The sequence below is a fragment of the Nicotiana tomentosiformis genome, chromosome 12 (assembly GCF_000390325.3).
Source record: "Nicotiana tomentosiformis chromosome 12, ASM39032v3, whole genome shotgun sequence".
In the NCBI taxonomy this organism is placed as follows: domain Eukaryota; kingdom Viridiplantae; phylum Streptophyta; class Magnoliopsida; order Solanales; family Solanaceae; genus Nicotiana; species Nicotiana tomentosiformis.
This window is the reverse complement of record NC_090823.1, coordinates 125,124,744-125,246,380: the sequence shown is the minus strand read 5'-3', so window position 1 is coordinate 125,246,380 and position 121,637 is coordinate 125,124,744. Positions and strand designations below refer to the sequence as shown.

General features: G+C 37.1%; 4 protein-coding genes, 1 long non-coding RNA gene and 2 other non-coding genes across 9 annotated transcripts; 1 reads left to right on the top strand and 6 right to left on the bottom strand.

Moving 5' to 3' along the window:
- Nucleotides 1-3,846: 3,846 nt before the first annotated feature.
- Nucleotides 3,847-90,481, bottom strand: LOC104118157 (mitochondrial import receptor subunit TOM5 homolog). Of its 3 annotated transcripts, none has more exons than XR_691209.4 (3): nt 7,545-7,708; nt 4,272-4,446; nt 3,847-4,115 (listed from the first exon to the last, which is right to left on the bottom strand). XR_691209.4 is itself a non-coding variant. In XM_070192026.1 (3 exons), the coding sequence occupies exons 2-3, from the start codon at nt 7,629-7,631 to the stop codon at nt 4,369-4,371; spliced, it is 165 nt and encodes a 54-aa protein (XP_070048127.1). In that variant the 5' UTR covers nt 7,632-7,670; nt 90,476-90,481; the 3' UTR covers nt 4,183-4,368. The 3 variants fall into 3 exon arrangements, 2 of the variants coding, with proteins under 2 accessions (XP_070048127.1, XP_009627646.1); XM_070192026.1 differs by lacking the exon at nt 3,847-4,115 and adding an exon at nt 90,476-90,481 and having other exon boundaries at nt 4,183-4,446; nt 7,545-7,670; XM_009629351.4 differs by lacking the exon at nt 3,847-4,115 and having other exon boundaries at nt 4,183-4,446.
- On the bottom strand, nt 12,290-18,873 carry LOC104118171 (uncharacterized). The gene is made up of 3 exons (XR_001973590.3): nt 18,705-18,873; nt 18,256-18,545; nt 12,290-12,553 (listed from the first exon to the last, which is right to left on the bottom strand). It is a non-coding gene; the product is annotated as an uncharacterized protein (transcript).
- On the bottom strand, nt 20,342-33,812 carry LOC138903722 (uncharacterized). The gene is made up of 3 exons (XR_011413083.1): nt 33,713-33,812; nt 22,469-22,834; nt 20,342-20,464 (listed from the first exon to the last, which is right to left on the bottom strand). It is a non-coding gene; the product is annotated as an uncharacterized lncRNA (long non-coding RNA).
- Nucleotides 37,035-37,545, top strand: LOC138903360 (uncharacterized). The gene is made up of 2 exons (XM_070191325.1): nt 37,035-37,229; nt 37,303-37,545. The coding sequence occupies exons 1-2, from the start codon at nt 37,035-37,037 to the stop codon at nt 37,543-37,545; spliced, it is 438 nt and encodes a 145-aa protein (XP_070047426.1).
- LOC138903359 (uncharacterized) lies at nt 81,276-81,983 on the bottom strand. Its single transcript, XM_070191323.1, has one exon. The coding sequence runs from the start codon at nt 81,981-81,983 to the stop codon at nt 81,276-81,278; it is 708 nt and encodes a 235-aa protein (XP_070047424.1).
- A 4,867-nt stretch (nt 90,482-95,348) lies between the features above and the next one.
- Nucleotides 95,349-95,420, bottom strand: TRNAT-CGU (transfer RNA threonine (anticodon CGU)). Its single transcript has one exon. It is a non-coding gene; the product is annotated as a tRNA-Thr (tRNA).
- Nucleotides 95,421-96,131: 711 nt separating this feature from the next.
- Nucleotides 96,132-104,363, bottom strand: LOC104108904 (RHOMBOID-like protein 12, mitochondrial). Its single transcript, XM_009618056.4, has 8 exons — nt 103,830-104,363; nt 100,422-100,542; nt 100,208-100,327; nt 99,064-99,174; nt 97,995-98,045; nt 97,167-97,271; nt 97,034-97,075; nt 96,132-96,472 (listed from the first exon to the last, which is right to left on the bottom strand). Exons 1-8 carry the CDS (start codon nt 104,195-104,197, stop codon nt 96,383-96,385), a joined length of 1,008 nt encoding a protein of 335 aa, XP_009616351.1. The 5' UTR covers nt 104,198-104,363; the 3' UTR covers nt 96,132-96,382.
- Nucleotides 104,364-121,637: the final 17,274 nt, after the last annotated feature.

The window sequence follows — 121,637 nt, the reverse complement described above, 5'->3', positions numbered from 1 at the left end:
GCTCGAATTTAAAGTAATTCAATCTCTTCAATGCAACTTCAGAATTAAATATGAATTTCTTCTATCTTTCAAATGCAATTTCAGAAATTCGAATACTAAGTAGTTCAATCTCTTCAATGCAACTTCAGATTTCAAATCTTAAGTTCTGAAACAAAAACTTATTCTTCGAGTTTTAACAATCCAACACACGACTTAAGGCCTAAATCTACTCCAAATGAGCTCAAATTTGAAACATAACTTTCAAATATCATAAAGAACAAACACCAATAATTAAATTGCCAAAAACAACAACAAATTAATCTAACAATCCTATTTTACAACTAAGAAGGAAAAGAAGAAACCCTAAGCACAAAAAAGAAGAAGAAAATAGCAACAAAGAAGAAAAGAAAAGTGTATGTATTTGAAGTTACCCGAAAATTGGATATCAGTTAAACTTTTTTTTAATAATAGATACAAATTCAATGGGTGGCGCAAAACTGGGTGCCACATAAAATTGTATGCGAAACTTGCGACAAATGGTATCCATTGCCAACCTTAGCAACAAAAAGGCCTCTCACTATTTTCGCTCAATTTTGTCTTTAAATTCATAATTCATTTTATTGTTAAAATTAATACGTCGCAAAAATATTTTGAGAATCATTTCTAAAGATATTTGGCGAAAAATCACTTGTCACAAATGCGTCGCAATATTTTATTTTATATGTTAGCTTTAACTATAGAAATACGCATTGCAACACCCGAATCAAGCACATAAAATGAATATTATTAGATACATTTAAAAATAACTGGTTTTTATATAAACTAATATTCTACCAGGTCCAAAATATATAAACAACAGAACGCTGTGAATTTTAAATGTTATTCACGATATATTCAGAGGCGGACCCAGGATTTTAACACGACGGGGATACATATTTTGTTCAATCATTGCCCCTAAAGGCTTTTAGCATTCATGGTGCCAAGTGATTTAATTTAACCATTTTTAAGGTATATACATACATATATATATATATATATATATATATATATATATAAGACTTCTGCCGAAATTTACGAGATCCGATGACCCCTCAATATATTACATAGGTCCGCCTCCGGATATATCTCAATAATCTTTACTTAGATTTTTAGCCGCAACATGTATTTGAATAAATATTATATCTAAATGTATATTTAATAGTATATATTGCAACAAACATGGCCGTTGTTGAGTGCAAATTCTATAACAAGTCAATCTCTTCTTTAAACATAGATTCTTTCTACTCAATTAATATTTTGCCCATTTTATAATAGATATTTCTTTTTAAATGTATATTGCTTTTCAATAATAAAAGGTGGACGAACTTTTCTCGTGACCCCATTCAATTTTATTTAAAATCGCAAAATTAATTAGTCAAACATAAACTGGGTTGAGAATAGATGCATTAAATTTGGAGTTATCTTCTTACTTTTGATCTTAGCTCTTCAATTGTGCATTTAACACTTGATGCCCATTATACCCCTCTACATCTGCTATATAACCTTCTTTTTTTCCCTTATAGTTCTTCATCTCTTGATCCTTTCTTTTTCCTTGGTTGCCTTTTAATTTTCTCATATAATTAAGCTTTTCTGATTAGCTTAGTAAATTATATGTATCTCTCACACACTATCCTTCTATTTCTGAGATTGGATTTTAGTCATGAACATAGACATATATGAAAGTTTGCAATCACCTTGTCTGATGAGGTATTTCCTTAATGCATTAATTAACATGCATGAATTGAGTTCTTGAAAAAAATAGAATAGGACGATACATATAGAATCTTTTATTTTCTAGATTTATTATATGGTACAAATGATCTTTACATGACTCTTCATTTGTAAAATTCAGCATCTTGATGTATCAATGAAGTGATAAATCAAGTCAAGAGAAATCCCCAAATACAGCTCTTAATTTTTATTACTTGCGAGTTCTTTTTCTTTTTTGCAGTGTTTTATGGCTTCACCAAAAGAAAACAGGGTTCTCAAAATCCTCAACTCATTGCAAAGGAATGGACAAAACAACCAAATTACAATTCCAACCTATATAAGTCCGCAAGAAATTGATCGCTATTAATCATTCGGTGACTCTTATGGTGAGAATCCTTTAGAATCTCCAGTTCTCCGCCCTTTTCAGGCACTCCATTTGCCGATTCAACAAATGGTGCCAAGTTATACTTAGGGTTTTCAAAAATAAAAATAAAGATTGGATGAGATAAAGATACTAGAAAAAATTCAAGAAATGAGGAGGATTCGTGAAGATAAATACAAGAAAAAAATGCAAGGATCATCATAAGACGTAGGAATCAAAAAGCAATCGAAAAAATTGTCCTATGATGATCCTTTCATTTGTTTTTCCTTTGTTCATCTTCATAAATCCTCCTCATTTCTTGAATTTTTCTTAGTATTTTTATCTCATCTAGTTCTTTATCTTTTACAGTTGAAAATTATAAGTATGAACTTGACACTTTTTGCTAAATTGGCAAATGGAGTGCCTGAAAAGGGTTTAGACACGGGATTCTACAGTATTCTCATTATAAGTGTCATCGAGTGATTAATGAAGATCAATTTCTTACTCATTTCATAGGTTGAAATTGTGTTTTGGTTGTTTTGTTCATTTCTTCACAAGGAGTTGAGGATTTTGGCGATCTTGTTTTCTTTTGGTGCATTCATTCAGCATTGCGAAAGAAGAATTGCATAAAGTACTAAAATTTAAGAGCTTTATTATGAGATTTCTCTTGACTTGATTTATCATTTCATTTGTTCATCAATATGTTGTATTTTAGATAGGAAGAGAAATGTCGAAATTATCTATACCATATAAATCTAAAAAATAAAAGATCCAATATATATTGTTTGATTCTAATGATTTAAGAACACAATTCATGCATGTTAACCAATGTATTATTAATGATATACATCATCTAACAAGCTGAAACAGATTTTAAACTTTCATACATGTCTATATTCATGACTAAATTTCTACATAAAGAAAGGTGAACAAAGATTCCATGTTCGACATAGTTGCTTCTTGTTATTTAATTCATACAAGAGGGCAATTATGACTTTTCATGCTACCTTAAAAGCTTCCTTATCCTCTGCAATTGATACACCTCTTCAGTCTTCTACATGTTACTCACAATATTTCTGAAATGTTTCATAAATTTTATTTTCTTGGGTACAAGTCCTGTAACTTCACTTTACTCATGATTCAGATACCTCTTTGAAGTAGAAAAATAATTAAAAAGGTTTAAACTGTCTAGTATTTATTCAGATAATATAAAGTTATATACTCCTATAATTTTTATTAGTTACGTAATAATGAAATCACATCCTGTTTAACTTTTTTCGTCTTATATGTTCAAAAATTATCTTAGATTTAATATAAACATCATTTCTTTAAAATTAAACATTACTTCCAACATGAAAGGATTGGAGTCTCGGCAAATATATATATATATATATATTTATTTATTTATTTATTTAATCTTTCATGTTTGGAATATCACTTGAAACACAAATTAAGAAATAGGTCTAATGAAAAGTAAACGCCTTATTTAACCTGTTTTTTTTCTTTCTATTTCTAATGAGGAAGTATGTAAAAGCATAAAGTACATTAATTCGGCTAACATGTAAAATTAGAGACGTGCGAAACAACATTGCAACAATTAATCTGGAGATGAAAATTGATTTTTAAAAGTTGATAGTGTTTGGACATGCATTTTATTTGAAAAGAATTTGAAATTTTGAGAGTATAAAACTTAAAAAGCTACTCTAAAGTTATTTTTGGGAGTTAAAGATCATCTTTTCAAATCTGCCAAAAAATGGTTAAAATCTAAAAATAAATAGATATTTAAAAACAAAATTTGAAAAAAAGCTCCCAAATTTTATGGCCGAACGAAAGCTGAGTGTTTAAACTTTAAAGGATAAAACATCTGTCGGATTGTCGGAATAACCATCCACATTATCCCATTCATCTATAAACTGCACTAACTTTTCGATCTAGTATGAATTTCCACAAACTACGAATCCACCCGTGTTTTTAAATCTAGTTGCAGTCTTTCCAACTCTTTTGCACCTACAGCACTGAAAGCAATCTGCTAATTGATAATAATTAGTACAAAAAAAGAATTCAAGTAATAGATAGCTGATAAAAACGAAAAATTAGAATGAAAGGTGACTATCAGCAGAATAGACTCCATAAATGAGATGTTGAGGAAATCCAATATCAAAACAATAACCTATCTTCTTACATGGGATTTCTTTCACGCTTAGATAAGGAGGTGATCAGAGATTTTAGGTCCTCGTTGAACTGGAAACGTGACCTTGAGAATGTATATCCATGGCTCCTCAGATAGCCATGAGATCACCATACTGGCGCATCAAAATGATGGAACCTGCAAAGAGTGCTGAAGCTCGAAGCAGTTTCTGCAAAGAGGCATGCAAAAACAAAAGTTAAATAGGACGTGAGACTAAATTGCTACCCTTTTGTTTCGGACAAGTACAAAAATGATACTATCATCTGCTTAAATTTTTAAACAAGCGTGATAAAAATTGGAAGTTGAGATACATTGAACATCGGACATACCACCAAGAACCTGCAAAGCGACTTATTATGAACAATAAAACTGCTTTCATCCACCCATATTTTTGAGGGGCGTGGGGGAGAAGCTGTTTACGAATAGCTAATTGACACGTCTACAATTCATTTTCTCAAGACAACTTTTCTTTTAAATGGTTATGATGAGAATTGAGAAGAATACGAGTAGGTAATCAGGCTTCATGTGTTGCAGTTGATTTCACAAAGGTATAAACATACAAATATATCAACTTAACTACGATAACAACGAAGAGAGTCTGCCTCACACTAATGACAAATCAAAGAAGAATCTGTCATGAGAATGAGGTCTAAGCTAGCATCACCGTTTAACAACCACTAATTTCTGGGAGCCGCTAATAGAAAATTGAAAGAACAAGTTAAAGAGGGCAGAAAGGGCTAAACAAAAAAGGAGATACAGAGAATAGGAGAATACACAAAAATATCAGTCTGAAGCCAATGAACAAGTTAAAGAAAATCTTTTTATTATAGATAAGCAGGCATGCTACTCCATATTTTAGGTTTTACATTCTATTCATTGAAAAGCATCGATTCAATATGTTTCTTATGTATCCCATAAAACATTGACTAGCAAAATCACAATGTATATAACAGCTGAAAACAAAATCAGATTAAAGAGTCAAGATAATGGTAAATTAAGTATTAGTCATTATCGAATACACGGTATCAAACAAGAATGAGATGATATTTGACAAAGAAATTACACATTCAATATAGTGAGCATGGGTTGAATACATAGTATCAAACACGAATGAGATGATCATTTTACAAAGAAAGCACACGTTTAATATGGTTAGCGTGGGTGGTTTTAGTTTTGGGCTTAAAACATTAAATCCACTCCAGCACCATATTTATGGGTAGGGGCGACAAGGGGGCGGGTCGGGTCGGATATGAGCAAGTCGAAAACGGGTAATTCAAAAAACGGATAAATTATCCGGCCCGACCCGTATTTTAGACGGATAAAAACGGGTTATCCGGTGGATAATATGGATATCCATATTATCCATGTCTTCTTGAATATGATCACTTGTGGGAGAATTCTTAGTCTTCCAAACTTGAGGAACCCCCAATTTGAGGCTTTACAAATGTAAAAGTTAAACACATTAGTTATCCATTGGTTACCCATTTGGTTAACCATTTTCTAAGTGGATAATATAGTTCTTATCCATATTCGACCCGTTTTTAAAAAGTTCATTATCCAACCCATTTTTTAATGGATAATATGGATGGATAACTGTTTTCTTTTAACCATTTTGCCACCTCTATTTATGGGTCTCAATCTAAAGTCTTAAGTCCAACCAATAGAGTTTTTTTTTTTGCATCGGGTGGCAGGGTAGATTTTGGAAACTCAGGCTCACTGTCAGTTTAAACGTCAGGCTACACAACCCAGCATATAGGCTAGTTAAGGGCATCTTTATCAGATGAATCTCACCAACTGAACCTTATTGTTTCTACATCTGCACCAACACAATCCCGAGTAGACCAACGTACATTATCATCTTTGATCAAGAGGGAAGATCACCTATGCTGAAACTATGAACAGGGCTCAAATAAAAAAGAATGAACAGGGCCCAAATTAAAAAAAAAACAGTGCACAAATCAAAATTAGTTGAGAAATGTTTTCCACGAGAACATATCATTTTTTTTCTGACCCACATTTAAAATAAACGAACAGGGCCCAAATCAAAATTAGTTGAGAAATGCTTTTCACAATAACAATCTCTTTTTGTTCAGACCCACATCCCAAAAGAAAAAGAAAATTTATGGTCTCATAAAAGCTTAAAGCACATGTAGACCAAAAAATGTGACAACAAACAAGCATACATAATTTGTTGTTGAATCACACAAAATATATTTTTGCTGGAATTTTCTCTTACTAAAGAATAGAGCTGAAGAAATCAAAGGGATTTGCAATGTTATCCCCTCAACAACTGCTGATTAGGAACACATCGACATGATCATACACAAAACAGAATCCAAAGAAAATATGCAAGATTCTAGTAAACAACTAGAGCTATTTTTGTTAAACAATATAACCTGTATCCTTTCGCCCCTTTCCCCTCCTCCAAAACAACAAGGTTAGTACCCAAACACGTCCACGAAAAGTTGCATTGTTGACCAAAGCTTTGCACACAAAACATTATGATCATGTTGTTAATGTAAGTGATAGGCTTCCAAAAGTTCCAATCTTCCTCCCCCCCCCCCCCCCCCCAAAAAAAAAAAAAAAAAACATATCCTTCCTCTGTTTCTTCGTTCATACTTGAAATATAAGTTTCAATACATAATCTTCTTATATTACCTCAAAAACAGACCCCAGGGCAAAGTTCAATGGCAATCTCTCTTGAGAATATAGTAACATCATTAGCTTTTTATTATAAATTTATAACTAAGCAATCCCTAGGTTCATAACTGGGAGGAGTATAGGCCCGCCCTCCATCCTGCTCCCACTTAAATATGAGAAATTGCAGGCAGTGGTGGAGCCACATAGCTCCAAGGGGTGTCAATTATGTTTTATGTATATATACTATGTATTGAATCCCCTTGACTTCTTCGTGTATTAATCTTTTTAAAATTTTGACTCCCCTTCGAGAAAATCATGTCTCTGCTACTGACTGCAGGGTTCAAACTCGTAAAATACATAATCCTCACAGCTGACCCAAAGCCCTAGGGGTTTTACCTTCTCATTAACTTGTGAACCCAATTAATTTTATTAAAATTTATCAATCAATCAACTACATCTCAATTGAAAACTAGTTGAAGTCGGCTATATAAATCCTCTGAATCCATTTTGCTTCATTCAATCCACTTCATTTAAAGTACTAAATAAGTTGTATTTTAATCAAATTAGGGACAGATCAAAAAATACAATCCCCTATTATTTCTAAGAAACAAGAGGAAAAGGAGTTACCATGTTGAGATTCCACTTTTCCTCATCATGAACCTGAGAATTCCAGAAAGCTTTGACTTTGTCGAACGATATCACTGAATCCGCCATTGAATTGAAGATGGTACAAGTGAGAGCCGCGATTTTGAGAAATACAGTGTACTCGGATTTAGTTTTTTTTATTTGTTTTAAGGGTTTAGGGTTTAAAACTTTAAAGCCAGTATATTATGGAGGTTACCTAACAAGGGTATTCTAGTAAATTTACCCTATTCATTATAGTAAATTTCTTTTTTGCTTTGCGATTTTTAGAAGTGGTTTATTGGCTTTATGTGTTCTGGGTCGTTTGGTAGGGTGCATAAGAATAATGTTGAATAAAGTATATTAGTAATGCTGGTATTATTTATGATTGCATTATGACATATTTTTTATTCATTGTTTGATTTGACTTATTAAAGCAATGCACACTTTCTAAAAGAATTGTTTGTTTGCAAAAATACCCTCTCATCACTTTATCTTTTTAAAAGAAACATATGTTGAGGAATGTTTTTATATAAAAAAAATATTTTAGAAAAATTATTTGATTTGTCTACCTATATTGTAGTATAGAACTGAATATTTATCTATAAAAAAAGAAAATATGCTAAGTATTTATTTATCTACTTGGGATATAATTCCTCCCCCCCCCCCCCTCTCCCCCACTTTCTTGGATTACTAGGCAAAGTAAGTTTGAATTAAGAAAATAAAAGGGAAATGAGTTGATTACAAGTGCATTCCAGTACGTAGTAGTAGAGTGCAGATTTATAAATTTATAATGAAGAAATTGGTGAAGTATAAATATAAATACCGGGAGCAATTTCAGCATCAAACTTTACATCAAACTTGCATTAATATAATAGTATATTTTAATCAAGATATTTTGAAGGGTGATTTTGTCTTTAACTAAGCTAATACTTGCATTAAAACCCATTGCATTGTTAATTCCATGGTTTCCTATGCATTAGTTATGCATAGGATAATAACAAATATGGTGTATAACTAATGCTTGCATAACTAATGCATAGGTTCAAAAAATATATATAACAAAGTATTATTAATACACAAAACTAATACATACATTATTTTATTTAATGCATCCTACCTAACGACCCCAAAGGGAGTTGTTGGGATAATGAATTAGAACAACATAGAAACTTTATTGCATATAGACATCAAGAAATTGCGAATTATGCTGTTTAAATTCAAATATTTCTTTTGGTAAATTCTTTTGTTCACAAGTATAATGATGCGTTAATTTTTTTTATATATAGAAAATGTCCAGGGAAACTCGCAGTCGCTACTCGTTGGGTGCACACTGGTTAATCTGTTCATGTTTGTATACGGTCAAAATAAATTTCGGCCTTCGCACGTCCGATCGAATTTGAATGATGATCTATCGAAGTGAGATCCCGAAGATGGAACAAACTAACCTCGAACCCCCGGGGGGAGGGGCGATTCGTGTCGAGTTCGACATGGTTATCAAGCTTGAATCCAAATCGAACCATGATGCAGAGTAGATCTATCATGTTTATAAACCAGAGACCAACCAACATTGACCTCGAATCAATTCGAGAGCTCGAGTCGGAATCAAGCTCAAACCAAAATCGAGGGCTCTAAGCAAGATCGAGCTCGCAGACAAAAGCCGTTGCAATCTCACTAGAGAAAATCTTGGCAGAAATTGTGGAAAAGCTTACTTATCATGGGTCTCCCACTGAATGTTTATTTTATTATGCTTAGAGCAAAATCCCTCCACTATAAAAGGGCATGGTTACCATTTATGTAAGAAAAAGTTTTTGAGGCTTACATTATAATAAAAACACTATATTCTCCCATAGTAAAGAATTATCCTTTCAGGTTTCTTAAATTGGTTCTACTTGTTGAGTCCTAATATTCATTTTCTTTACAACTTTATCTACTTCACATTCTTTGCAATCCATATTTATATTTCTATTTATCCTTACGATTTGTATTAAGTTACGCAACATATCCTTGGAACTACGTATAAATTCAACTCTATTCATTTTTCGGATAAATAATATTGCAATAACTCGCAAACCACACAAAAAATATAAATTGCACTAGGCAAGCTACCCAACCAACTCAGTCAACTATTGAGGCAATGGTTTTCCAGTGCAATGATGCGTTAACTTAATCTGATATTATCACAAGTATAATGATGTGTTAAGTTAATCTAATTTTAGAAAGTTCTAAGGACTAAAGGACAATATGTTCGGTTTTTTGGGTATTTTATGAAAAAATGTGAATCTCTAATTTAACATAGAGTAAGTTTGGATTCTCATTGTCATTGAAAGAGAAAAAATATTTGGTTGAAGTTAAAAAAAGGAAAACTTTGAGATGGCAGTTGGAAAATAGTTTGTGATTGTGTTTAGATATGAAATCCACTTGAAAAAAAAATTAAAGCAGCGATTGACACATGATAATTTTTAATATTAGTAGTAGAAAATCAAATTCATTTCATTTTATTTAGATATTAGCCAAAATTCGGTCAAGTGCTGAACTTTTACCTTCTTCGAAGCCATTTACTAGAAAATACTTCAATATTATGCATAAATTTTTAATTAATATTTTTTTTTTTGTGTTTTTTGTAGAAAGAATCAAATAATTAGTTAGCATATTTGCAATTGTAGTGGAGAAATTAAACGGAATTGTCAGAGAAATTGTTACGGAATTGACAACTCGCTTGAAATATACGAAAGAAATTGACGAATTCATTCTGTCAAAAGATTTCCGTCAATTTTTATTGATTCGATGAAATTCGGACTTAATCCCATTTGGTCTCTCCATCTTGTAAACAATGTGTCAAAGTTAATTTCTTACTCCTCCGTTCACTTTTACCCGGCACGTTTTGACTTTTCACGCCCCTTAAGAAATAATAAATGAAGTGTATAATTTATCATGATTCTCATATTAATTGATGCATCTTTTATTGGATTTGAAAAAATAATTTGAAATGAGTAATAAATATTGTGGGTATAACAGGAAAAAAAAATTGTCTTCTCTTGATATGCGTAAAGTGACAAGTAAAAATAAAAATCTAATTTTAATATATTTGCCAAGGAAAAGTGAACGGAGGGAGTATTAATTAGAGCAGTATTTCTTGGATGGGATTTAAGTCCTACTGCAATACTGCCGGTTCAAGCAAAAGGGTCCATTGCTAGTATTTGTTATGGCCATTTCTAGCTTTCATTAATGCGCAGAAAACTATAAAAACTCATTGAATTATAGTTGTCATTGTTTCATATCTCTCAACAAAGAAACAGACAATCTTGTAGTTGGACAGATCTGCCATGTATGACAACAAACTAATTTTAAACGCGCAATAATAATATAGCCCTCTTTGATTAACGAGTTTGAATAATGTGCATTAACAATGTATGAATTTTTATACTATCAAATTAAGTTGACTTACGATAATGAGTAATTATTATTCATAGCAAGTCTAATATGATAATTCGAAAAAACAAAAGTGAGAACATGTTAGATTGCACTAACTTTTATGCTATAGTTATAGGTGCATATAACTAAATCAGTGATGGGTGTAACTTACCTACACTTACAGTGTAAAACTTTTATACACACCACCACGACAAATGCTGTACACTTTAGTGGCAAAGGAAAGAGAGTAACCCTAGCATTTTATCTACTTTGTTTTAGTACTAATGCCGCAGGCTTTAGCGAACGCGACTCACCTAGCGTGAACGCGAAGAACAAACGACCTCCAGCCCAACTCATTCATCGCGAACGCAAGACTCCCCTAGCAAACGCAATGAACACTAGACACCAGCAGAAATCAGCCATCACAAACATGCTCCGAGAGGTCCAAGACTTACCTGAGCCATCCAGGATCCGGTCCAATTATGCCAACAAGTCCATAAATACTACCGGACATATCTAAGGCTTCCAAATACAAATGGAATCATTACATCTAAGAATCAAAGATCAAACCACAAGTTGAACTTCTCTTAAGTTCAAGAACTTCTGGTCCTCCAACCAAGCGTCTGATTCACGCTGTCATTGAATTTATTATCCTCTTCTATCACGCTGTATTTACAAAAATTTATGTCTTTCGGATCGAATCGGTTGCTTGTGGCCCATCATATAAAATTAATTGCTTTGACCTTGACAATTATTTTTTAGGTTAAACAAATTTGTAAATGCGCATTTACACCTTCCACGCAATAGAAGCATCTGCATTATGGGTGTTTTTGTGCAATTTCAACTTATTACAGTTTAGTTGCAAAGTAATTAATGCCTGCCACTTATTTCATAGATTAGGGCTAGTTTATGTACCCAGCATCTGGTAGCTAGAGCACTGAGATGTATTACCATTGCAAATAACGTAAGCATGCTTTATCCTCATCTATAGTCTTTAACTTTGTGTTTACTGCCTTCTATTCTTTACCTTAGTAGTTGTTACAAGATGGAAGATTTTCAGCACCATCGTACCATCATCTATAGCAAGCTTCATTGGTTTTCCCTCTACAAAATAAAGCTTTGAATTCTAATCTTCAAGACCATTCTTACATTCTTCAAGTACTAAGTTTACCACTGATAAGTTTGAAGATGTCCTTCAAACATAACAGATCGTCTCAGTCCTGAAGCTAAACACTTCGTGCAAAATAAGTTTACGAATAACATAACCAAATGGCATTTGCACCCAATCTTGTAACTTCTTTCAATTAGTGCACGCCTTCAACTTTAGCATCATGAGATAAGCAGAACCGAGGCAAATAACACAGCCTCACAGATTCATCAAATTAATGATTCGATCAATCAAATGCAAATTTTAAACAACAAAAGCTAAATATCCTTATGAAAACAAGGTACCTTTGACATCATTGATAACATCATGATTTATTCAATTGATCCACTAGTCGAGCATGGAGAATGTTTAGAAACCAGATAATACACATTAGAAATAATCTGGATCACCAAGTACTGTAAAAGAGCTCCTTTGCTGACCTCTCCTAGCCATCCTGCAAGTAAAACCAACACTTGAACATCAATGTTCTTACTCAGAGTGTTGTCAATCACAATTTAATACAACAATGCCTCAACAGCAACATCTTTGGGTTTGCCATAAATTCTCCTCTCTTTTTTTTTGATGAAGTGGGTTCGCCATAAATCTTCACTGCCGTTACGCCCCATATGGACCCGTTTCTTTCCAATTATCAATAACTTGAGGTTCTCTAATACTAAGGTTCTCTACATTTGCTATTGGTTTACACAGCCAAAACAATTTAGGGAACATGGTAAAATATGCCACTGAACCATACGTAATGGTCTAGATATGCTATCCATCAATAGTTGCAGTTAATTACTATAAAAATTAATTAATTTCTAATTAATCTGATTAGTATCCACAATAGCCACATGGCTTAATATTAATCTGATTAGTACCATCAATGGTTTCCCTTTCCACCACCCGCCTTCGCCTCCGCCTCCGCCTCCGCCTCCGCCTCCTCTTCTTCTCCACCTTGAAACAAAAGTGCTAAGAATCTGCAGCAGTTGGCGAAAAGAAATAGAACCCAGATCAAATAAGGACTAACTAATCCAAAAGCAACGTCCTCAACAACTAAGGATTATTCCTTTTACTGTCCCTTGTGATTTCTATTTTAATCCAAAAAGAGTCTTTAGTTTTCCCTCAGAGGTTAGAATCCCCCATTCAAGCATTTATCTGAGTATATTGAAGCAATTACTAATATTTTTCAAACTCTCTCTACTCAGGAAATCGAGCTTAATGAAACTCCTCTTCCTTCAATAAAGGAAACCTAAAAAGGTCCATTCTTGTGATACCCAAAATCGTCCTTGGTCAAGAAGGAAATGGGTTGAGTCTAACTCGGTGATAACTTAGAGGTGAAGAGATGTCCAGGTTGTTTTTCATGTGACTTGGGTTCCAGCCGGAGAAGGGACCAGCAAGAGGAGTGGAAATGCTTCAGGTATTTGATGGCTAACAGTGGTGGCGGTAGCAGAGAAAGGTTGAGAGGTGACGACGGTAGTGCTGGTGGCGGAGCAGGTGGTGCGGTAGTAGTTTAATGGACTCAAATTCTTCTAAAAGAGCAAATGGGTTCATAGATCTTAACATGCGAGCACTGATGGAAGATGGTGATTTTAGCCAACCAGATGTTTCTGTAGTTTCAGATTTAAATTTTTATCACCAACTCATCAAGAAAGGCAATGCCTTTGAAGAACTAAAACATGGAGAGATAAAATGGGGGTTGTTCAATATTTATTCCAAAAAACTCTGAAGAGTTTCCCAGTGAAATTGTCAGGTACAATGGGAGTTTTTGAATTTGTAACTGTTGATGCATATCCAGCAGCGTTATGTTGGTGGTGAAATGGTGAAGCAGCACTGTCGAAAAACTCCCACTGAGCGCCTCCAACTTCCTTCCTTTCTTTAATTTTAAGCTACATGTTGGACACGTGGACTAATTAGAGATAAATTACTTATTAGTTATCAGCCGTCAGTAAGGGCATATATGTGCCAATTTTTTAACAGCGAGGGTATGATTGACCCCAATTACTGAAGGATGGCATATATAGATCATTTCTCATGGTTTAGGGGCATATTTGACCCTTTTCCCAAAAAATTAAAGAACTAACAAACACTGGACCTAAGAGTACTAACATGACTAAACCTTAATGGTACATTTTTCGCTAGATTTGCATGAATTCCCACAAATTATAGGTCTTTTGAGGAAAAGTTATTTCCATTTGATTTTAGGTCTCCCTGAGCCCTTTTAATAATTCCTATTATCATGGTTCTACACCTGTAAACTAGTAGATAAGTTCCTAATGTTTCAGGTAAAATCTAGGAGGAGTAATCATTAACAAAATAAACTAAAGGAGTACTTTGTCTGTCGTACAACAGTTAGCACTTAGTACTATCCTCATACCAATTTAATGGGCAGAAGGAAGGTAAGTACAAGCATTTCCAGGCATGAACGGGTAACAGTCAGACTGCGCGCTCTTCTTTGCCCATATTCCGTCCATGGCAGGTCACAATATAAATTGATAAAGATGTTCATATCAGTGTTTTAAAAGGTGTTTTCGGGGTAAGGCGCACCAAAAAACGCCCTGAGGCGATGGTGTGAGGCGAAAGTCTCAAGAGTACGCCCAGCAATTCGAGGCGTACGCCCGGGCATTTGAGGCGCATTTTTTAGTGAGGCGTAAGTCCCAAATGCTTTTTCAAATTAAAACAAAATTTGTTGAATAAGTCCTTCATATAATACCAAAATTCTCAAAAGTCAGCTTGGTAATTACTCAAAAGTTTTAAAAAGAAACTGAAATGTATTAAATTTAAAAGTCAAGACCTTTTTTATTGATTGAAGGCCTAATTCATGGTCTTTCCCAATTCTTTATCTTGTCGGCTAGTCTGCTAATATCTCCCAAAAATAATGAATATTCAATTTTTTTACAAATACAAAAGAGAACTCCATTCTCCTTCTTAGCAACAAGTTCAAATTGCAGGTTAGTCATCCTTTTTGTTCCTCCATGTAGAAAACTTTATTATTTTAGACTCAAGTTACTTGTGCTTATAAGTAGCATATAATAGATTGTTTTGACGAGTTTTTTGTGGGGATGGAGCACATCTCTACATATATATATATACCAAAGTGAGAGGGGGAAGGTCAGACTAGATAGTAATAAAACAAAATAACCATCTGAAGGAAAACATACTCTCTTCACCTAAACCAAAAAACCATCCTCCATCCATAACTTCCTTTGTAAAATATTTCCCCATGTATGCTTTAGTATTTTCTATCTCAAACCTGTAAAATAAATAAAGCTTTATGCTTTAGTGTGCAAGTTTTTATTTTCAAGTCCAGTAAACTCTTTCAGGTTTACCGAAAGGGAAATCTCTCTCCTGTAAACACGTAAGTTACTATTTTTATAAATTACGTTTCTGTTTATTACCCCGAATTATTTATAGCTTTATATTATGTCTTATGTATTTAATTTCTTAGTTGCTAGTTTGTAAATAACTAAAAAAATACTCTAAGTATAAGGTTATCTTTCCAACTTCTTAATAACTCTGATGGATACACCTATAAATTCTTAGGAGAGACCGGTTAAGATGAGCCCAAAATATTGCCAGAAAGGCGTTAAAATGTGCAAATATATTTAACTGCGGCCAGGGTGAGGTTAAAGAAAGAGGTGTTAAGAAAAGATCTATATTTTTTAAAAGTTGGAGAGAAGAGATGAACAGAGTAATAAATAAATAAATAATAATAATAATAATAATGGAGATAACCTTATGTTGTAAAATCATACTAGGCACTCTCTCTCTCTTGATCTGTAAACTTGTATTGTTAATATTTTATCAAAATTATGAACTGTCGTTACCCCATTTTTATAAACTCTTTTTTTTTTGTAATTTTTTACTCTGTTCATCTCTTCTCTCCAACATTTTAAAGATATAGATTTTTTCTTAACACCTCTTTCTTTGACCTCACCCTGACCGCAGTTAAATATATTTGCCCATTTTAACGCCTTTCTGGCAATATTTCGGGCTCATCTTAACAGGTCTCTCCTAGGAATTTATAGGTTAATCCATCAAAGTTATTAAGAAGTTGAAAAGATAACCATATACTTAGAGTATTTTTTAGTTATTTAGAAACTAGCAACTAAGAAATTAAATACATAAGACATACTATAAAGCTATAAATAATTCGGGGTAATAAACAAAGACATAATTTATAAAACAATAACTTACATGTTTACAGGAGAGAGATTTCCCTTTCGGTAAACCCGAAAGAATTTACTGGACTTGAAAATAAAAACTTGCACACTAAAGCATAAAGCTTTATTTATTTTACAGGTTTGAGATAGAAAATACTAAAGCATACATAGGAAAATATTTTACAAAGGAAGTTATGGATGGAGGATGGTTTTTTGGTTTAGGTGAAGAGAATGGTGAAGAGAGTATGTTTTCCTTCAAATGGTTGTTGTATATATATATATATATATTCACATATTTATAGTTTTCTTCAATTTTTATGCAATTTTACCTGTTTATAAATATTTACTGTAATTATATTATTTTATAAAATATTAAAAATTAATACCAATGGCGCTTATACCCTGTGCCTCGGGACTTACGCCTCGCTGAGGCATATGTAAAACGCCTTGCCTTACGCTCACACCATTTAAAACACTGGTTCATATATTTTCACAATACCAGTGGTTTAGAATCTTCAATGTGGGAATGATGAAAGTATCTCGCTAGTGCATCAGAGCAAAAACCAATCAAGCTCTAGAGGAATAGACACATCTGTACTACAGAAAAAGATACAAGCGTTTTTTTTTTGGGTTACAGGACACCAAAATAAAGAAGTTGGTTTCAACTGTTAGAATACAGTAAACTGCAGCATGATCCTCCAGTCTGTATAGTGGGAGCTTGTATCTAAAAGAAACAAAAACCAAAATAGAACAGATTGAACTCAAAAAAATTCAGGTATAATTTTGTGACAGATAACTGCAAAAAGTTTCACAAACGCCCGCAGTGTCGAGTTGACCTTCTTGTGAGAATTCATAATTCAAGATTCGTTGGGAGGGATTCATGATACCACAAATAGAGACTAAAGCAAGTGGTAGAGTCAAAGCTCGTATCAGAGAGTGTGCATTGACTTATTATAATCCTACGACCACTCCTACAGCACGCCTTGTATGATGCTCAAGGCTCTCGGTTTAGTAGCAGCTGAGCTCAAACAATGGATGTAGCAAGCCCTTGCTGGTCTAATTAGGAGAATTACCATAAGCTATCAGATCAAAAAGAAAAAAAACTGACTTTATCAATGAAAAACGAAAAGAGAACTAGGGATTCATTTGATATTCTCATTTGTTTATATTATGAAGAGACGGGTTAGACTAATACTCAAGCAGATGCATCACATGTCTAATAAGTAAACCTCTTATAATCCAAACCGAACAAGCATTACCACAAAGAAGTAACATATAAATTTTCAAATAAAAAAAATAGCGGCTGAATACATATACGGCCCCTTAAACTTGCCCGAATTTTTCATTTAGACACTTAACCTAGGGGTTGTACTTATTGAACACCTGAACTTGAGCCAAATTGTACCTATTAGACACCTCACTGGACAATCTTCCAAAAAATGAAGTGCCTGACTTTCAAACACTATGACATGGAAAAAGAAGTGAATAAGTACGCGACACAGTGGAAAATTATGCTGCCATCTATATTTGAGAGCCTTTGTCTATGTACTTTCAAGGTTTTGCATTTCTTAAGCACAAAGAAGAGAGAAAAACAAAAGCACCCCGCTAATGTTTTTCACAAAACTAGCGAAAAAGTACTTCAACTCACGTGAAAAGAATGTAAGATGAAAAAATTTTGTTAAAGAAAATTGTTTCACGCGCTCACATTTGGTGTTTCACACACATTGTGCCATGTAAGCAATGTGTGTCTAATAGGTATTATTTGGCTCGGGTTTAGGTGTTCAATAGATACAATTCTTAATTCGCGTGTCTAAATGAAAACTCGGGGCAAGTTTAAGGGGCCGCATATGTATTCAGCCAAAAATAACTTTAACTTTCTCAATCACAATAATTCTAAAACATAAGCCTTAATTTTGCTCCTCCTAAAGCCATAATAGCAACAAAAGTGAAGAATCTCCAGCAAAAGCTACAATCATATCTTAAATTTACAACTCACCAAAAAGTCATTTGGAAGTAGAGGCGCCGTCCTGAAGGACGTCATCATAAGGATCGCGGCGGCCGGGGACTTGGCTGATCTGTGGGTCCCAGAAGTTCTGAGCATTGTGCCGATCAAATGTCCAGAAACCATAAGGACGCAGCGGATAACTCCACATCTCTCTAGTCTTGCTGCACCTCTCCTTTGTTGCGTACACGTGTTCCCGAAACTTGCGATCTCTCTCCTTCGGGTCCTCCATTAATCTCAATATCAAGTTCTCCGCAAATTCCATTATGAATCCCATTTTTAACCTGAGAATTATACCAGCAAAAACAAAATTTATGTCCAATTAATTCCAAAGAGGAAAAAGAAAACCCTAGACAATTCAACTTAGAAATCTGAGATTCGTAACTCCATTTTAGGGAATCGAATTTTAGTACAAGTAAAATACGTGGAAGATATGAACTTACCTTTGCTGGTCGTTGATTGAGAGGATTCGCGAATGTGATTTGGAAATGATTGCTGCTGCCTGCTGCCTGCTGCCTGCTGCAGTCAATCGGAGCAAAGGACAAAAGCTGTATCGGGTTAATGGGCTATTCTATTTGGACTCCCCTAACAATCACGAAAAAAATGGTGTATGGCCGCAATAAATAAATAAATAAATAAATAAATAAATATATATATTTATTATTTTTTTTTTATTATATACAAAAATTATGCAAGTTTTATACACTTTTCGGCTATTAAATATAAATAATTTTTGGCACGGGCTAAAAGTGATAATACCCCAACAATCACCAAGGTCAAAGACATAGATAGTCATTCTCAGAGATGTTATTTAGAGATTAACTAGTATTTATTTTCTCCTAAAATTTTAAACTAAAAATCTTAACTTCAGAACAATTCAGAACTTTTTTGTCACAAAAATTTGAACTGAAAAATTAAAATTTAAGACGCACTGGCTAATTCTTAAATAGCAGCCCTTTAGAGTGGCTATCGGGTGTCATTTCTACCAATCAACAACCAATTTGTTTCGGATTTTTTTTACTTTTAGCCTTTGCCAGAAACTATGTATATCGATTAGCTGAAAAAGTGTATAAAATTTGTGTAATTTTTTTATATATATATATATATATATATATATATATATATATATATATATATATATATATATATATATATATATATATATATATATATATATATTTATTTATTTTTCGGCTATTATTTTGAAAGCGGATATACACTGTCATTTTTCCTTTTGCTTCTGGTCACAATATATGGATAATTGACACAAAAGTGATTTTTTGGGGGGCTGATCTTGAAATTTTATCAATGGAATTGATAATATTACTGAAATGACCCTAATATATATAGAAATTGATGCAGACAGCCCTCTCTAGAATCATAATTTGGACCACAAATTACACTATAATATCGCATTATATATTACCCAGTAGTCCAGTAAGTATGTACCTCCTAGATATAGTTAGGGTGAAATGTCAAACTTTGGATCTTCTTTTTTTCTTTCTTTAGTGTTACTTTTATTTTATTATGTTGGTGTTGCGTACTATGACAATTTTATTAAATACCATCGATAATCCTTTACAAATCATTTAATATTTTTTATTTCTATATAGATTTGAACTCTGATCTATCTTATCTAGGCATGTTCATGGATCGGATTGGATCGGATTTGGCACATTTTGGACTATCCGATCGGATTTCGAATTTGATAAATTGCAATCCGAATCCGATTTTGTTATTTGGATTGGATAAATATTTCGGATTACGGTTCGAATTGTAAGCCTTATATATTAAGATGTTTATTCCATGAGTTCATCTCTTAGTGATCGGTGTAGCAGAACCATTAACATACTCTATAAAGAGGGGATCTAACAACTGATCCATAAAGATTTACCTAGCTAGAACGAGAAGGAAATACATACTCTATAAGGATAAACAACATCAATAATTCAATATGGATTCAAAAGGTTAAACTGAATAATGATAATTGTAGCAACAGAACTGAATATAAAACTAAATAAATTGCAGTAACAACTACAGATGAAATAAACTGCAGTCCACAGAACTAAATACACTGCAGTACCAATAAGGCAACAGATCAACATAATAGATATAGGTATTCCACTATTTAAAGGATGAACTCAAGAAGGCAAAAAAATATTAAAGAGTTCCAACTTCCATCTTCCTCCCAATTCCAGATGTACTACTCCCCTTTGTTTCTGCAATAACAAAGGAAATGTTTAGACTTTAGTGAAAAAACTGAAACATAAAATCAAAGACCAACACACTGGACAAAAACATAACTAGTGAAAGAATTATACCAGCAAAATATAGTTCAATAATCTTCATCAATACTATATGTCGACGATGCAAGGCTTTTTTCCAGTATTGACCATTTCTATTGAAAGTTTAAAACCACACATATGTTAACATAAAAAGAATCCAAATAAACATACAAATAAGTTATCAAATATATATCAAAACAAAGAATAAAAGAAGAAAGATAGTCTTACCAAGTTTAAGTTGTTCAAGATTATCTAAATCTTCCTTAATTTTAACCGGAGTTGTTGATTCGTTACGAAGCCAATCTTGGACACACACAAGAGATTGAACCAATCTAGAAGTCAATGAACTCCTAAATGGATCAAGTATACGTCCTCCAGTATTACAGGCTGATTCAGATGCAACACTAAAAATTGGTATGGCTAGCACATCACCTGCCATATCAGCAAGAGTAGAAAATCTAGGTGAGTTCAACTTCCACCAACCCAGAACATCAAATTTATCTTTTTCTTCCTAAACATCTTCACTCAAATATTTATCCAACTATGTTTTTGAGTCAATACCTCCACCACGTTTATGCATCTTTAAATCTAGCATGAATTTCGAGAATGATGATGAAGAAGAACATGAAAATGGAGAAGATGGAGGAGATGGAGAAGATGGACATGAATCACCATTCATTTTGACATACTCACTGAACAAAGTTTTTATGTATGTCTTCACTTCTTCTTGTATTTTTACACCTTTTGTTTCTCCAAACATAGCAGCAAGTGTGAAAGAAAGAAAGTAAAACTTGTGGCGTGGATCTAACACACATAAAATAAATATCATCTTGTTCATCTTGTGAGGATCACCCCAATACTTGTCAAATTTATCTTTCATATTCTTTGCTATTTCTCGCACGACAACATCTTCATTTTCCATCAATTCTTTCAAAGAAGAACCTACTACACAGATCTCAAGAAAATGCACATTAGATATAATATAAAGTGTGCCCGATACCTTTAAGGTGAGTTCATAAAACATTTCAAGAAACTTCACAATACGTCTTACACTTTCCCAATTACTACTTAAAAGTGGACCTGCAGGCTGCCCATCCTCACAAATACAATTAGAAATACAATGCATCAATCCATAATCAATATCACAATATTTTATAAAAGCATCCTCATAAACTGCTGCAACCTTCAACATCAAATATGTGGAGTTCCACCTAGTTGGAACATCCAGACACAATGATTTTTTAGATGTTATCTTATCAACATCACAACATTCTTTAAACCTCTTCCATCTTGCGGGAGATTGCCTTATGTACCTGACAACTTGTCTTATTCATTCAATAGACACACTCCATTCTTTCAACCCATCTTGAACAACTAGATTGATGATGTGAGCCATACACCTCACATGAACATTCTTACCTTCCATCAAATTTGTATTCCATCTAGTAAATTGTTTGGATAATTCTTTAACCATAACATCGTTAGAGCTTACATTATCAGTAGTTACAGTAAAATTTTTATCCAATCCCTATTCAAGCAAACACTTAGCAACACCACTAGCTAAATCTTGACCCTTGTGACTAGTAATTGGACAAAAATTTAATATTTTTTTATGTAATTCCCAATTCTTGTCAATATAATGTACTGTAACACACATATAGTTAATTCGTTGAATTGAAGTCCATGTTTCAATTATAATGCAAATTCTCTGTTTTGATTCTTTGAAAATTCTCTTCAAAACATGTCTCTCTTTATTATAAATCTCAAGACAGTCTCTAGTCACAGTAGTACGAGAAGGAACATGAATTAACAAAATCTCTAAAACCCTCCTTTTCAATAGAAATAAAGGGTTGCTCATCAATAATTATCATACGAGCTAAAGCCTTCCTACATGTCTCTTGATCAATTTTTTATGGGATTACTGATACATTACCTATTTGACCACCCTTTTTTGGTTGAAAAGCTAGTCTCAGTTGGCTGGTGTCCACCTTATGGGGATTGTTCGGGCACTTGATCATATGGGATAGCAAATTGCTTGTACCGCTATTTTTTGTATTTGCTACATATTCTTCTTGACAATACTTGCATCTCGTTTTTTTAATCCCTTCGTCATTAGTGAACTTGTCGAAATGGCTCCAAGCAACTAATCTTTCTTTCATGCCTTTTCTTTTCTTAGAAGCAGATTCACAATGGAGTGTGTTCGTTGTGGAATTATTTGAAGCGCCACTTTCAGTACCTTTTAGGATAATTTGAAGCTCATTTCCCTTCTCTGCCTCTAGCTCTGTCATCTATGAAACAAGTATAAAATAAAATCCATGTAAAAGATGTCACGACTCAATTTCCCCTCAGTGTTACGTCGTGAGGGTACCTAGTCTCTACAACTAGGTAAGCCTAATATTTTATGGAATAATGCAATAAAAATATAAATCTAACCAACTATTCAAAAACACACAACAAATTCCAAAACCCGGAATATCGTGAATCACAAACTACAGAAGGAAAAAAATCTAGTGTCTCTATACATCAGAGTCTAATAAGGTCAAATACAGAAGATAATGGACATGGGAAAGCATAGAAGGGGACTCCGAGGTCTGCGGACGTGACATATATACCTTAAAGTCTCCAAAGCTGTTCCGACTCACTGATAGTGCGGCTGATAAGGTGCACCTGGATCTGCACACGAAAAACATATGCAGAGAGTAGCATGAGTACACCACAATCGGTACCTAGTAAGTGCCAAGCCTAACCTCGATCGAGTAGAGACGAGGTCAGGTCAGGGCCCTACTGGTAAATATATAATAAAAATAATATAGAGTGTAATACCGCAATAAAATAAAGGCTGAAATTTAACAACAATGAAATCATAGAAGGTAACAGCTCAGTACATAGAAACACAACAGGGGATCTCCCGAGATACCGTCTCGTAGTCCCAAACGTAAATGTGCAGGGGATCTCCCGGAATACCGTTCCGTAGTCCCAAAGTAAATGTGCAGGGGGATCTCCTGGAATACCGTTTCGTAGTTCCAAAGTAAATATGTAGGACATTGGGATCTCCCGGAATACCATTCCATAGTCCCAAAGTAAATATGCAGCACGAATGATAGAAATACAACTACATCACGAAATTCTTACAATTTAGACTAAGTACCAGTCAGGGAAGAAGAAGGAAATTCATTAAGCACGCTGCACATAATTCACATAAACAATTAAGACACGTAGACATATTGTATTAGACTAAACATGATAGCTACACATATTGGAATAACTCAGTTAAGAATGAAAATAGATTAGTACTCATTAAAATGGTATAACTCAAAATAACAGGAAAACATGTTGCTGATCGGTAAGAAAATCGGGTTTTACCACAACTAGCTCGTGTACGTACTCGTCACCTCACGTACACGGCACTCACATAGCACAATAGTTCCAAATCTTAAGGGGATTTCCCCCACACGAAGTTAGGCAAGCGACTAATCTCGAACCAAGCTCAATCAATCAGTCACAATGCCTTTCCCACGAATATCCAGATATGAATGGCCCAAATCTAGCCAAAAGTAATTACATATCATAAATACAACAATAATAGACTCATCTAATTAGCGAAATCAACATTTTATTAAAAATTCCGAAATTAACTCAAAAATCGCCCGTGGGGCCCACGTCTCGGAATCAGGTAAGAGTTACAAAATACGAACACCCTCTCGCTCACGAGTCTAACCATATAAAATTTACTTAAATACGACCACAAATCCCCTTCAAAACTCGAAATCTTTGTTGAAGAAGTTCTTCCAATTATTTTCGAATTTCAACCCCAAAATCCGAAATTAAAGAGGAAATTAATGATAGATTAGTGAGATATAACCATAAAGGAGTTAAGAATCGTTACCCAATTGATATATCTGAAAATCCTTCAAACTCTAGTACAAATCCGAGCTCCCTATCTCAAGTTTTTGGTAAAATGGCAAAACCTTCGTTTTTTGGAAACTTTAACACTGCCTAGCGATTCCTTAATCGCGATCGCGGAAATAGCCTCGCGATCGCGAAGAACAACTTTGCTGCCCCAGAAATTACTCTACGCGATTGCGTAAAACACCACACGAATGCGATGCTTTGGCTCCCCTACTCACGCGATCGCGAATATCTGCACGCGTTCGCGATGAGCAAAGCGTGTGGTCCAGCTTTGGTACACTTAAACCCTACGTGATCGCGACCTTGTCTCTGTGTTCGCGAACTACCACCTCACATCACTACGCGTTCACATGACCATGTCCGCGAATGCGAAGAACAATTCCATCCTTTGCCCAGCTATGCCTACGCGATCACGGATCATCCCACGCGATCGCGTATAAGACCACAAAAACTTCAGCAACCTCCTAAGTCCAAAAATCGATCTGTTGGGCGTCAGAAACTCACCCGAGGCCCCCGGGACCTCGACCAAATATACCAACCAATCCTAAAACATCATACGAACTTAGTCGAGCTCTCAAATCACATCAAACAACGCTAAAATCATGAATGACCCTCCAATTCAAACTTAAAGAACTTGAAACTTCAAAATTCTACAACCGATGTCGAAACCTATTAAATCACGTCCGATTGACCTCAAATGTTTTGCGCACAAGTCATAATCAACATTACGGACCTACTCCAACTTCCAGAATCATAAAATGACCCCGATATCAAAAATTCCACTACCGACCCAAAACTCCAAAAATTCGACTTTCGCCATTTCAAGCCTAAATGAGATACGGACCTCCAAAACACAATCCGGACACGCCCCTAAATCCAAAATCACCTAACGGAACTAACAGAACGGGACAAAATTCTATTCCGGAGTCGTCTTCACATAGTTCCGACTACGGTCCAAATCTTAAGGCTTAAGCTCTCATTTAGGGACAAAGTGTCCCAAAACACTCCCAAAACTTAAAACCAATCATTCCGACAAGTCACAATAGCAGAAATAGATATGGGGAAAGCAGTTAATAGGGGTTTGGGGCTCTAACTCTCAAAATGACCTACCGGGTCGTTACATCTTCCCCATCTTAAAACAACCGTTCATCCTCGAATGAGCATAGAGACATACCTGAAGTGGTGAAAAGAAGAGGATAACGGCTGTGCATATCCTGCTCGGTCTTCCAAGTTGCCTCCTCGACCGACTGTCCCCCTCTAATGAACCTTCATGGAAGCAATGTTCTTTGATCTTAGCTTTCTGACCTGTCTGTCTAAAATAGCCACTGGCTCCTCAATATAAGATAGATCCTTGTCCAATTGAACTGAGCTGAAATCCAACACATGGGACGGATCGCCGTGATACTTCTGGAGCATAGAAACATGGAATACCGGATGAACTCCTGCTAGACTGGGAGGTAGGGCGAGATCATAAGAAACCTCCCCAACTCGATGCAACACCTCAAATAGACCAATGAACCTTGGGCTTAGCTTGCCCTTCTTTCCAAACCTCATAACGCCCTTCATAGGCGAAACCCGGAGCAAGACTCGCTCTCCAACCATGAATGCCACATTGCGAACCTTTCGGTCCGCATAACTCTTCTGTCTGGACTGGGTTGTGCGAAGTCTATCCTGAATCACCTTCACCTTTTTCAAGGCATCCTGAACCAAGTCCGTACCCAATAATCTGGTCTCACCGGGCTCGAACCAACCCACTGGGGACCGACACCACCTATCGTACATAGCCTCATACGGTGCCATCTGAATGCTGGACTGATAACCGTTATTGTAAGCAAACTCCGCAAGTGGAAGGAACTGGTCCCAAGCACCACCAAAATCTATCACACACGCACAGAACATATCCTCTAATATCTGAATAGTGCGCTCGGACTGCCCGTCCGTCTGAGGGTGAAATGTTATTCTCAACTCAACCCTAGTACCCAACTCATGCTGTACAGCTCTCCAAAACTGTGATGTAAACTGCGTACCCCGGTCAGAGATAATAGATACCGGTATGCCATGAAGCCTGGCGATCTCACGAATGTAGATTCGAGCTAGCTGCTCGGAAGAATAGGTAGTCGTCACAGGAATGAAATGAGTCGACTTGGTCAGCCTATCCACAATCACCTAAACTGTATCAAACTTCTGCTGAGTCCATGGGAGACCAACAACGAAGTCCATAGTGATCCACTCCCATTTCCACTCCGGAATCTTTATCTTCTGAAGCAACCCACCCGGTCGTTGATGCTCATACTTCACCTTCTGGCTATTTAGACATTTAGCCACATACTCTACTATGTCTTTCTTCATCCTCCTCCACCAATAATGCTGCCTCAGGTCCTGATACATCTTCGCGGCACCTGGATGAATGGAGTACCGCGAGCTGTGAGTCTCCTGAAGAATCAACTCACGCAAACCATCTACATTGGGAACACAAAGCCTGCCATGCATTCTCAATGCACCATCATCTCCAATAGTGACCTCATTAGCATCACCGTGCTAGACCGTGTCCTTAAGGACAAGCAAATGAGGGTCATCATACTGACGCTTCCTGATACGATCATAAAGAGAAGAACGAGAGACCACACAAGCCAATACTCAACTCGGCTCAGAAATATCCAATCTCACAAACTGGTTGGCTAAGGCTTGAACATCCAACGCCAATGGCCTCTCTGCTGTTGGTAGATATGCTAAACTCCCCAAACTCTCTGCTCGGCGACTCAAAGCATCAACCACCACATTGGCCTTCCCAGGGTGGCACAAAATAGTGATATCATAATCCTTAAGCAGCTCCAACCACCTCCGCTGACGTAAGTTAAGATCTTTCTGCTTAAACAGATGCTGCAATCTCCAATGATCGGTGTAAATCTCATAAGGAACACCGTACAAATAATGTCGCCATATCTTCAAGGTATGAATAATAGCTTCTACCTCAAGGTCGTGGATATGATAGTTCTTTTCGTGCACCTTCAGCTGTCTGGACGCGTAGGCAATCACCCCTAGCGTCCTGCATCAACACCGCGCTGAGACCAATCCGCGATGCATCACAATATACAGTATAAGACCCCGAACTTGTAAGTAATACCAATACTGGGGCTGTAGTCAAAACTGTCTTGAGCTTCTAAAAGCTCTCCTCACATTCCTCTGTCCACCTGAACGGAGAACCCTTATGGGTCAGCCTGGTCATAGGTGTTGCAATAGATGAGAATCCCTCTATAAAGCGATGATAATACCCCGCCAAACCAAGAAAACTCTGAATTTCTATAGCTGAGGACGGCCTGGGCCAACTCTGCACTGCTTCAGTCTTCTTCGGATCCACCTGGATCCCCTCACTCGATACTATATGACCCAAGAATGCCACTGAGTCTATCCAAAACTCACACTTTGAAAATTTTGCATATAACTTCTTTTCTCTCAAGGTATGAAGTGCAGTCCTCAGGTGCTGCTCATGATCCTCCCGAATCCGGGAGTATACTAGAATATCGTCAATAAACACAATGATGAATGAGTCAAGATAAGGTCGGAACATACTGTGCATCAAATGCATAAAAGTTGTTGGGGCATTGGTTAGCCCAAAAGACATAACAAGAAACTCATAGTGACCATATCTGGTCCTGAAAGCAGTCTTCGGGATTTCAGGCTCCCGAATCTTCAACTGATGATAACCTAAACGTAAGTCAATCTTGGAAAACACTCTGGCACCCTGTAACTGATCAAATAAGTCATCAATATGAGGCAATGGGTACCTGTTCTTCACAGTGACTTTGTTCAACTGGCGATAATCAATACACATCTGCATAGAACCATCATTCTTCTTCACAAATAAGACATGAGCACCCCAAGGTGACACACTGGGCCGAATGAAGCCTTTATCAAGCAATTCTTGTAACTGCTCTTTCAACTCCTTCAATTCAGGAGGAGCGATACGATATGGAGGAATAGAGATGGGCTGAGTGCCCGGCAACAAATCAATGCCAAAATCAATATCTCTGTCGGGCGGCATGCCCAGAAGATCAGCTGGAAACACATCTGGAAAGTCCCTCACTACTGGAACTGACTCAACTGTAGGGGTGTCAATACTGACATCTCTCACATAAGCTAGATACGCGTCACACCCCTTCTCAACCATTCGTTGAGCTTTAAGAAAAGAAATAACTATGTTGGGAGTATACTCTAAGGTACCTCTCCACTCTAATCGAGGTAAACCTGGCATAGCCAACGTTACGATTTTAACGTGATAATCAAGAATAGAATAATGGGGCGACAACCAGTCCATGCCCAAAATAATATCAAAGTTCACCATGCTGAGCAATAATAAATCGGCTCTGGTCTCAAAACCACTAAGAGCAATCAAACACGACCGATACACGCGGTCCACAACAAGAGAATCTCCCACATGAGTAGATACATAAATAGGGGAACTCAAAGAATCCCGAGATACGCCCAAATACGGGGCAAAATAAGAGGACACGTAATAATATATAGAGTCTGGGTCAAATAATATCGACGCATCTTTATGAAAGAATGGAACAATACTTGTAATGACAGAATTAGAAGCAACTGCCTCTGTACGAGCATGAAGTGCATAAATATCTGGCCTGGCCTCCCCCTCTAGGGCGACCTCTACCTCCCCGACCTCCACCTCGAGCTGGTTGAGTAGGTGGGGTAGCAGCTGGTGCTGTAATCATAGCCCGAGGACCCGGTGGAGCACTCTGTGGCTGAAAAGTCTGTGGAGGTGCACCCCTCATAATCCTGGGGCAATCCCTCACCATGTGGCGAGTGTCACCACACTCAAAACAAGCTCTGGGAGGGCCTGGCTACTGTGACTGGCTCGGGCCAGGTCTGCTGGACTGGCCGCTAGGAACACCCTGTGCAGGAGGCACACTAGATACTGGCGGTGCATAATAAGGCTTCTGGGGTCTAGAAGGAGCTGGAACACCGCTGGAGGCTAGAAGAGCTGAATGAACGGGGCGACTCACATAACCCCTACCATGGAGAGCTGTTGGGGCACGAGCTCCCGAATAATAAACAGCCTCTCGAGACCTCTTGGCCTCCCTCTCCTCTCTATCCCGGGCAAACATGCCCTCGAACCTCCTGGCAATACCCACAACCTACTAATAAGAAATATCCATCTCCAATTCCCTGGCCATACTACTCCGGATGTTGGGATGGAGACCCTCAATAAATCGTCGAACCCTCTCTCGAACTTTGGCAACTAAGGCCGGTGCATGTCGGGCCAAATCACTGAAGCGAATTGCATACTCTAATACAGTCATAGCACCCTGGCGCAGCTGCTCAAACTCCGTACGCCATGAGTCCCTGAGGCTCTGAGGGACATATTCTCTCAAAAATATGTCCGAGAACTGAGTCCATAAAAGTGAAGCTGCCTCATCTGGGCTACTCAATTCATAAGCACGCCACCACTGATAGGCTGCTCCTCTAAGCTGCAATGTGGTAAAAGAAACCTCGCTCGTCTCTGCTACACCCATAGTACGAAGAACATGATGACACTCCTCTAGAAAACCCTGAGCATCATCTGTAGCCAATCCGCTGAAGGTAGGTGGGTGGTATTTCTTGTACCTCTCAAGTCTGAGCTGCTCCACCTCAGAAGTTGCTGCCCTAACCTCGGGCTGAGTTGGAGCTACCGGCTGCATTGGTACAACCTCTAGAACCTGGTCGACCTGAACCCGCTGCTCTGGAGTATCGGCGACGGGAGTCTGTACTCCTCCCCCGACCTGATATGTGGCAGGAGCAAGTGGAATCAATCCAGCCTGAGCTAAGGTGCTGAACATGCTCAGAAACTGGGCTAGAGTCTCTTGGAGGGCTGGTGCAGGAACAGGTATCTCAGGTGTCTGCCCTCCAGCTTGAGCTATTGGGGGCTCCTCTGTAGCAGCTCATGCGGGTGCTTTGGCTTCAGCACGTGGACATCCTGGTCATGAGATCCGCTTGTACGTGTCCTCACTATCTGTGAGAGAATAAAATACAGAAGTTTATAATCTTTTAAGTCAAAACAATTTTTGCACGACAAGGAATCAAAGTAGTGTAATTTTCCTAACAGTTTCATAGCCTTCCGAAGATAAGTACAGACGTATCCGTACCGATCCACGAGACTCTACTAAATCGATTTGTAACTCACGACACCTATAAACCTAGGGCTCTGATACCAACTTGTCACGACCCAATTTCCCCTCCGTGTGACGTCGTGATGGTACCTAGTATCTACAACTAGGTAAGCCTAACATTTTGTGGAATAATGAAATAAAAATATAAATCTAACCAACTATTCAAAAACACACAACAAATTCCAAAACCCGGAATATCGTGAATCACAAACTACAGAAGGAAAAATATCTAGTGTCTCTATACATCAGAGTCTAACAAGGTCAAATACAGAAGATAATGGACATGAGAAAGCATAGAAGGGGACTCCGAGGTCTACGGACGTGGCATATATACCTTAAAGTCTCCAAAGCTGTTCCGACTCACTGATAGTGCGGCTGATAAGGTGCACCTGGATCTGCACACGAAAAACATATGCAGAGAGTAGCATGAGTACACCACAATCGGTACCCAGTAAGTGCCAAGCCTAACCTCGGTCGAGTAGTGACAAGGTCAGGTCAGGGCCCTACTGGTAAATATATAATAAAAACAATATAGAGTGTAATACTGCAATAAAATAAAGGCTGAAATTTAACAACAATGAAATCATAGAAGGTAACAGCTCAGTACACAAAAACACAACAAGGGATCTCCCGAGATACCGTCTTGTAGTCCCAAACATAAATGTGCAGGGGGATCTCCTAGAATACCGTTCCGTAGTCCTAAAGTAAATGTGCAGGGGGATCTCCTGGAATACCGTTCCGTAGTCCCAAAGTAAATATGTAGGACATGGGGATCTACCAGAATACCATTCCATAGTCCCAAAGTAAATATGCAGCGTGAATGATAGAAATACAACTACATCACGAAATTCTTACAATTTAGACTAAGTACCAGTCAGGGAAGAAGCAGGGAATTCATTAAGCATCCTACACATAATTCACATAAACAATTAAGACATGTAGACATGTTGTATTAGACTAAATATGATAGCTACACATATTGGAATAACTCAATTAAGAATAAAAATAGATTAGTACCCATTAAAATGGTATAACTCAAAATAACAGGAAAACATATTGCTGCTCGGTATGAAAATCGAGGTATTACCATAACTAGCTCGTGTACGTACTCGTCACCTCACGTACACGGTGCTCACATAGCACAATAGTTCCAAATTGTAAGGGAATTTCCCCCACACGAAGTTAGGCAAGCCACTTACCTCGAACCAAGCTCAATCAATCGGTCACAATGCCTTTCACACGAATATCCGACTCTGAATGGCCCAAATCTAGCCAAAAGAAATTACATATCATAAATACAACAATAATAGATTTATCTAATTAACGAAATCAACATTTTAACGAAAATTCTGAAATTAACTCAAAAATCGCCTGTAGGGCCCACGTCTCGGAATCGGGTAAAAGTCACAAAATACGATCACCCTTTCGCTCACGAGTCTAACCATATAAAATTTACTCAAATCCGACCACAAATCCCCTTCAAAACTCGAAATCTTTGTTGAAGAAGTTCTTCCAAATATTTCCCAATTTCAACCCCAAAACCCGAAATTAAAGAGGAAATTAATGATAGATTAGTGAGGTATAACCATAAAGGAGTTAAGAATCGTTACCCAATTAATATATCCGAAAATCCCTCAAAATCTCGTCCAAATCCGAGCTCCCTATCTCAAGTTTTTGGTAAAATGGCAAAACCTCCGTTTTTTGGAAACTTTAACACTGCCTAACGATTCCTTAACCGCGGTCGCGGAAATAGCCTTGTGATCGCGAAAAACAACTTTGCTGCCCCAGAAATTACTCTACGCGATCGCGTAAAACACTACACGAATGCTATGCTCTGGATCCCCTACTCACGTGATCGCGAACATCCACACGCGTTCGCGATGAGCAAAGCGCGTGGTCCAACTTTGGTACACTTAACCCTACGCGATCGCGACCTTGTCTCTGCGTTTGCGAACCACCACCTCACATCACTACGTGTTCGCATGCCTATGTCCGCAAACATGAAGAACAATTCCATCCTCTGCCCAGCTAAGCCTATGCGATCGCGGATCACCCCATGTGATCGCGTATAAGGAAACCAAAACTAAGACACCAGAAAAACTTCAGCAACCTCCTAAGTCCAAAAATCGATCCGTTGGGCGTCCGAAACTCACCCGAGGCCCTCAGGACCTCGACCAAACATACCAACCAATCCTAAAATACCATACGAACTTAGTCGAGCTCTCAAATCATATCAAACAACGCTAAAATCACGAATCACCCTCCAATTCAAACTTAAAGAACTTGAAACTTCAAAATTCTACAACCGATCCCGAAACCTATCAAATCATGTCCGATTGACCTCAAATATTTTGCGCACAATTCATAATCAACATTACGAACCTACTCCAACTTCTGAAATCGGAAAATGACCCCGATATCAAAAAATTCACTACCGGCCCAAAACTCCAAAAATTCGACTTTCGCCATTTCAAGCCTAAATGAGCTACGGACCTCCAAAACACAATCCGGATACGCCCCCTAACCCAAAATCACCTAACGGAGCTAACCAAACCGATGGAATTCCATTCTGGAGTTGTCTTCGCACAGTTCTGACTATGGTCTAAATCCTAAGGCTTAAGCTCTCATTTTAGGGACTAAGTGTCCCAATACACTCTGAAACTCAAAACCAATCATCCCGGCAAGTCACAATAGTAGAAATATATATGGAAAAAGCAGTTAATAGGGGTTCATGGCTCTAACTCTCAAAACGACCGGCCGAATCATTACAAAAAATCAGTACCGGCAGTTAAAAAAGGATAGCGAAGAAATACAAGAACCCACAAAAGTGCTTAAGTGCACGAGCTAACACCAGACAAAAATTCATGCAAAAACTTAATATTTAAGCTTTGAGAAAATCAAATGAGCAGCAGTATATTTTTAATCAAATAACATCTTTGAAAAATTTAAGTTCTAAAATGGAAAGGAGGGAGTGAATAAAAAATCAAAACCTTTGATCAATCTAAAATAAAAATCGACGATAAATAAGAAAGAATCAATCAATAATCTAAAATGCAAAGGATGGAGAGAATGAAAAATCAAAAAAAACCAACAAACCTTACTTCTGGAGAGCAAAGATGAAGCGGCAATATTGGAGATTTGGAGTGATGGAGGCAGGTTTAAAAGCTCTAAGAGATACTTGCTGACGTGAGAGAAATAAGACAAATGAAACCCTATTTGATGACACCCTCACTTTTATATGTAGGCCTTATATTTCGGATTTCGGATTGGTTCGAATTTAAATTAAGCCAAACCGTATCCGATCCGATATCCAAAATATTTAAATCTATAATCCGAAATCTGATCTAAATAGTTGAAATCCGATCCGAACTGATCCAAATAACATGGATCGGTTCGGATTTTTGGTTCGACCCAAATAATGCACAACCCTATTCTTATCATGATATTTACCTAACTTCACCGATCAATACACCACATCCTTGCATGCCAACTCTCGATACTTTCTACCTGTCGAATTTCAATATATAAAGGCTAGTATATTTTTATTCTTGGATGGAATTAGAACAAAGAGTTTCAGTAAATTAATATTAGTAATAGTTTAATAATTCAACTATCTTATCTAATAAAAAGGTTACCCCGCTTAGCCCCATCTCCCAATTTATAATGACCCGACTGCTCATTTTGATATCTATCAGTTCGATATGTGATTTGAGACCTTGAGCAGCTTCGTATAATGTACTATAAATTGCGAGTATGGTTGTTTTCGATATTCGAGAGGCTCAGGGGTATTTTGGAAAAGTAATTCTTATTTTGAATATTTTAAGTTGGAAGAGCTTATCAAAGTTTAACTTTTGATTAAACGACCTCGGAATCGAGGTTTAATGGTTTCAATAGGTTCGCTTGGTGATTTTGGGCTTGAGCGTATGCAGGGGCAGAGCTAGAGTGCCGAGAGCGGGTTCGATCGAACCCAATAGCTTTGGTTCGAACCTTGTATTTGTCTTAAAAAAGTTTATTAAATATGTATACATTATTAATTTAGAATCCAGTAACTTAGGGCGATTAAAATTCGGAACCCATAAGCTTGAAATCTTGACTTCGCCTCTCGGCGTATGTTTGGATTTGGTTTTGAATGTCCCTAGAAAATTTTAACTCTATTTATCGAAAGTTGACAATGTGAAGAAATCGGAGAGTTCATAAGTTTAAACAATAGTTGGCTTTGATTGTTAGGATATACTATAAATCATGCGTATTGTAATAGTATTCTTTATGTAATAATTGTTTATTTATTTATTCAATTCAATAAAATTTTATTTTAAATAGATCATGTGTTTGTCTGTGTGTCCTTTGCTTATATAGTAAATAATTTCGTGTATAGAGTTTAGCTTATACACGGAAGATTAAATCATCGGTTCTTACAAGTCATAACGTTTATGTTTACAGTCTAATGATGGAATTGGACAAACCATCGGAATGGTTGTAGCACAATATTAAATATAATTTATCTTGATTAGAGGAAAAGTTTAATTCTGACTTCTTGGGTTAGTACATTTTGGATGTACTGAACGGATCAAGTAGAGATAAGTATTTTTTATTGACTTAATAAAATAATTTCTCTAGTCCATTCAATGTACTTATACTCTTAATCTTGATATATTATTATTAGTTGTGTGTGTCATTTATTGTTTTGATTTATTAAAAGGCGAGATTCTTTTGTGGGTCAATAAGCATGGTAAATTGGACAATAATGATATACATCGGTGAAGTAATAATTAGTTGATAGAATCCATGTCTCGGCTTTTGAGATTAATGATACTCCTTTATGAAAGCTTATAAGTTTTCATATGTAAATCCGGCCAATGGATTTTGTATCCGATACATGAAATAAGTTAAGCAAAAGTCTAAAGGAAGTAATCAATAAATTAAATTGTCAGTAATTTAATTTGATTGATTAGTATCTGAATCTTAACACGGGGAGTTAAATAAGGTTTTATGGAAGAATTTCAAAATTGAACTAAGGAGTGCAATTATGAATTTTTAGTGGAATAATTTATAATTTATTATGGTAAATATTAATTCAAATTTCAAAATTAATTCCATAATAGGGAGCCTTATTAATTAAATTTTGTGGTCCATACCGTGCCTAAATAATATGAAATAAAGGAAACATTTCCTTTGTGGAAGAAGAAAACCTAACAGTTTTTGGAAAAGGGTTTTAACCTAAAAAATGTGGCTATATATATCCCACATAGGGCTGGCCGTTTTTGGACTCGTTTTTGCCTTGGAATTTTGCCCACCCGAAATTCACTCTTTTCAGATATTATTTGGGTAACACTGTAGAAGACTGTGGAACGTTTTGCTGAGGTCGCGGCCTTGCCACTCTGGAACTGGAGACCGAGATTAGTATGCTTTGTTCACGCTTCAAGAGATAACTCGTATATTCTCCGTATGTGCTAATTATTTAATTTACACATGAATATGATATTGAAATTACTTCCGATGCGATATATAATACTGAAATTGGTATCAGTGCCTACTCGTGTCTAATTAGATAATTAGGATGAACATGAAAAGGAGCATCATGTTAATATGTAAGTTTTGAATTACATGCAAAGATTATTTTTCTGTAAAACTACACTGTTTTGAGCATGAATATTTGTTCTGAGAATTTTGATTATTCTGAAAATCATGTAATATCTGCTTATTGTTGATGATATTTGATTAGAATAATCTGAAAATTTCGTTAATCCGAGGAAAACGCAAAAGCTACTATTTGGACGAATTGGCTAGAAAATCAGAGGTCAATGTGTTGACGAACTCCGATTGACCTGAAATTTGGCAGGTCTATGCAAAACGTCCCAATGATCAATATACATCAGCTTTGCTCATACATAAGCCGTTTTCGGGCTTTCAGGGTCGTTTAGATGGTGTTTTTTTTGGGGGGGGGGGGGGAGGGTTCTAATTTTCTGGAAATGTTTCAAAAATTTTCTTAAGTTGTTATCCAGTAGTGGTAGGGATCATTTTCTATGGACTCCAGGGTTATTTTCTGATGATATAATGAATTTACACGTTGACGTAGGTCTTCTTCCATACAGATAATCACTAGGTAATGCTAGTTGTTGATTACTTGTATTTACTCTCCATCTGAGTATGCATGTTAGTTCAATAGGACTAGTATCTTGAATGTTGATATTCACTTGACTTAAATTAACAGTTACTCTCCATCTGAGTAAGGTATGTTTATATTCATGGAGTGAATAATCTGCCATTATATATGTATATTGCAAAAATAACTCTATTCCCATCGAAACTTGTTATTCAAGGTGCATGAATTATATGTATGTAGTGTGTTTTAAATTTTAATATTCAATAAAACATGACTGATTTTGATCTATTTGTTTAATTATCTCTCAGATTAACCATGATTGCTTTCAATCCCCTTACTGTTATTCTTACTCAAAACAAACTCGAGAGTCCGAATTATGTTGATTGGAAACGACGAAACTTGGATATTATCGTAATTGGTGAAGAGTACAAATTTGTGCTCGATGAGGTATGTCCAGAAAAACCTGGAGATGATGCTACGACTGATGAACAGAAAGCTTACCAAAAATGGGTAAAGGCTGATGCGATGGCGCGGTGTTACATCCTTGGCATCTATGTCGAATGTTCTACAACATCAACATCAGTATATGGAGTCTACTTATGACATTTTGGAAAATCTCAAAGAGATGTTTGGAGATCAGAATCGTGCGGCTAAGCAGACTGCCATGAAAGCTCTTCTGAATACCAAAATGGTTGAAGGTTCATCTGTTAGGGACCATGTTCTGAAGATGATGAATCTTCTGAATGAACTGGAGGTCCTTGGAGTTAACATTGATAAGGATAAACAGGTTGAAATGATCCTGGAGACTCTGCTTGACAGTTTTTAGAAGCTTCGCCTGGATTACAATATGAACAAAATGAATTTTTCACTTGCAAAATTGATGAATGAGCTGCAGTCGGTAGAGACTATTATCAAGCAACAAGCTCCTCATGTGGCACTGAATTTTGAGATAGGTTCTTCTTCTAAGTCGAGAGGTGGGTAGAAGAAGAAAAAGGCTCAAAAACCCTCGGTTGGAGGCGCAACTGCTAGTGTGAAAAAGCCTAAGGGCAAGTGTTATCACTGCAAGAATCCTAGGCATCATAAGAAGCAATGTCCGGCTTAGCTGGCCAAGCTGAATAATAAACCAGGTGATTTATATCTACTTGCCGTTGAAACTCTTTTAGCGGCTGTTTCTACCATGTAATGGTGTGTAGATTTGAGAGCCACTAATCATGTCTGCACTTATTTGCAAGGGTTTCATGTAACGCATCGGCTACATAGAGGAGAAATCAATGTATATCAAGCAGATAGTTCGGCAACACCAACTTTAACATTAGGAAATATTAGTATTTTGTTTGGTAGTAATAGTGTATTAGCTTTAAAGGACACATTATATGTACCTTCCATTAGAAAAAATTTAATTTCGGTTTCTAGCGCTATGAGAGATGGTTATGACATTAATTTTTATGATATTGATAAATATGTTATTAGTCATAATAAATGTTATCTCTCTTCGGCTACACTGATTAATGGTCTTTTTATTGTTGATTCTATTCCTAAACTATTACAATCTAAAGAATTAAATTATATTGATTACCAAATAAGAGAAAAACGTTCTTCTGAATTGAGTGAAACATATTTATGGCACTTGCGTTTGGGTCATATAAATCTAAACAGAATCTCAAGGTTGGTTAAGGATGGACCTTCAAGTTCATTAAAAGTAGATGCACTACCAACTTGTAAATCTTGTTTAGAAGGAAAAATGACAAAATCAAATTTTCTCTCAAAAGGAAATCGCGCAAATGATAAATTAGAGTTAATTCATTTTGATTTGTGTGGTCCAATGAATGTTCAAGCAAGAGGTGGTTTTGAGTATTTTATAACTTTCACAGATGATTACTCAAAGTATGGATATATTATTTGTTGCGTCGAAAGTTTGAATGTTTTGAAAAGTTCAAAGAATTTAAGCCAGAGACTGAAAAAGCGATATAATAAAAATATATCAAGACATTACGATCTGATCGTGATGGGGAGTACCTCTCTATGGAATTTATTAGTTACTTATCAGAATGTAGAATTACCTATCAATTATCTGCACCTGGAACACCACAGCAAAATGATGTAGCTGAAAGAAGAAATAGGACTCTTATGGAAATAGTTAGATCAATGATGAGTTATTCTAGTTTGCCTTTGTCCTTTTGGGGACATGCCTTAGAAACAACAAATTACGTTATGAATTTAGTTCCTTCAAAGTCAGTACCTTTGACCCCTATAGAATTGTGGACTGGGCGCAAGCCTAGTCCGCGACATATTCGAGTTTGGGGTTGTCCAGCACATGTGCTAAGAGGGAAAACATATAAATTAGAGTCGAGAACGGATGTATGTGTGTTTGTGGGTTATGCAAAAGGGACGAAATGTGGTTTATTCTATTGTTCTAAAGAAAAGAAGGTAATTGTTAGCACAAATATCAAATTTCTTGAAGAGGACTATTTGATGAACCATGTTCATAGAAGTAAACTTGTTTTGCAGGAACTAAGTAAAGAAATGGAAACTCAATCATCTGAAAAATAAAACGACCAGATGCAAACGATTTTGACATACCATTGCATTTTAGTAGTGGGAGAAATGTCAATAGACTTGATGTCCCACAAGAACAAGTGCCCGAAGTCATACTACCACAAAATAGTGGGAGTTATGTTGAGCAAACTGCACAATAGGATGAAGTCATTGATATCTATGTGGATAGCATGTAGACTCAGGTTCCTGATAATGATGTGGTTCAACCACAAGATCATAATGGTGTAGTTGCAACTGATGTAGTGCGTAGTCGTAGTGGGAGAGAGATAAGACAGCCAGTTCATTATACGCTCTTGGGAGAATCATATGATAGGATCCCTGAGGAGCCAACTTCTGAACATGTTAATTACGACCAAGCACTACATGATAAAAATGCTGATAAGTGGGTTGCTGCTACAAAATCAGAGATGGGGTCTATGTACTCTAATCAAGTCTGTGATCTTGTAGAACCACTTGGTGGGGTTAAACCCATTGGATGCAAGTGGATCTATAAGAAAAAGAGAGGTGTAGACAGAAAAGTGCAATCTTTTAAAGCAAGGCTTGTAGCGAAAGGGTTTACTAAAAAAGAAGGGATCGATTATGAGGAAACCTTCTCGCCGGTAGCCATGGTTAAGTCTATTAGGATTCTCTTATCCATTGCTGCTCATTATGATTATGAGATTTGGCAAATGCATGTCAAGACAACTTTCCTTAATGGAAGTCTTGATGAGTGCATCTATATAATGCAGCCAGACGGTTTCGTGGAAAATGGAAAGGAACATATGTTGTATAAGCTTAAAAGGTCCATTTATGGACTGAAACAAGCATTTAGGACATGGAACACTTGTTTTGACAAGGCGATTAAAACTTATGATTTTGATCAATTTCTTAACGAGTCTTGTGTATACAAGAAGTGGGATAGGGTCAAAGTGGCGATTTTAATCTTATATATAGATGACATATTGCTCATAGGAAATAATATGGGCATGTTGGGTTCAGTTAAGCAGTGGTTGTCCACGCACTTCGATATGAAAGATTTGGGAGAAGTGTCTCATATCCTTGGGATCAAGCTCTTGCGAGATAGCAAGAAAAGGATATTAGGCTTATCCCTGGCTCTTTATATTGATACAATACTCTCCGAATTTAGATCATGTGTTTGTCTGTGTGTCATTTACTTATATAATAAATGATTTAGTATAGAGAGTTTAGCTTATATACGGAAGATTAAATCATCGGTTCTTATAAGTCATAAAGTTTATGTTCACAATCTAATGATAGAATTGGACAAACCATCGGAATTGTAGCACAAGATTAAATTATCTTGATTATGAGAATTGTTTAATTCCGACTTCTTGTGCTAGTACATTTTGGATGTATTGAACGGATCAAGTAGAGATAAGTATTTTATACCGACTTAATAAAATAATTTCTCTAGTCCATTCAATGTACTTATACTCCTAATCTTGATATAATTATTATTAGTTATGTGTATCATTTATTGTTTTGATTTATTAAAAGGCGAGATTCTTTCGTGGGTCAATAAGCCTGGTAAATTGGACAATAATGATATACATTGGCGAAATAATAATTAGTTGATAGAATCTATGTCTCGGCTTTTGAGATTGATGATACTCCTTTATGAAAGCTTATAAGTTTTCATGTGTAAACCCGACCGGTGTATTTTGTATCCGACACATGAAATAAGTTAAACGAAAGTCTAAATGAAGTAATCAATAAATTAAATTGTCAGTAATTTAATTTGATTGATTAGTATCTGAATCTTAACATGTGGAGTTAAATAAGGTTTTATGGAAGAATTTCAAAATTGAACTAAGGAGTGAAATTACGAATTTTTAGTGGAATAATTCGTAATTTATTATGGTAGAAATTAATTCGAATTTTGAAATTAATTCCATAATAGGGAGCCTTGTTAATTAAATTATGTGGTCCCTATTGTGCCTAAATAATAGGAAACAATGGAAACCTTTGAAGAAAACCTAACAGGTTTTGGAAAAGGGTTTTAACCTAAAAAATGTGACTATATATATCCCATATAGGGTTGGCCGTGTTTGGACTCGTTTTTGCCTTGAAATTTGGCCCACCCAAAATTCACTCTTTCCGAATTATTTGGGTAACACTGTAGAAGACTGTGGAATATTTTGCTGCGGTCACGGTCTTGCTACTCTGGAACTGGAGATCGAGATTAGCCTGCTTTGTTCACGCTTCAAAAGGTAACTCGTATAATCTCTGTATGTGCTAATTGTTTAATTTACACATGAATATGATTCTTAAATTGCTTCCGTTGCGATATATAATCCAATATTGATTATATCAGTCTTCGATATCATCAAAGTGTATTTCAACAACACCGTCCCTTTGCATTGAAGTGAATTACCACAAAGGAGTGGGTAGACGTGATGAATTCAATTATAATGGCATTGAGCCCAGGACTCGTTTAGTATTAGGTTCGTAATTAAATATTTATATATATTTTAAAAAATCTAATATAAAATAAGATTTAAGTAAAAACTATTAAGTTTTGTCCGAAACTATAAAAACACAATGCTCGGCTGTGACACAGCTCACACTTACACAGATGCAGTTAGTAGCACAGTCAATTATCTATTCTATTGATCTCTGCAATATGTTTTGGCTCGCTTGGGAAACTCTTTGGCTATTAAGAGCAGTGCGCTCTGTAATGACGTTATTTAGAGATTAATTAATAATAAGTTGTTTTAACCAACAACAAAAAACCAGTTTGACCACCATCTATATATCTATATCTATATATATCATATTATACTAAAAGTTGGAAGCTATAAATATGAAGGTTGAATTATTAAAATAACCATGTAAAATTGATGGACCCATTTACCCTTTCAAAAATCAAATAACTCTTCTGCATTAAACTACAAATATGTAATTTTAAATGTTAGCTATTGGATTTTAAAGTCTTGACATGATATGATCAGAAAAATTATTATGGTTACTTCAACATTAATATATTCACTGTATAAAGTGTTTTTTGAGAACGGTACTATCTTTCTCTATTGAAATTTATAACGTGAGATAATAAAATATTAATGTGGCAATTAATAGTTCCATTTTCAGCATAAGAAAATACAAGGGGAGCAAAGGGACAGAGGTTACGTTGAGGAAGAAAGGAAACGAAAAGGACAAGGATTGTTTTGATCAACTATACAGTCTTCGTTCATGTGGGTTCATTCATTCCCATAATTAGTTTTGCAATGACATTTTAAATTTTTTCTTTTTGTCGGTCTTGATTTTGTTGCATGCATTTGATTGTTTGATGTGCTTCGACGTCAAATTAACCACTTTGGGATCTGAAACACAACTAGCTGACAAGTAAGTTTCATCTGAGTAAGTTAAGGGCATATATTGTTGTTTTATTTCATATTATTTGTCTTCTTTTTAGTAATTTTTGTGTATTTGGAACCTATAAAATTATATCTTGGCCGCTTCAATTGTCTCTATTTATCTTTCTTTTGTTATCTTCCTCATTGTCGTAAAAGTTTATTTGATTCTTCAAAGAATTTATCCGCTAAGTGCAGGGAAGCGTTAGTTGTTTAGGGAAAGAATATGTTCATGATATAATTAACTTGAACATAAGAAGTCTAGCACAACATTAGATTTTTAAGGCCAAGAATTGTTGTTGTTTTATTTCATATTATTTGTTTAGTGTTTTTTGTGTATTTGGAGAATCTATTAAATTATATCTTGGCCGTTTCAATTGTTTCTATTTAGCTATCTTTTGTTATCTTCTTCAACATCCTCTTAGAAGTTTGTTTGGTTCTTTAAAGGATTTATTCGCTAAGTGCAGGAGAGCGTTAGCTATTTAGAAGAAGAAGATATTCATGATATAATTTTTTTTTCTTCGAACTAGAACTTAAGAAAGTCTAGCACAACATTAGTTTTTAAGGCCAAGAATCCTTATATTGTTTAGACCTGCATATTACATTATTCTAGCACATAGTAGTATTTTTGTTTTTTCATTTAAATATTTTATTGTGTTTTAATCAATTATTTCTACTTTATATTAAGAGAACATTATATTGGTAAATCTTCTATTTATTGTTTTCTTACTGGGAAGGTGTTTTTTATTCCTTAAAAGTCTTATTTCACAAGGTTAGTACTTAATGACGTACACTTTTTAACGAGGAAAAGAATAGGGTTCTATATACCAACAATTTGCTCTAAAGATATACAATCTTTTAATTAATAATTGACTGGTTTAGTTTTTGTTTCGTTAACTAAGATTAATTATTAATTAAACCAGTCAATTATTAATTAAAAACTAATAATTGTAGCTAAAATTAATATACAATGTGTAACTAAAATTAATATACAAACTAATGAGATATACAATCTTTTAACTAAAATTAATCTCATGACACATTGTATATTTGTATCCACTATAACTAAATGTAATTGTTCAAATTTACACGTCGAACATTATCTAATTATTTTAGAGTCAACTCGTCAAATTGGTCGAATAGACTCACTATTCATGAGCTCCTATTTTTTCCTTCAAATTTCATGTTGATCACACACGTATTTCAATAATGTATATGCCATTTTAAGAAGTTTGTACTAATTGTCTTGGGAAACACGTGCAACGCACGTGCCCAGAAACTAGTATATATAAAAAAGGAATGCAAAATCTGAGGTGGCACCGTTCATTGACTAGCATTGCCATTTATCTTTTTTCCTATTTTTTCAGCCTTTTCCCTATTTTTTCCATTTATAGTTTTTATTATGATTAAAAATGTTAAAACCAGCCCTAGAACTACCATTAGAGAGTTCTGAGCTGTTTGGGGAGAAGAAGATTCTAGAGAGAGAAAAAATAAATTCTCATTCGATGTAAAATTGACTCATCTATATAGTAATTCGGGTATTTGTACATTTATACATCCCATTAACTAATAACTAATTATACACATGTGCTAATTCACCACCCTAACTGATTCTAGAAGAGTACACCTTAAATAACTACCTGTACAAATACTATTTATCTCTACACTCCCCCTCAAGTTGAGAATGAAAAATGTTTTTCATTTCCAACTTGGAGACTAGAACTGCATGGTGACGATGCCCCAATGCCTTTGTCAAAATATCAGCTGGTTGCTCCTGGGTGGCTATGTGTGCAGTCCTTATCAACCCTTCTTGTATCTTCTCTATAATGAAATGATAGTCAATGTCAATATGTTTTGTCCTCTCATGATATATGGGATTCGTAGCTATCTGTAGAGTAGCTTTGTTGTCATAGTATAAATCCATGGGCAGCTTGACACTCACTCCTAGCTCCTTCATCAGCCCATTCAGCTATGTTAACTCAGCTACAGTCTGGGCCATGCTTCTATATTCTGCTTCAGCTAAACTCCAGGATATTGTGCTTTGTTTCTTGACTTTCCTTGAGATTAGTGAGGTTCCTAACTTAACACCCTGTAATTGATTTCCTGGACACGGGCAAGAGGCCCAATCAGAGTCGCAAAATGCCTCCACCTTTTGTTGACCTCTGCTTCACATTAACAACCCTGTTACGACCCAAAATCTCACCCGTTGTAATGGCGCCTCTCTTGATACTAGGCAAGCCGTTAATGTCACTAAACCACAATTTCTTTTATGTTTGAAAATATAATATTTAAATACAATACAAAATCTCCCAAATACAAATACGAACACTCCCCAAAGCCTGGTGTCACTGAGTACATGAGCATCTAATATGAATACAAATATGGAAAAGTACAGTCTACAACAATCTAAGTCCAAAAATACAGTAATACAGAGATAGGGAAGGAGAGACAAGGTCTGCGAAATATGACAACTACCTTTGAGTCTTCGAAAAATCAACTGTACGGAAGAATCAACACCCGCTATATCCTGGAACACCTGGATCTGCACACAAAGTATAGGGTGTAGTATGAGTACAACCAACTCAGCAAGTAACAATAATAAATAAGGAACTGAAGATAGTAACGAGCTACACAGTTATGGTTTATTTTCAGTAATCCCAACAAAGAATAGACATGCTATCAAATTTGGCAGTTTAATGTCAAATCAATTTTTATACAGTTCATGTTCATGTAATCCGTATATCAACAATCTTTCAAAAATTTTACAATAATAATAGATAGCAACTAAATGCAACAACAAATGGAATTCAAGTACAACCTCTTAGAATAACAATCACTCACTAGGCTCCCAACCCTCATCACTCCCTGGGCTCCCAGCCCTCATCACTCACTCAATGGGTACCCGCGTTTACTGGGGGTGTACAGACTCCGAAGGGGCTCCTACAATCCAAACGCTATAATCTGCACGGATAACTCACGTGCTGCACGGACAACTCACGTGCCATAATATAAATATCTGGATCTGCACGTCCAACTCACGTGCTGTACGGCTAACTCACGTGCCATAGTATAATATAAGGATCCGCACGACCAACTCACGTGCTATAGTATAATATAAGGATCCGCACGGCCAACTCACGTGCTATAGTATAATATAAGAATCCACACGGCCAACTCATGTACTGCACGGACAACTCACGTGCTATAGTATCAATATCTCACAATCAGTCCCTCGGCCTCACTCAGTCATAAATCTCTCCAGTCTCTCGGGCTCTCAATAATCATGAAATCAGCCCAAACAATAATGATATGATGTATTAATAATAATAACAAAGACTGAGATAAAATGTGCAAGCAAAAAAATGAGACTGAATACATAAAGCATTTAGCAGGCAATTCAACAAGTACGCGACCTCAGTGGGTCCCAACAGTACTATCACATAGCCTAAGCATGATTTCTAACAAGATTTACAGTCAAATTTTATCAACACATAGAGAGCATATAGCTAAAAATAAATTATTCAACTTTACACTTTCCTGGGACGGACCAAGTCACAATCTCCTCGGTGCACGCCTACACGCCCGTCACCTAGCATGTGCGTTACCTCCAAAATAATCGCATGATACCAAAATCTGGGGTTTCATACCCTCAGGACTAGATTTAAAACTGTTACTTACTTCAAGCCGTGAAATTCTTATTCTGCAATGTCCTTTCCTCATGAATTGGTCTCCAAACGTCTTAAATCTGGCCATAAATAATTTGTTTCAGTCAACAAAATTCATTGGAATTAATTCCATAAGAAAATGATAATTTTCCATAAAAATCTAAAAATTAGCTCAAAAATCATCCATGGGGCCCACATCTCGGAACTCGACAAAAGTTACAAAATTCGAAAGCCCATTTCAACCACGAGTCTAACCATACTAATTTTACCAAAATCGGACCCCAACTCGACCCTCAAATCTTCAATTTAAACCAAGAGGGTTTTCAAATTTTCCTAACTCAATTCACCAATTAAATGATAAAAACAACCATGAATTCAGGCAATTTAACCAATATTGAGTTAAGAACACTTACCCCGTTGTTTCCTCTGAAAATCACCCAAAATCGCCTCAAATCCAAGCTCGAAATCGTCAAAAACTGAAAATGGGACTAAGTCCCATTTTCAGAACTTAAACTCATTGCCCAGGCTTTTCTTCTTCGCGAACGCGGTCAGTGCCTCGCGTTTGCGAAGCACAAAATAGCTCATGTCCAAATTCCTCCTTCGCGAACGCGGCATCGCCCACTCGTTCGCGAAGCACAAAAATGCCTCTGCCTCAATGTCTTCTACGCGAACGCGTTCAACTCCTCGCGAACGCGATGATTCGTTCCCCCTCACTACGCGAACGCGACACCCCCTACGCGAACGTGTAGACCAATTGCCTGGGGTCCTCAGCTGCTTCCTCTCTTCTTCGCTAACGCGTAACATCTCCCGCATTCGCGATGAACACCCAGTCTACCCTTCGCGAAAGTGTTCTTCTCTTCGCGAACGCGAAGAGAAAATATTGCCAGCCTCTCAGTTCTTCTTCGCGAATGCGAGGCACCACTCGCGAATGCGATGAAGGAAACCAGATGGTGCATCAGAAAAATTCCAGCAGAGTTCCAAGTCAAAAATCTAACCGTTAACCATCCGAAACTCACCCGAGCCTCTCGGGACCTCGACCAAATATACCAACAAGTCCTAAAACATCATACGGACTAAGTCGAATCTTCAAATCACCTCAAACAACGCTAAAACCATGAATTACACCCCAATTCAAGCCTAATGAACTTTGAAATTTTTAATTTCTACAAACGACTCCGGAGCCTATCAAATCACGTCCGATTGACCTCAAATTTTGCACACAAGTCATAAATGACATAATAGAGGTATTTCAATTTTCAGAATCGAATTCCGACCCCGATATCAAAAAGTCAACCCCCCGGTCAAACTTCTCAAAAATTAAACTTTCGGTATTTCAAGCCTAATTCCTCTACGGACCTCCAAATAATATTCCGGACACGCTCCTAAGCACAAAATCACCATACGATCAAAATTCAAATCCGAGGTCATTTACACATAGGTCCATATCCGGTCTAATTTTCTAACTTAAATTTTCAATTATGAGACTAAGTGTCTCATTTCATTCCGAGTTCCTTCCGGACCCGAATCAACTAACCCGATAAGTCATAAATCAATTGAAAGACATAAATTGAGCAGTAAATGGGGGAATGGGGTTACAATATTCAAAACGACCACCTGGATCATTACATTCTCCCCCTCTTAAACAGACGTTCGTTCTCGAATGGGTTTAGAATAATACCTGGAGTCTCAAATAAGTGTGGATATTTGTTACGCATCTCCTGCTCAGTCTCCCAAGTAGCTTCTCCGACTGGCTGGCCTCTCCATTGCACCTTCACTGATACTATGTTCTTTGACCTCAGCTTTCGAACCTACCGATCTAAATTAGCCACCGGCTCCACATCATAAGTTAAATTACCGTCCAGCTGTACTGTACTGAAATCTAGAATGTGAGACGGATCCCCGACATACTTTCGGAGCATGGATACATGGAACACCGGATGAACACCTGATAGACTAGGTGGCAAAGCAAGTTCATAAGCCACATCCCCAATTTTCTTAAGTATCTCAAAAGGCCCAATATACCGAGGGATCAACTTGCTCTTTTTTCCGAACCTCAACACACCCTTCATGGGTAAAATCTTGAGCAGAACCTTCTCCCCAACCATGTGAACAACATCACGAACCTTCCTGTCGGCATAACTCTTCTGTCTAGACTGTGCCGTGCGAAGCTGTTCCTGAATTACTTTGACCTTCTCTAAAGCATCCTGAACCAACTCAGTACCCAATAGTCTAACCTCACCAGGCTCAAACCAACCCACCGGAGACCGAAACCGTCTCCCATATAAAGCTTCATACAGAGCCATCTGAATGCTTGACTGGTAGCTATTATTGTAAGCAAACTCTGCGAGTGGCAGAAATTGATCCCAAGAACCCCCAAAATCAATGACACAAGCACTTAGCATATCCTCTAATATCTGAATAGTGCGCTCGGACTGTCCGTCTGTCTGAGGATGAAATATTGTACTCAATTGAACCTGTGTGCCCAATTCTCACTGCACTGCCCTCCAAAACTGTAAGGTAAACTGCATACTCCGATCTGACATAATGGATACCGACACACCATGTAGGCGAACAATCTCGCGAATATAAATCCCAGCCAACCGCTCCGAAGAATAATTAGTACTGACTGGAATAAAATGTGCAGATTTGGTCAACCAATCTACTATCACCCAAACAACATCAAACTTTCTCAAAGTCCGTGGGAGTCCAACTACGAAGTCCATGGTAATACGCTCCCACTTCCACTCCGGAATTTCAAGTCTCTGTAGCAATCCGCTCGATCTCTGGTGCTCGTACTTTACCTGTTGACAATTTAAACACCAAGATACAAACCCAACTATATCTTTCTTCATCCGCCTCCACCAATAGTGCTGTCTCAAATCCTTATACATCTTCGTGACACCTGGATGAATAGAGTACCGCGAACTGTGAGCTTCCTGTAGAATCAGCTCACGCAAACCATCTACATTAGTTACACATAGCATGCCCTGCATCTGTAATACGCAGTCATCTCTAATAGTGACTTCTTTGGCATCACCGTGCTGAACCGTATCCTTAAGGACAAGCAGATGTGGATCATCATACTGGCGCTCTCTGATGTGATCATATAAAGAAGACCGAGAAACCACACATGCCAAAACTCGATTCGGCTCGGAAACATCCAATCTAACAAACTGATTAGCCAAGGCCTGAACATCCAAGGATAAAGGCCTCTCTGCTACCGGTAAGTATGCTAAGCTGCCCAAACTCTCCGCCTTACGACTCAAGGCATCGACCACTACATTGGCCTTTTCGGGATGATAGAGAATGATGATATCATAATCCTTAAGCAACTCTAACCACCTTTGCTGCCGCAAGTTAAGATCCTTCTGTTTAAACAAATGTTGCAGACTCCGATGATCTGTATACACCTCACACTGGACACCGTACAAGTAATGCCGCCAAATTTTCAAGGCATGAACAATAGCTGCCAACTCAAGATCGTGGACTGGATAATTCTTCTCATGTACCTTTAACTGTCTGGACGCATAGGCAATTACCCTACCGTCTTGCATAAGTACTGCGCCGAGACCAATCCGCGACGCGTCACAATACACAGTATAAGACTCTGAACATGTAGGCAACACCAATACTGGAGCTGTAGTCAAAGCTATCTTGAGCTTCTGAAAGCTCTCTTCACATTCATCCGACCACCTGAACGGAACACCTTTCTGGGTCAATTTAGTCATAGGCGATGCAATAGACGAGAAACCCTCCACAAAACGACGATAATAACCGGCCAAGCCGAGAAAACTCCGAATCTCAATAACTGAGGATGGTCTGGGCCAATTCTGAACTGCATCTATTTTCTTCAGATCCACCTTAATACCTTCACTAGTCACTATATGTCCCAAGAATGCCACCGAACTAAGCCAGAACTCACACTTAGAGAATTTGGCATAAGTTTATCCTCTCTCAGCCTCTGTAATACAATACCCAAGTGTTGTGCATGTTCTTTCTGGCTACGTGAGTACACCAGAATATTATCAATGAATACCACGACAAATAAATTCATATATGGCTGAAATACATTATTCATCAAATGCGTAAATGCTGCCGGGGCATTGGTTATACCAGAAGATATCACAAGAAATTCATAGTGGCCATAACGAGTCCTGAATGCCGTCTTTAGGATGTCTGAATCCCGAATTTTTAATTCGTGATACCCAGACCTCAAATCAATTTTGGAGAATACCCACGCTCCCTAAAGCTGGTCAAATAAATCATCAATACGCGACAATGGATATTTATTCTTGATTGTAACTTTTTTCAACTGCCTGTAATCAATGCACATCCGCATAGTACCATCTTTCTTTTTCACAAATAGAACCGGTGCACCCCAAGGTGACACACTAGGCCTAATAAACCCCTTTTCAAGGAGTTCCTGAAGTTGCTCTTTCAATTCTTTTAACTCAGCTGGTGCCATACGATACGGAGGAATAGAAATGGGCTGAGTGCCCTGCACCAAGTCAATACCGAAATCAATATCCCTGTCGGGTGACATACCCGGCAGGTCTGCAGGAAATACATCCGAAAAGTCTCGCACGCTCGGTACTGAATCAATAATAGGAGGATCTGCATCAACATCTCTCACAAAGGCCAAATATGACAAGCATCCCTTTCCAACCATACGTTGGGCCTTCGAATAAGAAATTACCCTGCTAGGAACAAGATCTAGAGAACCCCTCCATTCAACCTTTGGCAACCCCGGCATCATCAACGTCACAATTTTTGCGTGACAGTCCAGAATATCATGACATGGAGACAACCAATCCATACCCAGGATTACATCGAAATCAACCATACCGAAAAATAAGAGATCAACTCTAGTCTCCAGTTCCCCAATAGTTATTACACACGACCGATACACACAATCCACAGGAATAATATCGCCTACCGGTGTAGATATACAAACAGGTGAAATTAAGGACTCACAGGGCATATCCAGATAATGAGCAAAATATGATGATACATATGAATAAGTGGAACCAGGGTCAAATAATATAGAAGCCTCCCTGTGGCACACTGAAACAATACATGTGATTACTGCGTCTGAAGCAACAACATCTGGCCTGGCAGGAAAAGCATAAAATCGAGCCTGCCCGCCTCCTGATCGGCCTCCCCCTCTTGGGTGACCCCTAGCTGCCTGACCCCCACCCCGAGATGGCAGGGCGGGTGGTGTAACTGCTGGTGCTGGTGCCGTCGGTCGAGAACTCTGCTGTGAAACCCCACTCAACAACCTAGGACACTCTCTCTTGAAATGACCAAATTCTCCACACTCGAAATAACCCTTCCTCTGACGGAACTGCTACTCCTGATATCCCGAGGGATGACCTGCAGAAGCCTGTGCGGACGAGGCATGATTAGAACTCTACGCTGGTAGTGCACTGAATGAAGACTGGCCTGAGTGAGCACTGTAAGAACCATGGCTAGCTGATGCACCGCGATGAGCTGGACGACCCGTCTGAGCGTGTCTATAAGAACGAGCCTTACCTCGGTGAAACTGACCCTCTAAAGGAACACCGTTGTAATCACCCAGACCACGAGGCCTCTTAGCCTCTCTCTCACCCCGTTCCTGGCTATGAACCATCTCTATCTGCCGAGCAATGTCCACTACCTCATCAAAAGTAGCACCAGATATTCTCTCCCTAGTCATAAGTAAACGTAGCTGATATGTGAGGCCATTAATAAATATCCTAATCCTCTTCCTATCTGTGGGAACCAACCAGATTGCGTGACGATCCAACTCAGAAAATCTCATCTCGTACCGCGTCACGGACATATCACCCTGGCAAAGCTGCTCAAACTGTCTGCGCAGCTCTTCTCTGCGGGACTAAGGAGAACTAATGCCAAGTAAGGGGTGCTGCGCCAATAGGCCTACGCCTCTCGTAAGTCTCCCACCATCTGAGTGCAGCCCCAGAAAACTAAAAAGAAGTGAATAAGACCCTACTGGTCTCCAGAATACCTGCTGTCTGAAGCATCCGTTGGCACCTATCCAGAAAATCCTGAGCATCCTCTGACTCAGTACCGCTAAATGGGGGAGGTTGAAGCCTCTCAAATCTCTTAAGTCTCCTCTGCTCATCATCTACCATAACAGGAACTACCGGGGCCTTAGCAGCTGCAATCGGTTGGGCTGGTAGTGCCCCCGATATCTGAAGTCCCTGTACTACCTGGTCTGGAGTACGGGCAACGGGGGTATGGGTACCTCCCCCAGCCTGAGAAGTGGCAGGTGCGGCCTGAGCCGAAACCACCTGAGCAAGACCAGTGTAGGCTGCCAATATTTGGGCCAAAGTCTCTTGAATGCCTGCAATCTCAATGGGCACAGCTGGTGCCTGAGATGATCTTGTCGGCTCAACTATATCTGGAATCTGCTCCTGAGTTGGAACAACTGGTGGTACTACAGGTGCTGTTCCAACTGTGGTACGAGCTATACCTCGACCTCTACCTCGGCCCCGACCTCTACCACGACCCCGACCTCTCGCGGCCCTAACTGGTGACACTGGTGGTTGGCCGTCTGATCCGGTAGTATGTGTCCTCACCATTTATGAGAGAATAGAATATCAGAAATTTAGTTTCCAGAATCAACAAATTCGCATGACAGAATACAAGAAAGTGAAATTTTCCTAAGAGTTCTGCAGCCTCTCGAAGATAAGTATAGACGTCTCCGTACCGATCTGCAAGACTCTACTAAGCCTGCTCATGACTTGTGAGACCTATGTAACCTATGCTCTGATACCAGCTTATCACGACCTAAAATCTCACCCGTCGTGATGGCGCCTATCTCTATACTAGGCAAGCCGTTAATGTCACTAAACCACAATTTCTTTTATGTTTGAAAATATGATATTTAAATACAATATAAAATCTCCCAAATACAAATACGAACACTCCCCAAAACCTGGTGTCACTGAGTACATGAATATCTAATATGAATACAAATCTAGAAAAGTACAGTCTACAATAGTCTAAGACCAAAAATACAATAATACAGAGATAGGGAAGGAGAGACAAGGTCTGCGAAACACGGTAACTACCTTTGAATCTCCAAAAAATCAGTTGTACGGAAGAATCAACACTCGCTATATTCGGGAACACCTGGATCTGCACACGAAGTGTAGGGTGTAGTATGAGTACAACCAACTCAGCAAGTAACAATAATAAATAAGGAACTGAAGATAGTAACGAGCTACACATTTATGGTTAATTTTCAGTAATCCCAACAAAGAATAGACATGCTATCAAATCTGGCAGTTTAATGTCAAATCAATTTTTATGCAGTTCCTGTTCATGTAATCCGTATATCAACAATCTTTCAAAAATTTTACAACAATGACAGATAGAAACTAAATGCAACAACAAATGGAATTCAAGTACAACCTCTCAGAACAACAATCACTCACTGGGCTCCCAACCCTCATCACTCCCTAGGCTCACAGCCCTCATCACTCACTCAATGGGTACCCGCGCTCACTGTGGGTGTACAGACTCTGGAGGGGCTCCTACAGCCTAAGCGTTATAATCTGCACGGATAACTCACGTGCCATAATATAAATATCTGGATCCGTACGGCCAACTCACGTGCTGCACGGCCAACTCACGTGCCATAATATAATATAAGGATCCGTACGGCCAACTCACGTGCTATAGTATAATATAAGGATCCGCACGACCAACTCACGTGCTATAGTATAATATAAGGACCCGCACGGCCAACTCACGTGCTATAGTATAATATAAGGACCCGCACGGCCAACTCACGTGCTGCACGAACAACTCACGTGCTATAGTATCAATATCTCACAATCAGGCCCTCGGCCTCACTCAATCATAAATCTCTCCAGTCTCTCGGGCTCTCAATAATCATGAAATCAGCCCAAACAACAATGATATGATGTATTAATAATAATAATAGAGACTGAGATAAAATGTGCAAGTAAAAAAATGAGACTGAGTACATATAGCATTTAGCAGGCAATTCAACAAGTACGCGACCTCTGTGGGTCCCAACAGTACTATCACATAGCCTAAGCATGATTTCTAACATGATTTATAGTCAAATTTTATCAACACATAGAGAGCATATAGCTAACAACAAATTATTCAACTTTACAGTTTTCCGGGACGGAACAAGTCACAATTCCCTCGGTGCATGCCCATACGCCCGTCACCTAGTATGTGCGTCACCTCCAAAATAATCGCATGATACCAAAATCCGGGCTTTCATACCCTCAGGACCAGATTTAAAACTGTTACTTACTTCAAGCCATGAAATTCTTATTCTGCAATGTCCTTTCCTCGTGAATTGGTCTCTAAACGCCTCGAATCTGGCCATAAATAATTCGTTTCAGTCAATAAAATTCATTGGAATTAATTCCATGAGAAAATAATAATTTTCCATAAAAGTCCGAAAATTAGCTCAAAAATTGACCGTGGGGCCCACGTCTCGGAACTCGACAAAAGTTACAAAATTCGGAAGCCCATTCAACCACGAGTCTAACCATACCAATTTAACCAAAATCCGACCCCAACTCGACCCTCAAATCTTCAATTTAAACCAAGAGGGTTTCAAATTTTTCCAACTCAATTCACCAATTAAATGATAAAAACAACCATGAATTCGGGTAATTTAACCAATATTGAGTTAAGAACACTTACCCCGTTGTTTTCTCTGAAAATAACCCAAAATTGCCTCAAATCCGAGCTCCAAATCGTCAAATTTTCAGAATTTAAACTCACTGCCCATGCTTTTCTTCTTCGCGAAAGCGGTCAGTGCCTCGCGTTCGCGAAGCACAAAATAGCTCCTCTCCAAATTCCTCCTTCGCGAATGCGACATCACCCTCGCATTCGCGAAGCACAAAAATGCCTCTGCCTCAATGTCTTCTACGCGAACGCGATGATTCATTCCCCCTCACTACGCGAACGCAACACCTCCTACGCGAACGCGTAGACCAATTTCCTGGGGTTCTCAGCTGCTTCCTCTTTTCTTCGCGAATGCGTAACACCTCTCACCTTCGCGATGCACACCCAGTCCACCCTTCGCGAACGCATGCTTCTCTTCGTGAACGCGAAGAGCAAATATTTCCAGCCTCTCAGTTCCTCTTCGCGAACGCAAGGCTCCACTCACGAAGACGATGAAGGAAACTAGATGGTGCATTAGAAAAATTCCAGCAGAGTTCCAAGTCAAAAATCCAACCCGTTAACCATCCGAAACTCACCCGAGCCCCTCGGGACCTCGACCAAATATACCAACAAGTCCTAAAATATTATACAGACTAAGTCGAATCTTCAAATCACCTCAAACAACGCTAAAACCATGAATTACACCCCAATTCAAGCTTAATGAACTTTGAAAATTTTAATTTCTACAAATGACTCCGGAACCTATCAAATCACGTCCGATTGACCTTAAATTTTGCACACAAGTCATAAATGACATAACAGAGGTATTCCAATTTTCAGAATTGGATTTCGTCCCCGATATCAAAAAGTCAACCCCTGGTCAAACTTCTCAAAAATTAAACTTTCGGCATTTCAAGCCTAATTCTTCTACGGACCTCCAAATAATATTCCGGACATGCTCCTAAGACCAAAATCACCATACGGAGCTATTGAAATCATCAAAATTTAAATATGAGGTCGCTTACACATAGGTCCATATCCGGTCCACTTTTCTAACTTAAATTTTTAATTATGAGACTAACTGTCTCATTTCACTCCGAGTTCCTTCCGGACCCAAACCAATTAACCCGATAAGTCATAAATCAATTGCAAGATATAAATTGAGCAGTAAATGGGGGAACGGGGTTACAATATTCAAAACGACCGACCGAGTCATTACAAACCCAAGACCTGGTTGTTTCTTTATGTACCTCACTATGTGTAAAGTTTCTTCATAGTGAGATGTCTTTGGTGCATGCATGAATTGACTTAGACATTGCACTACGTATGTAATGTCTGGCCTAGTGATGGTCAAGTATAATAACTTGCCAATGAGTCTCTGAAAGCTGTTTCTGTCCTTCAATGGCTCATCTACATCAGTTCTTTGTACACATTCATCATATTCTGTACTTGTTAACTTCAGGTTTTGTTCCATAGGTGTGTCCTTAGGCTTTGAACCTGATAGTCCTGCTTCTGATATCATCTCTAGAGCATACTTCCTCTGAGACATTAGGATGCCTTCTTCAGACCTGGCAAACTCCATTCCCAGAAAGTATCTAAGCTCTCCAAGATCTTTCAATTTGAAGTTTTTATGCAGGGCACTTTTAGTTTGATGTATTTATTCCATGTCATCACCCTTGACAAGCAAGTCATCTACATAGACAAGGATAAGCACAAACTTGTTGTTAGTAGTCTTAGTGAACAAAGAATAATCATGTCTGCTTTGCTGAAAACCAGAGGATAACAAGGCCTGTGTTAGCTTCACATTCCATTGCCTAGAAGCCTGTTTCAAGCCATATAAATATTTGAGTAGTCTGCACACCTTATACTCCCCCTGACTACCAAATCCCTGAGGAAGAGTCATATAAACCTCCTCAGCCAGATCACCATTCAGAAAAGCATTATGAACATCTATTTGGTATACATGCCAATGCCTAAGGGCATCAATGGCTATAACAGTTCTTACTGTGGTCATCTTGGCCACAGGGGAAAAAGTATCATGGAAATCAATTCCTTCTTGTTGTGTGTAACCCTTAGCAACCAATCTAGCTTTGAATCTCTCCACAGAACCATCAGCATTATGCTTGATTTTGTAGACCCATTTTCAACCTATAAGGACCTTACCAGGTGGTAAGTCAACTACATCCCAAGTGTGATTTTGTTCTAAGGCTTCAATCTCAAGGTTCATAGCCTTAATCCACCTATCATCTTTAATGGCTTGGGAGTAGGAAGTAGGTTCAATATCAGCTGAGAAAGAAGCAAGAAAAGATTGAAAATGATCAGGAAGATGAGAGTAAGAAGTAAAGTGATGAATAGGGTAAAGGCATGAAGTAGAAGCTAAAAGTAAATGAGGGTGAATGTAATCAACCAGCCAAATGGAAGGCTTAAGTGTTCTACCAGATTTTCTGGGTAATAAAGAATCAGTAGGAGGATCAGATGAACTAGGAGAAATAGTAGAAGTAGGAGAGGAAATAGGAATATGAGAAGGAGTAGGTGAAATACTGGATTGAGCAGGATCATTAGGAGGGGAAATGATGTCATTTGGAATGGAATCATGATTAGGTGTAAAAGATGGTAGAGGATCAGAATTGGGAAAGAGAGGAGAAGAAGTAGAAGAGGGATCATGAGTAGCAAGAAACTTACTCCTAGGATATTTGAAGGAATAGACATTTTCATGAAAGATAACATCCCTACTAACTATGAACTTGTTGGCTTCAATGTCATATATTCTATACCCCTTTTGGGTAGTAGCATAGCCCATAAAGACACCAGGGATAGATTTAGGAGTAAATTTATCATGAAAGTCAGGTTTTGTGGCATAGAAGAGGCATCCTAGAGTTCTGATGTGAGAAAAGTTAGGGGGGTTACCATGAAAAATCTCATAAGGTAATTTTCCATGTAGGGCAGTACTTGGTAGTCTATTAATGATATAAGTGGCAGCAAGAATGCAATCCCCTCAGAACTTCAAGGGTATGCTAGCCTGATATCTCAAGGCTCTTCCTACTTTTAGGATATGTCTGTGCTTCCTCTCCACAACACCATTTTATTGTGAAGTGTGAATATAACTACTCTGATGAATGATCCCTTTGGTTTTGAAATGATTAGAGCATAGGGTATTAAAAATTCATGACCATTATTTGATCTAAAAGTCTTAATAGTGGTTGAGAACTGATTTTCAACAAGATGTAGAAATTTAGTTAGAGTAACATACACATCACTTTTTAACCTCAAAAGGAAAGTCCAAGTCATTCTTGAATAGTCATCAACAATAGTAAGAAAGTATTTGAACCCACTGTAAGTACAGACTCTATATGGACCCCACACATCTATATGTACAAATCAAATACACAATTAGACTTGGAAGTACTAACAGGAAAAGGTAGTCTAGTTTGTTTGGCTAGTGGACATACAAGACAATGACAAATAGAAATATAGGACAATTATTTATTTAGATCAGAAATCTTTTTCAATACTGCAAGAGGTGCAAGACCCAGCCTTTGGTGCCATAATGCACTTGAATTTGACTGGACTGAAGCAGACACACAATTAGAAGCAGAAGTAGTAACAAGTGTTGAGGGATTAAGGATGTAAAAACCACCCTTGGGCTTACCAATCCCCTTCACCATGCCACCGAAGAGGTCCTGAAAGACACAAAAATCAGGATAGAAATGAACTGAGCTGTTTAACTCTTTTGTATATCTAGAAATAGAGAGTAGACTAAATTGGAATTCAGGAACATAAAGAACATCATAAATGACTTCTGAGTTAGGCAAAGTACATAGTCCAGTATGAGTAACTTTAGTACTATTTCCATTAGGTAAATGTACAGTAGGTGATTTGAGTTCAGGTACATGGTATACTAATGATAGTAGATGTAAGGCTAAAACTATGTGATTAGAAGCCCCAGTATCAATAATCCAAGGACTTTGGTCAGTAGTAGAGTTACCTGTCATGTTGGTTGAGGCATCAGGACCCTTCTCCTTGTTTAGCAGCTTGAGAATCTGTTAGTATTGTTCAGCAGTGAAAGGCTGAACAGTTGGAACAACATTCCTGTGCATACCAGTGTGAACTTCCTCCCCAATGGTCATATTATGTGCTACAGCTGCTGGTTGTTCATATGATCCTCTTCTCTTGTTAGTGAATTTGAATCCAGGTGGATATCCAATCTATTTGTAGCAGCCTTCCCTCGTATGACCCTTCATTTTGCAGTAGTCACAGTACAACCCAATATTTCTCTTAGGATTTACATTGAAGGCATTACAGAGGCTAGTGCAGTATGGTCAATATCCACAGGAGCACTTCCTAAAATTTTACCCTGTGTTGTCAAACCACTATTCTTTCTTTGACTTTCTTCCTGAATAATTGTGGAGTAGGTTTGATCAAGTGAGGGTGTTGGATGCATAATGAGAATCTGACTCCTTTGTGGTGCATAAGTATCGTTTAATTCGATCAGAAATTTCATAAGTTTCTGTTGGTGTAAAAATTCCACAAATGGTCCTGACCTCTCACAATCACAAGGTTCCGGAATCAATGACTCAAATTCATCCCACAAATCATTCAGATTCGAAAAGTATACTGATACACTAGAAACTCCCTATACCAACGAGCTAATCTTCATATTCATGTGATAAATTTTGGTTGCATTTACCTTATCAAACCTAGTCTTCAACACAATCCAGACTTTCTGTGCGTTTGAGGAGAAGACAATTCCCTTTCTAAGCTCCTTTGCCACCGAGCTCATGATCCACGACTGAACAATTGCATTGCACCGGTCCTACTGACGCAATTGGAAGGTATTATTTTCGTACAAATCTCTAGTGCACGTTTCATCAATAAACCCTAATTTATTCTTCCCAAGGAGTGATATTTTCATAGATCGACTCCATTCCGAATAATTTTCAGTTCCGATGAGCAATTGTGGGACAATTTGCAACCCAGGTGTGTTGGGAGGATGTACATATAAAGGATCGTTGTAATCAATGTGTTGACTGTTTGCATGTGAATATCCTCCTGTATTTTCGACTGTATTGTTCGCCGTTGGAGACAATTTTAAAGCTTTGAGATTGAAAATTTGAACTTGAGAGAAGATGAAGAACTGAACAGAAATTTAACACAAAATTGAGAGAAATCGAAGAATAGAAGAAGGATATTAGAAGATCGGAACTGCCAGAAGTTCATCACTCAGAATCGCGAGCACCGTGGCTCTGATACCATGTCAAAACTAGCCCTAGAACCGCCACTAGAGAGTTCTGAACTGTTAGGGGAGAGAAGAAGATTCTAGAGAGAGAAAAAATGAATTCTCATTAGATGTAAAATTGACTCATCTATACAGTAATTCGGGTATTTGTACATTTATACATCCCACTAACTAATAACTAATTATACACATGTGCTAATTAACCACCCTAACTGATTCTAGAAGAGTACACCTTAAATAGCTACCTGTACAACCACTATTTATCTCTACAAAAAACTTCAATTTAAGATTGCTATTTATGTTCTGAAAAGTCATGCTTCCAGAAAGAGTGAAACTGTTGCACCACTAAATTGAAGGGACAAAAACGGTTGCAATTTCAAAAGACACTAACCTAGGTATCGGTAAGGTTACCAAACATTATTTCACTATTTATTACACACTAATGCAGAATTGTTCTTACAAGTCTTGAGGTTATATTGAGGTTATTTGATTTGATGTTTATGGAAGACAAGAATTATCCTTTTCATCATGTCCCAGACTCCTAAAATTTCCTTTGCATTTCCTTACTTGCAAATCCATTTTTATGTAATGCAAGTAATATATCTCTCTAATAAAATTGGATGGCTTGATTGGAGGGTTATCTCCATTTCAGCGTTCTATTGTAGTTTTCTAAGTGAGGGACGAATCTATGGCTATATAAGGGAAGTGCTGATAGAGTTGTGGAAAATGAAAAATGATCCAACCTTCTGAAGAATGAGAATGTTTCATGCAATGACATGGTATCCTAATCTCCTCTACCGCCAAAGGACGTGTTGCAGTGGATGAGACTGCTCTTCCCTTAACCAGAGGTCTCGAGTTCAAGCCCTGGCTATGAAAAAATTCTTGGTAGGGAGCGCTTCCTTCCGAATGGGGCTCTACGCAACGCGAATCCGGATATAATCGGGTACCAATACGGGTACCGGATGAGAAACCAAAAAACAAAAAAAATCCTAATCTCCTCTTCCTTTGTATTTTCTCTTTATCATCGTAATCATCGAATTTGTTAATTATGCTTTGTTGTTTTTGTCCCCTTCCAATTTTAATCAGTTCCTTTGTCTATAATTGGTTTCATGTCACAATCTTCGTAAGCAAGGCAAATAACTCTTACCATGTGCATTCTCAAGAAACTAAACCAAAAATGATTTTTCACTCTTTTTTTTTCCCTCTAATGGAGTTCAATCATGAGTATTTCATGGATTCTTTTTCAGTGATTTACCCTATGAAATAGCACGGTTAATTCGTGATTTTAGACGAAAAGCCATAACATTAGAATATGGGGGGGGGGGGGGGGGGGGGGGAAGGATATGGGTAGTTACTTTGTAATCTTAGAGACAAAAAGTTATTGATTTGGGTTGCTGGAATTGGAATAGGAGAAGAAAATAGTGTAGAGATATACAAAGAAAATTATTAGAAACTAGGAAATTCAGTCCTACCAATTACATGATACATTTAATTGATTTTTTTTCTTTTTCTATTTCTTTTGTTTTGGTTTCCTTTCCTTTATAGTTTATTCTTTTATTTTTATTTGAGAAAAATTAAAGAGTCTATTACCTTGCTTTGGAACAAAAGTCTAAAATAAAAAATCTTACAAGAAGAAGAAGAACCGGATGCATCTTATGTTTATCACCCCAACCTTTTACTATCTTTTCTCTTTTTTTTTATTATTTTTTGTTTTTGTTTTTATTCTTCATATTTACATATACTAATTTAAATGGGCCGGGCTATTTCAACTTTCATATTTAACTTGGATTACAACTTGACATGTTATTTCTGGCAAAGAATTTTAAATAAATATTTAAAATAATCCAAAAAGATGATAGTCTCCTTAAATATTTTTTGGTCAGTAAAGATTGGGTTTTTTTACTAAAAATTATATATATTAATATTCTGTCATATTTCTTTTGATGACCGCGCGAAGCACGAATTGTTACACTAGTTACCTAAGCTTGATTTCAAAACTAGTAGAAAGAATAACATTTTATTTAATTAGTTATATCTTCGACATGCCTCTTCATGTGCAAATCTAATTTTTGTAATGAGTCAAACACATAAAAAATGGTTGTGATAATGATATGGTTGTCGGGGAATTATGTAAATTATCTCATCTAAAAGTTTAATTTGTGCATTACGAAGAGACTTTTATTTAATTAATTATGTTGTCAATAAGTACACACATAAATCGTAATCAGTTGCAATGTTCAAATATTTTATGTGAAGATCGCTAAGTCTTGCTCGAGAAGAGTATACAAACAAATTGGAATTTGAAGTAGAGGAGCAGAGCTAGGAATTTTAGTTTATGGGTTCTGCACCACATATTTATATATATATTTAATGAATTTTTTTTAATATAATCATAGGATTTGATTCAAAACTCTTGAATTCTATCGAACTCATAATTGTAAGGCTGGTTGACTAGAAGTAGACTCCAAGAGCCGATGCTGCTAATTTGAACTTTTTTTTTTTTCCTTTCCTTTTGGAAACTTACTAGCAAGTGATTGATAATTCCAAGTGTAAGTTAGGTTCGACTTAACACAAAATCACATCTCTGTAAGTAGGGTAACGTGGAGAAAAACAACAAGTTGGGATATGTAGTATTTATGGTGTTGGTTTGTAATTAATTATTTTAAAAGTAGCTACTATCCGGGGCGGATCCACCTTGCGATCTACGGGTTCACATGAACCCAGTAGTATTTGTCCAAAAAGTGTAAATGTATTTGAAAAATACACTAAAAACCGATAAATATTTGAATGTGAACCCATTTACTATTGAATCGTTGCGCCTCTGACTATTATTAAGGAATTAAAGGTCAGTATATACAGTGATGCAATTTAGAGCATCCGCTGCCATTACGGGCAGTAAAAGAGTTAACTGAAGTAGTTCTAATTTTATGGTAGTAATAGTTCCAGTTAGATCTGCTGACATATTACAAGGAGTTAATATATGCAATAAAATTTAAGTGTTGATAATTAAGTAGGTAATTTAAGTGCTGCATAGGCTAGCTGCTTCTATCAATAATCTCATCCACTTAATGAACACTAACATCAAGTGGCGGATGTAGTCTTAAAGCTGCAAATTGAATTGAATTCAACATTTTTTCATCGCGTAATATAAATATATATGTGAAAAATAATAAATGTTAAATTATGGACCCATAATTTTTTAAGATTGAATGCGTCAAATTAGGAAACATTACGCGACACATTAAATATTTACACTGTATTTATCATTCGTAGCTATACTTTCAGCAAATTTACCATTCGTAGCTATATTTGAATTTTATAGCAAATCGATAAAATGAGAGATTAATTGTTTTGAATTAAAATAAGAGACCAATAAGCTCTTGTAACTTAGTTGGTTAGAGCACCAACTTAGTTAACGAAGGTTTTATTTTCCTGTATTTCGTCTTAGTTGTATTCGTTGTGCGAACAAATACTACGGGCTAGAATTTGAAGTAGTAACAAGGTTTACATACCATTTTCGACAACTTTATCCAATTACAGTTTTTCTTTAAAGAGTTAATCTATGCAGTTACCTATCCAATCGCTTAAACTAAAAAGAGCTGCAAGATCAATCATTTATGTATAATTAACGTATAATTTGTGTATACCTACGAGAAAAACTAAACATTGAATTCGGCAGTTATTAGTATAAAGACTCCTTTTTCTTTTAGGATATTTTCCTATATACTGAACATCTTATTTCTTGCATATCGGTCTGTTTTCATTATCAGCTTTGGCAGTCATCAGTTAACGGATCTATAAAAATTGTAGAAATTAAAAAAACAATTAGTTTCCTTCCAAGGTAAGGGAAAAAACAGTTTGTAAAATATCTTTTGTCGAGCATTTCTTCTCCCGATCTTCTTGTCTAGGCATATGTCTATGTGCTAAAATGGGATGATTATCCATTTATTTTTGTACTAGCTAGTTGGCAAACAGAAGAAACACATTTTTTCTTTTTCTCACTCTAGGGTGGTCCTTTTGAAATTAACAGTCTACCCTAGTTATGTAGCATCATTAAATAACATAATTACACAAAATCAAAATACAAAACTGCCCGAACGGCCAGCTGATTAACATTTAATTAGAAATAATTTGTTCATAAGTTATGTAGTCTAAACATTTTTTTAATTAGATTCTTTTAAGCCTATCGCGTTTATCTCACTAGGGGTTGGTTCCCCCTAGTTGTGTATGGAGATATCCAATATTATGGATGGAACCTTCAATATTGCATCAACACCCTAAAACCCTAATTTTCATCGCAACTCTGGACTGTAAAGGTATTTATAGATTCTAGAGCTCAGGCGAAGGTTTGAAACCCTAGTAGGTAGTAGCATAATAGAATCAATTTACTGAGCTGACTTTTGTATCAACACAAATAGTTTAACTCATCACTACTTCTTAAGGGCGTTGAAAATTATTTTTTTAATATATTTTTGCTAATTATCTTATCGTAGCATACAATAGAATCCGTACACTCTTCTCCTAACCACTTACTATCTCCTTATAATATTCATTTTCAAGCATAATTGTAGCTGAAGTAAAAGACCCTTCCTTCCAATCAAATAACTTATTTATTCAGTTAGAAACTATTTTGCAATCTTTCTATCAGGCCTCCAAAATATTTACTATCCTGCTTACTTTTCTTGTTACATTTATTGATTTTCTGCAGCTGGTTGCTATTAAGAATTAGAGCAAAATAATCATGAATTCAAGTAAGAAAAATGTTGATCAGACAAATCAAGAAGCTGGTGGCACCAACAAAAGCCAATTTTCAAGAACTCCATCTGGTTCAAGACAGCAGTCATGGACAAACTTTCAGAATCCAAGAATCGTGCGCGTTTCGCGTTCATTTGGAGGTAAAGATAGGCATAGTAAGGTATGCACTATAAGAGGATTGAGAGACAGGAGAATTAGACTTTCAGTGTCTTCTGCAATTCAATTATATGATCTTCAAAATAGGCTTGGATTAGGCCAACCTAGTAAAGTTGTAGACTGGTTACTTAATGCCACTAAACATGAAATAGATGAACTTCCACCATTGCAAATACCACCAAAATCCTTCAATCAATTCCATCAAATAGATGATCAGTATTTTGATTCTACTTTGAGAGAAATATCCAAGGAAATTACTACTACAAATGAGCAAGAAAACCAAGAGAGTAATCAATCTTCTTTTTTAGGCATGTTAAATAACCCTACACCCTTTAATTCCTATTATTATTCTGAGCCTAATACCTTCTCAATTGGAACAGAAGACTCCCAAAATAATGTATCAGGCAACATTACAATGCCTATTTTTTCAGGCTCTCAACTATATTTCCATCCAACTGCTACAATATTAACGCCATCTGCACATAGCCTAGACATGATTTCTAACATGAGCTATGATCAGGCCAAGGGGTTTCGTTCACAAGAAGATACTGATCATTATTCTTGAAACTGCTGACTTAACAGCAAACATGGTACTGTTACATTTTTTATTCCCATGAGATACAGAAATACAGTAAGACATTTTATATATCTCTTGTTTGTTTAGACAGTTTAATCTCCTTAACTATCTGCATAACTTCAATATTATTTCGCTGACAATTTTATTTTAAAAATAAACGTGTTAAATGATTATTTAGATTTGTATCTTCTTTTTTCTTTGGTTGGAGTGGAGACATTGGTCCGATTTCTTCCTTTTACCCCGCTACGAGCTTTGGTTTAATTTGGGTAAGGCGGAAATTGAGACTCAGTCTGTCAGGCCTCCACGTAATTTCGTCCAAGTTTCATCCTGGTCATGGATAGATCACTTTCTGGGTGTTTTTAGGGGTACGTACGCGTTAAAACTTATTTTTATTAGACCATAAGTTAACTACCTACTGGTTTATGTTAAATTTGTGGAACGATATAGAATTTAGAAGGAGAGAACAATCGCTTCTAAGAACAGAGAAGAGAGAATTAGGGAAGAAAATGAATCTTCATTTTTGTTTGTTTTCTACTGTACAGTAACGTGTCCTCTTTATACAAGTTAACCACTCTAACTAACTTCTAACTATGATTTGTTAAACTATGGTTAAATTATGTTACACCACTAACCACATCACTTATACTACTATTCTCAACACCCCCCCCCAAGCTAGAGGAGGTGAAGATATCCAACTAGTCATGATGGCACCTAACACAACCCGTTAAGTAAGCCAATTACCAAATATATCATTCCAATAATAATTATTAAAGCAATTTAAGTAAACAAATGTCTTAATCTTATACAATTCCCAAGAACTGGTAGCACAAATCATGAGTTTCTAAGAATAGAGTTTACAAGCGGAAATGAAATAAATACATAGTCTGTTTGAATAGTACATAAACAGAGTTGTTATAAATCTAAGGCTACCATGAACAAGAGACAGCTACAACAGGAACACAGGTACATCTTCAAATCCGTCAACCATCGAACACAGCAACAACGACAGCCAATATCTGCACGCAATGTGCAGAAGTATAGTATCAGTACAACCGGCCCCATGTACTGAGTAAGTAACAAACCTAACCTTAGGTTGAAAGTAGTGACGAGCTTGTAACAAGGTCAGAGTCCAACTTCCATAACCAATAATAGTTCATAACAATATTAAATAAGTAATACCAGAAGTAACTCAAAGAATAAATGCTCAGCTAAATCATGACTTCTGAAAATAATTCTGCCTTTCAAGTATATCAGTGAAAACCCAAATCGTTTACCGAAGTTACCAAAAATATGAATAAGTTTGAAAACGGTATTTTTTTTTCAAAATCCTTTCCATAATAAATAAAATATCTCATTTTCTTTCCAGATAACCAGTGTAAAATAAATGCATCACTATGCCTATCTGTCAACATGTGTGAGAAATCATGAATAATGTGATACCGTCCAGTATGAGGAAAATACATCTCTATGCATGTATGTCATGTGTGCATGTCAATGCAATGTATCTTAGAGATTGTACTCATGTACTCACACTCTCAGAGTACTCATTCTCACTGTCTTGCATTCTCTCTCACTATGCTCAGCACACTCAATCACTTAACGCTATATAATATATGTTGCGGCGTGCAATCCGATCCCTGTTTATAATCGACTGCGCTCATTGGGGTGTGTACAGACTCGTGAGGGGCTCCTACAGCCCAAGCGCTATAAGCACGAAAAACTCACGTGCTGCACTGACAACTCACGTGCTATAATATCATATATGGATTCGCACAGACAACTCACATGCTATAATAAAGCCTATAAGGCCTGCTGCAGGCGGGCGGCCCCGATCCACATAATAATCCTCACAATCAGGCCCTCGGCCTCACTCAGTCATCAATCTCTCCAGTCTCTCTCTCATGGGCTCACAGTGCCATAAGAATAACTCAAACATGATGATATGATGTATCAATAAAATAATAATAATAGAGACTGAGATATGATGCGTAATGACATGAATATGACTAAGTATGAATTTTCAATTTAAAACAAATAATTCACAATAATATGACCTATGTGGGTTTCAATAATATTGGCACATAGCCTCAACGTGATTTTTATTATGCTTTTCAGCTCAATTTCTTTAACACATAAAACGGCATGAAAAATGCCAAGATTATTTAACTACAAAATTTCACACAAACAATTATGTTACAATTTCTATAGTGCACGCCCACACGCCTGTCACCTAGCATGTGCGTCACCTCCCAACAATCCACATAATATATATATTCAGGGTTCATACCCTCAGCTCCAAGATTAGAGAGTTACTTACCTCGAACAAGCCGAATCCAATGTCGAGCAAGCTAAACAATGCTCCAGAAATTTCCATTCTGCGCGTATCAACTTCCGAACGACTCGAATCTAATCACAATTAATTTGATTTAGCCCTCAAAAATTATAGGAATTAATTTCATATCAAAATACTAATATTTTCACAAAATCCGAAATTACGTCCCAAAAATCACCCGTGGGGCCCACGTCTCGAAATACGACGAAACTTACAAAATACGACAACCTATCCAATTACAAGTTCAACCATACTAATTTCACTCAATTCCGACTCCGAATCGATATTCAAACTCTAAATATTCGTTTTGTAACATTATAGGAATTTCCTTCTATTTCTCTTGAAGATTCAATAATCTTACACCAAAAATGAAGATTAATTCATGAAATATAATCACAAGGGAATCAAGAACACTTACCCCAAGTTGTGTGGAAATATTCCTCTCCAAAATCTCTCAAACTGAACTCCTAAATCCGAAAATGGGTGAAAATCACGAAACCCCGAATTTAAGTTTCTGACCCAGCGATTTCCGCATCTGCGGACAAGGGTCGCACCTGCGACCCTCGCTTCTGCGGACGAAGCTCGCACCTGTGAGTGTGGTCGCTTCTGCGACACGCAAACCGCACTTATGCGCACGCGCATATGCGCCCTAGCTTCCTCTTCTGCGGCCTTCGCTCCTGCGACTTCTCTGTCGCTTCTGCGACCATCTCACCTACGCAAATTCAACCGCAGGCGCGGTCATACCAGAACCAGAAACCTTCAGCAATTGCAACATGAATGAAAATGATCTGTACCTTGTCCGAAACTCACCCGAGCCCTTTGGGACCCCGTTCGAACATACCAACAAGTCCCGTAACATAATACGGACCTACTCGAGGACTCTAAACACGCATAATAACATCGAAATGACGAATAACACCTCAATTCGAAATCATTGAACTTTGAAACTTCAAATTCTATATCTTGTGCCGAAACACATCAAATCACGTCCGATTGACCTCAAATTTTGTACACAAATCACATTTCACATTACGAACCTATTCCAATTTCCAGAATCGGATTCCGATCCCGATATCAAAAAGTCAACCCCCCGATCAAACTTCCAAAATTCAACTTTTGCCATTTCAAGCCTAGTTCCACTACGGACCTCCGAATAATTTTTCGGACACACTCCTAAGTCCAAAATCACCATACAGAGCTTTTGGAATTATCAAAACTCTATTCCGGGGTTGTTTACACATAAGTCGACATCCGGTCACTATTTTAACTTAAGCCTTAAACCTTAAAACTAAGTGTTCCAATTCATTTCAAAACCTCACCGGACCAAAACCAATTACCCCAACAATTCACACAACAACTGTAAAGTATGATTTGAACATTAAATGGGGAAACAGGGTTGTAATACTCAAAACAATCGGCCGGGTCATTACATTCTCCCCCACTTAAACATACGTTCGTCCTCGAACGTGCCAAGAGTTGTTTCCAAGCCATCAAATCACTGTTCCATCTTACCACACACGTACCCAGGGTGATCTCACATCACCCTATTCTATATAGTCTTGACAACACAATACAACTGAAATCATTGATTTAACTTTAGCCCATAAACCTTGGAATTTAATTTCCAACCTTTAGAATTTCTTTCAAGACACGAATCTTACATTTACACATTGTATGAGTTTGAAAAAGCTATATCAAGCCATAACCATAACCAGAGATATAATCAATTAACATATTATACCACTCGCATGATCGTGGAACCATTCCTGATCATAGTGACTACTCCAAAACCAACCAATACTAGTATTAAACCCATATCAAACCAAACCTCATCCCAAAACCTTCGTACACTATTGATAATAAAAAAACCACGCAAAATTTCATGACCACTTACCAGATCAACAAATCACGGAGCTTTCTCGCCCCAACCAGAACCATAATCGCTTTCTGAGCCGACTTTCAATATTATCCTTCCGAACATACCGTAATCAAACTTGATAGTACCCATTATGGGTCCAATGACCTTATATTACTAAACAAAACTATTCCACAGACATGCCGCACCAATAATACTTAGAGCCACAACCCGTGCCATCCGTGCACCAATACGCAACAATTCAAATGCACTCAGTCATGAAAAATGACTCAAATGAGAGGAATTCCCAGCAAGATTAACAAGTACCTCCACAACGAAATACTGAAAATTTATCATACACCGTAGAACCATCACCCGATTCTAACACAAGGTTCATATCTTAACATAACTCCGCTGCAATGCGCGACCCCATCCAAACGTTGGTCCATATAATATACCCCGAGCCACCCTGCTCAAAATTAATAACCACGGAGAGGCAAATAACACAATGCTACATAAACCTTGAAAGAACATAACGAATACTCAATCAATCATGCACTAACCATTGCTCATCTCATTCAAATTCTACCATAAGGCCCAATAGAACCGCACCATGTGTGCACATAACCAATGAATCACAACTCCTTGTAGCATAAAGGAGTAACTCACATATCATTTCAGAACACGAATAAGTTCAACATCAACCGAATGCCACATCCCTCAACAAATAGCAGTATGGAGCCAACCATTCCGGCTCGGTGTAGAATACACATCTTAATTGGGCCTACCAATGGACCCCCAAATCAACTCTGGTCACCCACAAATAGATAAATAATCCTCCAAAAATTTACCGTGACTGATTCCTAATACATCATATCATCTAACTAGATTCAGCCACGACTTCACAGTCTGCAACCATGAATAATCCGCTCCTGAAACTTCCAAATTTATAGGACATGTGAATCATCATAACTGATCCCAATTCTAGCCTTCGAATGACTAACACATTTTTCATGCACGATCATTCCACAAGAAATACTCCTATAATTCTTCCGTGCCACATAGCAATAATTTGAATATCAGTAGTCTATCAACCATGTGAGTACCGCAATACTAATTATACATCCATAAGTCAAAATACAATACGCCTTCTGAAATGTACACTCTACTCACGCAATACCAAATAGTGATAGCTTTCATCTAAACATCTAAAACTGTTCATCCCTTCTAAGAATTTATGACCTCCTTTTCAAAGCTAAACCATGACCTTTCACACACCAACCTTAATCCCACACAACACACTGCATCTATCATGCCATCATTTGAAAAATACGAGAACCTTATAATCATTCTGAGTCACAAGTAGAATACATATCCGATCAGCCAGAAGACTTCTATTTGATCCCATCCAGTAGAAAATCACAATACTCAACATGCTCCTTAGGCTGGTAGGAAAAATACCCATCTCAAACCTTGGTAGAAATACCCGAGAATGCTTTGGAATTCATTTGTACATATTCAAGTCATCAGAGTTGAATCTCTCTAGCTTAACCAAGCCACGCAGGTTGCCAAACCCAAGTGTATTGTCACAAAGCACCTGTAGAAAATAGGGTTGCTTATCGAGTGGTTAATTACTCTCAACGGTTTGGCTTAATGGTTATCGACAATTAAATGTATTAATCTGCTAGCCACCCGATAAGATATCGGACGGATTGGTATCGGTTTAGCTCTTATCGGGTGGTTTATCGGCCTAATTCAATCTATATTGCGTGCTTTAATTGTTTGCTGACTACCTAGCATACAAATTCAGAATAGAAAATTACACATTGAGTCCAGACATACATGTCTGTTAACGCCTACATAAGAATGATGTAGTGTGTCATGTGTTGTAGAGTGAAAAAAGCAGAACACATTGTAGGCTACATTACATCCCAAAGCACACTACATATGAGTCCAGGCATACATTACATCCCAAAGCAGACTAATGGATATGCCACTGTAACTCTTGCTAGCTATAACATGGATCATACAAGGATATCAAATTTCATTGAGATAACTATGTGATTGCCTGGGTTTAGATGCAAAGGAACAATTTCAGTAGTTTAGCTCATTAAATATAATGGTATCTAAGCTTTTATTAATTTATTCATAGCACAAACGAAGCAAAATTACAATAAACGTGTGGTCCTTCCCTTTGTTTCTTGTTCATTTTTCTTAGAAAGGTAACAATATATTAATAATCAACACAAAGGCTGTGCTGGAGCCATATTTACAATTTTAAAAAGCAAAACTATGAGCTTTCTCTTCATACTAGGGCACTAAGAATTCTAATGAGAATTGAGATGCTCTTTGATTTTAAAGACATCAACAAGAAAAGAAACTTACCATCTGCTGACTGCTGCTCTGGTTATGGCGAGAGGGAAAGGCGAGACGGCGGGAGGGAGACGACAAGTCGAGGAGATAGAGTGCTGGAAGTCGAGGAGATAGAGTGCTGGAAGCTTGGAATTCGACGAGATACATTACTGCGGGTGGCTGCTGGTTGAATTTCTACTGAAGCTGGTTGAATTATAGTCGAATCAAGAGAACCATAATTCTGCTGGTGGCTGTTGGTTGAAGTTTATGCGTTAGGCTTCTGATTATTTAGGAATTAGGCGTTAGAACTTAGAGATAGAGTACTGGAAGAAGTGGAAGGGTTTTTGATATATATATATATATATATATATATATATATATATATATATATATATATATATATTCTTAACGGGTTAACGGATTATCCGTTAAGAAAATTGAATAATCCGCTCCCAAACTGATAAGTTGTTAATAAAAAAAATTCCAATCTGTTCCCCGTCCATTAAACTGTTAACCCGATACCAATAAGCCATTAAGCTTCGGTTTCGGTTCAGTTTTCGATTTCGGTTCGGTTTTGAACACCCCTAGTAGAAAACCCCCACATTATAAGTACCCCAAAGAGCCGATCATACCATTACCATACTAGTTTAGCCTACTACCCAATTGTCATATTTTCTCCAAGACCCTTCCGAATTTGTCTTCAGATTGATACTTCTCCTTGCTAAAACACCATGATCTTTAACCACAACTCACCCCACGAACCCTAGCATAGAACCACAACGCCCTAAGGCCCATAAGCCATTCTTCTTAAGCACCTCCATAAATACCACAACTGTAAGACTCACTCTGAAAATACCTTATGTAAATTTAAAATTGTTCTTCTTACCTTCCTTATTTTAAAAATGCAGAATCCATAGTCATACAGAATTTCCACAAGTCCAGACACCATTAAATGCAAATCTCAGATTTTATCCATACATAAATCCTCCAAAAATTCTAAATTGTTACATATAAATCTTGAATCCATTAGAACTTTTTCAAGGGTCATCCACTCTTCCAAATATCAATTGCACCGCCCAAACGGGCTGAAAGACACATGCCCCTTAGCACAACAACACCCAAAGAAGTACCCCTGCCTTCACACCACCAACCAAATTCATACTCCGTGCGCACTACATCCTTCACAAATAACAAATCACTCATCCCATGATTTTCATATACTCATAAAGCGCAATATAACTCGTATCCAGAAATTTTCTTACTCTAGTCATTTCCGAACTCCACCTCTGTAAGTCATCACTAATTCCCAAGTATAATTCTGACCAAAATAAAAATTTGACACATACCCATGAATTGATTTTTCCATAACAGACTTCCCTACTTGGCTCAAAGCAAAAAGTTGAAACACTCGATAACTAACAATTTTCATACTTTATTACTGTTATAATACCGTAGTCAGTTCGACGAAAATTCTTCTCATCTCATACCACGCCAACCATAAAAATACCTGAATCAACCGCTAAGCTCGCATCCACTCCCTTAACACTCAAGTCAACTTTCTCAACCAGATTCAAATTCAAATCTCCACGCATACGCCATGCTGGCAGAAAAGAAACTCTTCACTCACATATAAGGAACATACCTATGTAGATTACTCCGCGGGGGATAATCCACCTTCTTAACCTCAAATTGGCATCTTGTTATATCTTTTTGCAATCACAATTACTATGAAATCACTTAGTCAATCTGAGTCCAAACTCATTAACCAGACATGAGAATTTAATTTGTCCCAAAATTTAACAACATAAAAGATCCTTCAAAAGATTCACACTCGAAACTGTACGTCATATCAAAATGAAAATCAAGCACCCAATGGACTTTCCTTTACATTTCAAGGAAACATTTTTCATCATATTCAAATCGTCTTAACACATCTCGTAGTTACATCATACTCATCATAAAGCCATTCCACCGCTCATCGAGCCACAAATTGTACTCGTAGGGACATTACCGGACATATGTGTCAAAATGTGCAAGTTACAACTGAAGTTACCAAGCTTAAGCTGCGGTCTAAACCTGGCCTCAAGTCCTTCAGAATGGCCCATCACCAAGATACATAGTACACATCTCGAACCTCGTTCATAGAATCACAAGTCGGCGATGCATAACTGATACTGAGCGCTCATGTGCACATACGAATGCGTGGAAGGAAATCAAAGAGTTATATTTCAAGTTGAATCAATTCCGCATGATAAAGAAAGAAATACGGAAAATTATCCTAAATGCCATGTAGCCTCTCGAAGATAAGTATGGACGTCATCATACCGATCCGCAAGACTCTACTAGACACTTGCTCATAACTTGTAGAACCTATGAACCTAGAGCTATGATACCACCTTGTCACGACCCAAATAACACATTCTAATAAAAATTATTAAAGCAATTTAAGTAAATAAAGGTCTTAATCTTATACAATCCTCAAGAACTGGTAGTACAAATCATGAGCTTCTAAGAATAGAGTTTACAAGCTAAAATGAAATAAATACATAGTCTGTTTGAATAGTACATAAACAGAGCTGTTATAAATCTAAGACTACCATGAACAAGAGGCAGATATAACAGGAACGCAGGTACATATTCAAATCCGGAAACCATCGAACACAGCAACAACGACAAATAATATCTGCACGCAATGTGCAAAAGTGTAGTATCAGTACAACCGACCCTATGTACTGAGTAAGTAATAAACCTAGCCTTAGGTTGAAAGTAGTGACGAGATTGTACCAAGGTCAGAGTCCAACTTCCATAACCAATAATAGTCTATAACAATATTAAACAAGTAATACCAGAAGTAACTCAAAGAATAAATGCTCAGCTAAATCATGACTTCTGAAAATAGTTCTGCCTTTCAAGTATATCAGTAAAAACCCAAATCGTTTACCGAAGTTACCAAAATATGAATAAGTTTGAAAACAGTAATTTATTTTTTCAAAATCTTTTCCATAATAAATGAAATGTCTCATTTTATTTCCAGATAACCAGTGTAAAACAAATGCATCACTATGCCCATCTGTCAACATGTGTGAGAAATCATGAATAATTGTGATACCGTACAACATGAGAAAAACACATCTCTCACTATGCTCAGCACACTCAATCACTCAGCGCTATATAATACATGTTGCGGCGTGCAGTTTGATCCCTGTTTATAATCGACTGCACTCACTGTGGTGTGTACAGACTCATGAGGGGCTCCTTCAGCCCAAGCGCTATAAGCACGAACAACTCACGTGTTGCACGGACAACTCATGTGCTATAATATCATATATGGATCCGCACAAACAACTCATGTGCTATAATAATATCTGGATCCGCACGGACAACTCACCTGCTATAATAATATCTGGATCCGCACGGATAACTCACGTGCTATAATAAAGCCTATAAGGCCTGCTGCAGGCGGGCAGCACCGATCCACATAATAATCCTCACAATCAGGCCCTCGACCTCACTCAGTCATCAATCTCTCTAGTCTCTCTCTCATGGGCTCACAATGCCATAAGAATAGCCCAAACATGATGATATGATGTATCAATAAAATAACAACAGAGACTGAGATATAATGTGTAATGACATGAATATGACTGAGTATGAATTTTCAATTTAAAATAAATAGTTAACAATAATAGGACCTTTGTGGGTCCCAATAATATTGACACATAGCCTCAATGTGATTATTATTATGCTTTTCAGCTCAATTTCTTTAACACATAAAACTGCAAGGAAAATGTCAAGATTATTTAACTACAAAATTTCACATAAACAATTATGTTACAATTTCTATAGTGCACGTCTACACGCCCGTCACCTAGCAGGTGCGTTACCTCCCAACAATTCATATAATACATATATTCAGGGTTCATACCCTCGGCTCCAAGATTAGAAGAGTTACTTACCTCGAACAAGCCGAATCCAATGTCGAGCAAGCTAAACAATGCTCCAGAAATTTCCATTCTGTGCGTATCAACTTCCGAACGGCTTGAATCTGGTCACAATTAATTTGATTCAGCCCACAAAAATTATAGGAATTAATTCTATATCAAAATACTAATATTTCAACAAATTTCGAAATTACGCCCCAAATTTCACTCGTGGGGCCCACGTCTCGAAATCCGACGAAACTTACAAAATATGACAACCTATCCAATTACAAGTTCAACCATACTAATTCCACTCAATTCTGACATTGAATCAGTATTCAAACTCAAAAAATTCGTTTTGTGACATTATGGAAATTTCCTTCTATTTCTCTTGGAGATTCAATAATCTTACACTAAAAATGAAGATTAATTCATGAAATATAATCACAAGGGAGTCAAGAACACTTATCCCAAGTTGTGTGAAAATATTCCTCTCCAAGATCGCCCAAACCGAGCTCCAAAATCAGAAAATGGGTGAAAATCACGAAACCACGAATTTAAGCTTCTGCCCCAGCGATTTCCGCATCAGCGGACAAGGGGTCGCACCTATGACCCTCGCTTCTGCGGTCGATGCTCACACCTGCGAGTGTGGTCACTTCTGTGGCGCGTAAAACCGCAATTGCGGTCGCGCTTCTGCGCACGCGCATATGCGCCCTGGCTTCCGCTTCTGCATCCTTCGCTCCTACGAATTCTCTGTCGCTTCTGCGATCATCGCACCTGCGCAAATTCAGCCGCAGGTGCGGTCATACCAGAACCAGAAACCTTCAGCAATTGCAACATGAATGAAAATGATCCGGACCTTGTCCGAAACTCACCCGAGCCCTTCGGGACCCCGTCCGAACATACCAACAAGTCCCATAACATAATACGGACCTACTCGAGGCCTCTAAACACACATAACAACATCGAAACGACGAATCACACCTCAATTCAAAATCATTGAATTTTGAAATTTCAAATTCTATATCTTGTGCCGAAACACATCAAATCACGTTCGATTGACCTCAAATTTTGCACACAACTCACATTTCACATTACGGACCTATTCCAATTTCCAGAATTGGATTCCGATCCTGATATCAAAAAGTCATACCCCCGGTCAAACTTTCAAAAATTCAACTTTCGCCATTTCAAACCTAATTGCACTACAGACCTCCAAATAATTTTTCGGACACGCTCCTAAGTTCAAAATTACCATATGAAACTATTGGAATTATCAAAACTCCATTCCGGGGTCTTTTACACATAAGTCGACATCCGGCCACTATTTTAACTTAAGCTTTAAACCTTGGAACTAAATATTCCAATTCATTCCAAAACCTCACCGGACCCAAACCAATTACCCCGGTAATTTACACAACAACTGTAAAGTACGATTTAAGCATTTAATGGGGAAACAACATTGTATTACTCAAAATGACCGTCCGGGTCATTATACTTGGATAATAAGTAGCCATGTTGCATCCTACTCAAGCCTTTAGTGAGGATATCAGCTTGCTGATCAGCAGTGTTAACATAGATGGTGTGAATTAATCCTGGCTGAATCTTTTCACGCAATAAATGGCAATCGATGTCTATGTGTTTGGTCCGTTCGTGAAAGACAAGATTGGCAGCAATCAGAATTGCTGACTTGCTATCACTGTAAATAGGAACTGGAGCTTGTTGAACAACCCCTAACTCTTTAAACTTACCAACAAGCCAAACAGTCTCAGCTACAGTCGAAGCAAGACTCCTGTACTCTGCCTCAGCAAAACTTCTGAAAACTGTTAATTGTTTCTTGGATTTTCATGAAATAAGGGAGTCACCTAACTTCACTAAATATCATGTTATAGATATTCTGATGTTGGGACATGCTGCCCAATCAACATCACAGAAGGATGATAGAGATCCAGAACATTCAGCCTTCATTAACACCCCTAGAACAGGACAGTGTTTAACATACCTCACAACTCTGAAGGCAGCTTCCATGTGAGATGACTTAGGACTGTGCATGAACTGACTTAAGGTTTGGACTGCAAATGAGATTTCAGGTTTGGTAATTGTCAAATACAGTAACCTACCAAGTAACCTTTAATATGGCACAGGATCCTTTAGTAGAGTATCATCAGTTGTAGAACATGTGTGTGTATTAAACTCCAATGTGGTCAACTTGGCATTCAACTCCAAAGGTGAAGTAATAGGTTTGCAGCCTGATAGACCCAAATCAGCTATTAACTCCAAGCTATACTTCCTCTGATGCATCAAGATACCCTCTCTACTTCTGGCAAATTCAATTCCTAGAAAATATTTTAGCTCTCACAAGTCTTTGATCTTGAAGCGATCTTGCAACTCTGATTTGGTCTCTTGTATTAGTTGTAGATCATCTCCAGTAATAATTAGGTCATCTATATATATTAGGACCACTACCAACTGCCCTAAAGTTCTTTTAGTGAATAATGAGTAATCTAGGTGGCTCTGTTGGAATCCTGAGGCAAGGAGTGTTGTAGTGAGTTAGATATTCCATTGTCGAGATGCCTGCTTAAGCCCATAGAGGGACTTATGCAATTTACATACCAATGACTTGTTGTTAGAGATTACAAAGCCAGGTGGAATGCGCATGAACACTTCTTCAGTTAAATCACCTTGTAGAAAAGCATTGTAAACATCCATTTGATGGATGGTCCAATGCTTGGCAGCATCTAAAGCAATTACACTTCTGACAGTTACCATCTTCACTGCCAGTGAGAATATTTCTTGGTAATCCAATCCTTCCTTCTGATTGTACCCTTTGGCCACAAGTTGTGCCTTGAACCTTTCAACCTCTCAAGTTGCCTTGTACTTAATCTTATACACCCATTTGCATCGTATAGCTCTCTTCCCTGGGGGAAAGCACATTATCTCCCAAGTTTTGTTTTCCTCCAATGCTTTTATTTCTGCCTGCATAGTCTCAATCCATCTTTTATCTTTTGCAACCTCATAGTAGCTATTGGGTTCTTGTTCAGATGAGAGCTGAGATAAGTAGCTTTAGTATTTGGGAGACAAGTGATCATAGACTATGACAACAGCTATGGGATATCTACAATTATTGGTTTGTACAGCTTTGTCAACTCTGACATAATCCTTAAGCCAGATGGGAGGTCTAGAAATCCTTTTTGATCTTCTAATATCATCAACAGGTGGTTCGTATGACTCGGGAGCTACAGATGATGCAGGAGTTGGAAGAGACTCTAAATGCCCCTAGTCTGAGTTAAGTATTGGTGCATTCTCTGAAGAAGAGGCATTGGATGAGTATGATAATGAGTCAGCAACAGGAGCTGATGCAGAAGGAAAGGAAGCCTCATGATCTACATCATGATGATCAGGGAATGATCTCATGTCCAGATTATCTAGAAAAGACTAACCAATCGCCACTTCTGGATTCTGAAAAGGGAATGCTTCTTCAAAAAAGGTTGCATCTTTGCTGATAAAAAACACATTATTCTCAAGTAGTTTGTATCCTTTCTGAAGTGCTGTATATCCTGATAACACACACATCACAGCTCGGGGCCCAAACTTATCAGTTTTAGGTAGTAGAGAAGTAAAACAAAAGAGTCTTATGATCCTTAGATGAGATAAGGAAGGTTGTTTGTGATACAACATCTCAAGGGGTGATTTATTTCCAAGAACAGTGGAGGGTACTCTATTGATAAGATATACAGGTGTCTCAATACAATCTCCCCAAAATCTAGTTGGTAGATGGCCTTGGAATCTTATAGCCCTTGCAATTTCTAAAATCTGTTTGTGTCTTCTCTCTTCTACCCCATTCTGTTGGGGTGTGTAAGGACATGAACTTTGATGTAGGATCCCATGTAACTGAAATAGTTCTCTATAATGATTATTGAAAAATTCACTTCCATTATGTGATCTAAACATCTTTATAGACTTGCCAAATTGAGTTTTAATCATAGCAAGGAAGTTTTTAAGTATGAAAACTACATCAGATTTCAATCTCAATAGAAAGTCCAAGTCCATCTAGTGTAATCATATACTAATGTAAGAAAGAGCTTTATTCCATTATAGGTAGCAACCTTGTAGGGTCTCCAAATATCCATGTGAATTAGTTGAAAAGCTTCAACACTTCTAGTAGTACTTAGTGGAAATGACATTCTAGTTTTTCTTGCCAAGGGGAAGATCTCACACCTATGAGCATTATTAAAGTCTATACTATTTCTGAAACATTATAATTTTCTAAGAACTGATAGAGGTACATGTCCCATTCTCTTATGCCATATATCTGGATCCCTTTGTTTGATAACTGTAAAAGCTTTGCAAGAATATAATCTGTTGTGTGAATCCACTGAGGTCGTGGTGTACAACCCATCTTCCTCCCTACCAATCTCCTTCACCCTCCCAGACAAGAGGTCCTGAAATACACAAAATATAGGGAGGAAGGAAGAAAAATAGTTCAGGTCTTTTGTCACCTTGGAGACAGACAAAAGATTGAACTTGAAGGCAGGAACACATAGAACATTCTTAATAGTGTCACCTCCTCATAATTGACAGTCCCCTATGTGAGTAATTTTGGCAGAATCCCCTGTTGATAGTTGAACTTGTCATGCATTTTCTGTTTGTGTTCCATGGTGCAATAATTCTTTATTTCCTATCATATAGTTTGTAGCTCATGTGTCTACAATCCACTTAGGAACGCTAATATTGTTATAAAGAGAAGTACCTGCCATTGCTGCCATAGTGCCACTGGATTCACTAATTGAGCTTTTGTTCAACAACTGTAGGATCTAAGAATATTGTTCATTTGTGAACATGTGTATTGGAACTCCTTTGTTTGCTTCCAATGAGACATTGCTTTCTATCTGCGTTGCATTAGCTCTTCTCTTAGGCTTAAAATCAGATTGATAGCCCACTATTTTATATCAATTATCCTTCGAATGACCTGGTTTGTTACAGAATTCACACTTTATCAACTTGTAGCAGCCTGCCTTTGTATGCTCTTTTTGATGACATTACTTACATTCTATGCTGAAATTCTTCCTTGGCTTGTTCCCTGACTGTATAGTAAACATAGCAGTAGGTTCAACCTATCCTGTATGTGTGTTGAAATGGTTTCATGAGATTATTCTTCTACTTTCATCTTGAACTATCATAGCATAAGCTTGGTTAATGAAAGGGACATTAGGCATCATCAAAATTTGACTTCTATCTTGCGTAAAACTATCGTCCAACCCCATTAAGAACTGCAATAACCTATGGAATTCCAGTTGTTCAACATAATCCTTAATAGGATGTGGTGGTAATATAGCATCATATTCAGTCCAAAGGTAAGTTAATTTTGTAAAATAGACAGAAACAGACGATATCCCATGTGTAGAAGTAAAACTTTCTTTGTGCAAGTAATAAAGCCTCGAAGCATTTACTTTGTCAAACTGTTCCTTAAGTTGTGCCCAAACAGTTTGAGCATTCTCTGAGAATAGAACACCAATAAAGAGATGTGAATTAACATTGCTCATCAAGACAATAGCATTACAACGATCCCATTGATGAACTAATCCTGGTCTAAAATCATTTTTCGAGGTGGTACCATCTACCAAACAGAGTTTATTCTTTCCTAGAAGAGCTACTTTCATAGCTCGACTCCACAACATATAATTCTTCATTCCAATTAATAACAAACCAATCAATAACGAACATAGTCCATTAGATGGATATAAGTAGGGTGGATGATTATGGTCTAGAATGAAGTTCCCGCTATTCACAGTTCCAGTCGGTACTACTACTACGATGGTGATATCGCTGAAATTGTCACCAATCGCCATGGAAAATTGCAGAAATCTACTCACAATTGAAGCAAAATTAGGGTTCCGATCACAAATCGTCGTCACCGATTTTGAAAGAAATTGAAGAAATTAAGAAAAATTGAAGCTGATTCTCTCGATTTACTTTGACCTTGCAAAGAAATCCCCAGAATAGCTTAGTAATTGGCTTTGATACCATGTTAAATTTTTATAACGAGATAGAATTTAGAAGGAGAGAACAATTGCAGCTAAGAACAATGAAGAGAGAATTGAGAATGGCTATCTGAAAATATGCATTCATGAAAAACTGTGTGATTTACAAGCAAGGTTTAATCGCATCTGGATAAATAGGTTTCCCTTTGAACTTTCCATAGTGAATTATATGTCGGATATACTCGGTCAATCGGTAGATTTGATATTTTTGAACCGTCAAACTTTGGTGTATACCTAGACAACCATAAGTCAATCAATCAACTATTTAACCGTCTTTGGTTCTCATTGTTGTGTTCGTTTCAGCAATGAGCACCACATGGTTCATAAGTGCATAGAGAACTGGCCTTACAGAATTTTTCTTGAAGAGACTTACACTTCACACTTATATAGGTAATTCCTAAACGTATTATCCCATAGATACACTATTTGATATACACCGTATCAAACTTAAAAACTATTAAAAAGCCTTAACGCTTTATCCTTGGTACTGAACATTATCTCATCACGATAATAGACCAAAATTTTATTTGACAATGTTGAACCATCACTAATAATTTTGTTTGATCTCCTTGAACCTAGATCTTAGGATCTCCAGTCTTCTAGGTAGAGTTACCTCCACAGTGACTTGTCCTCGTCCATAGTCTCATTTCCTTCGATGATTTATCAACCATCTCTCTATTTAGGCCTTTTGTAAGCGGATCCAACATATTATCTTTTGACTTTACGTAGTCAATTGTGATAATTTCACTAGAGAGTAGTTATCTAACGGTATTATGTCTTCGTCGTATGTGACAAGATTTTCTGTTATACATAACGCTCCCTGCCCTTCCTATTGCCGCTAGACTATCGCAATGTATGCATATATGAGCCACTAGTTTGGGACAAAATGGAATATCTTCCAAGAAATTCCAGAGCCATTCAGCTTCTTCTCGTGCCTTATCTAAAGCTATAAACTCGGATTCCATTGTAGAGCGAGCGATGCATGTCTGTTTAGTTAATTTCCAAGACACTACTCCTCCACTAATAGTAAACACGTATCCACTTGTGAACTTTGTTTCTGATGACCCTGTGATCAAATTCGCTCGCTATATCCTTCAATTACCGTAGGATACTTATTGTAGTGCAAAGCATAATCTTGGATATATTTTAGATACCTCAAAACTCATTTCATTGCCATCTAATGAGTTTGGTCGGGATTACTTATGTAACGACTCAGTTTACTTACTGTACAATCTATATGAGGTCGTGTACAATTCATGATATATATTAAACTTCCTAACACTCGAGCATAATCCAATTGAGATTTGCTTTGACCTAGATTCTTTGTAAGAGACACATTTACATCAATCGGGGTCTTGGCACCTTTGAAATCTAAATATATGAATTTTTCAAGTACCATTTTAACGTAATGAGATTGAGACAATGTTAGTCCTTGAGGAGTCCTATGAATGTTAATTCCTATAATTAAATCAGCAACTCCTAAGTCTTTCATATCAAACTTGCTAGCAAGCTACGCATTTATATCCGCAATGTCTTTGCTCATTATTAACATATCATCAACATATAAACATGCAATGACTATATGACTTGGAGTGTTTTTAATGTAAACACAACGACTACCTGCTCAGCGGAAGTCTGGTCGAGAATCTTAAACTCAAAACGATCGCAGGGAACTGCGAATTTTAAATTAAAATTTCGCAAAAAAATATTAGAAAAGAAATTATATAACGGAAAATAACTTTGGTCCAAAAAATTATCAATCAATCATATCAATTGATCGGAGTCGGAGCCGAGAGACGACGGCGCAGGGCACCACTTCTTCTTAACTTTTAAGAGCTAGAAGATGTGCTTCTGTATATAAGTACAAATATTTTTTTTCCATTTTCTGACGAGGGACAAAGTGCATTAGTAAAGGAAACAACTTCAAACTTTTCGTTTCCCTCCAAATCTTTTCCCTCCATTTCCAATTCACATCTCTTTTCTAATTAGATTTAAAAAAAAAAAAACAGCTAGTTCGTATACTCCTTTTCTGTGTGCTAACTGCCATGTACAATTGTAAAGGTAAGCCACGAAATATAGAAAATTGTCTTCGAAATACTTAAACAATAGTAAATGATTTCTTGAGGTATTTAGTTCCATGAACCCGGTTGCTATTGATCCGAATAGAAGCAAGCAGTCAAAGAATTTAGGAACTAGAAGAAATTAATTAAGATTCTAGGGACTAAGCCAAGAGCAGCTATTTGACAGCCCAACGGCAATTTTTTTTTTTTTTTTTCAAAAAATAAAATAAATTTTTTTTAAAAAAAAAATTGCCGTTGGGATCGTTTGGCCCGCTAAGGGATCGAGCCGGTCCCGGACCTGACAGACCCAAATCATAGGATCGGCCCACGAGAATGGACCAGACCCGCTAAAACCAGGCTAAACGGCCCTGACCCGTTTAACCATTTGGCCCGTTTGACCCGCGGTCCCGGACCTAAATCGGCCCATTTGCCAGCCTTAGCAGCAAGCACTAATGGATGCAATCTTAGCTTGGTGCTCGAGAAAATTATAAGAGTCGCTTTTAATTGGTACTCAGCCAATAAATATATTAGCTACTATCTCCTAGTCTTCTCTGTCTGTTCACTCTCCACATCATTTAATAGATTAAAAGAAAAAGATAAGGTTTATGTTAGCCAACTAAACCACATAATTAAAAAAAAAAACGAAACCATATAAGCTAAGTTAATTGATTAATAAGAGTAAAATGTGGTATTAACAATTGCGTTAGATTACCTTGTTAGTGCATATTTTACTAATCTTTGAGGTCATGATTTCTTATCTTTGTGCAGTTAGCTTCAAGTTTTTTTTTTTTTTTCAATTTCAAGAACTCTGTTAATAAGGAGAATAAGTAAAGTAAATTTGCTGAAAATTTCTCTCCAAGTGTTACATCTTTGAAAATTTCAAAGATAATTAACCAATAAGATATTCGGGACCTTGCTCTTGTGTAGCTTGTAGAATAAGGTACTAACTACTACCCGCTCCGCGCTTTATATTATGTAATTGTGTTTAATTAAGCTCAAAGTTTAATATATTACTTTGTCTTATACAATACTTCTTCCGTCTCATTTTATAAGATGATGTTTGATTGGATACGAAGTTTAACAAAACAAAAAAAATTAAAGCGTATGATCTAAAAGAAGCCACACACGTATCATCTATTAAGTTATATTTTTCTTACATATAAAAATATAATATATCGTTTTTTCTAACAAACTAAAAAAAGGAAGAGTGTCGCATACAAAGGAACATATATTTCCCATCCATAAAATTGGAGAAAACTATTTCCGCGCGAGTTTAGTCGCTGGCCCTATTTGGTCAACTACCTAACCTCATAATTCATATATAGCAAAATAAAAGTACTGTTATAAGAAAAATCAAATTATGGTAGATGTCTACTCTTCCTCCATGATCTTTTCAAATGCTTAATGACATATTCAGTGACATATTTCTATGCTTAATGACATATTCAATGACATATTTTTCTTCACTTTTTATGCCTATATAAAGGCCTTGTAATAGATAGGAAAATACACACAATTGAAAAAGAAAATCTCTTCTTTCTCTCTATCTCCATTTCTTGTTCATGTTTTATTAAATTGCTTTTATTTCATAACAACATGTCTTGTTCATATTTTACTAAGTTGCTTTTATTTTATAACACGTTATCAGCACGAATTGCTCATTTCATAATCTTCTATATCAAGACTATGTAAGTTATAAGCAGGCAATGAGATCAAGTACAATGAAAAATATTTTAGATGATAATACAAAGATAAGTTTTACATCCATCTAAACCCATTCATATTTTCATATCTTTGCATTAACTTTATGTGCAGTGTTTAGTAAAAATATTTTTTTCAATTGTATCCAGTGAAATAAAGAACTGGAAAGGTATGTCTTTATTTGCTACATCTCTTATAGGACAAAGATAATATTCTAACGTATATATAATGTTCTGACCTTTTACATACTATGATAGATAATTATTAAGGTAATTTAGTAATAATATTTTTACCATCACATGATGTATTTCATTGAAAGCAAAATTATCAAATATGTAGGCGATTTTACAGTACCTTGCAAATTTGGCATTCGAATATACAATCAATATAAACTCATTATAGTTATAATTTATAATAGTCACAGTTATGCATTAAGCCTTAAATATTTTTGCTGGAAACATAAGGCTCATTCCTCCGTATTGGATTTTTTTGAGTGAAGTTCTTATAGTCTTTGAAATATAAGTGGTTATAGGTTATCTGCACCTTTCCCATAATTAATTTATTAAAATGTAAAAGTGATTGTATCATTTGAAAACAAAATGGCATATATCCTAACTAGCATTTTTATTGCAGAGGAACTGTTTCAAGATTGAAATAGTTATATATGTCTTCTTGAAAGTTAATTTACTTATACCTATAATTATGAAATAATAATATTTTAAAGGCTCGAGTGTGAGTCCTAGTGAATTTTGGCCCATTATGCCAAAGTTTGAGGGTAAGACAATGGGTTCAAGTCCCAACGCACTATGTTGATGAAAAGACATTGGATTCAAGTTCCAACGCATTATGGCCTAGCATGCCTTTATATGGGTAAGGCATTGGGTTTGAGTCATAATGCACCATATTGATAATAATAATAATAATAACTAAAGAAAAAATAATGTAATTTTCATGAAAAAGCATGAAGCTTGTCCCACTTGATTTTGCTCCATTCTTGAAGTGAATGTGATAGCAGTGCATGATAAGTTTAAATAAAGATAAGTGGTTGACCAATGAATGTGGGCGTGCGAAAGGCCAAAATAATAATAGTTATCACTATGGTAATTATAAAAAGGGAGAAATTCTTTGAAGAGAATGTGACTTGTGATAAACATTGAGATTGCATACTCATTCCTGAAAGTGAATGTGAAAATATATATATGATAAAGATTATGCATAATAATGTACTTGTGCATAGTTGGATAAATACTACAACTCACCTCTAAGGGAGGTTTGAGACAAAGAAAGATAATGAATATTATTGTGTAGTTACATAAATATATCATTGGTCGCATGCATATGATACGCCAAAATATATTTTGCCATGCCTTATGAAAGTTATTAAAAGCAAAATTAAAGCAAAAAAAAATATTTTGCTTGTGATAATTTTGAACATTACAATTATTATGATATGATTCTCTTTGTGAAGGAGACATTCATTATATGGATGGTGTGACAAAAGATCTTGTAGTACAAAAACAGTTAAGAGCTCTGAAAGAACTAATTTGTTACTACCCGGATGAATGAAATTTTTCATAACATTAATATTGTAGTAAGTCTCAAAAGAAATATTTTGATTTACAAATATATTAGCCAAAGTGGTTGGCATATTGAGACTATAAATGAAAAGAAGATTGAATATCTTTATATTACTATAATCATACCGGATAAATATGAAAGGTTACCTGACTTTTTTTTTATTTGTACTACACAAGTATAAGCATGATGATGCAATCACAAGCCACAAGTAAACTAGAGGTTTATTGAAATAAATATTAGTTGGCATGACCGGTTGACCATCTCGGTTCAATTATGATGCGAAAAAATTAATTGAGAATTACATTGGCATATATTGAATAAATATAAGATTCTTCAAGAATTCTCTTGTGCTGCTTATTCTCATGATATACCAGTTAAGGTTAGGGATTGAATCCCTTGATTTCTGGAACGAATAAAAGGTGATAAATATATGGGTCCAGTCACCTTCCATGTGGACCGTTTACTATTATATAATTTTCATAGATGCATCTATTTTATGGTCACATGTGAATTTGTTATCAACTTGTAGTTTGGCTTTTGCAAGATTGATTGCTCAAATTATTAGAGCACAGTTCCAGAATATAAATTATGATGATTTATCTTGATAATACTGGTTTAAATCCAAGTTGGTTTAGTAGAAATTGTATGCCTCCGATTATATCTAAACCATTGGTTATGAGAACAAAATTGCCAAAATAAAATTTGGTATTTGATGTATTATTTAATATACAACAGCACTTGTAAGCATCTAGCCAAGTTATGATAAGTTCTCCCTATCACAATCGGTTCAGGGTTAGGAACCAAATAATTTCCATCTAGAAATATGAATGTGCTATATGATTTAATTGTTCCACCACAATGCACAAAGATGGATCCCCAAATAAGGCTAGGGATATGTGTTGGTGATCCCAACAATAGGGGGAGAAAATGGGCAGCTGAAAAAGTAATGCATGTAATGAATTATTATGAGTACATCGAGATCCTCGTACGAGAAAATATGAACTTGAAGTTCAAGTGATAATTCATTTGCTAAATATTGCCGGGCGTATTTGTTGACCCAAAGCTAAATGTCATATTCAACTGCTAATGCTCCAAATAAAATAAAGTTCATAATGAATAGAGTCCATGGCATGCATAAAGCATAATAAACTAATCGGTTCCAAAGATAAAATTCCTTGAAGGAGGAGAGGAGCAAATGTTCAAGATGGTCATAATAAGGAGGCAAGTGCTCTAGAAGAGCACTACGATATAACACTTCATAAGACCTCATGGGAAAGGCTCAGGTACCTGAAAATAATAAGATAAAGAGATCTCAATAAGTTATGTCTTTATTGAATAATAGTAGAACCGATATAAAATGATCGTCGACGATATTGTTAATATAATGTAGCGCTCAATATTATTAATATTGACGAGGATCTTGAGCTCAAATCTGTCATGAAATTTGGATAGATAAATAATTGGCCAAATGAAAAATACGCAATGAAAATTGATTTCACATGAAAAATATGAAGTTGGACGGATAGTCGCAACACCTGAAAGTATAAAGCCAGTTGAGGTATAAATGTATTCTTGTGCGGAAAAAAGAAGAAGGTCAAGTCGACAGATATAAAGATGACTTGTTTCACAAGAAGATTTGCAAATATCCTGACATTGATTATATAGAGACATGTTCTCCTGTGGTGGATGTCGCCATTTCAGGTTTTAATCTGGCAATACAAGAAAAACGTGATATGCGTATAATGGAAATCATTGAAGGATTTAAATTGTTCTGAAGCATATTAAGGTTTCCAAGTAATTTATTAAATAAAGCTTCAAAAATCCTTATACGGATTGAAACAATTAGGGCACATGTGGTATAATCGCCTGAGTGAGTACCTGTTGAAAGAAGGGTACAAGAATGATTCAATTTATCCTTGTGTCTTTATAAAAATATCTGGATCTAAATTTGTTATAATCACCGTGTATGTTGATGATTTAAATATCATTGGAACTCCTAGGGAGCTTCCTAAAGCACTAGAGTTTCCTAAAGTAGTAGACTATCTAAAGAAAGAGTTTGTAATGAAATCTTGGAAAGACAAAATTTTGTCTTGGTCTACAAATTGAGTATATGAAAGATGGAATTTTTGTCCATCAATCAACATACACTAAAATAATTTTAAAGCGATTTTATATGGATAAAGCACATCCATTCCGACCTCATGAAAATAATGAAGAGCTTCTTGGTCCCGACGTACCATATCTTAGTGTAATTGATGCACTAATGTATCTTTCTAACATTACAAGGTCTGACATAACTTTTTCAGTTAATGTCTTAACAAGATATAGTTCTGCTCCTACAAGGATACATTGGAATGGAATCAAACACATATTGCGGTATCTAAAAGGGACTATCGGTATGGGATTATTTTATGGAAATGATTGCAGTCCCAATCTTGTTGGTTATGCCGATGCAGGGTATTTATATGACCCACAAAAGGTTCGATCTCAAACAGGCTATGTGTTTACATATGGAAACAATGCCATATCTTGGAGATCGACTAAGCAATCAATCGTGACTACTTCATCTAATCATGATGAGATAATTGCTATTCATGAAGCAAGTCGAGAATGTGTATGGTTGAGGTCTATAATACACCTTATTCGAGGCAAATATAGTTTGAAGTGTAACAAACCACCCACAATTTTGTATGAAGACAATGCAGCATGCATATCCCAGTTAAAGAGAGGATTCATAAAATAGGATAGGACAAAACACATTTCACCAAAGTTATTTTTTACACATGATCTTCAAAAGAATGGTGATATCAATGTGCAACAGATCCGTTCAAGTGATAATATGGCTGATTTGTTCACCAAATCTCTACCGACGTCAACCTTCAAGAAACTAGTGTACAAGATTGGAATGCGAAGGCTCAAGGATGTGAATTGATGCTCTCATCAGGGGGAGTTAATACGCGTTGTACTCTTTTTTCCTTACAAAGTTTTGTCCCACTGGGTTTTCCTTGCAAGGTTTTTAACGAGGCAACCAAAAGGCGTATTTCTAAATATGTGTACTCTTTTTCCCTCACTAGGATTTTTTTCCCATTGAGTTTTTTTCTAATAAGGTTTTAACGAGGCACATTATCTATGGACATCCAAGGGGAGTGTTATAAGAAAAATCAAATTATGGTGGATGTCTACTCTTCCTCCATGATCTTTTCAAATGCTTAATGACATATTCAATGACATATTTCTATGCTTAATGACATATTCAATGACATATTTTTCTTCACTTTTCATGCCTATATAAAGGTCTTGTAATAGATAGGAAAATACACACAATTGAAGAAGAAAATCTCTTCCTTCTCTCTATCTCCATTTCTTGTTCATGTTTTACTAAATTGCTTTTATTTCATAACAACATGTCTTGTTCATGTTTTACTAAGTTGCTTTTATTTTATAACAAGTACGCATTTATAGATGTATGCATGTTTGCTGACGCCTACTTCTTTTATACATCCATCAATTTTTTTCAACGGCATCACTATTAATGTCACGATCCCAAATTCCCTATGTAGGATATCGTGATGACACATAATCTCTAATTCTAGGTAAACCTAATAATTTGCGGAATAACTAAATATAAATCTGAAATTTAATCCTTAACAGTTGAATAAATAAGAACTGCAAATTAAACAAATACAACTCCCAAAACCCGGTAAAAATAAGTCACAAGCTTCTAAGAATTTATTCTAAGTGTTTCTATACATCAGAGTCTAAAGAGAAATCAGGAAGACAACATAATAAGGATAGAGGGGGACTCCGAGGTCTGCGGACGCTGGCAGATGTACCTTGAAGTCTCCGTATACAGTCTAGCTCACTGATAACTGGTCTGGTAGGAAGCACCTGGGTCTGCACAAAAAGATGTGCATAAGCGTAGTATGAGTACACCACAACGGTACCCAGTAAGTGTCAAGCCTAACCTCGGTAAAGTAGTGACGAGGTCAGGTCAGGCCCTACTAGAAATAATAAAAGACAGAGTGAAAAGTTTAAAAGTATAATAATAATAATAATGACAATGGGAATGAATCATATAAGGAGTATGTCACAATTTAACTACACAGAATAAAGGCAAATAATACCTCACGGAAGGAAAACATAAATTTTCATATTTAAGGAAAACACAAAATAACCAAAAGCAAGTGTACCAATGAGAAAATATCAACAAGGGCACTCCTGAGGTACCGCCTCATAGTCACAAATCATAAATAAATTCACAATATCTCATTTTCTTATATCACCGCGGGAGTCTTCACATTTAATTTTAAAGAAAATATTTTTTCCGAAATAGCATCCCGCGTTTTAGCCACCCTTATCACACCGCATGACTTCTAGTAGTTCCCCTACTAGTCACGCGTATCAAGCCACACTTATCTCACCGCATGCGTTTCAACACCTAGACCTTATACCACCGCATGCGTATCAATATCACAATATATCACAATTCGCACCTCAAGTACCCAATTATTTCAACTTGCCAAAATAAATTAACAATATCATTAATTTCCACAATAATGAGCTCACAGCTCAATCACAATGAATACAAATCTCAACAAAATATTAGGGAGTCAATAACTCAACAAAACAGTATTTCACAATAAAACACTTTGCCTCAAATACCAAATTTCAATGTCAGATACTTCATATTAATAATAATTCAATAAAGAAATTCAACTTTCAAATAATGAGCATAGAATAAAAGAAACAAAGTTTCAGCTAAGCAGGTAAAGCAATTAGCAGGAAAAAGGTAAGGCAAAATTTAAAAATATAAAAATAGATCAATGATGATGAATATAACAGGATAAAATAATTTAATTAATGCAACAGTGATCTACAAAATTTAAATACATAACCTTCCACATTTAGTCTATGTACACACTCGTCACCTCGCGTACACCACTTTCAACACATCACAATTATCACATCAATACCAATCCTAAGGAAAATTTCTCTCACACAAGGTTAGACAAGTCACTTGCCTTGAACCGTGAAATCCTTTACTCCATTTTACCTTTGCCTCGTAAATTGGTCTCCGAAAGTCTCGTATCTAGTCATAATAATTTCGATTCAGTCAATACAAATTATTGGAATTAATTCCATATGAAAATATTAATTTTCCAATAAAATCTGAAATTTAACTCAAACATCGCCCATGGAGCCCACGTCTCGGAACCCGACAAAAGTTATAAAATATGAATGCCCATTCAACCATGAGTCCAACCATATAAAGTTTACCAAATTCCGACATCAACTAGACCCTCAAATCTCCAATCTAAACTTAAGGGTTTTCACAATTTTTCCAACTTAAAACACCAATTAAATACTAAAAATAGCAATAAATTCGGGTAATTTGATCAAAATTGAGTTAAGAACACTTACCCGTTGTTTCCCTTAAAAATTTATCGAAAATCGCCTTTCCCCAAGCTCCAAATCGTTAAAAATGGAAAATGGGACATAACTTAAACATTCTGCTTAGGCCTCTCCTTCTATGCGATCGCAGACCAACTCACGTGATCGCGTAGAACATTTTCCCCTGCCAAAATTTTCCCTTACGCGATCGCGAAGCACATCTTCCTCAACCCTACGTGATCACGGACAACCACACGTGATCGCATAGCACAACACGTGAAACATTCCAGCTCCCTCATTTACTCTATGTGAACGCAGCTTAATCCACGCGTTCGCGTAGCACTGCTGACCAACTGCTTCGCGATCGAGGTCATCCCTACGCGATCACATAGCATAAAAATTTGCACTGCCCAATTAAGCCTACGCGATTGCGGACCTTCTCACGCGATCACATAGAAGAAAACAAGACAGTGCACCAAAAAAACATTAGCAAAACCCCAAGTCCAAAATTCGATCTGTTAACCTTCCGAACTCACCCGAGGCTCCCGGGACCTCAACCAAATACACCAACAAGTCCTAAAATATCATACGAACTTAGTCAAACCCTCAAATCACGTCAAACAACGCTAAAAATATGAATCATACCCCAATTCAAGGCTAATGAAACTAAGAAATCTCAATTTCTACATTCGATACTGAAACCTATCAAATCAAGTCCGTTTGACCTCAAATTTTGCACACAAGTCATAAATGACATAAAGACCCCATTCAAATTTTTAGAATTGAATTTCGACCCCGATATCAAAAGGTCAACTCCCAGTCAAACTTCCAAACTTAAATTTCTATTTTAGCCATTTCAAGCCTAATTTAACTGCGCACTTCCAAATAATTATTCGGACACGCTCCCAAGTCCAAAATCATCATACAGAGCTATTGGAATCATCAAATCTCTATTTCGGGGTCGTTTACACATAAGTCAACATCCGGTCAACCATTTCAACTTAAGCTTTCAACCTTGAGACTGAGTGTCTCAATTCATTGCGAAATCTCTCTGGATCCGAACCGACTACCCCGGCAAGTCACTTAACAACTATAAAGTACAAAATGAGTAATAAATGAGGGAGCGAGACTACAACTCTTAAAACGACTGGCTTGGTCGTTACAATTAATAACTTATTGTTTAATTAAGACGTGGCCTCAAAAGATAAAATATTGTCTCTACTTTGTCATATCATCTAGGGGTGTCATTAGATATTCGAAAACTGACTAAACCGACCGAACCGTACCGCACCAAACCGATTTTTAGGTTTTTATATAAATTTACAACCGCACCGATAATTAGGGTAGGTTTTTTATTTTATGAAAATAAACCGAAAAAATACCGAACTTTACCGAATAAATTTTACATGTAAAAAATATATTTATATAGTAAGTTTAAAAATAATAATGCATTAAATTTTTCTTTGGGCCTTGAAATTATGAAAACTGTTACAAGCCAGCAAGTAATTAAACTCAAAATACTAATTCCTAAAACCTATATATTATGCTACTTCTACTTAAACTAAGTTATTTCAAGTATATTCATTAGCAAGACACAAAGTATTCTAGCGATTATGAGTAGCAAACTATAATGTGTTGAATATGTTTCCTTTCATATAATTTAGATTTATCTTTTTGAATATATTTAATCTTCTATAGACTTTATTCTTGAGTCCCATTTTGGTTAATATCTTTCCACTCATGTGATTTATATTTTCTTTGTCTTTACTTGATTTCTTTTACGTTGTTGTAGAATAGTTGATGGATCTATACTCTAGCCATATTTCATTTTTTTAATTCATCACCCTTTAAACAGTAAAAATATCTAGAGAGTTTTGCTAAATCCTATAAAAGAACATATGTTATTGCATTATAATTTTACTGGTGAATTTTATATGATATTAAAAAAAATACCGAAAATTAACCAAACCGTACCGATACCGAAGAGAAACCGACATGATTGAGACGTTTTCGAAAAGTCTAATTTTGGTTATACATAACATAATAACCGAAAAATTAATATGGTACAAATTTTATAAAATAATCGGCCGAACCGAACCATTGACACCCATAATGTCACCATGTTCGACTTTCAGGGGCGGATGTAGAATAGTGACATCAAATTCTTCTGAGCATAATGTAAAAATTTACTAATATTGTAACCAATGATAGGTCTAAACCCATAAGATCAATCTGAAAAAAATCATAAGTTTCAAAGTACAATAAATACAATGCTAAAACCCTTAAAAATTGAACCTCAAAAGTCATAAGATTGCATCTATATATCCAAGAAAATTCTAAAAGAATTGGCGGTGGTTGCAATAACATCAAGTTGGGGCTAAGGTACTTTTTATAAGGTGACCACAAAAAACAAAGTAATTTAGTAGCGCATGCTGTGTTGTACAGCCCCCGGCGAGGATCGAACTCGCGACCTTTCGCTTACGAAGCGAACGCACTACCACTATGCTACGGAGGCCTCTTCAGTTCTTAGTGGTCAAAAGTCAATTAAAAACAAAGGAGAAATAAGGCTAGAACCACAGGCAGATCCAAATTTAAACTAGTGTTTTTTTCTGACTTTTTGTTGAAACAACAGTTTTTTGTTAAATTTTTGCAAAAGCACTTCCAAATTTTTTAACCAAATCCCATATTTTTCGAGTCATTTTTTTGGGTGAAAATTACGAAATACTTAGCAAAATTAATATCTCTTCGCATAATATGAATTTCAAATATTTTTTATCTAGATGGGTGAATGAGTCGGAAAAAAAAAAAGCTCGTCCTCATCAATATAGGACTTGGTCATATTAAACGCGAAAAAAGTAATCCAAAAATGAATGTGACCTCATGATAAGTCCTACCAAAAAGTTTACCTACCCAATAATGAAATCCTGTAAATAATGATTGAATTGAAAAGGTGCTTACTTAATAGTAGAAAATCGAAGACACAGGCAAAAAGTTGACTCTTTCATACCTACTAACTCCTAGAATAAGAAGTGCGTCCCTTGTTTTAGGCCGAAAGAGTTCTGTGGCACAACATATGGAGTAAGTTGAAAGAGGTCCATCCATTGAGGGACAAATGTCACCGAGTGCGACTATTATGATTTATCACTAAACCATGGTTTAGTAGTATGTATTCTCACTTTAAGTCGTAATTCTCAAATGTTAATTGTTACCACTGAAGAAGAAGAAGTAAACCAGTACCTAATTGGTCAGCATCATCATAATTTCAGGCTGCAAATTGCATTGACAATATCCATGAATTTGGAATGTGACAATTGCTGCTATTTAAAGGGACATCTCTTACACTTCACCCTAGAAGAAGACAATAACTCAAGGGTGGGAAGGAATACATCCTAACTGCAATTTGGTACTATATATCCTAACTGCATTGTTCAGTTATATCCCCCGAAATTATATTTATAAGGACAAACCAATGAGACTTTAGAACCTTCCCCTTCTTACTCGAGCCCATGATATGGCAGCCGCGACAGCCCCGCCCAAATGAGCAGATCCTGAGACTCGAGTGTCACCCTGAAGTCAAGTGGTGAAAATATGAGTCATTACACATATCAAACAAGTTGTTACAAGACTAACAGAATGTTTAAACTCTTTTCTGGCAAAGCTAAAGATTAAGTTGAGATAGGATTAAGGCTCCAATGGTAGAATTGGCTCTAAGGCAAAGATCTCAATCTGGCACGCGAGACAGATCCTAATATTGGGCTATCTGATTTTTTTAGTTCATTCCCTCAGGCCTCAACCAACACAGAGAATCAGCATAAGGGTCGAGTTGGAGAAGTCGTACTACCCTTTACAGCAGACCATGTAACTGCATGCGTTACTAAATATTCTGATCACATAAATCAAGCAGGGGAGAATCTAGCAAACTTAAATACAGCAGGCGTGTAAATGGTAGAACACTAGAGCAGAACAAGGAAGTAAACTTTACTAACATTTGTTTTTTATTTTCATTAGCAACTGAGCCTCGTGGAAGGAAGTACGAGTTCAGAGCATGGTGGTCAATGATAACTTCATTTCATGATAAAGTTGAACAACTAAAACAACAAAAGCCGATATAGAGCTAGAAGATCATACCTCCAATATTCTTAAAACATCTTTTCCAATGAGGAAGATTCCCTGAAGATTAGGACCATAGGGAGTGTACAAAATATTAGCCAAATTTAACTTTGGAAACTACCATCTAGAAAACAAATACACAACTACATACCAGTAAGATTGCTGGAACGGGAATAATAAAATCAAGATAGAGAGTCTTTTTAGGGAACAGGAATATATCAAGCAGCATCACTGCATTTACAGCCCCACTTGCACCCTAAATAGAAAAGCATGAACAGAAGTCAAGGCAAAGTGTAAAGAATACATGATGCTTTGAGTATTAATCAAGGAGAAAAAAAAAAACGTGGTTAAGTTTTCTCCATGCAAAGGATGAGAAACCAAACCAAGAAGGCAAGAACCATGTTGTTTAGAAGCTGGAATTATTTCCAAGATCCCACAGCACACGCTGAGTAAGATTGCATAGGGATTCAAATAGCAATCCATATAACAAGACCTAAGAAAGATAACATCATTTTTGGGTTTCGCTAGGAGTTACAAGGAGTTATAACAATCACATATAGTGGCTAACAAAAATGAAAACTTGTGGCAATATAGGAAACCATGGTCTGATAAGTGATAACCTTCCAAAAGTAATGTTCACTAATTACAAAGATCGAGACCAAACGTATAGAATTGGAGTGGCTTATAGTATGACATTACTCCAACTCTTTTCTCCAGAGCATATCTATTAGTCCAACTACCACAGCAAACACTACCAAATCATGCAAAAAAAGATGCTTAACTACTGAATTTGAAGAAGACAAAGTACCATGTTAAAGAAAACTTGATAATCTACATTAAAGATGAGACAAAAATGACAATTCTATTTCAGATGCTTTGGAGTCCCATAAATTGTTAACATGGTAACACAAGAAATTGAAACTGGAGAAGGAAAAGGAAGGGCTAGCAGAGATCAAGAAGACGTAAGACATGAATTTACCAATCCCGGAACTTGCGATGGATTCATGCTCAGCATTTGTCTTCTTTGTCCCTGCCAAAGAAAAGAAACGGCCATGAACAACTTTTACAACCAAAGAGGTAGTGACATTATATTCTCTCCATCAATTCATGTCACACAATTATCTTGACAAAGAGCTTTTATTATGTAAATTTGACTGGCATATTTTATAGGTACTAGTGGAATAATTTTTTTTTTTTTTGATAAGGAGAAAATGAAGCTACATAGGTTCGAACTTGTGACAACTTTAAAGAAACTGAAGCGCTTGACCAGTTGAGCTACACAACTGTTCTTAAGAAAATATTAGAATATTAGCTGTGGAGTAAGTTTGCTAGGAGACCATGACATTAAAACATAAATTTGATCTGTCAATTTATAAAAAATAATACTATCATAGATGTCTGTTAAACATTTTAGCACTCTCATCATGAAAAGTGACACAAAAATTGGAACAGAGGGATTAATTATGAAATAAAGTGACCAACTCAAATCCTGCAGCACAGTCCACTTTAACTTTTCCTCATCCTTCTTTCTCGAATGTCTAATCATTAATAGGAAAAAAAACCTCATGCATAACTGAGAAGGTGAAGTAAATCCAAAAACATACGCAAGCCAACTGAAAAACAGAAGCAACCTATAATTACACTATAAGCCCGTACACAAGTACCACAACTAACTCCAGTACAGTATATCCTAATTTTTCCACTACCATATTTAATCACTTTTCATGTAGCTTTCTAACTGCCCCCCCTGGTTCCTGGATTCTTCTGAACCATTAATAGGTTAAATGATTGAAATTCCCGGCTTCACTTTGTTGTGCTTTTCATGTTTCAGAAATAAAGTCTAAACCACCGACTTCTTTAAAATATTAACCATGAATTTTGCATATATACGGCTGATCTTGGGTATTACCAAAAAATATCAATTGGACTGAGGATTTAATCATCATTTAGTAGGCAGGTAACATACACAGGTATAACTACAAAACATTTCATCAACTTCTTGGCTATGGGAACAACTAGATATAATAAGGTTGCTGCGCCAAGATTACCTGTAATGATGGAGCTATAAAGGCATGATATACCACGTAAAAAACAGAGCCAACAACTGCTCCAGATAGATACAGCTTCAGAAGAAACTGAGGCCCAAAAGTACTACCGATCTGCCAATAGAAAGAAATTGGAAAAAGAAAATATTAGTCAGTGAAAAGAGATGTCGAAGTGTGCACATATAATGCAAGAGTTTCCTTTTAGGTTATAACAAATTTTCTTGGTCATCTCTCTAACATGTTAATTTCACTTATTATGGCATATTGTTAAGGAAAATGCCTAATTTACAATATGCCAATGAAGTAATTGCTTAATATTAATTAAGTGATTAATCAATTACCCTTATACTAAAAAGGTACAAATAACCAAGACAAATTGTAACATTGGGCCAAATGGCTTAGCATTAAGCCATGTCCCTTTAACTAAGTTGACAGATAAAACTGGATCATTTCCACAAGTACTGCACTAGTTATCTTCTCACTTAATATTGACTGTGATCCTAAAGGTGTAACCATCTAATGCGTCATTTCTGACAAAAGTAGCTCTTTCATTTTTCCAAGATAAGGGCTGCAGTCTGTATGCAGAATAATGGTATAAAATAATCAGAAGTAAAGACGAAGATCTGCGGGTCATTCAAGAAGCTTGCTAATGCATTTACCCCATCTAAAATAAGTCATTTCAAAGTTTAAATATCACAAGGGAGGATACTAACCTTCTCAGCACTCAATCCCACCCATTTCCGTTATTTGGTTCTATCTAATGTCAATTCCTTTTTCCCCCTAAATACCATCACTTTTAAAACTGAGATTGCTTAGAGGAAAAAAAAACAAAAAGTACTGAAATTTTTTATCAGATCAGTATGCATCAAGTTTACCACTCTTCTATTCATTAGCCCAAAGTCAGCAAGTGCTCAGACAGGTCACTGAAACACTATAAGTTTGAGCTTGGCCATATACCCATTAATGCCAGAGACAATGTTTCTTGCTAGGAAATATTTTTAAGACCCTTCCTTCCGAAAGAAAAACAGTATACAATTCCATTAGTTGCTAGATTTCAACATCAAGAATTTTCAATGAGGTTACTGAATTACCTACGAAGATATTAAGCTTAGACATGATATAGAAGTAGAAAGACAGGTGACCTTACACTTGTTCCAAAGAAGTAGAATCCAACCATGTTAGAGATAAGATGCCAAGGATCAATGTGACTAAAAGCAGATGTTATCAATGTGTGAACCCGTCCACTTGTAACATTGTCCACTGAAATCTGAGCACCAGATACAAAAATAAGTTAATCTAGTTGGAAAAAAATGTCTTAGCTGTCAATTGCATCAAAAAGATAAGTTATCTTAGTGACTTACCATGAAGTTCCTTATCATGAACCTATTATCAGCAGCACGCCATAACAAAAACACAGCTACATTAGCTAAGATTATGCCTAACACAACTCCATCAGTAGAAAACCTCCCAAAACCTGATTGCCTACAAATTGGAAATGCCCATGACTTAGAAGATAGAAAACGTATGAAGTTGGACTAAAGGCAAGGGAATGGCATCACAAACATTGCCTTTTATCCTGCCATAATTTTGAAATACATGAAACAGGTGAAACATGACGAACTCCTAGCTGTCACAATCAGTGTTGTGAAAAGCGCTCGCTTCAGCGCTTAAAGCGCGAAGCGAAGCGAGACCCCAGGCGCTTATGTGAGGTGAAGCGTAGCAGGTTGAATAAAGCGAGCGCTTCTGCAAAAAAAGCGAGAAGCGTAAAAGCGACAGAAGCGAGCGCTTCTACATATTAAGGGCTGCCAACGTTAAAAATTTAAAAAGTTTATCAAGTTCAAGCCCAGGTATGTGATTTCTTCCTCCTTTTCTTTTTCTTCTTTTTCTTTTTCTTTCACTGTTTCAATCCCAAAATAGCAGCGAAATGCTGGCAAATTTTTTTTTCCCTTCAGTTCTTTTTCTCATTCTCTTCTTCATCTTCTTCTTCTTTTTCTTTCACTGTTTCAGCGATAAATTGCAGCGAAATGCTGCCCAATTTTTTTTGTTTCAGTTACTGCCAATTTTTTCGTATACTTACTGCCATTTTTTTCATTTCATTTAATCTTGTAGAAGAATAGGATGCTCATTTTGTGCTTTGATTGATGCTACTCTTTAGTTTTTATATTGAAGTATTGAACATTTGCTTACAGTTACATGTGTTATCTATGCAGTATTTATTTTAATTTTTTTTTTTAAAATTCCGCTTCACTTAAAAAAAGCGAGCGCTTCGCTTCTCGCTTCTCGCTTTAAGCGAAAAGGGGCTTGTCGCTTTTCCTCGCTTCACGTTCTTCACAACACTGGTCACAACTCACTAGTCACTGCATATCAGTGTCAACTAAATACTAATCAATTCATTCCATTAAAGATGTCATAACATTCCTTATCAAAAAGATGTCATAACTTAGAAAATAGAAAATGTATGAAGTTGACTAAGAGCAATGGGATGACATTATACAGATTGTCGCCATTTCTCCCATCAGAAAACTGAAAATGTTAGAAACAGTTTAAACGATTACGAACTCCTAGCTGTCACAACTCATCAGTTATTGCAGGTCAGTGTCAATTAAATACAGCTCACTTCATCCCGTTAAAAATGGCATACCTCCACCTTGGTGGAGACTAAGAGTAAAACGTTCGAATAGATTACTAATATAGGAAAATAACTATTTAAATAATCGGTTTGTATGTGCAAAGAAAAAAGTACGATAGTTCCCGAAGACTATGTCAAATTAACTTTAAGATATAAAGTAAAATTACTTTATATTAGTTTTTTTATCAGCAAAATTAGTTTATAGGAGTATTAGTTAAAACGGTTGAAAGGCATATTTTGTCAGTTTGAGGAAGTGGGTCAAGTTTTTCCGAACGGACAAGAAAGTACAGTAGCTCCTTTTTTTCTTAAATTTTTCACAGAGCAATATTTATCTTACTGATGCACATAACAGCACCAGAAGCTCAAGAAACATCTAAAAGCTCTACTTCTATCATCAGCAGTGCTATTCTTAAAATTCAAATCAACCAGAGATCCCAGAGATCTTTGCACTTGTTGCTTTAAAGCATACTCCCTTTCATTATTTACACCTGTTTCTTTTATTTATTATGATCAATCCCATAATCTCTAGGGTTTTTTGCAAAATCATGAGCTGAGTGAACTGTAGGCCTAATGTATGTCCCGTTTATGATTCCTAGCCTAAAGTTTTAAGCCTGCACATGAGATTAGGTTAAATTTCACATGAAGATATGCCATGTCATAATTTTATGATCAATTGCACCTCATATGAGACAAAATCAAAATATATAATTCAAACTTCATTAGACCTTTTTTCTTTTTGATAATGATGGTGTTTGGGCCAGCTTCTGCGCGCCTGGACGACGAGTAACTAGGCCCACCAAGGCTTAGTCAGATAAAAAAATCACTTAGTGTTTTTTCTCTGTTAGGATCTGAACCCTAATCTCTAATATTTGCACCCACTTCATTAACCATTAGGCGACGGGGTTAGATGCTTCTCTAGACCTAACATCACATACATGAGGTTGAATTTTTTGATTATTTCCCACCAACTATACACATGAGACCTAAGAAAGGAAAAGAAAAGCCCAAACCTTGTGAATGCACGATGAGTTGAGGTAAATAGAACTCTCAACTCACAAAATGTACCTAACAAACATGAAAGTATAAAGATGAAACCAAATTCTTAGCAAGACCAAGATGGAGTTCCAAAAACAGTTTGCCCTTGGAGAAGTGCAAATTGATCTCACAATCACTAAAAGAAAAACTGGACCCAATTAATTTGAAAAATGTAAACGTAATATCAATGGTAGATTAGAGGAAAAAATAGTGTGAGCATACATTATGGTGCAAAAGAACTTTACAAAAAAAAAATGAAGAGATTAGGGTGTAAATCTGAAAAAAAATATATAGGATTGCAAAAGACAACAACAGCCACAACAACAACCCAGTGGAGTATGGGGAGGGTAGTTTGTACGCAAGCCTTACCCCTATTCCTGGGAAGTAGAGAGGTTGTTTCCGATAAACCCTCGGAGCTACAATAACAACAACAACTAAACCAAGGGCCCAAACAAGTTGGGATCGGCTATATGAATCATCACTGCTTCATATGGACATAAGATACACAATGCAAAGGACTCAAGTTCAAATCTACATTCTAAATTCCAATAGAACCCAATTTTAATCAACTCCTAATTCTCCCCCAACTATTAAAAGATCAACAAAAACTGAAGGAACGACAGCTACGTTCAAGTTTCCTATATCCAAAAGGGACCAAGGCCCTAAAGATCACACCTTATCATTCCACTTTGCTGCTAAAGCCCCAGAAAGTACAGCAAAACGAAACTCGGGTACAACTTATCTATCAGTCCGCAAAAACAACTCCTCGGCTCAAAGTAAAGACTAAGACTTTATTCACTATACTATCTCAACAACAAATAAAATAAACTTAATTAGTCAAAACAGGAAAACTTGTATGTCAGTGTAAAGATAATTGTGAAATTAAAAGGAAAAAAAAAACTAGTTTTGGAGTACCTCTATTTTTCCTTAAAAACAAAATACTTAACATTAGAACAAAATGGGCATGAATATAGCGTAATGTATATGGTTTATATAACAGTTTATTTAGTGTTGCAATGAAGTAAATACAAGTGATTCACATAGCCGACCTCAAATAATTTGATAAATATATTAAAGTTGCTAAAAGGGGGGAACAATTGAGTACCAGCCACGGCGAGAGGAACCAAATGAGAAATTGGAGTGAAAATTTCTTTTTCCAAACTGAGCCCTCAGAATCCCAACTGTACGGTTAACCAAATCCTTGCTCGGATCACGTCTAAAAATTGTGTTTGTTAACAGCCGCTTTGGGAAAATTGGGTTTGAGAAAACCCCATGTGAAAATTTCACATTTTGTAGCCTAAATGAGTGTGTGTGTGCGTGTGAAAAAGCAGAGAAAATTTGTTGTTGCTGAGAAGGGTGACATGGGTTAGTCTTTGAAGTTAGAGAAAGGAAAGTTTGTGAGGGATTTGTGGTTGCATTTGAGAGATTTCTGGGGATTTTAGAGAGGAGTTTGAGGGACAAGAGCCTCTGCATAATTTCCTATAGGCTTTTTTGTTGAAGCTTCGTTTATGCTTGGAATGGTGTATTGGTCTGGTTATGTATTGCTTTGTTCAGTGTGTTTTCTTGTGAAAAAAGATCAGTAATATTCCATCCATCTCCGACCCTTACACTCCATTTTCTCCATCAAAATGGTTACTCCATTTTTATTCAAAAACAAAAAGAATATTTTATATTCTTCACTCTCTTCAATATTATATTATTATCTTTTATTTAAATTTTATTTTCTTATTTCTATTAAAGAAATTCTATCTTTTTTTCTTTTTTACATATTCATCACATATAATTTAATATAAAATTATTTTATACCATAAATTTTTAAATAATATAATTTGTAAGCAAATATTATAGATTATATATATTAACGGATAATTCAAATAAAAGTAAAATCATTGAGATACTCTAATTAAACACATATTACATTATGGTAAAATTTTAATTAAATATTACATAAATATTCAACTTTCACGTGTAGTATGCTCACATAAATGATATATTAATGCATTACGAAGTGCAAAATAAGCATCTTTGTCCTTAATTCTTTTGTGTAGAGCTAAAAATTGTTCAAATCGGTGATTTTCATCCATTACCATTTCTACCGTTAGAGGTAGACATTCCCAATCATCTTGAATTGGTGCATTAAGATCGCGCTCATCCTCAACCATTAATATATTTTTATTTATTCAATTTTTACTTTTCAATTTTAGCAACATCTAATATTTTATATTCGCACCTTTCAATTTTAGCAACATCTAATGGTTTATATTTGCACCATTCATTTTTTGAGATGATTATATATTTTGTATACAATTATAACTTATAATAAAATTAACTTACAATTTTACATAAAAATAATAAATGCACGAAAATTAATTTATCAAAATTATACGCCAAAGTTAAGATGTAAAATTAATATTATAAAGATATTACATAAACATAATTAGGTATATATAAAGAGATAAATTAAAAGAGTTAAATAATAATAATAATAATAATAATAATAATAATAATAATAATAATAATAATAATAATAATAATAATAATAAAGTAAGGACGAATAGTAATGGAGGAGATGAATAGTGTAACTCTAAATTTGGAGTAACACTATTCATCTCCCATTTTGCAGCCAAAAATAAAGGAGCATTGGAGCCACATTTTGGTAAAAAATGACTGCATTTTGGAGAAATAGGAGAGCGTTGGAGATGCTCTAAACAAGCACATATTTGGGTCATGAGGTCTACCTACTTGCCAAATAATTTTTTCTTTTTCTTTCAATTACCATCTTGTAAAATAGTTTGAGATATTTATTTGAGTGTACATATATATGTGTAATATTTATATATGTATTTTATAAATAGATATCGAAGTCGATATCACAAAATAAAACATATTCTTTTAGAAGAAAAAAAGATCGAAATTTGCCATGAACTTTAAGAAGAAATGATTCAAATTTGTCTGCGACACAGAAGATTGGTCCGCTCCAAAAAAAACTGAGCTTTCCGGTTTGCCCCCTCCCCAGCCCTATGTGGTCGGCCTTCTTACCAGTCTGGCTCCTTTCTCTTGATGGAATATATCAATACCCGAGCTCCACCTTTGCTTGCATTAGTCATCATCGCTCACTGTTAATATTTGGTGTCAAATATATCCTTGATGATACCGGGGGTTGCCATGTGTCCCAATGTGCCTAACTCTTAACTCACTCTTTTGTTTACCAACCCTCTCTCCCTTCCTCCCCCTTTCTACTTCCTTTCTTCTCTCATTCGCATCAATAGCAACCACCATCATTTTCTCTATATTCTTCTATTTTCTGTCTATGAGCAAATATGAGCAAAAATTCAAGACCATTCACTTTGAAGATTATTTGTATACTTCATTTGTCAGATGACTATCTACGTTAAAATTTCAAAAAAAGGTTTTATTTTGTTTGTGGAATTGGACCTCATCCATAAATAGTCCATGTGCAGACCCAATGGGTCTGACATATGTTGGCTCTTTTAACAGTAACTTTTGCCACGGATGGTCATTTGACTTAATTTGCAAATACTATTTGTTTTTTCCATCCTTTGTTTTTGTTTTTGTTTTGTTAATTTTGAGAGAAACTCATAAATCGATTTGCAGGGAAAAGTTCCCAATTTTCTTATTACTCTGAAAAATATAACTGAACAGTACTCTTATATACAAAATTGTATAAAGGAAATAAGGTAGCTAAGTGTTCTCTCTAACCGACTCTCACTAACCTAACTAACTAACTTATACAATTACATAATTAACCTTGGAAGCTTCTAAAGTGGAGCTGAATATTAACATTATAGATTAAAATAACTGTGTACTAGTGAAGCATGAGATGAGCCCACGTGGAAAGTGAGACCATGTGGGTATGTGAAGGGACTTAGGTTATTTCATTTCTTTCTCCTTTGAAGTGTACTGTCATCTTCAACAAGAAGAAGAAGAAGAAGAAGAAGAAGAAGAGAAGAAGAAGGAGGAGGAGGAGGGGGAGGAGATAAAGAAGTTGGAATAGGACTGGGAGGAGTACACGAGTGAACAGAAGAAGGAATATCATAAGAAAGAGGATGGGACCAAGGGATAAGAGTAGGACAAGATGAGAAAAAATTGGGAGTGACGCGGATGACAATAGGATAATACTCAGCAATAGGTGGAGTGTGCTGAGAATGAAAGAAAATAGGAGTGTCAGTAGGTTGTGGGGAAGCAAAGGGATAAGTAGACTCATGAAAGATCACATCTAGGCAAATAAATATCTGTTTAGTTTGTAAATTCAACAATCTATGTCCCTTTTTGCCAAAAGGGTATCCCAGAAAAATACATGCCACTGCTCTTGGATCTAGATTACCCTTGTGATGTGAAAGAGTGGAAGCAAAGACAACCAAAACACCTAAGGAAGGAATAATCAGTAGGTTTGTGAAATAGAATTTTAAAAGGAGTCTTGTATTGTAAGAGCTTGGTAGGGTATCTATTAATTAAAAAGGTAGCAGTAAGTAGGCATTCCCCCCAATACACAAATAGGAAGGTGAGATTGAAATAAAAGAGCTCTACAAACTTTCAAAAAATGTCTATACTTCCTCACCACAACCCCATTTTGTTATGGAGTGGCCACACAACTAGTTTGATGAACAATCCCTTTAGAAAGAAAATAGGCAGTCGCAGCAATGCTAGAACCAAGTTCTAACGCATTGTCAGATCTGACCTTCTTGACTTTAGTGCTAAACTGCCTCTCAACCATAGAAATAAAGGATTGGAGAATGGTAAAAGCATTCCCCTTGGTTCTCAAAAGATAAGTCTAAGTACCCCTACTAAAGTTATCGACAATAGTAAGAAAATATCTAAAGCCATCATAGGTAGTCGTCTAGTAAGCCCTCAAAGTATCAATGTCAATAAGATAAAAAATATGTGAAGAGGAAATAGAACTAGATGAAAAATATAATTTGTGTTTTCTTGCTAAGGGGTATAATGTATATGGAATTGAACTTTTATTAAAAGCATCCTGTGGCAGACAATTAATGTTCTTCATGCTAGAAATATGCATATGACCCAATCTAACATGCCATACATTGTGACAGGAAACAACAGAAGGAGATTGTAAAACAGAATTACTACTAATACATTCAGTAAGGGAAGTAGAAATAACTTTGTTAGCAGTTGGCATTCCATAGGAAGGATGATGGAGTGACTGGAGAAGGTAGAGACTATTACTAAGTTTACCAAGACCCAAGAACTTCTTCAGTGAATGGCCCTGCAGAGAGCATAGAAAGGCACTGAAGGTCAGGTCATAACCAAACTGATAGCAAAATTGATGTACAGATAGTAAGTTGAATTTGAAAGAAGGGACATATAGAACCTTGTTTAAAGTCATGTCTGGAAAAAGGGCTACTTTCACTGTATGTTCTACTCTGATTTTGTATGAATTAGGAAGGTTAACTATTAAGGGTTGTGAAAGAGGTGTTATGTCAAAAAGAATTGACTTATCAAAAGTCATGTGCTCTGAGGCACCTAAGTCAAGGATCCATAAATGTACAAAGGAATTATCAGGAAGGTAGAATAGGGGCAATACCAGCACAATTGGCTGTTACATTGACCTCAAAATTTTGAAGCATCATGTTGACCAATTTTAACCTGTTGTAGACTGATCCCTAAAACATTAGGCAAACTGTTAGTACTATGAGATCCTTGTATGGTAGGAAAACTATTGTTGCGACTCTGTATGTTAGGAAAACCATTACTGTGACTTTGAGTTCCTTGTGTTACATAATGTCCAAAAGATGGAGCCTGTTGTGTCATCCCTTGCACATTGTAATGTTCTTCCTCAGTAGAAACTTCATTACTCTACACTGTATGCTAGTTCTGAAACCTTCTGGGCTTGTTAGATTTGAAATTTGTTGGATATCCATGAATTTTAAAACATCTTTCAACTGTATGACCTGGTTTTTGTATATGCAGAAAAAATTGCCTTTGTCATTTCCTTTATGCACACCAAATTTGTTTCCATTGCCATCATATGAGGTGAAATTTAACTTTTCTTACCCTAAATAATTTCCCAGCTTTTGTGCAAAAGCATTAAAGAACTAGACTCCAAAGGTGAAGACACTAGAGGCTATATTGATCTTTGTCTCTCTTCTTGAATAAAGAGTGAATAAGCCTTGTCAATGCTTGGTGTGTGATACATCATCATAATATTGCCTCTACAGGTAGTGTATGATTCATTAAGTCCCATTAAAAATTGCACTAGTTTCTGCCTATCATCAAGTGCCTTATTTTTTTGTTTTGCATCACAAACACAATCAACACAACTGCATGGAACCTTGCATCTAGTGCCTCTAACTCATCGCAAATTGCTTTCATACTATTGAAATATGAAGCTATATCATGTGATCCTTGCAAAGTCTCTAAAAGTATCTTTTGCATGTTAAATAACTGTGAAATATCATATAGTCCATACCTGTCCTCAAGCTGCTTCCATATATCTCTTGCAGATTTGGAGTGTAGCACACTAGATCTTATTCCTTTCGTCAATGAATTGAGCAACCATGCCATTACCATGTCATTAAACTTGGTCCAGAGATCCAAATAAGGTGAATCATCCCTAGGTTTTGGAATTTTTTCATTGATAAACCCTAGCTTATTCTTAGCTGATAGTGATATTAACATAGACTTTCTCCAAATCTGCATATCCAGTCCCATCGCAGTGTAAAAAAACTAGAATTATCCCAGGATTGTCAGAAGGACTCAAATAGAGAGGATGAAAACTCTCAACTACGATCTGTCTTTCTCTAAAATGATTTTCTTCCTCCAATGGCATCGAAGATCACATAAATGATTGCTTAGAAGAAAAAAATTTGGAAAAAACAACAAAGAAGAGTAAGGGAAATCAATAATTTGTGATTCACAGAAGAGTCAACAAGATCATCTAGAACAATCTAAAAATGGATCGAGTACAAGCTCTGATACCATGTTAATTTTAAGAGAAACTCATAAATCGATTTGGAAAGAAACGTTCCCAATTTTCTTATTACTCTGAAAAATTTAACTGAACAATACTCCTATATACAAAATTGTATGAAGGAAATAAGCTAGTTAAGTGTTCTCTCTAACCGACTCTCACTAACCCAACTAACTAACATATATAATTACATAATTAACCTTGAAAGCTTCTAGAGTGGAGCTGAATATTGATGCTAAAGATTAAAACAACTGTATACTAGTGAAGCATGAGATGATCCTACGTGGCAAGTGATACCATGCGGGTATGTGAAGGGACTTAGGTTATTTCATTTCCTTCTCCTTTGAAGTGTACTGTTGTCTTCAACCTCTCAGAAGATGTATGTGAGCTTCGATCATGAGCCGCCAGTGAACCACTGTCAACATGTTTATGGAGCAATATTTTAGGATTCTTATTTCTTCGTTGGTCACAATACCATCATTTTAATTTTTACACATGTTCGCAATCCAATACAAGTATAATATTTCAGGTATACGAGTCTTGTGATATTTTTTATTTCTTTTAGAAAGCTTTTATCATTGATTTTTTACGTGGTTAATGGAAAGTAAGAATCCTAACAATGAGTACTAGATTTGTACTTGTAAATACAACGTAAATTATGATTTCCTGACAATTAAACTATTATTCATCCATAATAAGTCTTGTCTTTTGTTTTTCTTTTTAAAGATCTTAATCACTGATTTATTCTTTTACGCAATTAATAAGGGAAGTAAAGAGATATAATTAACTAGATGTAAACATGACATTACTTGAACTGAATTCAAGGAAAAAAGGGAAAGGTAATAAAATTAATGTGTGAATTGTTAATTTATATATTAGCTTTCATAATTTATATTATCTTTCTTTAGAGAAGTTATTTCCTCTTTTATGTAAAAAATCGATTTTGTATTAAATTAATAAACGCATAACATGGTCTTTTATGAAATTTGACTATGGTTAATTAGTCTTTTAGAAGTAAGTTTATTAATTGTTGAAAATATCGAAGGCATGCAACCCTTTTTCTTCTGAAATTTAATTACGTGAAAGGCGTGGTAATTATTAACCTACCACCAAAAGTTAAGCAAGTTAATGCGAGGGAAATCCTAAAAAAGATATGCGGATGCCATTCAATTTCATATTTCCTAACTTTAATATAAACAATAGAAATTTACCTAGAAAAGGAGGAATTTAAGCAAACTATAAATTCCTTTTCCTCTTTCCGAAGAAGAAGGAGCATTTGGTTACTTTTCGGAGTATGGTGGTTAAGACTCAAATTAACTATCTCCTCCTCAGGAGGTGTGATAGGTGGTTGTGCGAGGATTGTAAGGTGATCTGGTTCCGAGTGAGAACCTCGCGACACAATATAGGCTCCTGGTGATGGACATCAGTATCTTGATAAAGAGGAAGAAGAGGTTTGTACGGGGTCAACCTAGGATCAGGTGAAGAAGAGGTTTGTATAGGGTCAACCTAGGATCAGGTGGGGAGTTTTGACTAAGGATAATACGCGGGATTTGGAGGAGTGACTGAGGCTATGAGAGCCTGGAAGAGTGGTGGAGACGCTAGCGTTATGTGGACGACGACGACGGTGGACTGTATAAGGGAAGCAACGAGAGAGGTGTTAGGGGTCTCTAAGGGTTACTCCGAGGGGCACCGAGGTGGCTAGTGGTGGAATGACGTGGCCCAAGGTAAAGTGGAAATAAAGAAAGCGACTTACCTTAAGTTAGTAGAGAGCATCGACGAGGAGCATAGAAGAGCGAATAGAGAAAGATATAAGGAAGCTATGAAGGAGGCGAAAGTAGCGGTCACAGAGGCTAAGACTGTTGCGTTCGGTCGATTGTATGAGGAACTAGGGGAAAAGGTGGGGAGAAGAAGCTATTTCGGCTGACCAAAGTGAGAGAGAGGAAGGCTCGTGACCTGGATCAAGTGAGGTGCATCAAAGAAGAGGAAGGTCGAGTATTGATGGAAGAATCCTAGATTAAGCAAAGATGGCAGTCATACTTTCTTAAACTTCTGAATGAATAGGAGGACAGAAGCATCGTGCTAGGGGAATTGGGGCACTCTGAGAGTCACCGAGACTTTAGGTACTATAGGCGTATTATGGTTGAGGGGGTCATGAGAGCGATGTGTAAGATGAGTCGGGGCAAAGCGACCAGACCAAACGAGATTCCAGTAGAATTTTGGAGGTATATGGGTAGTGCAGGCTTGGAGTGACTGACTGGGTTGTTTAATATTATTTTTTTTAGGATGAAGAGGATGCCAGAAGAGTGGCGGTGGAGTACGATGGTTTCGCTGTACAAGAACAAAAATGATATTCAGAATTGTAACAACTATATGGGTATCAAGTTACTAAGTCATACCATGAAAGTTTGGGACAGGGTGGTAGAAGGGAGGGTAAGGAGGGTGGTGTCTATATCAGAAAACCAGTTCGAGTTCATGCCGGGTCGTTCTTCTACGGAAGTTATCCACCTTATTAGGAGGTTGGTGGAACATTACAGGGATAGGAAGAGGGATTTGTATATGGTGTTTATTGACATAGAGAAGGCGTATGACGAGGTCCTGATAAGTGGGAATTTTGACTACTTATTAGCGCCTTTTAGCTTTTGTTTTAGTCCAAAAATATTTAATTATGTTCTCGAAAATTAATGAAATATACTTAATTGCAGGAATATTGGAAGATGAACTCCCGAGATGAAATCCAACTCAAAAAGAGTAATCTAAACTCAAGGACATAAAAGGCACAGAAGCTAAGAAGTGCGGACCGTAGAATATCATCTGCGGCCGCAGGTTATGAAGGAAAAGCCATCAGACTTTGGTGAAAAGTGCGGTACGCATATGAATTATGCGGCCGCAAAAGCTAAGCTAGAGCAAAGTTTAGAGAAGGTGCATTCCAAGTCCCCCAGAAGTGCGGATCACATAATAATTGTGCGGCCGCAAAAGAAGAGCTATGCGGCCGCAGATGTAAAAGTGCAGACCGCAGAAGAGCAAGGTACGGCCGCACATGTAAAAGTGCGGATCGCAGAAAGAGTGCATTGCGGCCTCAAATCAGAATTATGCAGCCACAGACTTCCAATCCTGACAAATTGAAGAAAAGTGCGGACCGCACATGGAATCATGCGGCCGTAGAACCTCCCGAAGGGTATTTTTGTCCGAAATTTCCAGCCCTGTATAAATAGACGAGTTTCACATTAAGGTTTATATCCTATTAGGCAAACACCTAGGTGAAGGTCATAGCCCTAGGCTTTTTACAACATTTGAAAAACAACAAAAACAATCTCTTAGTTTTATTTCCCAACTTGCAATTGTAGTTTTAAATTAGACTTTAAAACAGTCCCATTTTGTGGAACAGTAAACTTAGATATTCAAACTCTCACGCTACGATATATATTACGAACTCCCATCTATAGCTCCCTGCGGAATTCGATCCCGACTCTTGTTGGGTATTATTATTGTATCGACCGTTTTCATAACCTTGAATTGAGGTGTGAAATTGGACGAGATCAATTTTTGGCGCCGTTGCCGGGGAGCTTAAAACGATGTTAGCTATATATGTAAGTATGTTTTTGGGAATATCTTCTTTTCCTTCCGTGTTACTAATTTGGGGGATGTGAATGTTGAGGATGATCTAATGGATGAGGTCCCTCTTGAACCTCAAGCCAATAGACGAGGCCGACCGCCTCATGACAATATGCCCGTTCCACCCCCACCTCTACCACTAGCGGCTCTACACCGGGTGTTGCCGAATGAAGGGTATGCAAGTGCTATAGTCCCTCCCCGTATTAGGGCAGGCAACTTCCAAATAACCAATGTGATGCTCGCTTTGCTCGAGCAACGAGGGTTCTTCACCGGTGCACGGGGTCAAAATACATATAAACACTTGAAGGGGTTCGTAGATACGTGTTGGGAGAGTAAACAAATGAATGTCTCCGAGGATGCTTTGAGGCTAAAGCTTTTTTCCTTCTCTCTACGGAGGAAAGCTTTAGATAGGTTGGAACGTTTGCCAAATCATTCCATTCATACGTTGGATGAATTAGCGGAAAAATTTATTTATAAGTACTTCTCTCCTTGGCACATGGCTATTCTTCAGGATGAAATTATAGCATTCAAGAAAGAGCCTAATGAACCACTACACGATATATTGGAAAGGAATAGAACAATGGTGAAAGAATGCCCCAACAATGATATGACGGAGAATTGCATGACCATGGCGGACACTTCATTGGTGTGGCAATCTCAGGATAATGTTCCACAAGGTGACCCCAATGTGATTCACCTTCCCAAAGAATTGCATGACCATGGGCAAGCCATAGCCGAGTTGACTACCACCATGAATCAATTGGCAAAGGCTCAACTTCAACAAGTGCAAAACCCGAGGCAAGTCAATGCAATGGAGGGAGTAGGTATGATGGTGAACAAGCAAAGAACAAGAAGTCCACAAGTACAACAAAGAGTGGACAATTTTGTGTAAGATGATAGTGGATTTAATCAATATGAATCTTACAATGATCAAGAAAAGGAGGTCCAATATGTGAACAACTTTCAAGGGAAAATAAACAACTACCAAGGCCCTAGCCAACAATAATAGAGACCTCAAAATAATCAAGGCAATTGGAATTCTCACAACTAAGGTAATTGGAGTGGTGAAAACAATCAAAGTAATTGGAATAACAACAACAGTCAAGGCAATTGGAGTGGAAGCAATAATCAAGGAAATTGGCATAACAACAATAACCAAGGCAATGGGGGAGGCAACAGTCAAGGCGGGTGGAATAACAATCAAGGAAATTAGGGGTAGGTTTTTTATAAGGCCCCCGATGTATCAACAATCGAGAAACCCACCTCATTATCCTTCCACTGGTCCTAGTTCTTCCAACGATGAAATGCGACGTATTGAGAACATGCATGTAATGACTCGACCGGTCGTTTTGAGTATTACAACCTTGTTTCCCCATTTACTGCTCAAATTATGCTTTACATCTATTATGTGACTTATCGGGGTAATTGGTTCGGGTCAAGGTTTTGGAATAAATTGGAACACTTAGTTTCAAGGTTTAAATCTTAAGTTGAAATAATGACCGGATGTCGCCCTATGTGTAAACGACCCCGAAATAAAGTTTTGAAGATTTCAATAGCTTCGTATGGTGATTTGGGACTTAGGAGCGTATCCAAAAAATTATTTGGAGGTCCGTAGTGGAATTAGGCTTGAAATGGCGAAAGTTGAATTTCAGAGAAGTTTGATCGGGGGTTGACTTTTTGATATCGGGGTCGGAATCTAATTCTGGAAATTGAATAGGTCTATTATGTCATTTATGACTTGTGTGCAAAATTTGAGGTCAATCGGACGTGATTTGATTGGGTTACAGCGTTGTTTGTAGAAATTTAAAATTTCAAAATTCATTAGGCTTGAATTGGGGTATGATTCATGGTTTTAGCATTGTTTGATGTTATTTGAAGGCTCGACTAAGTTCGTATGATGTTTTAGGACTTGTAGGTGTATTTGGTTGAAGTCCGGGGGTCCTCGGGTGAGTTTCAGATGGTTAACGGATCGAATTCGGACTTAGAAGAAAATCTAAAAGTTTCTGCCATCTGATGCAATTGCACCTGCGGAAATTGGCTCGTAGAAGCAAGCATGGAAAGCGCAGAAACGGACGAGGGGCTGGTGAGGCAGTGGTCGCAGGTGCGGACGGGTGGTCCGCATGAGGGGCTGGTGAGGCAGTGGTCGCAGGTGCGGACGGGTGTGGTCGCAGGTGTGGTCGCACCTGCGAAGGTTCGATCGCAAAAGCAGAAATGAGGGGGGCCAGGCAGCTTCACAGAAGCGGATAGCTTCTCGCAGAAGCGAGTCCGCAAAAGCAGACTTCTTGTCCTCAGAAGTGATGAAGCCGCAGAAGCGAAGGAATTCTCGCATGTACGAGACCGTATATGTGGCTAAAAATCTCGCAGAAGCGGCGTCGCACTTGCGAAGGTTCGATCGCAAAAGTGGAAATGAGGGGGGCCAGGCAGCTTCTCGCAGAAGCAGACTTCTTGTCCGTAGAAGCGATGAAGCCGCAGAAGCGAAGGAATTCTCGCATCTGCAAGACAATAGATGCGACTAAAAATCTCGTAGAAGTGGAAACCGTTGTTGATATCAGATTTTGATAATTTTGGTATGGTTGGACTCGTAATTGAATGTGCGTTTATATTTTTATAACTTTTGTCGAGTTCCGAGACGTGGGCCCCACTGGCGATTTTTGAGTTAAATTTCAAATTTTTGTTGAAAATTTGTATTTTCATATGGAATTTATTCCTATAATTTATATTGACTGAATCGAATTAATTATGACTGGATTCGAGCAGATTGGAGTCGGAAAATTTAGGGAAAGGCATTCTACTTGACTGATTGAGCGTGATTCGAGGTAAGTAGCTTGTCTAACCCTGTGTGAGGAAAATTTCCCTAGGATTTGATAATGTTGTAACGGGCTAAATTTGGAAATATCGGTTCTTCCTGAGTAATCTTCTTTTAAATTCTTTAACTGAGTTTCCTTAGTATATGTAGTGATCATGATTAGCCTAGTATCGCATATCTACGTGCCTTAACTCTTACTTGCAATATGTGCAACATGCTTAGCTGAATTACCTGCTTTCCTCGATTTGATTTAAATCTTTAACTGTAGGATTTCTGGCTGAAAATTTATTGTTCCTCCGATTACCTACTGCATATTTATTTTAGGACTATGAGGCGGTTCCTCAGGAGATCCCCCCTGTAGTGTATATTTATTTTGGGACTACGAGGCGGTTCCTCGGGAGATCCTCCTGTACTGCATATTTACTTTGGGACTACGAGGCGGTATCTCGGGAGATTCCCTTGCATATTTACTTTTGGGACTACGAGACGGTATCTTGGGAGATCCCCTGTTGAGCATTTACTTTTGGGACTACGAGACGGTATCTCGGGAGCGCCCCCTGTTGTTTACCTCTATTTGTTATGTTATTCACTCCTCAGTTATTTCATTATATTATTATATCCTCTATCTTAATTTTTCTATTATTTCCAGTAGGACCTGACCTGACCTCGTCACTACTCTACCGAGTTTAGGCTTGGCACTTACTAGGTACCGCTGTGGTGTACTCATACTACACTTCTACATATCTTTTTGTGCAGATCCAGGTACTTCTTACCAACCCAGATATCAATGAACTACCTGTGTGTGGAGACTTTAAGGTACATCTGCAAGCGTCCACAGACCTCTGAGTCCCCCTCTATCATTATCATGTTGTTTTCCTTATTTTAGTAGACTCTGATGTATAGAGACCTTAGTATTTCTCTTAGAAGCTTGTGACTTATTTCTACCGGGTTTTGGGAGATTGTAGTTCTTTGACCTGTAGTTTTTAGCTATTACAACTATTGAGGTTTGAGTTTCAGACTCTTATTATGTTATTCCACAATTTGTTAGGCTTACCTAGTCTTAGAGACTAGGTGCAATCACGACATCCTACGGAGGGTGAATTGGGGTCGTGACAAGTTGGTATCAGAACCCTAGGTTCATACATGTTATGAGTCAAAAGCAGGTTTAGTAGAGTCTCGCGGATCGGTACGGTTACGTCTGTACTTATCTTCGGGAGGCTATGGAACTGTTAGGAAAATATTCACTTCTTTGATTCCTTATCGTGCGCATTTGTTGACTTCGAAGTTCTAAACCATTGTTTTTCTATTCTCTCACAGATGGTGAGGACACGCACAACTAGATCTGATGATCAAACACCCGCACCCATTGTTGGAGCCGCAAGAGGCCGGGGTCGGGGCAAAGGCCATGCCAGAGGCCGAGGAAGACCACGTGGTGCAGCCAGAGCACTTACACGAGCTGCTGCAGCAGAACCACCAGTAGCTCCAGTTGGAGAACATGCACCTAGGACGCGTGTTACTACCCCTGCACTTTAGGAGACTCTTACCCAGTTCTTGAGCATGTTTGACACTCTAGCTCAGGCAAGGTTGATTCCACTTGCTCCTGCCACATCTCAGGCCGGAGAAGGAGCACAGACTCCAGCCGCCCGTACCCTTGAGCCACGGGCCCAAGTTGATCATGCCCTAGAGGTTATACTTAGTGCAGCCAGTTGTCCCAGTTCGGCCCGAGGTTAGGGCAGTAGTTTCAGAGGGGGAGCAGCTCAGGCTCGAGAGGTACAAGAAGTACCACCCTCCTACTTTCAGCGGTTTGGCTTCAGAGGATGCTCAGGGTTTTCTTGAAGAATTTCATTGTATCCTCCATATTATGGGTATTGTGGATTCCAGTGGTGTTTCTTTCACAGCATTGCAGCTTAGAGGAGCGGCCTACCAGTGATGGCGAGCATACGAGTTGGATAGTCCGGCTGAGGCAACTTCACTCACTTGGACTCAATTTTCATATATTTTCTTGAGGGAGTATGTTCCTCAACGTCTTAGAGATGCATGGCGTGCAGAGTTTGAGCAGCCGCGCTAGGGTTCTATGACCCTGTTAGAGTATGCGGTCTGATTCAGTGATTTGGCTAGGCATGCACCAGCCTTGGTTGCTACTGTTCGAGAGGGGGTTCGCCGATTTATTGAGGGGCTCCACCCTAATATCAGATTCAGTATGGCCCAAGATTTGGAGATGGACATTGCATACCAGCAGGTGGTGTCTATTGCTAGGAGATTGGAGAGTATGCAGATCCAGGAGAGAGAAGAGAGGGAAGCTAAGAGACCCCGAGATTCTGGCACGTATAACAGTTCTCGTGCCCCATCTACAGCTCATCAGGGTAGGGGTTATGGGAGTCGTCTTATTCATACAGCACTTCCAGCCGCCAGTAGTACTCCGGCCATTCCTAGGCCTCAGGATCCCTATTATGCATAGCCAGTGTCTAGTGTACCTCTTGTACGAAGTGCTTTCAACGACCAGTCCAGTCGATCAGGCCCTATCCAGTTACAACAGCCACATCCTCTGAGAGCTTGTTTTGAGTGTGGTGACACTCGTCATATGGTTAGGGATTGCCCTAGATTCAGGAGGGGTGCACCTCCACATATTTCGCAGGCCCCACCTATTCCACAGTGCCCGCAGGCTTCTCAGGCCATGATTACTGCTCTAGTTGCCACTCCACCTGCACAGCCAGCTAGAGGTGGAGGTCGGACAGGTAGAGGTCACCCTAGAGGGGAGGCCATGCCAAATATTATGCCCTTCCTGCTAGGACGAAGGCAGTTGCATCTGATTATGTTATCACAGGTATTATTTCGGTCTGTCATAGAGATACATCAATCTTATTTGATCTAGGCTCCACTTATTCTTATGTGTCATCTTATTTTGCCCTGTATTTGGGCGTATCCCGTAATTTTTTGAGTTCTTCTATCTATGTATCTACACCCGTGGGTGAATCTATTATTGTTAACCACATGTATCGGTCATGTTTGATTATTATCAGTGGTTTTGAGATCAGAGCTGATTTATTATTGCTCAGTATGGTGGATTTTGATATTATTTTGGGCATGGATTTGTTGTCGCCCTATCACGCTATTCTTGATTGTTACGCCAAGACGGTGACGTTGGCCATGCTAGGTATACCGCGGCTAGAGTGGAGAGGTACCTTGGATCATGTTCCTAGCAGGGTTGTTTCATTTTTTAAGGCTCAACGAATGGTTGAAAAGGGGTGTGATGCGTATCTGGCCTATGTGAGAGATGTTAGTATTGATACTCCTACCGTGGAGTCAGTTCTTGTAGTAAGGGATTTTCCTGATATATTTCCAGCGGATCTTCCGGGTATGCCACCCAATAGGGATATTGACTTTAGCATTGATTTATTACCGGGCACTCAGCCCATTTCTATTCCACCATATCGTATGGCCCCAGCAGAATTGAAAGAATTAAAATAGCAGTTACAGGAGCTGCTTGATAAGGGTTTTGTTCGGCCCAGTGTATCGCCTTGGGGTGATCCTGTCTTATTTGTGAAGAAGAAGGATCGTTCAATACGGATGTGTATTGATTACCGCCAGTTGAATAAGGTTACAGGGAAGAACATGTATCCATTGCCACGTATTGATGACCTATTTGATCAGTTTCAGGGTGCATGAGTGTTCTCTAAGATCGACTTACATTCAGGCTATCATCAGTTGAAGATTCGGGCGCCAGATATCCCTAAGACTACTTTCAGGACTCGGTATGGTCATTACGAGTTCCTCGTGATGTCCTTTGGGGTGACTAATGCCCCAACATCATTTATGCACTTAATGAATAGTGTATTTCAGCCCTATCTTGATTCTTTTATCATTGTGTTTATTGACGACATTCTGGTGTATTCCCGGAGCCGGGAAGATCATGAGCAGCACTTGAGGACTGTGCTTCAGACTTTGAGATAAAAGAAGTTATATGCAAAGTTTTCAAAGTGTGAATTCTGGCTTGATTCAGTGGGATTTTTGGGTCATATAGTTTCGTGCGAAGGGATCAAGGTAGATCCGAAGAAAATTAAAGCAGTGCAGAGTTGGTCCAGACCATCATCAGCTACTGAGATCCGGAGTTTCCTTGGTTTGGCAGGGTATTATCGCCGATTTGTAGAGGGTTTTTCTTCTATTAACGCACCTATGACTAAATTGACCCAGAAGGGTGCTCCGTTCAGATGGACCGAGGAATGTGAGGAGAGATTTCAAAAGCTCAGGACAGCCTTAACTACAACCCCAGTATTGGTGTTGCCTACAGATTCAGGGTCTTATACTGTGTATTGTGATGCATCACGTATTGGTCTCGGCGCATGTTGATGCAAGACGGTAGGGTGATTGCCTATGCGTCCAGACAATTAAAGGTACATGAGAAGAATTATCTGGTCCACGATCTTTAATTAGCATTTATTGTTCATGCCTTAAAGATTTGGCGGCATTATTTGTACGGTGTCCATTGTGAGGTTTATACCGATCACCGGAGTCTACAACATCTGTTTAAACAGAAGGATCTTAATTTGAGGCAGCGGAGGTGGTTGGAGTTGCTTAAGAATTATGATATCATCATTCTCTATCATCCCGGGAAGGCCAATGTGGTGGCCGATGCCTTGAGTCGTAAGGCAGAGAGTTTAGGCGGCTTAGCATACTTACCGGTAGCAGAAAGGCCTTTAGCCTTGAATGTTCAGGCCTTGGATAACCAGTTTGTTAGATTGGATGTTTCCGAGCCGAGCCGAGTTTTGGCTTGTGTGGTTGCTCAGTCTTCTCTTTATGATCGTATCAGGGAGCGTCAGTATGATGACCCCTATCTGCTTGTCCTTAAGGACACAGTTCAGCACGGTGACGCTAAGGAAGTCACTATTAGAGATAACAGTGTATTACGGATGCAGGGCAGGCTATGTGTGCCTAATGTAGATGGTTTGTGTGAGTTGATTCTTCAGAAAGCTCACAGTTCGCGGTACTCCATTCATCCGGGTGCTGCAAAGATGTATCAGGACTTGAGATAACACTATTGGTGGAGGCCGATGAAGAACGACATAGTGGAATATGCAGCTCGGTGCCTATATTATCAGCAGGTGAAGTATGAGCATCAACGACCGGGTGGATTGCATCAGAAGTTAGAGATTCCAGAATAGAAATGGGAGCGGATCACTATGGATTTTGTTGTTGGGCTCCCACGGACTCAGAGGAAGTTCGATGCAGTTTGGGTGATTATGGATAGATTGACCAAGTCAGCTCATTTCATTCCTGTGGTTAATACTTACTCTTCGGAGCAGCTGGCTCAGGTTTACATTCGCGAGATTGTTAGGCTTCATGGCATACCAGTATCTATCATCTCTGACCGGGGAACACAGTTTACAACACGGTTCTGGAGAGTTGTATAGCGAGAGTTGGGTAGTCAGGTAGAGTTGAGTACAACATTTCACCCTTAGACGAATGGGCAGTCCCAGCGCACTATTCAGATATTGGAAGATATGTTACGTGCTTGTGCAATAGATTTTGGGGGTTCTTGGGATCATTTT

Bases quoted from the DNA above. Each gene is read 5' to 3' on its own strand.
- LOC104118157 (XM_070192026.1), bottom strand. From the start codon at position 7,631: ATGGCGGATTCAGTGATATCGTTCGACAAAGTCAAAGCTTTCTGGAAT. The intron at 4,447-7,544 runs GTAACTCCTTTT...GCCTCTTTGCAG, and splicing joins AAAAGTGGAATCTCAACATG to AAACTGCTTCGAGCTTCAGC.
- LOC138903360 (XM_070191325.1), top strand. From the start codon at position 37,035: ATGATTGCTTTCAATCCCCTTACTGTTATTCTTACTCAAAACAAACTC. The intron at 37,230-37,302 runs GTAAAGGCTGAT...CATCAACATCAG, and splicing joins AGAAAGCTTACCAAAAATGG to TATATGGAGTCTACTTATGA.
- LOC138903359 (XM_070191323.1), bottom strand. From the start codon at position 81,983: ATGGCGATTGGTGACAATTTCAGCGATATCACCATCGTAGTAGTAGTA.
- LOC104108904 (XM_009618056.4), bottom strand. From the start codon at position 104,197: ATGCAGAGGCTCTTGTCCCTCAAACTCCTCTCTAAAATCCCCAGAAAT. The intron at 100,543-103,829 runs GTACTCAATTGT...TCCAATTTGTAG, and splicing joins GGTTCCTCTCGCCGTGGCTG to GCAATCAGGTTTTGGGAGGT. The intron at 98,046-99,063 runs GTAATCTTGGCG...TTTCTTTGGCAG, and splicing joins TTATAGCTCCATCATTACAG to GGACAAAGAAGACAAATGCT.